The sequence below is a fragment of the Rhineura floridana genome, chromosome 3 (assembly GCF_030035675.1).
Source record: "Rhineura floridana isolate rRhiFlo1 chromosome 3, rRhiFlo1.hap2, whole genome shotgun sequence".
Classification (NCBI taxonomy): Eukaryota; Metazoa; Chordata; class Lepidosauria; order Squamata; family Rhineuridae; genus Rhineura; species Rhineura floridana.
Genome location: NC_084482.1, coordinates 32,287,918 through 32,432,096, shown reverse-complemented (window position 1 = coordinate 32,432,096; position 144,179 = coordinate 32,287,918). Strand labels below are relative to the sequence as shown.

The following is a 144,179-nucleotide window of genomic DNA, read 5'->3' as shown; positions in this document are numbered from 1 at the left end:
ATCCAGCAGCATTGACCAAAAGGGAGAACTTTTGGATTTACTCTCTGGACACATTGGCACCACATGGCCTGAACCTGGAGGACAGTACCAGCATCACTGAGTATCAGTATCAGCCTCTCTGAGCATTCCATCCTCACAGCTCTATAACTGCCACCTTGGTAACAGCATTTGTATGTTGGCAGCTGATGAAGGCGGAAGCTGAAACGTTTTGTTAATACAATAAAAACTTCTGTTTGGTTAATCACAATTACGTTCATATATATATATTGTATTTTATGTATTTTAATTGTATTTTAATGTTTTTGTGATTTTACTGCTTACAATTTTATTATGTACATGTTTGATTTTATTTTTGTAAGCCGCCCTGAGTGCCCTATTATAGGGTAGAAGGGCGGGATAGAAATATTTTAAATAAACAAACAAACAAACTAGAACAGCTCTCTCTCACACATACAAGGCTCCAGCCTAACAGGGGTAGGACAAGCTTGTCTCCATGTACAGAGATAAGAATGATAATATATACAAAAATACTCTGAAATATTTATAGAATGGGTTTCAGTTATAGTTCCTGTTTTTGTGACTATCTATATGTGTTTCTTAGTATTTCCCATTTAGAAAAAGATCTCTGTTCGCTCAAGCACTCTTCAGTTATGGTTATTGTTATGATTAAGCACAGAATTTTATCCAAATTCCTTATGCCTTTGATATTGTTGAGGGCTTTCTCTCATATCTTATTAATATTTTGACTTGTTCCTTTGAGACCTGATCTGAGTATTTTACTCTAGTTGCATTAGTTTTTTTAAAAGTAATTATGTTTTAAAGGTTTTTATCCACACTAGTTTTTAAGAAGTGGCAAACAGTTGACACTGATCTAAGATGACACATATTTTGTTCACATTACTTATCATTTGTTCAAATTGCTTATCATTTTTCATTCCTGCAGGTTTCTAAAAAATAGATGTTATCATTTATAGGATGTTGATCAGTATATACTGTGAGCTGTTTATACGTTTAGGGGTAGCCCACCCAGTGCCCTCCTCACATTTTTGCATTGCAACTCCCATCCGCCCTGGCCAGCATGGTAAATGGTCAAGAATGACGGCAGTTGTAGTCCAAAACATCTGGAGGGCTTCTAGAATCATATCATTTATACTTTCTATTTGCAGGTCAGATATCCAGGATTTGTTTTAAAACCGTGTGTTCATTTCAGTATTAATTTTTAAATAGGTGAAATTTGTTTTAGTGTCTCCAAATAAGACTGGGGTGAAATGTGTTGGCTATTCTTCACTAAATAAATTACTCACAACTACTTTCAAATGCCAGCTGGGGGTCTGCCTCTTCCTTTGCCCTTCCAGTATGGAGGCAGTTTTGATGCTGTCCACATTCTCTCCGGCAGCGATTCATTTCTGCCCAAAGTTTCCACCTTCCAAAACTTTCCCTGATGCAAAAGCCGAAAACACCCCAGAATTATACTAAATTATGTATTAATTCCTCGGGTCAGGAGGAGGAGAAAATGCCAAATACTTGCCATGTATTCTGAACGATTTAAACATTTGAGGGCAAAAGGTTAGCATCTCTGATTTTCCAGGGCAAATAAGATAACAGAGAGCATGTGAATATTCTGGCTAAGCCACAGAGGTGTATAAACACTTTACTACTTGGCTAGCATGCTCTTGCGATCTCATGCTGTAGATAGGGAAGCTAGATGCTGACTGCAGTCCATACCACATTGAAATTAACAAGCAAATCTCCCAGTGATATCAATGGTTCTTACTTGTGCCCTTGCTCCACAAGAGAGAAAAACAGCAACCTGTTCTAACCTGCCTTGAAATGAACACCACAATCACAAAGCACGCCTTAAAAAAATCCTCAAAGCTACTATGCAGGGCACACAATACTAAGTTTTCAGTTATGTTTACATCAGCAACTACCACTTGAGGAATTTCATTGCTAAGGAAACCATACTGGCACATTACCAACATGACTGATATGCCAAAGCCATTATTCTGTCAACTAAAATGCTCAATACAGAAAAGATCATGGCAGGAAGGGCTTTCCTTCCCCCCCCTCTTTTTAAAACCAGCTTCTCAAAGTTTCAGAAGCATTCTGTTTAAATGATACATGTCAGGATGTGGCAGGTGTTGTGTTTCTTAAAAGACTTTTAAAACAGTAGGTAAGATCGACATAAGTGAAAGGTATTATACCAGTACATGGACTCCAGGGGGGAAAAAAATGGCCAAACTTGATCATATCCATGTGTGCTCTATATGAAATGTGATACACAATGGAAACCAAATCTTGTGAACTCTATCATCAATCAGGCGAAATGATAGGAAAACTGCTTTAATAAAGTCTATGAACACTTCACTAAGCCACTTGTTCTCTACCACACTGCGTGACAGCCAAAGCTAAACGTAAAGGGATGTAGTTTACTCCAATGGGGGCAGATTTCAGGCTTATAGAATCTTTTTATTTTATTTTACTAAAATCCCAATATCTCACTGACCAGAGTGTAGTGCAAAAGGAATACACTTAGAATTAAAGAGGTCCCTTTTAACCAGGTAAGGGCATAGCTGGCTTACTAGCCAGAGCTTGAAAAAAGCACTCCTTGCTCCCACCACCTTCCACACATCCAACAGAAGTGACAACAGGTCAAGAAGCACCCAATAAACTACAAATCTGACCTTCTATGGGCAGTGAAGCCACATCCAAGACAGGCTGCGCCTCTAAACCCAAATCAGAAGGTCCACCCACAACCAGTCTTGTTTGAATCCAGTTTCAGCTTATCATTCACAGAAAGTAAAACAAGGATCCAGGATTTCCACTGCCCCCTAGGACCAGGGATATGAAGGAGATAGAGCTGGATATCATCAGCATATTGATAGTCAGATTTCCAGATCACTGCTCCTAGCAGTTTCAAATAAATAATGAACAACATAGTGGACAAGATAGAAACTTGTGGAACCTCATAGGTCACTGGTCACAGGAAGAGCACTACATCCTCCTAGGTCATATGCTGTAAAAATGAGCAGAGCTAGCTCAATATCACACCACTAATGACTATCCCCACAGCAGCCCAGCAGCCCAAAAGGATACCATACTCAATGGTATTAAATGCTGCCAAGCAGACCAGGGACCCTATCCATCTTCTGCAGCAAGTTATCCACTAGGGCAACCTTTCCCGACTAGTGGTCCACCAGATGTTGTTGGACCACAATTCCCATCTTTCCTGACCATTGGCAATGCTGGCTGAGGTTGATGGGAGTTGTGGCCCAACAACATCTGGTGGCCCACTAGTTGGGAAAGGCTGCACTAGGGTGACCAGGGCAGTTTCAGTCTTGAAACTAAGCTGAAAGCCAGACTAAAAAAAGATCTAGAATAATCAATTTCATCCAAGAATCCCTGGAGTTGTGCCACCACCACCACACCTTCACAGACCTTGCCCAAAAAATGAAAGTTTGATACTGGATAATACTTATTCTGTATGTGCCAGCTCCTTAAAACAATATGTAAAATCATGCCACTCAGAAGCACTAAAATCAAGGCAGCTCTAGCTATCCAATTTGCAATCTATTTCTGATGTGGCCGTTGGCAGAGAAGATATAATCCACCGCTGCTATAGAGCAAGATATTAGCAGTCATATATAAAGGCAATCCTCTATCTGCTGCGGAGGCAAGTTTTAACTGTGGCTTGAGTCTTTAATAGAATACTCTAAATAAATTGTTGCTTCAAAAAAAATCAACATGCCCTTTTAATATGCCAAATAGAGACCATCTGGTTTTACTGCAAGCTGTACGCTGAAAATGGCAGTATTTTTCATCACAACAGCTGTCCCCTGCCCCGCTGCATTTGAGGATTTATTTTTGTTCTCTCTCATTAACACATCCACATTGTCAAAAAGCTGTGAAGAGCAACAGAAGACATTTTTTCTGCACAACCACACCACCAAGCCCTAAACTGTTCTATACAGCCACACCCCTATGTTGTGGAAAGATTATTCCTTGAGGTAACCTGCTTTTACCTCAGTATTCTCATCTTTCTGAAGCAAGTTTACTACCACCAGGAGAGAATCCATGGTCAAACAACTGGGGATCTATCCAAGCATAGTTGTTCACCAGTTCCTTCAATGTAGGGAGGAAATATGAAAACTGGTATGAGTTCAAGATCTATTTTCATAAACCCCAGGAAGAGTATAATATATGAAAGACCCCAAAATGGATATACAGTAAGGCAACTGAAAAAATGTGCCAAAGCAAAAACAGGCACAACCTCCTCCCCCCAGGAAATACTGTGGGTCCTGGTAAAGACAAATGTTTAGGAGTTCTTCTTTTTCCAACCCCATGACTTTATCAGCAAACCTGATAGTGTTACTGAACTGTTAAAATAATTGTTAAATACAAATGAGCATTACTATCCAATATAAATTACTGCACTCCTTTGTTTCCACATTGAATTGTGGCAAGCAAATACCATCCCACCCAGAATTACAAAGCACACAATGATGCAAGTATCACAGCAAACTAGGCAAACAGAACTGAACACAATGAGAGGTTTAAACATTCCCTGCAAAAATCAAAGGACCAGATCTAGAATTGCAATCTGCAACACTTATTGTTGCATACTGCTTTATTGCAACTGCACAGATGAATCTCTTATCACTGGATTTTAAGTGATATGTTAATCTCGCTTCCTCTTAACCCATTTTCTAAACTAACAGAAGTGAATCTGGGCTGGCCCTAGCAATTCCAGTAAATGTAATTTTCAAGTCAATTACATATTACTCTGGCAAAGTACTGAAATGTGCAGTACCAAAGACAAGTAGGCACATTTTAGTCTCAAACTAAAGTCCTATAGAAATCCACATCTCTATTTATTTATTTATTTCTATACTGCCCCATAGCCGAAGCTCTCTGGGCAGTTATGGAACCACAGTTTTCCTACATCATTACACAGAGTCTCCCTTTAAGAGTCAGAAGGGACACAACTTATATAGTTCCATCTTCCCCATTGTACTACACTTATTTCTTAGAAATATGCAAAGTTAATTTCTTAGGGCAGAATCCAATGTTGCACAACCAAAAGTCCACTTGAGCAACCAAACTTTACCTTCCTCACTTCTCCCTAGCAGCCACCTATGTGCCTCAGAGGGTCCCTCAACCCTCTGGAACAGATTTTGAAGGTGCAGGGAAGGGGCTAGAGAGAGAAGAGTTGGTGGAAGGCCAACTCCAATTGTGTAAGTATAAATTTGTTTCTGCTCATTCACCGACTGTGTTGGATGCAAGCCTTAAATCAACAAGATATGCAAATAACATTTTCACAAGCTCTGTGCTATGCAGCTCACTTATACCCTCTAGCTCAGAATCTGCTCTTCATACTTCTGGGTACCAGATTGACTCCTGTGCTCTCGTCTGAGACACAGTGTGGTAAATATTGTGATGGTTTAAATGTGAGAAGCAAGTGATAGGTGTGGATATTCTGGCCTTTTGGCAGGAGCTCCGGCTTTTTGGCTTCTTGATCAAATCTTTCCCCTCAAGACTAAAGTAAGATCATTCACTTATTTCCAACAGATCTGCATGGAAACTAGACTATCAGCTGAACTAAAGTAGGCTGGCAGAGGAGAATCCAGAGCTTAATCTGATGCAGCCCTGAAAGACGCTTGGTTTCAAATCTGCGTGAGGGCTCAGGAAGGAGAGAAAAAAACCCTATCTGATGGAACCCATTTTCAGAGACAAGGCTACAACATATGGCAGAGGAACATGTGAGGCAGGAAACACATGAATGACTCCAAGTTATGTGCAAAGTAACTTACTCTTATGAACATGGGAGCACAAGAATAAGAGCAGCTACCTGGATTTTCAACAATAGCAACAGAAGAAGGTTCATGAGATTTAGAGCACTTTCTTCTATGACAAACAAGTTCTGTAACAAGTCTTGATGGGTCAAGCTCTTGCACAAATAATACAGGTATGCCTAACCATTTATTTTTCCTAAAAACACACCCTGAACTGTTTTCTAATATATGCCACTGTATTTGAAACCAGTATGTTCTTTGGAAACACTATGTACACAGCAGAAACATATTATATGTGGTACTATCAGAACCACACTATTATGGTCCACTGACTAAAAGTTTGGATATGAAAAAGTGAGATTTAAACCCATGCTCAGTTATGAATCTCCCTGGATAACCTTCAACAACTTCATCAAGCATACCTAATTTACATCAGAGTTGTTGGGAGGTTAAAATGAGAGAATCTCACATCCGTTGCCAGAGCTCCTAAAAGAAAGTTTGTAACTTACAGATAACCAAGACTTTGTCATGTATCTTATAAGAAAAACAGACTGTGAATTCTGGAATCTGGATATACACCACATCTCTGGAAGCACAGAAAGCTGATGAAGAAATTTCCAAAGACACAAGATGTAGTCTCAGAAACTCAAAAGCTAAGGACAACCTACTCTAACAAAGAAAGGAGGAACGATTGTGTAAACACAAAGTGTCTTAGTTTAGATGACAGAATACCTTTAAGGATAATTATTTATTTCAGCAAGAATCCAAACCACCTAAGGTGCTCTAAATGCTTTTCAATCTCTCTTTCAGCAACAGCCCATTAACCCCACTCAGGATCCTATACAGCAGGGATGGGAAACCTGTGGCTCTCCAGATATTGCAAGACTACAACTCCCATCAGCCTCAGCAAGCATGGTCAATGGTCAGGGATTACGGGAGTCATAGTCCAGCAATATTTGGGGGGGCAAAGATTCCCCACCCCTGCTATGGAGCCCACTCTGTATGAGGCCCACAGTTTGTATTCTAGTTTTCCTTGAAAATAATTCAAGGCAGCATACACAGGAATGATCCAGTTTTCTTTTCACAACCATGTTGTGACACAGCAACTTGCCCAGGGCTACTCAGTGAGTGAGCAAAATGGTTAACCTGGGATTCAAATGCTACATTACTCTATTATGTCTTGCTGGTTCTAAATAAACCATGGAAACTTATTTTAAGCTGAACTATACAAACTGAGAGAGCCAGTGTGGTGTAGTGGTTAAGGTGTTGGACTACGACCTGGGAGACCAGGGTTTGAATCCCCACATAGCCATGAAGCTCACTGGGTGACTTTGGGCAAGTCACTGCCTCTCAGCCTCATGAAAACCCTATTCACAGGGTCACCATAAGTCGGAATCAACTTGAAGGCAGTACATTTACATTTTTATACAAACTGAACAGAACCAAGAGGCACATGTATGTTTCATTAGTATGCTGTCAATGTGTCTTTCTGCTCTGACTCTAGTAGTGAGAACCACAGCAGGACTTGGGAAATTCAGATTCAGATCCCCACTCAGCCATGAGACTCACTTGTAGACTTTGAGCAAGTCACTACACTTCTTAGCCAAATCCACCTTAAGGGTTAATTGTGATGACAAAAAGGGCAGGATAAAAATGCAATATATTTAAAAAACAAGACAATTTGTCCTACTATTCCTGATGTATTTAGCTCCCTATCGACTTCAACCACACCTCTCACTTCCTGGAGGAAAAACATTCATATAACTTACAGATGAGAAAATGAGATACCAAAAAAACCTTAATGTAAAAATCACATAAATACTGAGATCCCACGCATACATCCATAGTATGAAATTTAAAGCTTAAGGGTAACATTGGTCAACTCTGCAGTTATTGTTATGGTTACAGTTCCAGCTGAGGTGTCTGGTGATATACCTGCAACTTTGTGGAATCATTTTCAATTGATGAAACCTGATTATATGGACAGGGTGCTTGCAGGGATGTGTTCAACTACATGCCCTCTTGATTCCTGTCTATCATGGCTGGTGAAATTGAGCCAAGGAGGGTTGATTGGGCAGGTTCTGGGAATGGTGAATGCTTCCTTGCATGAGGGGATGGTGTCTGCCGCCTGAAAGGAGGGGGTGGTGCAACGACTACTGAAAAAGCCAGTCCTGGACCCAATGGATTATAATAACTATCACCCAGTTGCAAACACTTTCTGGGGAAGGTGATTCAGTGGGTCATGTCGGAACAATTGTAAACACTCCTGTGATCAGGATCCATGCCAGTCTGGGTTCAGGCCTTGGTTCGGGACCAATTCAGCCTTAGTCACCCTGATGGAGAATTACAGAGGTAGTTCAACCCTGCTCCTTCTGCTCGATCTCTGAGTTGCTTTTGATACCACTGACCATGGTATCCTTCTAGACCAACTCCGTGCGGTGGGTACTGATGGCACTGTGTTGCAGTGGCTCTGTTCCTACCTGCAGGGTTACATCCAGAGAGTAGCATAAGGAGAGTGTTCTTTGGCCCCATGATGTTTATGTTATGGGGTGCCTCCAGGGACTATACTGTCCCCAATGCTATTCAATATCTATATGAAGCCATTGGGAACAGTCATTATGAGTTCTGGAGCAAGGTGTTATCAGTAACCTGATGGTACCCAGCTCTGTTTCTCCACTACAGATATTGCTAGACTACAACTCCCATCAGCCTCAGCTCTGCACTGGTGCCTAGATGCAGTGATGGACTGGATGAGGGTCAATAAACTGAACTTGAATCCTGGAAAGAGAGAGGCTTTATGGCTGGGTGATTCCCTTGTCTGGGAGAAAGGTCAGTTGCCTATTCTGGGCAGAGCTGCACTCCCTCTGAAGGAGTAGGTATCCAGTTTGGGGTTACTCCCTGATTCATCTCTGTCACTGGAAACCCAAGTGATGTCTGTGGCCAGGAGTGCCTTTTACCAGCTCTGGCTGGCACACCAACTACAACTGTTCCTGGACTGCAATGGCCTGACCACAGTGGTTTATGCATTGATATCTTCAAGACTTGATTACTATAATGCACTTTATGTAGTGCTGCCCTTGTATGTAGGCTGGAAGCTTCAGCTAGCACAGAATACAGCAGCCAAACTGCCCACAGGAGCAGATTACTGGTAACTCATCACTCTGCTGTTGATAGAGCTGCACTGGTTGCCATTTGCTACTGAGCCAGGTTCAAGATACTTGTGGTAATTCACAACTTGGGCAGAAAGTATCTTAAGGACCGTCTCATTCTTTATGCTCCACCTCAGTCACTGAGATCTTCTGATCGGGCACTTTTGATGGTTCCCTATCCCCCTGAGGTTCAGTTTCCCTTCACCAGGGACTGAGCCTTTAGTGTGGCAGGCCCTGCCCTGTGGAACTCTCTGCCAATAGAGGTTCCGCATGAACCATTTTTCTCTTCTTTCAGATATCTATAGAATATTGTATTATTTAGACAGGCCTTTGCCATTTGAATTTTATCTTTTAAACCAATCTCTATTTATTTATGTTTGATTGATGTTCACATAGAATCATAGAATAGTGGAGTTGGAAGGGGCCTAAAAGCCATCAAGTCCAGCCCCCTGCTCAATGCAGGAATCCAAGTTAAAGCTTACCCATTTGATGGCTGTCCAGCTGCCTCTTGAATGCCTCCAGTGTTGGAGAGCCCACCACATCCCTAGGTCATTGGCTCCATTGTCATACTGCTCTAACAGTTAGGAAGTTTTTCCTGATATTCAGTTGAAATCTGGCTTCCTGTAACTTGAGCCCATTGTTCTGTGTCTTGCAATCTAGGATGATCGAGAAGAGATCCTGGCCCTTCTCTGTGTGACAACCATTCAAGTACTTGAACAGTGCTATCATATCTCCCCTTAATCTTCTCTTCTCAAGGCTAAACATGCCCAGTTCTTTCAGTCTCTCCTCGTAAGGCTTTGTTTCCAGTCCCCCGATCATCCTTGTTGCCCTTTTCTGAACCTATTCAAGTTTGTCTGCATCCTTCTTAAAGTGCTGTGTCCAGAACTGATGTTATATGTTTTTTTAACTTGTTTTATTTTTATATGTTGTAAACTGCCTTGATATGTTCTTATGAAAGTGTGGATTATAAATACATAAAATAAACAAAATAATAAATCTCACTTGTTTGAGCTGAAGCTATGAGCTTTCCAGAAACCTTTGGAGGGTTACCTGCTCTCTGAATGTGACACATTGTGGTATGGTCAATAAAGCTGTTCAGCATAGCAGGAGGGGGGGGCAGCACTGGTAAACAGATATTTTTTCTTAGCAACAAAGAACTGGGCCTGAAGACTTCCTGATTCTTTACAACTCAGTTATTAGCCAAGTGAAGCCTTTGATTTAACCCAACTGTTTGGCATTTCTGAACACTGAAGACTAAGACATCAGCATGAAATCTGATATGTACATTCAAGACACGATTCTACATTTCAAGGTCAAATACCAGCTCAACTGCCATATCTGTTTTTAGGGCAAAAAATACATTGTAACACTAAATCTCCTCTGAAGATTGAAATACCAGAATGCAGTTGGGTGTGCATATTCAGGACACAATTCTCCATTTCAAGTTTGAACCCCAGTTCAACTCCCTCACCCATTTTCAATGAATTTATTATGAATCAAGGTCTTAAACATTGTGATCTAATCATTGCATGAAAAACTACTGCATGTAAACTTTATGTAAGTGTTTTCTGTAGAAAGAAAGTTCAGTTTGGTTAGGGAAACCTAGCTGGGGACTTAATAGAAGCAAATTCCCACATCTAAAAACTTTCTGTGTCATTTTGAATAAACCATTCAAATAGTTCGATAAGTTTCTACCACAAGCCCATGTCAGAACAGAACTGTACTGAGCTCTGACTGATACAGATTAGGATCAACCATTCATTAAACTCATTTTATTAACATATTCAGAAGGCTATGGATGATCAGCTTTGCATTGACTTAATCACCAAACACAGCATGCTATCTATTTTTTTGCCAGGATCTGTTGCAGCCCAAGTGAAAAAGCTGGGTAGGAAGCCCGTAGATGAAATTCACAAGACCCACTCTGATTCGCCCTAATTTTAGCTAAGTCATGGCTCCCCTGTAGGATTTCAAACATACTAAGGGGGCCACAACAAAAAGGTACCCTCTGGCATGCCTGTAATTTGAACACTGGCTGGGTTCTCATGGACCCCAATTTGGATTAGTGTTGAGGAAACAGGTCACAGTAGCATTAGCAGTGGATTAAAATTGCTATCTGAAAAGGCTCATTAATTTAAAGGTGGTAGAAAAGTTAATAAATGACATTTTCTAAGTGGCAGGGGATATTGAATGTACTGAAAATCAGTGCCAACATGTGCAATAATGAATCAGTGATATGGGTTTTGTGGAAAATGGAATCTGAACAGTTCCTGATGCCCTGAATTGTTTAGATTATTATTTAACATGTTTATCTTGTATTTAGTAAATGAGGCTAAAAAGGTTCATCACTTTTATGTGCTCTGGAAATATCTCCAAACTCTTTCCAGTAGCCCAAAGTAGTGAACTGAAACACTTGCTTACATGGGAAAAAACTCACTGTAAAAAAAAAGAGAGAGCCAGTGTGGTATAGTGGTTTGAGTGTTAGACTACGACCTGGGAGACCAGTGTTCAAATCCCCACACAGCCATGAAGCTCGCTGGGTGACCTTGGGCCAGTCACTGCCTCTCAGCCTCAGAGGAAGGCAATGGTAAACCCCCTCTGAATACCGCTTACAATGAAAACCCTATTCATAGGGTTGCCATAAGTCGGAATCGACTTGAAGGCAGTCCATACTACTACAAAAAAAAAAAAATCCAAAGCTTTTCTTGGAGACTATGTTTACTAGATAACCTGTGATATCTTAAGTATGCATGGCAGTAGCATGTCACTTCCCTTACATTTATATTTAAAGAAAAGCACTGAAAACTGTTCATATACTAATCTTACCAAAGAGCTGTGCATGATATGCCAGTGTTCAATAATCCATTCCAGAGTTTGACTTTCACCAAGGTCTGGGAATGGAAAATTTTCAGTGGGAGAAAAAAAACAGCAGAAGAAAATTTTCCATTACTGAAAATTTTCCGCTCCACATCACTGTTAAACAAACAGAGCAGTGCCTCATTTCTTGTGAGGAGCTAGAGAGAGACTGGGAGCCTTTTGTCTTAAAATCAGTTCAGTTTTTGAGCATACTCTGTCCATCTGGTTTATTTTGAAGCAATCAGCATGCCTAACCAGAAAAAAACTGGTGTGTGGCACCACTATATCGAAACCACTGAAGGAAGAAAAAGAGTTGGCCGATGTAAATACTGTGGCCAAACATACGCAAATAATGCAACAAGGATGAAGAGACATTTGACAATATGCAAGAACTGTCCAGAAAGAATACAATCCTCATACAAGAAGCTGCTGCAATTAAGTGCTGGAACAACATCTGGGAAAAGTCTCCTTCAGGAATTAATTGTAAGTAAACCAGCTAATATGCTTAACAGCAACACAGATTTTATTTTAAAACCATAAAGTGCTTATAGTTAAGTTAATGGTAGAACTCTAGATTTAGAGTTGGCTAAAATCCTCTCTGTCTCTCTCTCTCCCTCCCCCCCCCCCCCCGCTCTTTGTTCCAGGAACTGGGTAACTCAAGTGAAACAGCAAATTTGCCAAACATGAAAACTGAAAGTGTTGAGCTGCCAACTCTGGGGAAAGGAGAAGCAGGACCTTCTTTTTCAAGGCCAATGCCACAAGATATGCAATCTGTGAGTAGCTGCTCAAGACAGTCAGATTTTTTAGCAAACTTTGTGGACAAAATGTCAAAAGAAGATCAAGAAAGAGCAGATGAGACATTAGCTCGAGCTATATTTGCAAGCAACACACCTCTTTCCATAACTGAAAATCAATACTGGAAGGAGCATTACAAACTAATTCGCCCATCATATAAGTTACCATCACATTATCACTTATCACATTCTCTTTTAGATAGAGAGTATGACAGAGTCCAAACAATGGTTGTTCAAAGGATCAGTCAAGCAGAATCACTGACATTGATATCAAATAGATGGACTGATACACAAGGAAATTCTCTTCTGAGCATTATGTTTGCAAAGCCAGAACCAATATTTTTCAAAGCAATCGCTACCAAATCATCTCTTCATACTGGTGAATATATAGCAAACTTACTGAGTGAAGAGATTGAAAGTGCAGGTCCACCCAGGGTACAAGCCCTTGTAACTGACAACGTAAGTAACATGAGAGTTGCAGGGGAAATATTAAAGGCAAAGTATCCACATTTAATAGTATTTGTCTGTATTGCTCATGGACTGAAGTGTCTGGCAAAAGATATAGTAAGTCTGAGTACAATGAAAACAATATTGGCAAACTGCAAAGCAATTGTGGAAGTATTCAACAATCATCAAATTGCTAATCAGACACTGAAAAGATTACAGAAAGAGAAGCAGGGGGAGGAAACGGCACTTTTATTGCCTTCCGAAACTAGATGGAGCTCAGCTACCAAGTGTTTAGAGAGACTGCTGCGTACAGCGAATTGCTTGCAATATGCAGCAACAGAAGACACAGTATCTCAAATTATTACTCCGAACATTCGTAAGCAGATTCTTGATGACATGTATTGGGTTCAAGTTCAAGATGCATACAATTTGCTACTACCAATTTCAGAGGCTATTGAGAAACTTGAAGACACATCAACCCTTTCACATATTCCGGAGATGTTCATAAAACTGAATGAAAATCTAATTCAACTTTTGCCTTCTTCCCCTCTATCTAAAGAAGAGGCAGTAGTAGTTAAACAAGTATTTACTACAGTATCTCAAATTTGCTCTCATCCAGTTCATCTGGCAGCAAATCTACTGGATCCTAAACACTGTGGGCAACATTTATCAGAATACGAATTAGTCACTGCTCTCGATATAATTATGGAACTAGCTAAGAGCATCCCTAACATTGATGAAAGAGCTGTGATGGCAGACATTGCCGAGTATCGCGCAAAAGAGAAACTGTGGAGCCAAGACATTATTTGGCGGGCATCTGAGACTGTTTCTTCCCTCATGTGGTGGAAGGGATATTGTAACACCCGGCAATTGTCCAGGATTGCTGTACGGATCCTCAGCATTCCACCAACAGCCACTTCCTGCGAACGGAAATGGAAAGCTTTTGACGTAATCAATACAAAGAAAAGGAACAGGCTTACAAATGAACACGCTGCTAAGCTTGTTTCTGTTTCTCTCCTGTTGCTGCAGGAGAACCAGTTACAAGCACAACTTGTGAACAGCATGAAGTGTGATAAATTGCCCATAGACTCGTTGCAGGTGAAATCACTGTTCAGTGAAAGACAATGTGGCTCAACAAGTTCTGAGTCAGATTCACTTCCATTTGGACTGGGACTCACAAGAAGTGTGAGTGCTTCTACAGACAGTGAAACTGAAGGAGCCCCTCAGTAGATTAGAGCACAACAGTGCTATATTAGCATTTTAACAGTTTTCCATACTTTCATTCAGGGCTGTGGAGTCAGTATGTCAAACCTTCGACTCTGACTCCGACTCCTCTATTTTTCTACTGTCCAACTCTGACTCCTTCATAAATGGCAAATGTATATTAATGTATTAATATTAATAAATTAATATTAATATTAAAATATTGATTTTATTTTGAAGTCGGAGTCCGTACATTTCTACCCACTCCGACTCCACCCAAAATTGCTTCCGATTCCGACTCCACAACTCTGAGTCCACAGCCCTGCTTTCATTATTTTCTCCTTAAACTTAAAATAATGTAAGCGAAGTGAATGCTACTTAGCTCTTTATGTCTTAGAATTAATCAACAGAGTTTCCAAGTAAAGCTTTGGATTTTTTTACATACTCTATTGAATGTTTCTTCCTAATTAAATACTGGAAAAATATTTGAGAGGTTCATAAAGCATGTAATTCTGAAAAGACAGAGGTGACGTGCATTCTGAGTTGTCAAGTTCATGAGAAGACAGCCTGTTCTGGATGGGGCTGCACTCTGCTGGAAGGGGCAGATCTGTAGCTTTGGGGTACTCCTAGATCTAACAGGTAGCTTCAGTGGCTTGGGGGTCCTATTTCCAGCTACAGCTAGTTTGCCAGCTATGGCCCCTTTGGGCAGATATGACTTGGCCACTGTGCTCCATTCTCTGGTAACTTTCAGACTGGATTATTGTAACCTGCTTTTTGAGGGGCTGCCCATGAAGATGACTCAGAAATGTCAATTGGTCCATAATGCTGCAGGCAGATTACTGGCTGGGGTTTCATTGTAACTCATATAATCTCTGTTTTAAAAGAGCTGCACTGGTTGCCAGTTTGTTTCCAGAACCCAATTCTGGGTCCTCATAGTCGTGTTTAAAGCACCAAATGACTTAGACCCCTAATATCTGAAAGACCATCTTCATCCCACCCCTTTTCTATTAAATTGAGAAGAAGAGGCGGTCTTGGTAGTTCAGCCACCTCACAAGTGAGGGGAATGGTGGCCTGGGAGAGGGGTCTCTCTGTAGCAGTCTCTAAATTGTGGAACTCCCTCCATACCGAGGTGCACCTAGCATTTTCATTGTATAGCTTGCACCATATGCTGAAAACACACCTCTTTACCCTGGCCTTGAGAGCCAGTGTAGCGTAGTGGTTAGTGTGTTGGACTGTGACCTGGGAGAACTGGGTTCGAATCCCCACACAGCCATGAAGCTCACTGGGTGACCTTGGGCCAGTCACTGCCTCTCAGCCTCAGAGGAAGGCAATGGTAAACCACCTCTGAATAGCACTTACCATAAAAACCCTATTCATAGGGTCTCCCTAAGTCGGAATTGACTTGAAGGCAATCCATTTTACCCTGGCCTTGGACAGATAAGGTATGTTATTTTCTTTTGCTCAATTTAAATTGATCTGCTCTGGCTGGAATATTGTGAATTTTAACTGTTTGACCTCTTTGCATTATTGTATATTATACTGTTGTAATGCACCCTACAACCTTATGATAAATCAGATTCCAAACTATTAAGGGCATTGAGGAAAATTCTGATTCAAAATTTTGTAGAAACTCACATCACTGAATTAATGCAGATATGCATCTTGAATTTTGCTTATCATTTCTTCAGTTCTTACCTATCATCCACATCAAGAAATAAATGCAAACTAGCAGCCTGATAATGGTACTAGACATTATCACCATTAAAGTTGGAGGTCATTAATCACCTTGTTCTTTTTTAATGCGTTGGATCAGTACAAGGGATCTTATTACAAAGACACAGTGTATTGGAACAAACAATAGGATCTGAAATACTTGAAAACCTTTGAGGTTTTTATTTTTTTTAATCAAGTTTTAAAAATTACTGAAAAGGGACATCAGTAGGAGTAACTGAAAGCAAAATGTGAGAAGTAACTGAGCCCAAGATACTACTGAGTGTGCCATAATCCAAACAGAACAGTAAAATCAGCCTTAACATAAAAGCTGATCTTGAGGGTTTTATACAAGAGAGATTCCCAGTCTATATGCTGGTAAGCTCAAATACTTATGCTAGCTGTACCTAGTGCATTCTTATGCATGTCTACTCAGAAGTAAAACCCCATGGAGTTCAATGGGACTTACCCAGCTAATGTACACAGGACAAAGTCTTAGTTAAAGATATTTTGCCAGAATTCCAACTGGTCGTTCCCTCCGCCCCCACATTAACTATATCTCATCCTTAAAACATGAATAGTTTAAAACAGCCAATAATAAAAGAATGCATGTTGAAGGTAGATGGAACAAAAGGCTCCGTGGCAGAGCATCACATTCCTAATCAGAATGGATAAGAGGAAAGAAAAACAAGCTGCTATATATATGGAAATGGATTTTCAAATGTTTAAGGTTATCCACACTGTAGATAAATCCAATTTAACATAAACCTACACAATGAGTCATGCTAAGTCACTCAGCTCTAAACATACACGGTCTTCACTCTTCCATGAAAGTGAAATATCTCTTTTCTTCACTGGTGTAGTATAAAATACATGTCAAGGTAAGCAAGTAAGAATAAAGTCCAAGAGATTAAAAGTGAGGTACAGAGAAATAAGATGCCTGCACAGAGAACAGTGCCTGGCTGTCTAAAGGTATTACTGCCTCAATTTATCTCCTTGCTACCTGTTTTTTGTTTAGCATCATCATTCCCTTTATTTCCAATCTTCAGGAGACAGTACCATTGCTTTTGCAGCCAAAACAGAACTACCCATTCACAAGAAGGTATCAGCAAACTCAGGGGGACCCCCAAGTATGCACAAGAGAAAGGAAAACTGTACATGTGTGCTACTTATGCAAGGGAGAGAGGAGGAGTAACAAGAAGCAAATTCAAAGGTTGGTCTAAATTAAACATTGCCTGTTTGCAGCACAAAAAGCATTTTGGCTTTTAAGACGAAACAACATGGCTGCTTCTTGGCAACATGTGGGGGGGGGACACAGGAGGAGGAAGCAAAGGAGGGCAGGCTGAAGCAGAAAGGGCGGGAGGGGAGGGGAGGGCAGGCAAGGAAAAGGTGTGCACGACAGAGAAAAAAGAGGAAAGAAATGTGAGGCAAAGCAAGTGACTGGTGGGAGAAGGGAGGTTATAGACAGAGAACGGAACAGCTGCTTGTGCAGACTGGGGACACAGGGTCTTTAGTACCCCCTTGCTTTTCTTTGCTTGCATAGCCTAAGCAGACAGGCATAAGTCCCCAGTCTTTCTTGCGATGCTTACTGCACTTCATGCCTTTCTGAGGATCCCTCTAGGCTGCCTTCTCACCTCCTTGGCAAACTTCTAGGACTGAGAAACTGGTTCCTTCCGATCCACAATAATAATGTCCTCTTTCTCCCAAAGCACACCCCAGCCATTTAGAATGTTCTTTTCCTCATCGTCCACAACCCATTTTGCAAAGGCCTGCTTGCCCCCTCCCCAATTCTCCCTATACCAGTTTCTGACCTACCACCATAGCCCATCACCTTCCTATACTGGAGCTTCACCTTGCACACTGGCGCCAGTTACTAGCCCAGGGAAATGCTCTTGCCTACCTGCCCCTGCTCCCCACAGTTCATGGCAAAATAAGAGCCTGCTGAATAAGGCCAGTGGCCCAATTAATCCAGCATCCCATTCATACAGTGGCTGACCAGATGCCTATAGGAAGCCTATAAGCAGGATCTAAGTTCAACAGCACTCTCCCCTCCTGCGGTTTCCAGCAACTATCACAGGTCTCACTTATTCCCTCTATTTCTGGTGGTCAGGCTATGAGTGTTGTTGCGTATGTGGCCACAACAGCACCACTCACACAACCAAGAAAAACATATGAAAGTTTTCTATTTTCCAGAGAAAGAACATTACATCAACATTTAAAGATCTCCAAAACAGGGATGTACAGTATTCTCTGTTTCTTCCAGATGAGTAATTCAATATCACATCAACCCTGTTTCCTTTCCTTATAGGAAGCTGTCTTATGCTGAGTCAGCCTATTAGTCCATCTAGCTCAGTATTGTCTACACTGACTGGCAGAGGGGGTGGTGGAACAGGAATGGAAAACTAGGTGGGAGGAGGAATGGAATGAAACAGCTGGAACCCTGAACATCAGCACTGTACACTGCAACATTTCTTGCAGACCCTACTGGTTCTTCTCAATCCTCATCTTCAATGGGATAGATTAACACCTCTTCCCACCCCCACAATGTGACTCCTTTTCCCCACCCCACCACAATCAATGTGTGATCGGGAACCACTTAGAAATGAATCACAGAAGTGATCCTATTCACAATGTGTTCAAAGGCAAATGCTAGGGGGAAGGGGGGAATATAAAATTTAAAAATAAATAGCAAATCTCCAAAGTACAAGTCTGCCAAAAATGAATTGGACTGAAAAGCTAACACCTACAGAACCCTTTCCATGACCAATTCCACATTGCCCTCTCCCATTAATTGCAAAAAAAAAAGCCACATTATAACTGGAGCCAGTTGCCCATTCCTCCCCTGCCAAGACTATGGTCCTGTGTTCCACGTACACATGTTGTTTCCTCTGGTGGCTACAGACGATATAACCCCATTTCTCCCTACCAAAGCCTGGCCAACAACTGGACATCCACCACTTCCATGTACAGTTATATATTACTGAAAGAGATCAGCATCCCAAGAACAGTACTTTTTCAGTCAGGATTCTACTGCAAGGACAGAACTGTTTCACTGTTCCCCTTAGGAAGTGCCTGCCTTGTGCACATTATCTTATATTTTAGGTTAAAAGAAGCCCCTGCAGTGATGAATGATTGGAGCTCCTAAGCATTTGTTCACTAGATCCACTAATTCAAAGGACTTGCCATTTTCCTCTGTGTGTTTTGTTTCATCTTGGCATATTTAGCACACACAGACAATCTAGCCTACAAGAATATGAGATACTACATGCAATAAAAATTGCATTGAATAATCCATATCTAGCTTTTTCCCCAATGAGCCATGTGTTTTGACAACCATTCACTTCCAAAACCATGTTCATAGCACCAGCATTCAATATCAATAAGGTTCTATACAGATGCTTTGCCTACAGATGCTACCAGCTTTCCTTTCTTCTACACACTTCTTTCTAATGGTTCTTTTTCATAGCAGTTCGAAATATTTAAGGGGGTCTTAAAAGCAGAGTGCTGACAGAAGTAATTTCAAATGAAAAAGTCTTGCCAATGAAGAAATTAGACCTGGAAAGCCTACAATTTAAATGAAATCCCAGAAAAAGTCCTAGTGCTAGGGTTGAGATTGGCACATTGCCATAATTCAATGACTTGCTGGCATGTCACATATGTTAAATCTAGGTCATAGGTAAATCCTGCAGAAATCTCAGTGTTGGGAGAAATAATGGAATACTAACTACACAACACAACACATAAAAAAAACTGCATCCGACTTTAATGGACAAGAATTATGGTCAACTATACCATAGCCTTACATGCTGAGTAAAAGGGTTTGGGAGACAGAAGTTCAGGTGGGAGGAGGGAAAGAAAATTAGGAAAAGGCCAGGGAGATGTTCAAAGAAAACTAGAGAGATAAAAGGCTATTATTTATGAATAATTAATAATAAATAACATGGGAACAGAAAGGAAGGAGATCAGTGATGAAAACTGTTATAGGAGGAAGAAATGACTATAAAAGAACCAGGAAGGAAGGATGAAAAAAATCCTGGCAGTTGGGGGGGTGGGGAGACGGAGTAAGTACAAACTGAGTGTGAAAGGAGAATAGGAGATGGAAATTACAAGAGATGGGTAAAAATATTTTGAGAGGCATGTGAGAGCAGGGAAAGGAAAAATATACAACAACAGGCCTTCTCCACTTACAACCTCTGAATCAGTAAATTCTGCTTAAAATTGAGAGGTTGAGTTAAAATACCTCCAGAGTAAACGTCTGTACTTAATTTGAGGAAAGGTGAACAATGAAACTCCTTGCCACAAGGAAAATGCTATGGCAAAGAGTTTATCAATTTCAAAAGTTGGATTAGATATCAATAGAAAATTATGTTGATAATTATTATGCCATGCTCTGTGTCCATTGGCCACCATTTTGTCACTGGCTCTGCCCTTGCACCACCATTTTGTGACTTGTGGGCCTCAGTAATTTTCATTCATTTCATGTGGGGCCTAAGCAGCTTTCCTCCACCTCCACCTACCTGCTTGCTTACTCAGACTGACTGACTGAAAAGGAAAGATAGACAGCCAGTCGTGACAGAGTCAGGCGGGGAAATACACAGAGAAGGAGAGTCAAAACCTAATCCAGTTCTTCCTATAACAAGGCTGTCTATGCACTAAGGTCAGCCATATGCACTATTGTTGAAGTAGTACGTGTGAATGTGCTGGTCGCACTTTTTAAAAAAACTAGGGAGATGATGACACCAATGCTCTCATAGCCCACCTTAGGTGAGATGACAAGCCAGTTAGTGTTCTCCTTCTTATTCAAAACATCATACTTATCCAGACTATACCTTCTACAGTATTCATCCTGCAATGTGAGCACAATTTTCAATGCAATCTGAAGCCACACTTTAATCCTATTAATAGTGGTCCTACTTTGATGGTACTCAAGCTGTCCTGTGTACAATTTCAATTACTCCTTCATTTCTACCTTCAACGTTGTCTTGCTCTTGAAGCACAATTTGTTATCCGCCTCTCCAAAAACCACCACACAAGGTACACCCTGATGCAACATGTGTTGTAAACTCAAAAGTAAGAGCAATCCCACTGACGCTCTCAATCTTGTCCCCCACACTCCCTTTTGAAGTTCAAACTGCCAACTGACTCTCTGTACAGCTTGACAGCCCACACTAGCAAACGCAAGCACAAACATGTAATTTCTAGTAAGAAATACCATTCGACACTTCATCAACTCTTATCAAGGCCTGAGCAAAGGACAGGTTCAAAAGAAGCCAGAAGGCATCCTAAACAGAATACTTTCCCTCTAGATCAGGGATGGGGAACTTGTGGCTCTTCAAATCTGCTACACTACAAGTTCCATCATTCCTGGTCATTGGACATGCTGGCTGGGATTGATAGGCGCTAGAGCCCAACATTTGGAGATGTCCCCCCCCTAGACACAGAAAGAATAGCGTATAGCAGGGGACCCCAACCTTTTTTGGATCAGAGGGCACATTTCAAATTTTGAGCGAGTGCTAGGGGTGCAGGTGCCAGTCACAAAATGGTTACCATGAGGAGTGGCACAACACAAAATTAGAGATTAGTCATGGTGAAGCTTTTCCCATAATTGTATTTCCATACTAGAAAGGCTTGACCTGCTGAATTTCTGCCTGCCATACCAACCCTAAGCCAGCACCTAGGTGATCATCCTGTACCCATTTACCTGGAAGTAAACCCCATTAAACTCAAAGAGACTTACTTTTGAGTAGACATGTATGCCATTGTATTGTAAATTAACTATACAGTGAATTCTTCATGAGTCCCTGGTTTTTAGTTCCCGCAAAGCAGGAGACATGCCTAAGCCTCTGTCCTGTCTCAAGTTGAGGAAACCAGGCTCAGGCTTGGCTGTGGCTTTTTCTTTTTATTAAAGTAATAGACACATCCAAAGCAGTTCGCCTCATTAACCTAACTACTCTTTCTAGGAACTTTGCACAGCTCTAACTCTCCGCATGACCTCACGACTCTAACACGTTGACTCAGCAACTGGGTTCCCCCTCCCCGAGTCCCCTTAAGTAGGCTTGGATCTCACGCACAAACAAAGGCTCCTCCTCAGCTCAGTCTGTTGAAATTCTGAGTGCCGGGCGAAGGCGGTTTGGTCTCAGCTTCCCCCTCCAACAAAGGTGGACTGCTAGATGTCAGTTTGGGCGGGGGAAGCCGGGCAGTGCTCAGCTGGAAAACGTCTGTAATGCAAGGCTGAATCTCTGGCGGCAGCAGCATGTCCAGTTGGAGAGTGTCAGACACACCAGGTGGCATTTCCACAGGTGGGTCAGGAGCTGAGGGGGCTGAGCTGTTGAAGACAGGGGCTGGGGCACCCTGAGAGTCCATCCCGCTGTCTGCCCCCTCCCCAGGATCCCAGTCCAAGGCCTCATCCTCTATTTCGCCCTCGTCTATCCGCCCCCTCCCTGCTTAGCTGATGACAGCCTCTTTGCAAAGTTGCCACATTTGCCTTTTAGGAGGAGGGGGATTCTTTAGCATACACCCTATTGTGTAGCAGTATTTGCAGAATATAGTTTCTAGGCATTACCTGATCTCAGGAGAACCCAGCATAGTAAAGATGTATCCTGGTTGCTAGGGAAAAAGGAAGGGCAAACTATAGATATTCCATGAATTATAAAAAAGACAGAAGGAGGAAAAGTGCACCAAAAGAGAGGGCAAAACACCCGCTCTTTAGGATCCCAGGAATTCCTATTGCCTGTGTCCAAACAACTCACTTATCAATCACAGCTCTGATTTCACTAATTGGCTAATAACACTGACAGACAGGAGCAGACAGGTTTGCTATTTCACATACATCACTTAGAAGGACACCTGTACATTTTCTTTCTAGGAGGACTAGAAACTTACTAAAAAAAAAAAAGCTCAGATTCTGGGCTACCTGCTCGGGATGCCACTGAAGGCCTTTGGGGGCAACATGGTGCCCATAGGTGACAATTTGGCAACCTCCAGCATATAGAATCAATTGCAAATATAAGGCTTCCCTTCATGTCCTTATTTAACAAGTGGTAATAGCTTATTCTCCTCCTGTAGACTTTTTTTAAACTAACTTTGAAAATTTAACCTGAGCTCTCAAGAGTCAGTTATTATTCCTCGTTTGCAAAGGATCTTTATATCTAGAAGAAAAATATTTCGTTTAGAATGGTAGCTGGATTGCAAGTACCTTCTGGTTTGCTTTTTAAAAACTTTCTTTTGCTCAGGCTTCAATATGGTAACATGCAAGCCTTAACATGTCCCAAGCAAGGATCACTGGCACATCCGGTACTTGTCTGTCTGCTTTTTGACTACTCATGACAAAGCAGCTTGTTTGCCTTAACTGAAACTTTATTTTGTTAAAATTTTGGTTAGCAAAATTATGCAAGAGTCCCAAGGCATTCAGCTGCAATACACATCAGTTTGTATTTAAACACAACTGTGCACTGAATGAATGAGATTTTATTCTGACTGGCTCGCACCCCCCAACTCTTCCAAATGAACATTATCAGGGACCAGTGATGCCATTCAGCAGTGATAGCAAGCCCTTTTCATTTTCTTATTTGGCAAGAACAAACATTTAAACAGAGGTGAAGGCTTTCAAAGCACAGTTCAAATGCCCACTGTTTATTAGTAAGTCAGGAAGAAAGAGGTGTTCTTTCAGTGGAAGGAGGCCAAATCAAGAGGCCTTTGAAAACCGTCAGGCTATAACCACGAACAAAGTCCAAAATCTCTATTGGGTATTAGATTAGATGGGCCTCTGCCCCAAAATAAGAGTTTATGAACACTAGGCACATTTACCTACATTATGACATCACCATTTGCCACAACACTTCCCTGCCTCTGCTTCACATCAGTGGCTCCTGCTTTGAGGTAATGTGACACAAGGCTGCTATTTTCAGCTGCACCCCCAGGCCGAGTGTACATGAAGTCCCACTCTGATGAACAGCAACAAAGCACAGTGAATAAAATTATTTTTTAAAATCCTTTAAAAATACTTTAATGTCCTTCAAAGTTAAGCTTGTTTAAAATATCATCTGAATGTAATATATTAATCCCCTCCTCTGTCCATACCACACCACATGCTACTCAAGAGGGTGCCCTAACCCTTAGCAGCAGCTTGGGGGGGAGGAGAAAGGCTGTATAAGCAGAACTCTACATGTAGTTTTTGAATCCCAGCCTTAATCTCTTACAACTGAATATATGATGCTCTGCCAAACAGTGAGGTAAAGTCTGCTTTTTAATGCAAAAAGTTAAAGAAGTGGAATCCTGAGGTGACGCTTTATAAATATGAACAGAACATACTGTATTTATTATTGTGCAAAATATTTACGACTACCAAACAAACAGGATGGAGATACACTGTTCTACCATGAACAACATCCCTTGCTCTGGAAAGTTCCTTTAAGTCTTCAAGTGAGTGATCTTGCTCAGTATCCTCATATTAGCATAGTGCACACCAACACAAAAATTCTTAATTTCACAACTGCATTCCTAAGCAGATATAAATTCAGTTCATCAAAAGGCATGTACGCTGCAGGACCACAGAGGCTTTACATTATGCTCCTGGGTAGTACAAAGGCTCTATTTAGTTGCAAATAAATTTGTTTTGTTATAGAAACAAAACTGTATGCAAGTTTGCTTGTGAAATACATCAACTAGAAAGTTGGAAGCTTGATTTACATCAATCCATCCTGCAATAGCATAAAAGTAATTATCTAGTTTACAGAATTTAATCAAACTCAAGTGTGCATAACTGTAAAGAACTGAGCCTCCAAGTCTACATTACATTAATATGTAAAGTAAATTCACTAGGCCTAAAGAAAACAAAAAATTCACAAGCCCATTAAATGTGTTTGCAGTCCACTCACCTACATTTCTCTGAATTTCATTGAAGCTTGAGCATTGGTACCTCAAAACTACTTGCTTGGAAGCAGTTGATATTTGTCCTAGCAAACTGATACCCTGGAAGGACTGCTCACAGTAACGTCAGGAATTTCCTGGAGCTTAGAGAAAAAGTCTGGAAAAAATGTAAATCCTCTGACGTCTTAAGAGAGGACACCCAAACTTCCTTTACCACTACCTTCTCCCACCTTTTGATCCCTCACCCACATTGCCTCCATATTAACCTCTCTCCCTTTATGTTTATAAAAAACAAAACTCATATGCCTAAGGTATATGAGTAGCTAATTTCTGGAACTGAGACCCAAAAAACAATGTTTCATGAACCAGCCTTTGCTACCTCTGAACACATCCTCTCATACACAGAAATTAGGGCAATTAAAGAGTGGCAAAAGGATGCATTCTTCTCCATTTGTTAAATGTACACTAAAAGTTCCAAAGGGCCATTCTAAAGCCTTTGTTCTTAATATAGAACCAGAGAATGATAGATAGTTCAAGACTGATTTTGTCTCAAGTATGATGTCTTGCTCTATATTGATTCTTATTGGAGAATAAACCTCTGCACTCAGTGCTATAGCATGCCCTATTTTTTGGAAAATTCTGTTCCATTTGTGACCACCATTAAGGAACATCTCGAATGGAGAAAACTACATAAATGTGTGTAATGAAGCCCAGATGTTTTCTTTTTGGTTTTTAATGAACAGCAGCCTCAGAAGGCTGTAATTATGAGCAGAGGACAGAGGACACTTTCCCCACCAAACGTTTTTGTTTTTTAAAATGTCTCCGAAACTGCTTTCCCACTCCCAGGGTTGCAGGGGTGCATTTGTCTTTGTGAACACACATATAAAACCCTAAAGAGAGGAGCAGCTGGAGGAATTTCGACAGGGAAGGGAATGACCTGCAGGAAAATTATACATCCCTCTTCTGCTCAAGGGCAGCTTCCGCAAACTATTTTTCATTTTAAATACCATCAGCGTCATTACAAACATTTGTATATAACGTGTTGCTTGACCCTAAGAATGCAAGGTCAGAAACACCTGACCAAATCATGTATTTGTTCTAGCCAGTGCTGCTGCTTGAAGTGCTAATGTCTTCTGTGCCACACACTCCACGCTGGGATCAAAATGTAAGAAGCAAACCTATTATTCTCCAGGCTGCTTTAAAATAGATCCATCTCTAAGGTAACACTGAAAAGAGTTGCCTCTGCTGCCAGCTGAATACAGACCCAAAGGAGGTTGCAGAAAGAAGCTTCCCAGTACAGTAACTGCTACTAAATATATATAAATTGGCTGCACTGCCTAGAATTTAAGCAAAGGACTTCAGGCTGCAGCACAGCTGTCAGCATAGCAAAGTATCAGCTGACTGAGGGGGACTACACTGCAAAGGGACAGTTGCACATGCAGCTTAAATCTCTGCAGCTACTTTCATGCCAGCGGACTGCACCATTGCAAGTCATCCACAAAGTCCAGCATAATACTGCCAGAGGGAAAAAGTAAACTGCACACCAGAGGGAATACCTGTGTTTTTACCCTGCAACTCACAAGTAGAAAAAAAATTAAACAGTGCCAAGTTTAAACAAACAGACAGGGCATAACCAAAATTTCCCTTTTACATGATTATTTCTCTATCAGTATACATTGAATTTCTTACTGTGTATGAAGGCAATTGAGTGTAGAAAACAGACACATAAGACTTCAAGAAAAATGGAGACCAGATAGAAAAATGAGTGGAAATCAAACTTGGAAGAAAGAGCAAGAGACAAGATTCAGTATCTAAGATTGTTACCAATGCAGAAGTGCTCCAAATAACCTGTTCTGACAGTGTTTTGTTCTGGCTGGGTTCAAGTTTATCAGGTAGAATAATGCTACAGTTTTGAGTCAATTAAACAATTTGGTATCTTGCTCCTAAATATATAAATTCACTTCAGCCCCATCCCATTTTTCTTCCACTGTATTTTCAACCTTTTCTCCCATTGTACCGTGGGAAATTAAGAACCCACATAGAGATTAATCGGTGTGACAATGCCACTAATGCATCAATAGAAAGCCAGGTTCCCAGTATGCAACACTTCCTAAACCTTCTACTGAGTGACCAGAAGGGTACTAAATGATCAAAGCGACACAATGTTAGATCATTTCTGTTAACATCTATTTAAAATATTCATAACCAGCATTGCCCAGAGCTTATTTACATACATTTATCAGGGTTTAGCAATGTAATATAAGGCCCGCAAGTTTCCAAAATCACAGCAGCATAGCCCTACCCCACTTAAAAACAAACCCTCCCTCCAAAATTTACATTTCCCAAAACATTTGCAATATCTGTAGTTAGGCCATGTAAGCGTCAAGCCCTGGTTCTTGAGGAATGAACACTGGTGGTGCAGAGTGTATAAAAACCAAATGCGTGAAAGAACTTCGCCTCAGCAAGACACTCGTTCTTGAAAATGGAAAAATAGATCTGCTGGGTCAGGTGACCCATAGGCTCCAATACACTATCCCCATTTTATAACTCCCAGGATCTCCTCAGCTATCCAGCTACCACACAGAAGCCACTGGAACACTCCTACAGAGTAACAAGGACATGAGGGACCATGACATGTAGAAGTGGCTCACCTTGTAGATGACTCCCAACTTGTTGTCATCTCTATGCCAGTCTCAGCCATATAAAAAATGTACACTGATGGTGTGGAAACTTTCCATATATCCAGGGCAGGTTTATCTAATACACAGGGATTGACCCCTCCACTTCTGCAGGATATGGAAACATCACCAAGTTCACTCTCTTCACCCAGATAGGATTAGATCTCTCACTGCCTGTTCTATCAATAAGCTTTCAGTCATACTTGAGTAAGCAAGGCAGCAGCATTCTCTCTTCCTCACACAACCACTGACTTTCCTTAGTCCTGTCTATAACCAATCAGGAGCAGGGTTGTGGAGTCGGCACGCCAAACCTTCGACTCCGACTCCTCTATTTTTCTACTCTCCGACTCCGACTCCACCCAAAATTGCTTCCAACTCCACAGCCCCGGAAAGGGCTGTAAATGTCTTTTTAAATTGGAAGCTCTCATAGGAGCATTTTTATCACTGCCTGAATATGCGCTGATCTTGGCATCACAGCATTTGTCTTCATCTGGGTCCTGTGTCATACACTGACACACAAAATGTTTTCCATCTTGAGTTATGGTGAAATGCTCAACTACAGCTGACTTCATGGGAAGCTTCTTTGACATTTTGAATTTATATTTTAAAAAATTTGTCAATCAAAATTTATTTTGAAGCCGGAGTCAGAGTCGGTACATTTCTACCGACTCCGACTCCACCCAAAATTGCTTCTGACTCTGACTCCGACTCCACGACTCCGACTCCACAGCCCTGATCAGGAGTCAAGTGGTACATTTGAATTCTCAACCAAAAATAAAAAAAACAAAAGTTTTAATAACTGAAAAGCTTTTCCAATACCAAAGCAGAGCCTGATAAAATAGGCCATATTTGATCAGCTACTCCCTTCTCCAGAAGGCCACGCAACAAAAAAGCTTCAGCCAGGACTATTTTGTCACTTTTTATTTTGCTATGAACATGAAAAAGGAATAAAAAGTTAACTTGTTCTATGACTGAGTTCTCTCACACCCCCCACAGTAAATGTTGCTAGAAATCATATCTCTAACATAGAGCCACTTGGCTGCACTACAGAAACTCTTACACCAGGTAATTGGTTGGCAATATTCTACATTGCAAGCCAGACACCATCAGTGATGTATTGTGAATTTAAAAACCAAGATTTAACAAACAAATCAGAAGCCTATCAAAATTTTCTCCACTGTTGTAATCCAAGGTTTCTAGGTGTGTAGCCAAGATACAAAATGGAATTATTTGCATCTGACTCATTCATCCACAGTTTTCCAAATACTGTTCCCATTTTCCATTGCATTAGTTTCAAGAACATTTGTGATTTTAAAACAGCCGCCTTCTCTCCTACCTCACCAATATGTTATTTATATCAGCCACACCTGCATAGTTTCCATTGTGCAACATATTTCTAACTTAATCATACTCAGTCTATTTCCTACTTGGTGGGCTGCCTTCAAGAACACCACAGTTTATAATACAATACAGAGAACTTATGCCACTAGACAGATAATGACAAGCTGTATGCAGCAATCATACTGCTGCATCAAATAAGAGATTATATAAATTTCTATTCTGAGACTTTACTAAATGTGTTTTTCTGCAGGATATATCATCATACTCCTTGACCTAGGTACCTTTCTTCCTTACAACACAGTGGGACTATTCCCCAATAATGTCTTCTGTGGCCTCAAAGTGACCCCACAAAGCTTCCACAATAAAAGAGATCAATCCCCAGACCCTACTAGCTTATCAGTGGTCAAACTGCTAATTCCCTACGAACTACACATAATATAATAATGTGTAATGACATAAAAATGACACAGAAAACATGCTGTGCCAGCACTACGAGAGTATCAACGGTGAATGTATAGGAGCAAAGTACAAGACAGTCAGAATACTTAGGTTGCACATTCTGAGCTCAGTCACTGAGATCACATGTGAAAAATAAAATTCTTAAATAAACCTATGCCCTTGTATTCTACCTTCTGTGGAAGTTAGCTAATAATATTCTGTTTCCTGAGTTGTTTGAAACATAATGCTGATGAATGTTAGACAGGAGACTGACTCTGCAATGACAACTTATTGTTTCGATCAATGGGGCATCGGCCTGAAAATGTGTCATCAAGAACCAGCTTTGGGGTAACAGAGGACAGAATTGCACATATGTTTTAAAGTAAACCACTGTGGGAAAGCCTGTCAAAACCTGCTTTAATTTGTATTAAGTAATAGTCACTGTTTTATCACACGTGCCTAGCCCTAGAGCAAATGCTTAGATGCAGTCTGAAAAGCTAAATTAACTGAAGAGTGCTCCCTATATTGAGTAATCCCACCATTACTGTTCATGGACAGAGTGCACATCCAAAAAGCAGTAATTATTACAAGCTACATTTTGAACTTTGTAAATCAGTTTTTAGAACAGCTTTGGAAAAGAATATCAATTTTAATCACAAAAAGCCTCACCAAACACTACATTCAAATTGTAATCAACCAACCATTCCCTTTTAAAGAGTCACAGCCAGTTTTCATCAAGCTTCCATTGCTTGGAGCGAAATGGATACTTGGGGCAAAAAAAGCATCACTCACAACACAAAGTTTAACTAGAATTGATGCAATAAAACTCTGAACAGATTTACATTGGTAAGAAGTAATAACCAGAATGAAAATTTTCATCTAACTTTTCTCATGCTTCCCAGTCAACTACGATTACTTCAAAACAGAGTTTTTATACTACGTGTTTCAAGTTTTCAGAGAGGGGACCAGTATCTTAAACATGCAAGAACCTATTCCATCCTTTGCTACTTTAGGATTAATCTGAACCTCTAGCATACTTAAAAGCTTGCAAGCCACAAGCCATTAGTCCAATAAATAGTCTAGTCGCACTTTGCCAGTTACATAGGGGTAATTCTGTGGGGTCCATATCTTTTTGTAACTAATTTGTCAACTTCTCTATATGGAAGATCTAGGCAACAATAAACCAATTTCTTTTTGTGATGCATTTGTTTCCATAACAATTTAATCCATATATAGTATGTAACAAATAGGTCCAATTATAATTCCACATTGCTCACCCTCTCAGGTACTTGAAACCAACTGTGGAGAAATGATTTTTCTTTACTTTTTTTTTTAAATGGGTTAAAGGTAGAGTTAACTGTGTATACTATCTTGACTTGCACTAGGAGCTGTAAGAGATTCAATGAATCCACAATAGGACTGCAAGTGGCTGAACCATCAGTTTAACTGCCAGTTACATTCTGTCAGAGTAAAGATAGCGTTGAAAGGAAGATCCTGTATATTTATGTGGGCACAGTGGATTGAAATTTGGTTAATTCCCATTGGGCATTCTGCCTCACCCCATTGGGCCACAGTTGTGGTCTGATAAAGGGGAGAATTCCATCCAAATCTAAAATGACTAGCTGGAGAGATACCTTGCTCAACATAAAAGACCACAGTCAGGGTCAGTCTTGAGCAAGTCAGGCTGGTGAAGGAATTAGCCTTCGTGGTCAAATTACCATGTGAAGACGCAGCAGCAGCAGCAGCTCAAGTAAGGAGCAGGGCAAAGGATATCATGGCTTGAGGAGGCTTGGGAAGCCTGAAAGGAGCCAAGATCTAAAATCGCTGGCTGGAGGGGAAGGTGGTCTGTGAAGAAGTGTGAGCGTCCCAAGAGGCAGTCTTTGAAGATGCTTAGAAGTCAAAGGACTGCAGGGTGCCTGAGGTATCAGATGCTGAAGTTAGGTGAAGCCTTCAACAGGAGGTCTGGGCTGAAGCCTGAGAGTGTCCAGAGCCCGAGGACCAAACTGAAGACTCTGCAAGTAAAGTCCTCAGTGCCAAGCAGTTAAGAGTTAACTAGGTTGGTGGACAGGGTAATTGGCTATTGGTTTAAACAGGGTGAAGACAGGAATCTCCCAGAACTTTCTTTTTAAAATGGCAACAACATAGTAACCTGATAGAGTGAACCGTCTAATTGAAAGTAATAGTAGCCAAGTTAAGTTTCTTATAGAAACCTTTCATGCTAAACATAAGCATCATTTCTGCTGTTGTCATTAATCAAAAATAAAACACATCTTACATTATTGTTTTACTTTAAAGCAGTGTTTGTACTGTTTTGAACCATGCTTTACCATAGCTACTAGTAGGTGAATGGACATTTATTATTAACTGGTAATTTAAATATATGGTGACAGCAGGGAAATGAGGTTGAATGTATATGTAACCAGGTGTAAAAGTTGGAGCAAGCTAATAGCAGTTAATCCTTGACAGTTTGATGGCAGCAAAGCGGGATTATAGTAGTAGTAGTAGTAGTAGTAGTAGTAGTAGTAGTAGTAGTAGTAGTAGTACCTATAATAATCTTTATCAACTGGTGGCAGCAGTGTGAGATCACAATCCTTTGCACCAAAACTCAAGAGACTGTTCCACTCATGCAACAACAGTGTTGGATACAACCCAATGTTTTTCCTGATGAACACAAACTAAATTTGTTCCCACCTATGTTAAATCACATTATCTAAACCAAACTCTTTTTCTGTGAGCCACATCAGTTAATGATGTCACGTTATAGTTATTTTACAAGATCCTGAACAAAATCTTCCAGCTGATGGTACACAGATTGCAAAAATGTTCATAGGGGCCTAAATATGTACAATCCAACTATGTGATCCGTGCCCTCCAATTTCATAGCACGTGGATTGCATGGTTGGGTTTAGGGATACTCAAGGATTCTGTTCAGTCCATATTTTTATTTGAAACAACCTGGTTTGCTCTTCCCAGACAAATGCGTGAATGAGAACTCAGTTATCCTTCAGTTTTCGCACATCTCCAAATAAAAGAAAAATCCCAAACTGATGCAGAAATGGGTTGGGACAGACTTATGAATGAGCACACGCAAAACTGACTTGGACTGGAAACACACTGACCCATCCATTCCCACAAACTATAAAACCTCACCAATGCACATGTATGGAGATGAGATCTAAATTGTCCAACTCCCCAAGAAATATCCCAATAGGAAAACAAATTAAATAGCAGAAAAATTACTTTAACTGTCCATTTGGTTCAGCCTTCCCCTGCCTGGTTCTCTCCGTGTGTTTTGGACTGCACCTTCCACCAGCCTTAGTCAGGATAGCCATGCTGATTGCACATGATGGGAGTTGTAGTCCAAAACATCTGGAGGGCACCAGGTCAGGGAAGGGTGGTTTAGGGTGCTATGGCAGCAAAAAGGATAGGTCAGTTTTAGGAATAAAGATGACAAAATAAAACACCAGAGCCATTGTATAAACCAGTGATTTTTTAAACAAGGCATACCATCAAGTAATCTCAAGACAACAAGCAAAACAATAATAAGGGGAAACACTAAAATGCCTTTTCCAAAGAAAACAGCACAAAACTAAAACTTAACTGCTTCTCACAAGTCAATATAGTTTTCATTAACAGGTATTTGAGATAAACTATAGGGGTGGCTAGTTCTACCACATAGGTCCCAATTGTGAACTTTCCTGGGACTTCTGGCTATCACTATCGTAAACAGAATAGCAGAAGAGACAGACCTTTGGTCTGATCTATCAAAACAATTTTGTGTGTTTTTAGGTTAGCCTATTTGTTTTTAGCTGAAGCTTAAGATTATCGGCACCTTTCACCATGATACCATCAAGGTGTGGTATTTTCATAGTTATCTGGCAGAGTCAGCAATTCTACGTTCTGCTCCATGAATACAACCCTATTATTTTGTTCAAACAGATATTGGACATAAGCAAAAACCGCTATATCCAACTACTGTGCTGATCCCTACCTTCTTCTATATATTATTGGAGGTGGGGGGAGTCCTTTCCATTCTACCCACCTCTGCCACTTGATATAGACAATCCACAACAAGGCACCAAAAGATTTCCCAACCCTGTCTACATGATCAATTCACAGCTGTGACAAAGTATACTGTAAACAGGAATTTCAAGCACAAACTCATGATGACAGGAACTTTCACTTTTCTAGAAGAGGATGTGTAACGATGGCTGCTGCAATGGTTCACAGAGGTGGGAAGCAGATGCAACTAGAGCATGAACTTTTCATTCTGTACAACTGTTTGGTCGTTTTTACCTGCCTAACGTCAACTAAAAGTAATTTTTATCAACATGTTCACTGTACCCAAGGAAAGTAGGACAGAAACATAAAGCGTCTAGAAGGAAAATGGCAGGAAGAGTGCATTAAGTAGCAATTACTAGGCAACAGAAAATGGCCACTGCGTTTGGCCTAAATGAAGAAGACTATTTCATTATGACTCTTTGGAAACGGGGAAAAAGGAAGGGCTGTTTTGAAAATAAAATCCACACATTTTTTCATATCTTTAGACATGTTCTCTTTCATTTTGAGGTTTTATTTGGAAGCAGAGTCAGTAAAAAGTGTACTCTGTATCCAAAGAGCTGTTGGTGAGGAAATAATTTTGTCCTGTAACTTTTTTTTGTCTTCGTTAGAACATGATCAGACACATGATGACAAAGATGAGGTGATATACAGAGTGCAAAAGTATTTATGAAATCCTTAACTGGGAACTTTCCACCATTCCAATAGGGAGCAGACACTGCCAATCATCCTTTATCATACAGTGTAATCCTATATATGACTATTCAGAAGTAAAGCTGCCAGGTTTAATAGTATTTAATTCCAGGTGAGTTAAAGAACAAGCAATGGTTTCAGACAACTTCAGTTTCCTTTTCAGGGCATTTTGTGTCAGACAACTGAGGTCCTTGGAGGAAAAGGTAGGGTACATATGTAACAAACAAACAGACAATGAACAGCCCCCACATAGAGAACAACTGCCTAGCCCACAGAGGCCCAATTTTGACCAAGGTGTAGTAATTCTTGTGGTTACTTGGTTTCACCTTTAACAAAGATAGCATTATTACCTGCCTCAGGGGCAGGGAAACCACTTTCAGCCTCAGGATCAGAGTCAAACCTGGTTAAGCTTCTGGGGCAGTGCATTCTGATGGTGGGCAGCAGCAGAGACAAAGAGAGCAGGTCAAAACTGGATGGGGCCAAATTGTTTAATGTGCATTTTATTTATTTATTTATTTAAACTGTTTTTATCCCACCCTTCTACCCTACAATAGGGCACTCAGGGCGGCTACAATAAAATCGCACACATATACACAATAAAAACACAAAACATTACAGTAAATTAAAATGCATAAAATACTATTAAAATACATAAAATGCATTATGCATACACATGCAAACATACATATATGTATATATGAGCATACACATATAAGAAAGTGAGAATAAAAGAACTTAAAAGATAAAAATAAAATATAAAAAACTTAAAACAGTGTCACGCTGTTACATTCAGTTCCCTTTTACTCTTAGTAAATTGTCCAGTCTAACGCTAGGAAAGCTAAGGAAAGTGGTGGGGCAGATCAAAATGATTGACAGGTGAAATCAAATGATGCCATATGATTGGCAGGTGGATGGGATTTGTTAAATGGCTTTATATCTATTAACTGCTTTAAGAAGAGTGTTTTTAGGAAAGATGCAAAGAGTGTTGCTGACTTGAGGACTCAGAGTTATATGTGCCTGGAACTTGCCTGGCAATTAAATTCACCAAGGCTAAGTGCACATGAAATGCCAAATCAGATGTGAAGTCCATTCTCTGCACAAATTCCCTCTACACTCCTCAGCCAAGGTTTGGCATTACACATAACTAGGTTGAATCCTAACATATCCTTCAGCAAATGGAATGGTTCCTTCTGTCCAAAGAAAGCTTTTGATCCAGTAGAGGAACCCAGTGAAGGTAGAGGAAGGAAACAATTTTCACTGATCACCCCTCATAGCCCGCCCACCCCATTCCAGAAGGTTCTCCAACCTTCCAGTTTTTTGGAGGGCATTAGAAACTGCATATCAGGGATCAGCAAAATTTGCCTTTCCCCTCCCACTGGTGGGAGCACTGCCTGAGCAGAACTCTACTCAGAGAACAACTGCTGTTGATAGGAACAAACTCTGTTTCCAAGCACAAAACGTGAAGGTCCCGGGGGGGGGGAGGGGAAAATTGGGGGAGGGGGGAGAACAGCCCTGGTATTAATAGTGCCCTGAACTCCAATTTGGAATATCTCTCATAGAAACAGCATTAAAAAAAATGACAACATTTTATTTTCAGCCTAAGGATATTGCTGTTGTCATGAAGTCTAAAAATATCACTAATTGCCAAGGAAATTATAGATTTCTTGCACGTTTCCTATTGTTTAAATCTAATAAATAACTCCTATTGAAAAATATTGCTCTACAAGCAGAACCCACTTTTGTCATATAGAAGGTTGGGTGGCTGATTCCCCCAGTCTCTACAGCCCCTGCAGTCTCCCAAGAGCCACTTTAGAAGATTCCCCAACATTCCAAGACACCTTTTGAAAGGCCACTGGAGGGTTAAAATTGGTGAGCCACTCATGTATCTTTGAACCCAAGATAATGCAGTTATAAGGGTTGCAACTTGCCACTCTTAACGCTTACCAGGGAAGGAGGCACAACTTGAATTTTCCTCCTGAGATGCTCGACTATCTTGGGCCAGCCCCAAAGAAAACTGGATTTAAAATGACAGCTCAAGAAACCAGCTGAGTTGAAGTAGTGACAACACAAAAAGGTACACATCTGCTCATGTTGAAAATGTCAGCAGCTCCAGTAGAAGGACGTGTGTCTATGGGAGAGAAGATGTTTGTATTTGCCTGAATTGTTAGCACTGCAGTACAATCTATACAGACCAATGAATTTTCAACTGCTTAAATATAAAACTACAAGATATAGCAAGGAGGGGTGGCTGGGATAAAAAAGTGTCATCCATCCACTTTAAAACATTCAGTAGTAGTGAGATTGGATGCTGTTATTAAAAAGGGCCCATTTTCATGGCTTCCTTGACATATCCAGTGGTAGTGCAGCCTTGTACATATAATCCAACAAGTTTCTAGCCTGCAGAAATACTGACCAGTTTGAGGGTTGACAGAGGGGGGACTGAGAACTATGTTCCTCCCTCTAGCAGCCTGCTGCATTTATGTGCTGTGAGCAGAGAAGGCATCTTCTCTGGCACCCTGCATTATTTTTATGCTGAGTGCAGAGGAACAACAGAACACTCCTCTCTTCTGCTGGCTTGCTCACGTGCCTGCACAGAATTATTGTCACCTCTGGATGCTATGCTATTGCTTAAATACAAAGTTGCCAGTAGATCACGTGCTGGGCATGCACAAAGTCCCAGGTTCATTCCCTGGCATCTCTGGCAAAAAAAATATAAGGTAGCAAATCAGAAGTGGGGACCCTCAGGCCCAGAGGCCAAATGCAGTCCTCCAGGACTGGCTAGCTGGTGCTTGTGACTCTCACTTGGCCACTCTCTTAAGTGTCTCTGCTCCGCAATCCAAGCATTTTTGCTTGGCTTGAATGTGTCCTTAAAACTGTGATAATGGCTCTTGTTAGCCTGAGTGGGGGATGGAGGATGTGTGTGTACAACCTCTCAGTTTTGGATAGCTGGAATGTAGCCTAATATACAAAGGTAGGAGTCGCATCTATAGCCCCACCCACTTTTTTATTTCTGGCCCCATCCATTACTGGCCTGCAGTCCATAGAAGACTAAAAAAGGTTCCCCATTCCTGTAGTAGTGATGGCACTGCAATCAGAGTAATCCAGCATTCCCAAAAGTTGGGTCCCCAAGAAAGACAGCTTCAGTCATCCCTTACTATTGGCCATGTCATGCTATCTGAGGATGATGGGAGTTGTAGTTCACCTGGGAGCCCAAGGTAAGAAAATGCTGGAGTAAACAATACTGGGTTAGACTAATAGTAATATGACCAGGCATGAGGCAGTTTCCTATGTTCCTAACCTTAAACCTTTTGCATTTATGGGTTAAACCAAGTTCTACTCCTCCTATCCAATGATAGGTAGGCTAGCACATGCTTATAACATGCAGATTGCCTTAGCTTACCAACCCAGTAAACCCTGGACCTATTAATTCAGTAAACCTCTGACTCTTACTATATCCACACAATTGCCCCGCCCCAAGTTCTCTTTTGACCAGAGTCTCCGATTCCATGCCTCTTCTGATACTATACTGAACAGATGTTGTATTACAGTCTTCAGCCTTTTCAGACTCAAACCCACTTTTAACACCAACATTAATTTGGGGACCTGTTTCTTAATTTGTTTGTTTGTTTGTGTGTGTTGTATATATCCCGTCCTTCCTCCCAGTAGGAGCCCTGGGCAGCAACCAAAAGCACTAACAACACTTTAAAACATCATAAAAACAGACTTTAAAATATATTAAACCAAAAGTTTTTAAAAACATTTTTTTAAAAAAAGCTTTAAAAACATATTAAAAAGCGGATGTTACTGAGAAATAGTGCTGGGTATTGTCAGCATACTGCTGACACCTCGCCCCAAAGCTCCTGATGACCACTCCCAAGGGCTTCATATAGATGTTAAACAGCATTGGGGACAAGATGGTACCCTGCAGCATCCCACAGCACAACTGCCAGGAGGCCAAAAGAAAATCACCCAATGCTATTCTCTAAAAATGACCCTGCAGATAGGATCGGAATCATTGTAAAACAGTGCCTCCAATACCCATCTCACCAACTCTGCCCAGAAGAATACTGTGGTCAATGGTATCAAAAGCCACTGAAAGATCAAGTAAGAATAACAGGGTCACACTTTATGTGTTGAGTCACAGCCTATTTGCTCCAGTTGTATTGACTATTGAATGACTTCATAGATTCCACATTTGCCCCTGACGAAGGCTGAGATTTGTCTAGCCGAAATGCGTTGGGCACGTTTCTTTTAAAAAATGTTTATTAAATCCATTTGGAATTTCATCATCTACGTTTTTTCCTTTTTTCTTTTTGACATCCTGGGGTTCCCCCCTCCTTTCCTCACCTCCGATTCAGTCCCATAACCAGATTTGAACCCAGATTGGAATGAGTCAAGATAATCTGTTTCATCCAAGAGTACTTGCAATTGCTGCACCACAACCCTCTCAATAACCTTCCCAAAGAAGTGGGTATTTGCAACTGGGCGGTAGTTGTCGTAAACCAATGGGTCCAGGGTGGGCTTTTTTGGATCACCGCCTCTTTCAGGGCAGCTGGAACCACTCCCTCCCGCAACGATGCATTGACCACACCCTGGATTCCACTCGGTCAAACCTCCTCGGCAAGCTTTAATAAGCCAAGAAGGGCAAGGATCAAGAGGACACGTTGCTGGCCGCATCATCACAAGCACCTTGTCCATGTCATCAGGCACCATCAACTGAAACCATTCCCAGGAAGTTGCAGCAGACATTGCACTGATAATGGTGTGCATTTATATGGTGGGTAGCACTACTGTTGCAACCCATCTTAGATATGGCCATGATCCAGGAGTGGATCATAACTCACCAGTTGAAGACCAATGTTACACCATAATAATATGATGTAGGAGCCCTGAGCTCCTTTGGGAAGAAGGGAAGGATACAAATCAAAATAATAATAATAATAATGGAAACCAAGTGCAGGTAAGAATGGGGTTCTCCCTACCATCAACAGCAGCGAATGTGCAGGACCAAGTGATGGCTCCATGGTAGCAGTTCAGAGGGCTGAGATGTAAGAATGAATAGGAAATGCATTTAAGAAAAATTTGTGGCAAGAAGGTGTATATGGACCAAGCTAGTGCTCACATTCTAATTCTGTGCAACCCTGCTAAACAGAGTTTTCAGCAAGATCTACAGCAAACTATTTTACCTTGGGCAAAGCAAGTGCATCAAGTCACACAGAGATACGAACTAACATACAAAAATGCTTCTTGTCCCTCTGTATCCAACCTAGCACTTAGTATCAGCACCCCTCTCCCTGACAGACACTACAGAAGTGTTTTTATTCACAAAGTCACCCAATTCCAAAAGCTATAGATGCCCAAAGCATAAAGCATTATTCCTGCATTGAAACATATGTTTTTCAAGGCAGCTAGCCATCCAACTGTTTCGACAGCAAGATTACAGACAGCTGACTTATGTCAAAATGCAATACAATTCCTTGCATTGTTTTTATACCCCTGGGGACATAGACTAGGGCCACATTCACACCATACATTTATTCCACTATTATTCAACTTTAAACAGTCATGGCTTCCTCCAAAGAATCCTGGGAAGTGTAGTTTGTGAAGGATGCTGAGAGTTGTTAGGAGGCCTCTATTCCCCTCAGATAGTTAAATTCCTTGAGTGGTTTAATCCCTCTTTCCAGGGAACTCTGGGAACTGCAGGTCTGTGAGGGGAATTGGGGTCTCTTAACAACTCTCAGCACCCTTCACAAACTACACTTCCCAGGATTCTTTGGGGAAAGCCATGACTGTTTAAAGTGGAGTAATAGTGGAATAAATGTACTGTGTGAATGCAGCCCAAGATACGCAGGTTGCTTGATTGCTGTGGAAGTCTACAGAAAGAGCCTCATGCTGGTCACTGAGGCAGGAAATTCCCTTCTATTCCCATAATGCCAGACTGCTTTATGGTACCCTTGTAAAAGTTCATAATCTAGACACTGTATCAGGTACTATGGTTCCAGAAGTTAGAAGAACTGGGGGTAAAAATTGAAAATTTCCCACAACCCCCCTCCTTAAAATGTTTTATGCTTCACTACAATCATAACTTTTGATGTAAACAGAATCTTTTACAATGCCAGTATAGGGGGCAGATAAGTCAAGCAGGATCCCACAAAACATGTGAAGATCTGAACCCCTAATAACTCATTCTTCATCATTCTTCACAAGGTAGTGCAACAGACCCAAAACAGAACTCAGTAACTTAAATTTGGAAACACCAAGATTCTCCGACATTGCCATCTTCAAAGCAACACAATTGCCTACAATATACAGTTCCATCCCTGAACCCTGACTGGATTGTGAAAAGGGGAAGCCTGGACTCAAGGAAGAAACATTAACTGGACTGTTGCAACAGATAATTGACTAAGGGAGCAATCCAACTGCCGGGCAGCCAGCAGAGGGGGAGCCGGCAGAGGAGTCGGCAGAAAGCTCTGCAGGCTCTGCTGGGAGCCGCATGCACAAGCCAGCCAGAAAGCTCCAGCAAACAGGCCTCCCAGGGAGTAGGCCCTGTAGCCTGAAATAAATTTCACTGTTTTACTCTGCTGGCCTTTTGACCAGCAGTTTGAAGGGAGTACAGGACCCAGGGGAGGGATCTGAACACGAGAAGGATCTCACGTAATCCTCCCATGGCTCCTCCCCCACCATGCCCCTGGAACACCCCATTTTTGGGCCTTCCACTGGCTTCCACCAGGCCGCTGGCCATCCTCGGTGGACCCCCAGCGGAGCCACATCTCTAGTTTTTTCCCCCAAACCTTCACATCTCTAGGTAGAACTGAAGAGGAGCTCCAGTTTTAATCCAGAAGAAAAACTACTCTGGGTATCAAATGTTTGCAAAACAATGTGGTAGCCTTTATATTTACAGCTATATAAAGCAACTCTATCCAATTGCTACCTCCAATGCTTCTGGCATTCAGTGCTATAGCTGAGATGTAAAGGCACTGGAATGGTTGATGGGCACTTTTTCATTATTTTGTCAACATTACTTACTTTCAGTATATGAATTGTACATGAGTTTTTCTCTTTTGCACTGTCTTACGATATCCTTCCTTCTCCAGAAGTATACAAAAACCACCACCCCCATCCCAGCAAAAAAAGTCTTGCCTATGGGCCTGCAACCTACTAAAATCGCAGTGCAAGTACAAAGCCTAGCCAAATTTTGAAACTGAATATGCCAGCCCATGCAGTCATCTGGGTAACAAGATGGCCAGTACACCTGGTAGCTCTATAAAAAGGCAGTCACAATAAAAATAATAATAAAAACATATGATTCACAAGAGAAGCACAGACAGGACCATAAAACACAACCAGCCCTCAGGACAATGTTGCACTGCCCACATACAGACAGTAAAGAAACTTAGAGTTGAACATTCATAAAACAATGCTCAGCCTGGCCAGACACTCCTCAATGATAGATAAGGAAGCCATCAAGTTTGAACTTATCTGGTCTGAGCAGGCTGAGCTGAGGACCAGCAAGGTTCTCTTCTACACCAACAATGTCGGTGTTCTTTTTTAAAAGCCCTGGACTTCTCACACTCCCTGAATGTTATATATAAACTGCCCTATTGCTCTAGTAAATGAAGAACTATATTATTTCAACTTCTCAATTAAAATATAACAGCAGCAAAATTGGTTCAACCTTATAAACAAAGAGATGCATTTCTTCTCAAGCAGAAAACAAAACTAGTATATTTAAATATTCCTTATAAAACCTTTTAATTTATTAATAATAATAAAAATATTTATTTGTTGCTTTCCTTGCAAATGCAACCCACTAAAACACTAACACCAATTGTAACAGATCAATCAATCAATCAATCCACACATCAATACAGATAAAAGACAGGTCTTACAAAACACTAAAAGAGGCCACCAGTACCACAAGCCCTTCAAATTAAGGGCCAAAAACCTGAGTAAAAAGGAAGGTTTTCACCTGGTGCCTAAAAAATAGATAATAATGGAAACCAAGTGTGCCTCTCTGAGGGGAGCATTCCACAAGTGGTGAGCCACCACTGAGGTGGTCTATTCTCATGTTGCTATCCTCTACACCTCCCTTGGAGGGGACACACAGAGAAGGCCCAGAGATGAAGAATGTGGGATTCGGGTCTGTTCCAGTTGACCCAAAATAACAATATACTTGGCATTACTCTCTGAATGGAACCAACTGGGGCAAATTTCTAAAATCAGCTGATGGGATTTAGGTCATACATTCTGTAGCCACCCTCCTACCATTTAGTATTGGGTGTGTGCTTGTAGACCAGTTGCATTTAAGCCCACTTTTAGGCATTCCGCACATGCTCAAGGGCAGCCTCTTCATAATCATCAGTTCAAAGGAGGGCTGAGCCCTGCCATGGAGAACAGATACTGGGGCTAAATCTAAGCTTAGATTGCTCCGTCCTCATCCCCTCAACCCTTCCATGAGGAACAAAAGGCACTGTGCACATGCTATGGAGCCTTGTCTTTATGATGAATAGTTCACAGGTAGGTAGAGCTCTGGCATGAAAAATAAAACTCAGCGCTAAATTCAAACTCTGGTATAACCCCCAATTGTTCTGCTTTTACCCTATCCACTTGATCCAGTTGGGGGAAATGAAGCACCCAAACTTCCCTTTTCTGCAAGACAACCAAGCAGCCAGAGGCAAGCCTGATCTAGGAACTTCCCAAACGCAATTCACCACCTATCCTGGGATTCCAACCCCTGTCTCAAGAATTTAAGTCATCATTGCAATCAGTGCATGCCACTGCACCCTGATAAGCTTGGATTTGGGGCAGGGCAGGGGGAGGCTATACAGAAAGCGGGCCTGTAGTTATAAAATTAGGAGGTGGAAGAACTTGGGAATTTTTGAACAAGTAGTCAAGAATTCACAGATCAGATTTTTTTTAAAATCAGGTAATTCTACTGAATATGAATTTGTCAACAGCTGGTATAGCACAGTGGGGAGGAGAGCCTGGCTGGGAGTCCGGAGTCTGTGAGTTCAAATCCCCGCTCGTGTCTCCTGGGTGCCAAGGGCCAGCTAAAGATCACCCCCACAGGGAGTGACTCAGGGGTTACGTGCCCTGCCACCTGTGCAGCCGTGGGCAAGCTGCATAGTCCCAAGGAGCCCAGTTGCCCCCCAGCTGGCCGTTGCAGACCAGGAAAGGGCCGGCTTGTGCGGCTGTGGCAAGCTGAGCAGGCCCTAGCCAGCTGGGGAGGACTAGCCTCAGAGGGAGGCAATGGTAAACCCCCTCTGAATACCCTTTACCATGAACACCCTATTCACAGGGTCGCCATAAGTCGGAATCGACTTGAAGGCAGACCATTTCCATTTTCATGAATTTGCCAACACTTGCAAAATTCTACTGACAATTTCATAAAGTTTAGTGTCTACAGAACTTAAATATTCATTATCTTACCTTCTTATCTCACATCTTTGTAAACCTAGTAGTTAACCATAAAACCAACTCTGATCCCTCAAGACTTAAATCTTTACTTCTGCAGTAACACAGATGTCCAAAATGATCTAGTACACGCTCTATAGTTATAGGCTACTTGCCAAATGTAAGGGTCCTTGGAGAATTCTGTCAATACTTGTACAGGTTAGCATGTAAATCCAGCCAAACACAATACAAAGGGGACAGGGCATTCTTTCCTGTCAGACTATCCCAGCTATTAGAGCAAATAGCTGGAAAGCTGGAAAACCTAAATGATTTGTCATTTCTACCACAGGCTTCCTACGAAGACTAAACCAAAAAAGTCGCTCATTCTCTCTTGGCAAACTTTTCATAAAGGCTTTATTTTTGAGTTTACCTTCTAGATGTCAGATGGCCCAGCTTTAAAAACAGGATAATAATGGGATACTAATGCCTACAGCAGAAATGTAAGAATATGCATAGGAGGCAGGGAGCCTGTTGCGGGAAGAGGCAATACTACAAGGCCTATAATAAAGGTAAATAACAAATTAGAAGACATTATGAGTCACATTAGCATCACATTGGAATTCCCAAGTTTCAGTAAGCCAGAATTTACCACCACAAATTTTTGAAGTCCTCGGGCTCCTGTTTTGTAAGGTCAGCACAACAGATCAAGCCTTGCAATATACCTCAGTTGCAGAGGTGAATCAAAGGTTAGTCAACCTTTTGATCTACCTATATTCAAGGCCCAATGATTTGAGACTTCAAGTACAATCTACAAGCACTAAAGCAAGAAGCATATAAAATCAGTAATGGTCAGTGGTAGCAGATCTCTCATATTCCCCTTTTGCAAAGAGAAACAGGCTCCAACAAGCAGCCACAGACAATTAAAATAGCAGTATTTCCAAATTTAACGTAGCATTTAATTCTAAATAGCATCTTCCAAAGAATAAATAGAAAATAAAAAGGGTGAGATAGAAATTTGTTGGGGAAATTACAGTATTAATCTCACCTCCTTTCCCACTGACTATGTCCTATGGCATACAGTGTTCATGAAACAAAGCAGTATTTTACAGAAATCTGGATTACTAAAATTTAGGGTTGCTTGCAAGTATGTATCTCCTCCTGGCAAAGGGGAGCAGCAAGGATAAGTTAGAAAAGGGACTTAAGTATTCACTGAACAAAGGAAGGGGTGGATCAATAGAATCCATGGCATGGTGGGGAAATACAAAAAGTTATAGTAAGTGACAAAAGTCTCCTTCCACTGTAACCATGAGGGCAAGTAAATCTTACTGTTCTTAGGGAAGTACTCCTTATAGGAGATATAGTCCCAAACAGAGTTGTTACTGGCTTGTCTGGTATTAAATTTAGCTGGTTGCCACTGTAATTTCAGGTGATCAGACGAAAAAGGACAGACCTACTGCACCTTTAATAGTTGCCATGCAAGCCAAACCTGCTGAAATTCCTCATTCTACATAACTATTAAAGGTTCATCTGGCCATTTTACTACAATTGCCAATGCTAGACATATACAACTTCCTCCATAGAGATGCAGAGATAGAGCATTGCTCCTGTCTACATCCAAAGAAAGAGAGCCATGGGCCAATGACAGCTTTAAATTTAATTCCAGAAGTTCAGGTTACACACAACTCTACACTTATTTCATCTCTATGACACACACTGATCTCGGGACACAATTACTCCTTTTCATTGGGATAGTAAATAGTAAACTAACTAGGCAGACTTGAAAGCAGGAAAGTGCTGGCTTGGACATTTAGGCTGACAGCAGTGAAGTCTCCTCCTATCAGATCTCATACTGATCAGGTAATATCAGGCCTTGGGGTTGTCCTGTTAGTATTTGTCATTAGCACAAGATTTGTATATAGTTTGAGCTGATATTTGCTACGGGGGGGGAACAGAACAAAAGAAGCACATATGACTCTGCATGAGTCAGTGATATTAGTGCTATTCATCAATGATTCAGAAACAGAATCATGAGAAGTTAAGACTTGCAGCTTCTGTTCCTGACTCTGCCACTGACTCACAGGGCGACCTTTGGAAAGTCACAATTTCTGACACAGACTCCCTCCTTTGCAAAGAGATCAGATCATTTCAATAGTCCCCCAAAACTATGTTGCAAGAATAAATGAATATTATGTAAAGAGGTTGTGGGTGCCTGTTCACTATGGAAACTTAAGTTTGCCATCAGATGTTAAAAGCCCTTAGGTAACAACCTCATCCTCATCCTCCACAACACCTACGGTTAAAAATGGTGGGCTAAGAGCATAAGAATTAGTCTGTCAGTTGAAAGCTCCAGAGTCTTGCACCAGTCAGCATAGCGGGCCTGTTGGAACACATTTTCACCCCATCCTAGGATTGTTCCCAGGTAGGTCAGGTGAGGGCCTTGGGTATCCTTGGGCTAAAACATTCTCTTACTCCTTCCCCTCTGCAGCAGGAGAGAAAACAACTGAACAGGAGATCCCACTGTTATTTGAATAAGAGATGTCCTCTGACATGAGAGATTAAATTAGCTTTAGAGGGAGCACCTTAAGAAGCATGCAAGAGGCAGAAAGTCGGCTCCTGAGCTCTTCCCTTTGCCTTGCTCCTTGATGCAAAATGTCACTCAGATATAGTATAATACTTAATACATATTAGATTAAAATTAAAATATAGTATTACACTTGATCCTGTCCATCATAAATAACCTAATGGTGGTTTGCACACATAAAAAACACAACATAACAAATCAAGACCAATACTGTGAAATCTATACGAAGCCAACAGCAGAAAAACAATCCCCCACTACAAATGGGCAACACTGATCAACTGCCCCCAAATGCCTTGGTAAAGAGGTATATCTTCAGCTGGCATTAAACCCATTTAATCCAGGTGCTAGTACATTTCTGATGGGAGAGAGTTCCATTGCTAGGGTGCCACCACAGAAAAGTGCCCAATGTACCACAGTTCCAGGTGGGATCTCCAAAAGGGTCTCTCAGGCAGATTTCAGGGCCCAGGCTGGTTGATATATGGAAAGGTGCTCCTTCAGGAGTATCAGAAGTAATCAAAGAGCAGCCCACCCACAAAGTTTTGCGTTGTGCTGGTCCATGAGACGAGTGGCCCTTCCATTTAAGGTTTCCAATATGCAAGTAGTTACGCACATGCCAGCCCCACAGCAATCTGTTATACAAAGTCTTCAGCCTTTCTAGACTTTGGACCCAAATGCAACCTAAGCATTCATTTAGGAACACATTTCTTAATTTTTTACAATATATTTATATGGTGGTGGAGGTGCTGTTGTACCTTAGGTAAAACTACAGCCTAGTAGTGGGTCCAACCACACAAGTTGAAGACCATCTTTTACAGGGATGAAGAATGGCAGCTTCAGCCTCCTTATAATTTGTAGGTATCAGCTACAAGGTAGAAGTTGTGAGCCAGTAAAAAATCCTAGCTTTCACATGCCCTCTTCCCATACCCCACCTGTACTGAATTTTTATTTTTTGAGAGATCATGTCCCTGAATCTCGAATCTCTCCACCTTTCTGTAACAGAATGAAGCGTTTCCATTACAGTTTTAGAAAGGTATCTTATCTTACAAGGCTGCTGTACATACGTAATACACATAAAGTGCTCTGACTATTCTGCTATATAAATGCCAAGTATTATTCTACCACAAATCAAAATAAAACAGCAGTGTGGCTTGTAGAAGGATGTTTGATCACAATTTCAAAAGTGTCCAAAACAGTTCACATACATTCTCACAGAATCCCTGCCAAGATCCTCTATGGTAGGCTAGCATTATCACCTACATATTAGAAGTGACAGGTGGCAACTGGTTGAGGCTAAGAGAACAGTAGCTTGCCCAAAATCATGAATTGTTGTGGAAATGAGCTTTCGGGGGGGGGGTGCTTGCTAGCTCACAGCTCAAACTCCTATCCACAACAAATACACACTATCTATGACATTTCCAGAAAAAGCTTAGGCAAAACTACAAGGGCATTTCATTATTGTAATGTTTCCCATTAAAGATAGAGTTTATTTATTTATTTAATTTATATCCTACCCTTCCTCCCAGCAGGAGCCCAGGGCACTCTTTTGTCATACAGGCATAAAATACCCAGATTATTGCAACAAGCTTCATATCTAGCAGAAGTGAGCATTTGCTTCCATTAGATACAGCTTGCACACAACTGTGCCAGCACAGAGCCATTCAGTGCTGCAGGTTCAACAGTTTGGGAGGGGAAAGAGCTGTTCCAGCACTCCTTATCTTTGTTCACTGAATAAACAACTCTTCCTGCATCAGGCTCCCCACATAAGCACACCAACTTCTGCACCTTTAATTCTGCCATCCCTGCTTACTTCTTTGAAGACTTCCAACACAAGAAATTGCTTTTGGTAGACAAGCAATCCAGAATCTTTAGTGAGACACATGGATACAAGAAGAGGAATGAAGTCATTTACTGAAACACATTCAACCCCTGCCACCTAGACAGGCAAGCTCATATTTAGTCTGAAGAGTAAACAGGAACCTTAACTCCTACAATAAGCAGGATGAACCAAGCACAAAGAAACAATTACCTGGAGTGCTAAGCTTGGAGGAAGTCTGTCAGCAGTGAGAGTGTGAACCAGGGTAGTGCACTGGACACAGCTATGAAGCCTCACATGGTGATCTTGGGCAAATCAATGCCTTAGTCTAATGTGCCTCAGATCATTGTCTTTAGAAAAAGTTGCTCAGAGCTCCTTTGGAAAAGGTAGTAATACCAACACGAAAATACTCTCAGATTACAATGAATAACTCCGAACAAAGGAATTTCTACATACTGCTAGGCAAAGGAAGGTCCACATGGCTACATCTTTCCTCCCAGCATATTATTCCCGAAAAAAATGGCTATGGATTTACAATTTTATCATAACGAAAGATTTCCCCACACTTTCAATATACTTTCATTTTTATAGATAAGCTATTCATCATATGGCTGTGGAATCAAGCTTGATATAGACAAGTGACACTCCAAAAGAATCAGAAACCAGAAGTAGGGAAGGGGAGCAGCTTACCTTGAAGCATTTGGGATTCCCAACACTGCGTGAGCAGAACTCCACAGCAGAGCTTTAGAAAGGGAGAACACAATTCATGGACTGCTGATCAGTGTGGCAATCAGAGAATAAATGAGAACTACTCACAAACTAGTTGCTTCTCTAAGAAAGCCACTCCCCATGTCAATAGGAGCTGTACTACAGATTGCATAATTCACACTGTAGGGCGGAGTGTGAAGGAACTTTATGACCCAGTCTAGAAACACTGACTCATCCCTCTGCCCCAAGCTGGGTTATCATTCTGTCTTTTTCTGTCATTACTGACATGAGGCAACACCATTAACAACTCTCTGTCCAACTCTTGAGCAGCATCGCAAAATTGAACTTATGCTACCAAGTCTGCTCCATAATAGCAGGTGTGGGAGGGGAAAATCTGCACTGGAATTGCAAGGAGAATTCAACCCTTTCTTCTCCTGCCATGGTCCAAACTAAAAGCTGGGACCAGCAGTAGGTTCTAGGCCGGAGTGGTAGTGGTAATGCAGAAGGCTGGGAAATTTTTAGAAATCTGCCCTGCAGTCCTGACCAAATTTGGAACAGCATACCCATCATTAACTTTTTTTAAAAAATGCAACTGTGAGCATCACATTTAGCATCGAGTCTGGCCCTCAGAGGAGTGGCTAACTCTTTGACTAGATGCATTTATCATCTACTTTAACCTTCTACGACAGGGGTGGCTAACCTTAGGTCCTCCCGATGTTGCTGAAGTACAACTCCTATCAGCCCCAGGCAGCATGGCCACTGATCAGGGATGATGGAAGCTGTAGCTCAACAACATCTGGAAGGCCACAGCTTTCCTATCCCTGCTCTAAAATCAACACACTTCATGTTTTGTATGTTTACTACCATCACCATTCAATGGGCTTCCCCTATTTCACACTGCAGGATGTTACCCCTGCTTCAAGGCTGGGTTTAGGCTGTCAAAGACACAAGGGGGCTTGTTTCTTTTCCCTATCTTCCTCCATGGGCCTGTGATCATTTGTTTTAAAAAGTAACAGTGAGAGGGTGGGATATCCTATGTACTCCCTTGTCTTCTTAAACTGAAGTTCTCTGGTTTCTCCCCTGCAACTGCCATCCCTATTAATTTATAAATTCATCCCAGAGAGATGGAATACTGAAAAGGACTAGGGGTGGTGGTGTCTTGACCAGACAACATATAATCAGTCCAGACCATAGTTGTGTGTATTTGGGGGAAGGTTATGACAGCAAGTCAGTCTTCTTGATGGACTTTCTAAAAACGTATGTCAGCATAGAAAGCTTCACATCCTGTTATCTTTCGAAGAATGAGCAGAAAAGTCTTTTTATTAAAAAGAAAAAAGGCTATGCTACAAATGCCACCACTACTACTACTAAAAGAAAGCAAAAACAGAACCAGACATTTATTTTATATTATAGTACTGGAGAATAATCAGCAATTAAAAGAACACCTGAATAGCAGTGGGGAAGCTAGACACCTTTAGGGGTGGACACCAAGCAGGAATGGGTTGACTGGGTTGCATATGGGAGTTTATTTGGGTTAGCAGCAAAATTCTTTAGTACTTAGCAGTAGTATGACACTTTTTAGAGCATCCAAAAAACTTCACATGCAATTACTTCAGTAATCTTTACAATCTTGTAAAGTAAGCTATTATTTTCTACATATTGAAGATAGGGAGCTGAGAGATTAGCAGGTTGCTGAAGATGTTATATTAATTGCATCTTTGAATCCTGTGCTCAGGACCCTCCTCTCTCTCTCAACACTGACAGTCACAGGGCCCTTAGTCCAGACTGGAGCTACAGCACAGAGCAATGGAATGACTTTTTAAAAAAAGCTCTTACAAATAGTTGCAGAGGTGATATTTGTTAGGAAAATATCATGAAGTAAAGAATCAAACATACCAGGGATCCAATCCATATAAGAAGATCCCACAGTTGATTGTTTAAGAAAGGATAACCCCAAGGACAGAATTCAAAGATATGGTTACTGCCATGTCTAGTTTAACCCTAAGGTCACCTAGCAAATTTATGTGAAAGGTGAGATTTCAAGCAGAACTTTTCTGGATCACAACACAGTATCTAAGCCATTAGGCTGTACAAGCTCTTGCTGTATTGTCAGCTGCAACATCCACCATTAGGTCCATAACAAGCCAGAGCTATCTGTCCTACACTGCAGACAAAATTATGGCTACAACGCCAGCAGCCTGTACAGTAGGGCCCCGCTTTCCGGCGTTCCGCTTTAAGGCGTTCCACTGATGCGGCACCTTTCATTTTCAATTTTAAAGGGTTTTTTCCCCCTTTTGCGACGTTTTGTGCTATTTTCGTGTCATTTTCGCGCGATGCAGCCCATTAAAGTCAATGCGGTTCCGCTTTACGGCGTTTTCCGCTTTACGGCAGGGGTCCAGAACGGAACCCGCCGTACAAGCGGGGCCCTATTGTACACACTTATTCTTGCCACTGTTCTGAGGACATACTTAGGAGAGCACTGACAGCTTGGGCTAGCTTGGCTCTGCCTACACTTGTCATACAAGCCCTGTTAACAACAGCAGAATCTCACAACTGTTGCAAGTATGGTTAGGACTCCAATGCAAAACAGCTTCCAAGTATAAAAGCAGAGCTCATGTCAGACAATATACTTAGAAGCAAGAATTCAGTTTAACCTACTGCTGAGGTTGAACATCTAGTACAAACATTAATAGCTCCAGATAGTAGGCTCAGAATCTGGCACCCTGCAAATCTCAGCTTTGATTTTTAAAGGAAACGCAGGTTTCTGTGCCTGTTTCACAAAATGAATTTGAGGGATGTTGGCCTGCAATACTCCCAACTTGATTCACAACTTTTGGCTAGTATTTGTGGTCATCACTGGCTCAAATAAAGAAATCCACTTTTTTCCCACCTACCCCCAGCTCCCTGTGTATGCCTAAATCTTTCTGGCCTGTCTCAGTCTGTGTTGGGATTTTACAGAAACAGCACAAAAGATTCACAGTCTTTCTGCAAAACAAGCACAAAGATAGAAAATGACTCATCCCCTTCCCAAATTATTTAAATTCAGAGAACCTTGAGAAGAGGTGACTGCAAGAGGGAGAGAGTTGTTCCCACTGAAAATCTGGAAAGTGGATTTGTGGAGCCCAACCCATAACCAAAAGTTGTTTCAGACAAAGTTTCCAGTTGTCAGGAAATTCTACAGTACTTATACAACTATTTTCTCCTTCCTGGGGGTATTATTATTATTATTATTACCATTATCATTACCAGCAGCAGCAGCACAAAAAATTGGAAAAAAATCCTCACCAAAAAAACCTGAAAACTGGGAGACAAAAGAGATTATGCCAACTGTCCATATACTTTATTCTGGGCTCAAACATTCAGACTGCAGAGTAGGCACTTCAGTCTTCCTTTCATCATTATACAGCCAAGTAGGTCTCTGCATATGCACCCCAAATTAAACAAACAAACAAAGATTTCCTGTATTAGGTGGCCATTTCAAAATCAGCATGTCCAACAGATGTACCTCATTTCAACACAGCAGCAATTGAGCATTCCTGGTCTACATGAGTAAAATGAAATATCTGGAAAAGGAACATGCTGGATCATGTCACAGGACTGTGTCTATCACAATCTGGTCTCACTTATGATGGAGGAAATCCTTATAGGCAACCTTATTGCCACACTGGGCTCCTTCTGGGAGGAAGGGCAGGATATAAATTTAATAATAAATAAATAGTCTGTACTATACGCAAGGGCATTACAATTGCAGAGACAGTATCACTGAGGTGTCCTTCCTGGCCCTGCAGAGTTTGCCCATGGAGATTTGCACAAAGGATCCCTCACTTAATGCACCTTTATTTATCAGGGTTTGGAGCTGGTGTTTTTTTAACCTGAGGGAATTGTCCCATTTGGGGACAGTAGGGTTGTTAATTCCTTTCTTAAGCATTAACCTTACAAAACATCCTCACTCTTTATGGGGTGATCCACAGCTGTTATAAAAAGGCATGGACTTTGAAATTATTTACAATCCAGACAAATCGCAAGGGGCATTTCTTTACTGACATCAGTTTGCCTCAAGTAAGGCTGAAATGAGATATCATGGTGATTAAGGGATTTCTGCTGAAAACAGGACCTTCGTGTCAGTTCCCCCACATCTTTCTACAAAGCGTAGCTAAGGAAAATCATGAAGCAGCAGCACTGCATTCTTCGTTTCCCCATCTGAACCCCGGTGGCAGCCAATAAAGTGAAGTGGAAGCAATGAAATTTATGACATGATGTTCTGTCACATGCTTCCTTAACGAAACACCTTAGAGGGAGGACTGGGGAGACAGCATGGAGATGTCATTTTCAGCAGCAATGCTTTGATCACCATAACGACTAATTCCAGCCCAAGATCTCAGCAGACACTGGGTCACACATTTAAAATGCCTTATTCCCCCTCATGTACATGCCCTTGGTTATGGATCAGTTTCCCATTATGTTCAAGTCACCATAATGTCCCTGCAAGCAGTTCCCATTCTGAAAAATGTTAACGTTTCACATCTGAGAAGCATTCACAGCACCAAAAAATTCAGGATAATTTTCATAAGTGAATATGTATATACACTCTTCCTATGATGTTCTCCAGTATCAGACTGACACAGAGGAACACTCCCTAAGACTTCAAGACAAAGTGGGAAGCAGTTTTAAGATGTGATGCGATAACAACCTCCCTTGGTATGGAGCTCACTATGCAACAATTCCACCTGGATGCCAATTACATGGATGCACAACTGTACCTGAAGACAGCTTCCTATTGAATCCCAGCAAGCAATTACATCTTCCAAGTCTACCAGACTCCTCTCCTAACACCATGCATAAAGTCAACAAGCACCCCAAAGCTAGTAGTCAATCCACCTTTCAAAAAAGAAATACACTACACAATGAGGGGAAACTATTTGCTCTTGGCCTCAAAACTGTAAGAATATATTACTGATTCTTCTTGTCATTGCTACAGAAAAAGCAGGGGTGTGGCCTGGGAGAAGCTTGATTTCTGCTTGGACCTGCACCAAATACTTTCATACTGTTTGCCAAAGAAGGAAACAGTTTTCTGACTTCATAGGGAGGCAGAACAGGTTAAGGACATTGCATTTTAAAAAATCACCCTTTAGATTAGCTACTACACCAAAGTGACAGGTATTACAGAGAAATTTAAACTAGGCATCTTCTAATCCAGTTGATGACAGTTCTGTGTATAGGCTAGCATTTTGCAAGAGAGCATAAAACCCAATGAATGTGGGACTGGATGCAGAATTCAGCTAGCTGAGAAAATCAGCTCACATTTATTTATTTTTTAAAGTTTCCAGCCTTACAACTGTGTAGACATGCTTGAAAAAATGTATGGGCAATGCCAACCAAAATCTCAGAAGCCAGAGTGCCAAACTGAGACTGCATTCCTAGTCACACTTACATGGGTGTAAATCCATTGAACACAGTGGTACTTACTTCCAAGTAAATATGAACAGGATTGCACCAGGGGCTGAAGGCAATATTGTGTTACCCTGAATAGTGCCTTGTCCCTCACAAAGATTTGAAAACGAGAATTATGCAAAATAAAAGAAATTATGCACATTTACATAATTTATAAGATCCTCCGTGGCGCAGAGAGGTAAGCGGCGGTAACGCAGCCGAAGCTCTGCTCACGGACGGAGTTTGATTCCAATGGAAGGGGGAAGTCGAATCTCCGGTAAAAGGGGTCAAGGTCCACTCAGCCTTCCATCCATCCGTTGTCAGTAAAATGAGTACCTGGCATACGCTGGGGGGTAAAGAAAGGCCGGGGAAGGAACTGGCAATCCCACCCCATATAAATGGCCTGCCTAGTAAATGTCGCAAGACATCACCCTAAGAGTCAGAAACGACTCGCACTATAAGTGCGGGGACACCTTTACCTTTACATAATTTATACAGGTTGCACAATTCATTTTTTCCCCAAGCGCAGTATTAGTCCTGAAGGCAGATGGTTAATTTGTGTGGCACAGAGTACACACAGCACATTCTACCACTAATAATGTTTTGCAGGTGATTTTGACTGGACCTGAGGAGCATAACCCAAGGAGGCACATACTGATTTTATTTTTATTCTTCCATTTCAGCTGAGGCAGTGGTCACCAACATTTCAGGTGCTGGCTAAAAGGAAAGCAAGGAAAGTAGAAATATGAAACTTGTCTTGTTCTTAACTGAACTGGAAAGGAAACAAAGGAAGAAAAATCAATACTGTGAACACAGGTTAAAGACATTAGCTTGTTAAAAACAGCACCAGAAAATCCAAAGCATTCACATTGTTAGCATTATAGAGTGCTAAAGTTACAGGCAGGAAAAAAGTAGCCACAAAAATGAAACATAGAAGGAAAACAACCACTAATTTATCACTAAATTAGTACAACCAGTTTAGCATTAAAAATGTTTATGGTCATGTTCTTGCAAACTAAAGTAACTGATTATTGCTTCCTCTGTGGTCAGTGGGGCTCATGACGCATTGAGTTTCCCTCAGAGTCATCTGGGCCCATTTTCCAAGACGTTGTTTGATACATCATTCTTATTTGATTTACTTGTCCATTATCAATACAATAATATTCTGTCTCTTTAAACTACATACGATTTAACAGCAGCTGACCTTGATTTCTCTATATACACAATGAAGGTGGGTGTTTTTTCATGAGCAGCCTCTGGTTATCTTCCCTTGGAATTTCAGTGCCCTTTCTTAGAAGTGTTTGGCATACTGGTGGTAAGATATCTCTTATAGGGGATCTCTATAGCAGTTTTTTTTTTATTCACCATAATAATTCTGGCTTCTTATTTTATAATTTCAGTGATAATTATTCCCTTGAATTTTCTTCTTTGGATTTTTTTGAAGGCTACAGGTACAGTTAATGAAATTGGCTACTTATGGACCATAGCTTTTGGTTCTTCTGTTAATTATTGCTTTTTGTATTGCTGTCAACCAAGTAATATCTTGGGAGAGATAAGCTTGGCTGCTGTCCTTGCTTCTGAAGAAGTATTGAAATGAAATCACACTCAGATGTTTTCGTCAACTGAAATACAAAATTTAGATTGTTTATTATTCCTGTTCATAAACTCATATACAGAATGTGGACTAATATTTCCATTTATATTGGTTGTTCTACTCTTTTGAGACACAGTTTTGTATTGTTTTGTATTCATTTATGCCGACTGATACGCAGGTTTCTTGTTTACTGTTTGCTACATGTATTTGTATTACATTATATTAAGGATGTGGTTTAAGGGTTTGTTTGTTCTTTACCTGTATATGCACTTCATTATTAACTCATCATTCTAGTCATTTATTGGTCCTTGACTTGGCTATTCTGCACCTAACACAAACGTTAACAGTACAGAAGCACAGCATTTCATACTAAATAAGACCTACATAAGTACATAACACTGTTGAGCTGTTGTTCATGTGAATGCTGCCTATTAAACAGGTTTGCCATAGAGTGTATAAATCTTCCTTTTTTATTACCATGTCACTTAAGACATTGAGGGGTTTTTGCTTAACACATGCCACAATATCTATTTCAGTCAGTTCTTTGCAACCAAACTCCCAAGAAGATCAGGGTACAACTCAAGTTGTGCCAATTCCCAATGAAGCAGACAGGTATGAGGGGAAGCTCTTAATTATTATTGTTATTATTTATTACATTTGTATACTGCCCCATAGCTGAAGCTCTCTGGGCAGTTTACAACAATTAAAAACATTAAAAACAAATATACAAATTTAAAAACACATTTTTAAAAAACAATTTTATTAGCCCTCATCCAGTCCATTGTCGCAGCCAGACACTGGTTCAGCACATTGACAGCCTCACCTGAAGAGGATGAAAAGGAGAAATAGAGCTGCGCGTCATCAGCATACTGATGGCAATGCACTCCAAAGCTCCAGATGACCACACCCAACGGTTTCATGTAGATGTTGAACAGCATGGGGGACAGAACTGACCCCTGCGGAACCCCATACTGGAGAGTCCAGGGTGTCGAGAAGTGCTCCCCAAGCACCACCTTCTGGAGCCAACCCGCCAAGTAGGAGCGGAACCACTGCCATGCAGTACCTCCCACTCCCAACTCAGCCAGTTGTCCCAGAAGGATACCATGGTTGATAGTATCGAAAGCCACTGAGAGATCAAGGAGAATCAACAGAGTCACACTCCCCCTGTCTCTCTCCTGACAGAGGTCATCACACAGGGCGACCAAGGCTGTTTCTGTGCCAAAACCAGGCCTGAAACCTGACTGAAATGGATCCAGATAATCGGTCTCATCCAAGAGTGTCTGGACACCCAGCACTGAGGGTGGGGGGTGAGCTTAGCCTTTCTCTTGCTAATGCTTTTCTCCCCAAACTGTTTCTCCCCCTCCATTTTTATCCCAGCAAGTTACTTCAAGTGACAGAGCCACTTCAGGACAAATACAGCTAGGGAAAATTGGGGATAAGCAAATACTGGAACAGGGTTCAGCTCCTCCACCAGCTTTATACAGAATCTATGCCAACCCAGTACTGAAACACTGGTCTGCTGCCATCATGTCTAGCTAGGCTCACAGGCTTCAGATTTTGTGGTCATGGGACCCAGTGTTTGTGTCCTAGACGGGTCACCAGTTATAGCTGCCATAGCCTGCGTAAACAGAAATCCTGAACATAAGCCTATTAACAGAACGTATAGATTGCCTGAGAAAGTTTAAACAATATACTATGTTATCAGCAATTCTTCCATAGACCAGTGGGTGGGGAGAGTCAAATGGGGTGTCAATCATGTTGCTTTTGGGTCAATACTTCCAGTAGAGTTGAAAGCAGAAGCCCATCAAACCCCTATAAGATCAAATAAGTCACTTGCTTTATGATAAAAAGGAAGCCAACGTGATGGAAAGGGGCTAAAGATCAAGAACTTCCTCACAAGTAACCACCTTGTTGGGTCCTGGATTAGTAAACACAATGGCCAAGAGTTTCTGGATGAGTTGGCTTAGAAGCAGTTCCTCTCTCTCCACTCCCAACTGGCCTAGACATGGGACAGACCTTGTGAGACAATGGGATGATTTCTCTCCAAAGGCATCTTCCATCCTATCCAAAGACACACAGTAACTGGCAAGCTTGTTAAGAGATGCCATCACTCTTTCCATCTGGCACCTTCGTTCTTTTAGGGCTTCCTCCCATCCTTCACTGTTGGGCTGACTCCTGCTTATTTCTGGAAGCAGCACATAGGTCTGTTGATGTTGGCCTACAATGCCATTCCCTGCCAGCTGGATGTGCATGGCTACTTCCTGTAGTAGATTTATTTATTTATTTATTTATTGCACTTCTATACCGCCCCATAGCCGAAGCTCTCTGGGCAGTTTACAGCAACCAAAAACATTAAAACAAATATACAATGTAAAACACATATTTTAAAAACAATTTAAAACACAATTTAAAAATTTAAAACAATTTAAAACGCATGCTAAAATGCCTGGGAGAAGAGGAAAGTCTTGACCTGGCGCCAAAAAGATAACAGTGTTGGCGCCAGGCGCACCTCGTCACAAAGATCATTCCATAATTTTGGATGTGAAACGGTATACTGGGAAAAGAAGAACCCTTGTAAGGGAGCTACTGGGACATCTGGGACTCCATTTTGCAGCAGCCCACCTGCTGACGCAGCACCTCTCTGGCATGGAGCGTGCCCTACAGATGTTTTACACAGCAATTTCCTTGGCTGAGTTATGAGTGGTCAAAAACACATACACCCCAGGAAGTAGCAGTGACCTACAGCTAGGTAACTCCAGTAATTTGTCCAAAAGCAGTACTATTCACAAGGAAAGAGCAAGGCAAATGTTTAAAGAGGACTGCAGCAACCCTGGATGCCTTGCTGCCTAACAAACATAAGCCACTTGGTGCCTGAAACCCCCATAGAGTCAACAGATTTAATAAACTGCATCAAAATGTGAAAAACCTCAACATACACAATTTAATAGCAGATTACATCGACTGTACAATAAAAAGGACCCTACAATTATTCAAATGCCTACAGATGACAAATGCCTACTCACTGTAAACATGGCCCTGTAGCCAGATGTCCTAAATTCTACACAATAAGTACAGCTCCACCAAATTCTGTAAACCCAAATTATGTAATGAATAATATATGTACATTTTGGGTAGCACAATCCCATAACTTGAACATGTTGTGGGAAATTGAAATATTCTGACAATGCTGGAAGGAAAACAAGCATGGAATAAATGAGCTTCTGAAGAAAAAAAGTGGGATGAAGTGTTCAAACCAGTATGCTTCACACTTTGACATACAAGACATTTTTGTTCTTTTCTTAAAAAACAATGGCTGCACAAGGCCAAAAGTACAGCTCAACTTTGCAAGATGGAAAGCAGGATTATCAAAATCCTGACAAACCACTGTATTGCAACATGCTGCAATCCTAAGAATCCTCTGAAATGTTTTGCTCACACACTAATGTCACTAGATCCATTGTCAGTCAAATGGTCTCTATACAGTACCCCACTGCAGGCCAGAAACATTTCCCACCCATGCCAGTCCACCTCTTCCCCTTTCAGAAATGAAATGCAGACACATGCTGCTATCATAGCCTATTCAAACCTCTTGCTGGAAACACCCACAAAGTAAGCAATAACTTCACTGTGAAAAAAAAGCAAGATAAGAGTTAATGAAACAAGATGAAAAGATTACTTTTACTCTGCACAGAGGAAAATGTGAATGTAATCCACATTTCTCCTGTAATGTATATTATGCAGTTGTAATCCTCTCCATTCCAGTGCCAAACTCTTAGGCATCTCTGAAAGACAAGAGATTACTGTTATGAACTATCACTACTAGCACTTCCCCATTTCTGTCTGAGGGGACCTTTTAAATCTGCTCCTTTTATTGTTTTTTATTTAGGCAATTTGTATCCCACTCTACATCCTAGTAAGTAGACTGGATCACAATAAAATCAATGATACAACCAATTCTCAATTATAATTACGTAATTATAAGTTATAGCTGGGAGAAGCAGAGGTGTGCCATGTAACCTCAGAATCCCAAGTGCTAAATGTGACATTCATTTTCTTGAAAAAATGATTGTGTGAGTGCACAACAGCAGAGTACAGCAAGATGCAACACTATGTTAAAGCAAAATAACAGCGGCACAGTAAAAACAGCTTAGTTTAGAAAAAAAATCAAGTAAGAAGTGGACATGAAAGAGATGCTTAAAACTAGGCATGGTATGGAGAAAATGGACAAGGAGTTTTTCTCCCTCTCACATAACACTAGAAACAATGAAGCTGAAGGATGGGAGATTCACGACAGACAAAGGAAATACTTCTTCACACAGTGCATGGTTAAACAATGGAATTCAGTTTAAGATGTAGCGATAGCTCCCAACTTGGACAACTTTAAAAGGAGATTAGAGAAATTCAAGGAGAATAAGGCTTTCACTGGCTACTAGACATAATAGCCACACATTGCCTCCAGCTGGGTTCCCAACATGGTGTCCACTTGGTATGTGCCAAGGCTCTCTGCCCTCCCAATTTTTAATTTTTTTAAATTGGGGGGGTGACTTTTGGGGGAGGTTGACTGATTGGCACAGGGTTGCTTGTTTTGGGGGGAATCCTGCTTTTTTGTCTGTTTAGGGGGGTGTTTTATCTTTTGAAGGAGAGTTCTGAGCATTCCCATTTTTTTTTATGAAATGAGTATTTTTTTATGTCAGCAGTTCCAAATGTACCCCCAGGTCCAAAAAGACTGGGGACCCCTGACCTACAGTATGCTTCTGAATACCAGTTGCTAAAGAACACAAGTTGTAATGTCCTGCTTGTGGGCTTCCCAGAGATACTGTGGGAACTAAATCCTGAACTACATTAAGCTCTGATCCAGCAGGACTCTATGTTCTTAAATAGCTGACTGCCACTGGACAAAAATCTATGCCTCTGTCAGGTATTTTCACCTGCACCCATTTTTGTAGCATGACAAACTGAAGCAAGTCAATTTATTCCTCTTTACATCTGTACTGGGCTGGCACCAGGACTGACTGGGCCTTTGGGTACCAGCCTGCCCCAGACCCATGGCGCCCGCCTGCGCATCTCACCTACCTCTCGAGTCACCTTGTCTTACGTGAAAGACATCCGCATGTAGCACACATGCCTGCCATCAACCAAGATGGAGGTAGGGGTGTCAGCCCCTTAGGGAAGCCCCTGAGCCATCTTGGTTGATGGCAGGCATGCACACACAGTGCACACAGCATTCACAGCGACAGGAAAGGCAGGTGGAGAATGCGTGCAGGCTTATTGAAGCCCACACGCTGTCTGTTTTTGGGGGGTGCCTGGAAGCTTCCTTTCCACAATCTGTGGCAGATCAGGAGCCAATGCTGCTGCGGAATGAATGGGAGTGCTACCCTCCCACCCTAAGGAAAGGCTCTTCAGGGCTCCCTCTGGGCCACAGGAGCCCTTGGCCAGGGCCTGACGTGGCCTCCCTCTGGCGCCAGCCCTGCATCTGTACAATTTTAAAAACGTTATTCCTACACTGATTTCTCGTGGTGTTTAGTTCACATAGCACAGTCAGATACATATTAAAGAAGCTTCAAATACGCATCAGTGGCTGATAAACAACTGAACAGCACAGACAAAGCCCATTCTTGATGAGCATATTGATTTAACACCTGATGAGCAAAATCCAACATCATATGAGCATCCGCTTACACATCAGGACTCCTCCTTCTTCTCCCCCACCCAATCTGCTCCAGGTGATGGACCAATCCTCCAGAACAGATTTTATAGAGGGGGTTGGATTTCACCCAAAGTGGTTCTGCAAAATTTTAACAGTCATGCATTCCTCAAAGAAGTGTAGTTAATTAATGATGCTGAAATTCCCTAGTAGAAATCTCCAGCTCTCCTTAAATTGTCAGAGTTCCCTGGAAAATGTGAAGTGACCGCACTGTTAAATTAATTTAGATACCCCGCAATGTGAGTTAAGGAAAGAACCAAGCATGCACTCAAACAGGGAAGATAGATTTTGGACCTGTCTTAAGTTCAACAGCGTATGACTGACAGTGCCACAATCAGAGAAGTACCAATATGCAAGGCGTGCAGGCTGCCATACTTGCACATGCACACACATCACTAGGCAAACACACTTTCATAATAAATTAGTATTCTTGGTGGGCAATGCTGAAAAAGCACTGCAGTGATGTGAGCTGCAGTTTAAAGAGTATCAAATTCAGATGCTGCACAAGCAGGGCAGGATTTCCTAAGAACATGAACAATATGCAGTGTGCAGAAAGTTATTTGTTTTGGCTTTTTAAGGGCTAGATAAAATGCCCATGCTGCAAAAAATATTTTAAAAGTCTTCCCAGGCGTTAAATGTGCCAATAAATTCAGCAAATAACAGTCCTTTCAAAAGGGCATTAGATAACTTTTTTTTTCATTACTTCATATCATCAACATTCACCAAAACTTAACACTAGACAGAATAACCCTATCTAAGCTAAATCCTTAGATTTTTAGATAAAGTATCTATGGAACTAAAAGAAATCAAAGGCACACATATAACTGTGTGCACTACAAAGAGACTATTCAATGTAGCTAGGGATGATCTTTAAAGGCCTGAAACCTCCAAGAGGATGATTATCAATAAAAAAGCCATGTGTGATAGGTAACTTGACAAACAGGGTCTGACACTAAGACTTTAGCACACACAAATTTTCTATTAATTTCTTACTGAGAAATGATCAACAAAAAGAACCCCAACGTCTCTGTTAAAATATCCATACACCACTTCTCTTGAATTGTCTGTTCATATAACTGCTGCCAGAGTAACTTCTTTCTAGGGTGTGCCTACATATTGGAAAGGGCCCTAATGTTATACCACAAACAGAGAACTTAGAGCGAGTAAAAGTGGCATCTCTTGCTTCTCCCCTGATATAGGGTTGTTCCTTTTCTCTCTACTTCAACACAGTGTCTTCTGTTCTACAAAAACCATCTATGGGTGTCATTTACAAGAAAACGGAGGACAATAGCTTTACAGCCAGAGTGCAGAAAACTCAACATGGAGACTTTAAAAAAAAAAAAACAGCCACAGAAAAGAGAAGAGGAAATGTGCCATTTATGGCTCAAACACAACTTAAGGTTTTTGTTTTTAACATAAACAGGAACTTTCTGCTAACTGATTACAGCTGCATGAAACAGCTTGCACAGGTCACATGGAAAATACATTATGCTCCCCCCACCCCTCATTGTTATCCAAGACTCCTTACCCATATGTACACCCCATAAAAAGCAACTGATTTCTTTCCTTGAAGAAACTATTAAAACCCATAAGATGACAGGAAATAAAACAGAAGAGGAAATCATATGCAGGAACATATTAGAATTGGTATATTTATATGATACAAAGGGTGGAGGGAAGACAGAGAGCATCACATCACTCTCTTCTCTCCAATTATGCATGAAAGGCTTACAACTTGCACTCTCACACACACACAGGCATGCAGCAAACTACCCAAGAGCATTTACACAAGACAAGATTTACTAGAATCTTGGAGATACCTCATGTAGCACCTTTTCCAAGGACACAGCCATGAAAATATTTTAATATTTTAAACAAACTAGCTATAATGCACAAATTCTCTCTTATTTACCAAACTGCCAAGCTTGGTAGAAAGTAGCAAGTCATCCCAGATGAGTGCCGGAAAACAGATAAGGGTGTAACAGAGTGAAGGAATTTTATCAAATATTTAAAAGAATCCAAAGAAAACTCATCAAACAGTGACCCACCCAAATACAGGGAACCATCCAGCTCCCATAAACTCAATCACACACCTACACCCCATGATACGCACTGACAGGCACACTGCCGAAGAGACTGAGGGGATGCCCATCCCACCCCCAATGTGGGTTGGGATAACAAGTCTAGTAAAATTTGTACAATACATGTAGCACTTTATAGAGTAAACACAGAAGTACAACTATGGGCCTGAGTATTGGGTTACAATGAACCCCATAGCTCAATATTGGCAGAACTCACTCAAATAAAAATGTAAATGTACTGCCTTCAAGTCGATTCCGACTTATGGCGACCCTATGAATAGGGTTTTCATGAGGCTGAGAGGCAGTGACTGGCCCAAGGTCACCCAGTGAGGTTCATGGCTATGTGGGGATTCGAACCCTGGTCTCCCGGGTCGCAGTCCAACACCTTAACCACTACACCTCACTCACAAACCCAAAAAGATTCACAGAGGCGCTCCCCCAAGGCACCCAAACCCACTGCGGTAAAAACAAAGTGGCAATAAGGTAGTGGCCTACCTATTTCCGTAGACTATTGTACTTAACGTGACAGGAAAGGGATTGCAAAGAAAGGAACTTACAATGTAGTGTTACAGTGCAGGCTTGAACTCACAGTGAAGTCACACAGGCGTGGGGGGCGGGGAATGTAGAAGAAACCTCTTGGATGCAGCCACAAAAATAACAGAGAATAAGGAAATTAAGGCTCCAAAGGGGAGGCGAAGGAACAGAAATAGAAAAGTAACTGAAAAACTGGAAGAACACGCGAACACTTAGCGACCCTGGAAGAAAAATTGTAAAAACCCAGCGAATCAGATCCCTAAATCCAAACGCTAATTTGTACACTCACACATCCTTGCTAGTCCTAAAGGAAGAAGTAAACGCCATATCTAGAGAGTAGGAAAACTGAAGGTAACACGGCACATGATGAGGAAAAAGAGGAAAGGGCCTCTTCACCCACCAACCAACCAACCCCCGTTCAACAGCAAAACCCAAAGGGAAAAAACACCCTCTGCCTTGCAAAGTGGGAAAGATGCCAAGAGTCCGGTTTCCACTCTATAGGGAAGAGGGAAAAGGCTCAGAACCCCTTTTCCTTGTTCTCTGGTCCCACCCTGCTTAAGGGGCTCACCTTCCGAGAGCTCCAGCTCCAGCTCCGCAAGCTGCTCGCGGACCTCTCGGGGCAAGCTAGCCGGAGGAGAGACAGCGCCGTTACCGCCCGGCGGCTCAGCCATGATGAGGAAAGAAAGTGCACGACTCCAGCAGCGGCTCCTCCTCCTCCTCAGTGTAGCGAACTCCGAATCCTGCCGCGCAAAGGAGCAGAGGCGGCAGCAGCGGCGGCCACCTTAGCCATAATCCTTCCCTCCTTTGGTTTCGTCGTCGTCTTCGCCGCCCTCCTCCTCTCCTCGCCGCCGCGTTGAGGGAGTCTCGAATAGGTCACATGAGAAAGGCAAGAGGCGGGTAGGCCCAACCTGGGCTCCAGCAGCTCTGCCACCATGCGAATCAAACGAGCGCCGTCTCGGGCAGGGCTGGGCCTAACCCTGGAAGGCGGCAGGCCTGGGCAGTGGGTGCCCTCCACTGGCTGCCTCACAGAAGCACATTACGCCCATAACGCTCACCGTTGGGCAAGTCTAGGCAGCAGCAAAGAAAAACCAGTTGTCCCGTCAGCACTGCCCAGCCCTGAACAAAACACATGACATTTGTACTGTATAAGGCTTTCAAGTATTGAAAGCGCTTCAGATGCGCTGAACCGGATTCGTAGCTCCGTTTGTTTTAGCCTGGGGATTGAGAATCCGGTGTCCTCCTTATGTCCTTGTCATCCAACTCCCTCAGCCGCAGCCAGCATGGCCAATGGTTGGCGACAAGGGCGGAATGAGGTAGTTGAATACCCTTGTGCAATTCCCAAAATAAAGGCCTCTTCCCCAAAAAAATAATACGTGACAAAAGATACCAGAAAATAGGCTTGAGGTATCTTAAAGACTAACAAATTTATGATTACATAACTTCCATAGACTACAAAAAGGCTCTGAGCATGTGCAGTTGTTTTTTACTTTCTCACTTGGGGCAGCCATCAGCTCTCATTGGCTGCTGCGAAAATATAGAAGACGGCATAATACGGCTGCAAAAGGGGACTTCATGCTTCTACCATAGGCATAAAATTTAATGCTAAATGTCCATATTTTTCTAGGACCCCACCCATGCAGGTCCAAGGCTTTAACTAATCATAATTTAGCAGCTGGGGGGCAACCGGGCTCCTTGGGACTATGCAGCTTGCCCACGGCTGCACAGGTGGCAGGGCACGTAACCCGAGGCACTCACTGTGGGGGTGATCTTTAACTGGCCCTTGACACCCAGGAGACATGAGCGGGGATTTGAACTCACAGATTCTGGACTCCCAGCCAGGCTCTCCTCCCCACTGTGCTATACCAGCTGTTACAGCAATGCATAAATCCTACTTGCGTTCAATTCTGCAGGGAATTGATTTCTAAAAGGAGTTATCATAGGAAGCCTGTAGGCACTTGAGGTAGGGAGACTGTGGAAAGCAGTGTCATCCTTTAATTTTATTTTCACTTTTTACTATTTTGTAGGTAAAATAGTAAGGTCAGTATTTTCCTGATTGCCCAATATAAAAGTACAGCATGCTCCCACTTTCCAAAGTTCTAAACCAAAACCACTGAGATAAGATTTTTGAAAATGCTATAGAATAATCTATGTTGTATTAATAGTTTTAACTGTGTTACAATTGTCAATTTCAGACTCTTTTATAAAATAGTGTTAAATATAGGAAGCAACCTATATTTAAGAACTGTTTGTTTTGCATTGATGCTACTGCCCTCACCATGATCCTTCTGCTCCTTCCTCACAAGAAAGCCAAAACTGAAATCATGTACCCTTTGCCTGGGAGTAAACTCCAATAAACACAAAGAGACTTTCTAAGTAGATGTGTAGACAATTGTATTATAAAGTAATACAGTGAATTCTTAACTGCTCCCTTGACTTAAGCTTATTGTAGAGTAGCATTTACAGGGGAAAAAACTTCTAGGGAGTACCTGGGGTTGCTAGGTCTCCGGTTTTCACCCGGAGATTACATTTTTTTGGGGTACTCTCCGGGTGAGTCACCCCAATCTCTAGAGTCTCTAGACTCTTAGCTTTCATTTTTTAAAAATTAAGTTCCTAGGTGGTCTGGTTCAAGAGATCAAAATGTAAGGCCCCCCCTGCTGTTAAATAAGCTAATAGCCGTTGCTCAAATCCTCACACTTTCAGGTTTTTAGCCAATAAACGGAGTAAGGGTTGTGATTGATAAGGTATTTGTTGATCTCCAGACAATAGCTAGTACCTATTGCAAGTCCTGAAAATTGCTTCCTTTTCTTACTTTGCACATCACGAGTTGAATTACAGTGCCATCCAAGTCCTAATTGCACTGGGCTTGGTGGATGTGGCAGACCCCCGGCTGAGTTGGCAGACTCCTGGCACCACCAGGCTCCACCAACAGAGCCCTCCCCCCATCCCAGCTGAACCATGGTGCCACCAGGACCATGTCGGCACCACTGGGAGTCTGCCAGGATGACCGGTCTGACAGATGGAGAGCCGGCAGTAGCCCTGAAAATGGGGTGTTCCAAAGGCGCAGTGGGGGAGGAATTGCAGGGGGGAGTTCAGGGAGTTCAGGGAGTCCCCCTCAGAGAGCTCCCGTGGGTCCCAATCTTCAAGAGAATTCTGCCAGCTAGTAGGCTGGCACAGTCAAAATATTCCCTTGGCAGCCTATGGGGACCACTTACTCCCCAGTAGGCCTGTTAGTGGGAGCTACCTCTTCCCTGCCACCTCCCATGCACAGCTCCCTACAGAACTGACACTCAGCTGGGCCAACAACTCCCAAATGGGCAGTAGATGCTGCAGAGCTTTCCTCCAATTCTTCCACACACACACCCGTCATTTGGATTGCAATCCTGTTTTATAGCTTGCAGCAGCAGCAAGAGTGCCTTTTTCTCTGTGTGCATATACTCCACACTAATTGAGCAGGAGATCTAGAAGTGAAGTTCACAGCAGGATCGTGGTAGGCATCCACAGTAAACAATTTCAATTATGATTATAAAAGTATACATGCAGGGTTTTTAATTACTTGCAAAAATAGCATATTATACATCAAATAATTTTTAACAGAAATTTTAAAAATGTACATGCATCTTATGATGCCATTACAATGTGTTATACTTTTGTAATTTCAAAAAAGTTAAAATTTTCCTGGGCTGTTGAAGAGGGCAGTTTGTCTGATTCATAGCCTGTTTTGAAAACCTTCCCACTATGAAGCTTTAATCCTATACTCACTTTTCTGGGAGTAAAGCTGCAATGTTAATCCCATATACCTGATGCAGTACTGGGGGACTGGAGAAGACCTGCCTTGGGAGTGAGTACCTGAACATTTGGGCGTTTGCTTGCTCACTCCTCTGGGTTGCTGTCTCTTGAGACAGCTGAGGTCCCAAGTAAGTGCTGCAAGGACTGGGACGCCCTGCCTGAGTCTGACTCCAGAGAGAGGCTGCAGTCAATCTTACAGTCTTTTGCATCAGCTCCTGGCTGGGTCAGGGGGCATAAAAGCCCAGCTGTCCGTGGGGGGGCAGGTCTGCCGCCAGCAGTGTCGCCACCAAAGGGCAACATCAAAACAGTCACCCCTTGAGGAGTCCCGAGGGTGAGGGCTCTACCCCTGCTATTTTTAAAAGACCAATCCAGAGGAGATTGGTAGTGGGGAGGTCATATGGCACATGTGTAGTTCCTGCCCAGGTTGAGAGCCTGTGCAATGAATTCAGCAATAGGAGAAAGTCGCCAGATGCCTTCAGAGTGAGAGTCTGCAACTGGCAGAAGGCTGGCCCTCCCTGGGTGTGAGACAAGAGGGGAATAGATGTATCCTGTGTGATTAAGTGGGTCTAACTGTTCCCAATTCTCTCAGAGGCCTATTGGGATAACTAGTTCAAGTAGGTTGTGTTGGTGGGCTCTTCTTGGGTCCATATCAGGTGTTTAAGAGGAGTCTTAGTACGGAAGAACATCCGTGATGCCACTCCAATTTCAGTGATCATGGGTAGAGAGAGGTATGACCACAGGGAGGTGATGAACTACCATAAAAGACGAGGGCAGGGCTATCTACATCTTGTTCCTCTCTCCCACTTCTCTCATGGACAGGTTCCTAGTTGCTCGTCCGCTGTGCCCACTGGCCTGTGTGTGCTGTTGTTTAATGCCAGATTGGTAGACAATAAGGCCACACTCATCCATGATCTGATCATGGATGAAGGTGCCAGTTTGGTATACATTACAGAGACATGGGTGGGTGAGCAGGGAGGAGTTGATCTGACCCAACTTTGCCCACCTGGATACTCGGTACAACACCAGCACAGGCTGCAGGGAGGGGGGCGGAGGAGTTCCTGTGGTGTACAGAACTTCCATCTCTGTCACCAGGAAACCACTCTGTCTTGGAGCTGTCTGTGAGGGCCTGCACCTGGTGTTGGGCCAAGCAGACAGGAAACTAGAGTTGCTGCTGGTGTACCGTCCATCCTGCTGCCCGGCAGCTTCTCTGACCAAGCTGGTGGAGGTTAACTTGGCTGTGGTATTAGAGGAGCCCAGAATGATAGTCCAGCTGGAGGAAGGGGTGGTCTAGAGATGGGGGGGTGGATGTCACCCATTGTCATGGTCAGACCACTTCCTGGTGAAGTTTGGCTTAGGGCTCCAATCCTCCCCTGCAGGGGTGGTGAACAGATTAACATGGTTCGCCCCAGAGATTAATGGAATCCACTGGATACCTGAATGCCCTGGGGTAGTTCCCAGTAGATAGAGCAGGTGACCCTGTTGAAGCCTTTGTCACGCCTTCGAACAGCAAGGCACGTCGGGCTCTTGACACAGTTGCCCCTGAGCGTTGTGGAGCCTGGTTTGCATCTTGGTACACTAGTGAGCTAAGGGCAATGAAACAAGCTGGAAGACAGTTAGAACGCCAGTGGCGAAAGACGTGCTGTGAGGCTGATCAGGCAGGAGTAAAACATCATAACTATCTATGGTGTGGTGGTGAGGCCGGTGAAGAAGACCCATGTCTCTGCCACCACTGCATCCTCAAATAGCCATCCAGTGGAGCTTTTCTGTATTGTCAGGGGTCTGTTGACAGAAATTCCGGGAAATGGAGTTTAAGACCCTTTGGAGGCCCATTGTGAATTGTTTGCAAGGCACTTTGAGGGTAAAGTTGCTCACCTCTAGCAATCTTGATGCCCCATCCACATCTACTGTAGTTTCCAGTGAGGTGTCCAGTGCAACATCTATTGCAACTTACTGGGATTGGTTTCAGTTGATGCAGCCTGATGATGCAGACAAGGTGCTTGCAACGATGAGGCCAGCAATGTGTCCTCTCAACCCTTGCCCTTCTTAGCTTATTAAAGCTTGCTGAGGTTTGACTGAGAGGATCCAGGATATGGTTAACATGTCATTGCAGGAGGGAGTAGTTCCAGCCGCCCTGAAAGAGGCGGTGATCTGACTGCTCCTGAAAAAGCCCACCCTGGTCCCATTGGTTTGCGACAACTACTGCCCAGTTGCAAATACCCCCTTTTTAGGGAAGCTGATTGAGAGGGTTGTGGTGCAGGAATTGCAAGTACTCTTGAATGAAATAGATTATCTTGACCCATTCCAATCTAGATTCAGGGCTAGTTATGGGACTGAATGAGCCTTGGTCACCCTGATGGATGACCGTTATAAGGAGAAGGACGGGGAGGGGGAGTGTGACCCTGTTATTCTTACTTGATCTCTCGGCGGCTTTTGATACCATTGACCACAGTATCCTCCTGGGCTGACTTGGTGAGATGGATATTGGAGGCACTGTTTTACAGTGGTTCTGTTCCTATCTCCACTGTTGTTTACAGATAATAACATTAGGTGACTGTATTTCGGCCTTCTGCTAGTTGTGCTGTGGGGTGCCACAGGATACCATCTTGTCCCCAATGCTGTTTAACATCTATATGAAGCCCTTGGGAGTGTCATCAGGAGATCTGGGGCAAGGTGGCAGCAGTAGGCTGATACTCAGACTCTATTTCTCTGTAATATCTGAATTGGAAGAAGCTGTGCAAGCCCTGGACCAGTGCATGGACTTGGTGGTGGGTTGGACGAGGGACAATAAACTGAGTCTGAATCTTTGCAAGACGGAGGTGCTGTGGGTTGGTGAATCCTGAGTTTGGACAATTGGTTGGTTGCTTGCTTGTTTTGAATGGGGTTGTGCTCCCTCTGAAAGAGCAGGTTTGTAAGCTGAGGGTGCTCCTGGATCCATCTTTGTTGCTAAAGTCCCAAATGACCTCAGTGGCTAGGAGTGCCTTTCCAAAGTGAGTTCCAAAGTGTAGGTGCTGCCACACTAAAGGATTGATTTCTTACAAGAGCAGAACAAGTGCCATGCGGCATCTGTAACACAAAAAGCACACCTTGAACTTGGCCTGGTAGCAAATCAGCAACCAGTGCAGAGGTATTATGTGCTAACAGAATCTCTCATGTCAGCAATCGTGCCGCAGCATTCTGCACTAATTGCAGCCCCCAAGTCAGGTTGTACAGCATGGGAAGTTTTGTGACCTTGGCTGCCTGGCTGCCAAGATTCTTTTAATTTTTGATTAGGAACCCTGACTGAGTAGGATACTGAGTTTCTGCCTTACTCATCGGAATCTTGTTGTGGTTGATATGGTATTGGATTTAGGAAAGTGTTTTTAGAAAAGTGTTTTTAGAATTGCAGCCTTCAGGAGCATCCATCATTACTCCTGAGTGCTTCCATGTAACATCTCCACCACACTAGGCTCCTTTCTTCCTACAATGGCCTTCTGTTGACTGGCCTGGCCTGCGGGTACTTAAACCCTTCTTGCCAGAAGCAAATAAACTAGATTAAATGTTCCTTATCCAGGCTCCCTAAGCAGGTGAGAAGGAATGTTCCCATCACTTCAGCTGAATCTGGGAAACCCTCATTTAGCTAAGATTTCTGTCTTAATTTCCTATCAAAGATTTTTTGTTTGTTTGAATGGTATGTTCTAAGCAACTGTCGTTGATGCTTAATGTATCATGCTTAATGACATAACGAGGGCCTGCCCTGTGACATTACTAGGGCCTGCGCCCCTGAAATCTCAGAGTTTGGGATGCTTCTGACCTGGCAACCTTATCACAGACAAAATCACAAGAGGAAAGATGCATCTTAGTTGTTCAGAAAAAAGGAAAGGCAAAGGGGAATCAAGTAGATCTTTAGAACTATGGGGATTCCAAGGACTAGAAAATTAAACAGAAGCATTAATGAAAAGGGGAGGGGGAAATAGCAGCTCTTTAGGATGCCAGGGATTCCTAAAGCCTGGTGTCCAAATAACTCACTAATCACAGTTCTGACTTCATCCATTGGCAAGAAACACTGAAAGACAGGAGCACCCAGGCTGGCTTATCTCAGAAATCACTTAGAAGAGGGCCTGTACATTTGGCTAGACTAGAGGGTTATATAAAAAAAAAAGGTCAGAATCTGGCTTCCATCTAGGCATAGGCTCTGGTGCAGTTACACCATTTGCACCATTATAAACCTGTCCATGGCCAGGGATTATGGGAAATGTCCAATATCTGGAGGAACATATGTTCCCCCTCCCTGTTTTAGTCACTTTTCCACACCAGCTTTCCTTCCTTCAGAGACATCAGACAAACCCTTATTCTGGCTTTGTTCTCTCAGCTAAGACCATCTGAGGAAGGTTAGGCTGAGAAACAGTGATTAAAGCAAGGGCTTTATTCTGCCCTATCTTTTCATTCTGCCCCTAACCACTACAGAACAGTGCGAGGGCCTTTTGAGATACAGGTACATTCTCAATTAAATGTGGAGACGTGATGCTGTTCTTATTATAGTGTATGCAGCAAAATAGACATGGCCCTTCACAACAACAAAAATTAAGAACAAGGGCTAGGAGAAGACTTTTACAATCTAAACAGAAATCTAAAGAGAAAACGCATCAACAGTGGGGAGAAAGAAATGTTGACTCATGGAAGCAAATAGTTATAGATTTGGTATTAGAACCAATACAAAGTAAAGCAGCTGGCATATATGCACAGCATCAGAACATCTTCTCGTTTGGCGCTACACTTTCAAGTGTTCTGTTAGAACATGCAAGTGGCATTGCCTTGCTACCCCTGCATACATCAAGAAGGCAAGTTTCTTGAGCAGTGTAAGTGCCACACAGATATGTTGATGTAACCCTGGCATCCTGTTTAATTTTTCAAGCTGAGAATATTACAAAGGCAACGTTTACAGTTAAAAGACAAGCTGGAAGGATACACTCACACACAAATACCTCTTGCCTGCCACAAAAGAACTGCATCAGGGAACAGGCTGTGACCATACAAAGCGCATGCACATCCCAACTCATTTTGGAGCAAGTCCCATTAAATGGTGTATACAAGCTCTAGCTATAAACAAATACATTTTCTAGCTTTACATCCAACCACTACATTTGATGAGTCCTTAATCCTAGCCATGCAGCAGTGATGCTGTAGAGCCAAGAGTACAAATGTTTTGCCTGCCTCAGAAATGTAGTTTCCAAGAATTGGAATGGCTGGATTTTGTATATATACACACAATGTAGTCTCATGTAGTTGAGTACCAAGGGTTCTCAACCTTTTGGGTCCCAGGACCACATCTGGAAATTTAAGAATGTGTCATGGACACCAAAAAGTACTCATTTTACATAAGAAACTGGCAATACTCAGAACCTCTCCTCTCCAAACAGCAAAATACCTATACCCCCTAACAACTGAAACAAAAAAGCAGACCCCTCTCCTGTCCAAAAATAAAAATAAAAATTGGAAGGGCAGGGGCCCTTGGCAGGCAACTGGGGTGTTGGCCCATGGACATCACACTGAGGACCCTAGGATTAGTGTATAGAAAACTCAGCAGAACTTTAATGTCACTGATAGGGTTAAAACTTGTGACATCTTTGCATACCAATATACTGACAAAATCAGTCACAAACTGCAGTTACTCCAACTGCTCATTCCAAATATACCTTATTTATTCAGGGACAAGCAATCTTCAGCCTTCCAGATATTGTTGACTCCAATTCCCATTAGCCTCAGTCAGCATGGCCAATGATCTGAGGCAATGTGTAGTCCATTTATATCTAGAGGGCACAGGTTCCCCATGGCTGGTTTACATAATAAGGCTGAAATCAATGCTCTTTGTTAATAAATCCTCATCTATAAAATCTCTTGTAAGATCAGCCTCCTCTCTTCCTGTTTTTAGATAGCTGCTGAAGATTTTTTTATGCAAGCATTTGGGTAAATTTATCACTTACTACATTTACATCACTCCTTTCCTCCAAGGAGCTCAAGGTAGCGTACGTGATTCTCCCCCCTCTCCATTTAATCCTCACAACAACCCTGTTAGGTTAGGCTAAGAGACTGTGACTGGCCCAAGGTCAGCCAGCAAGCTTCATGGCTGAATTGGGATTTGAAGCCTGGTCTCCCAGGTCTTAGTCTGACTCTAACCACCACACCATGCTGACTTTCTACCTTTTTTTGCCATAAATGTCTACCCTTTTATGTCATTACACTGGTGTTTTTAAGGATTGTATGGATTTGTTTTTTTTGTATGTTTCTGTATTTTTAAATTTCTACATAGTTTTATGTATGCCGTGTATTTTTAAATCTATGTAATCTGCCTCAGGACCTGCATGCTGGGTGAGAGGCGAGTAACAAAAATAAATTATTAAAATATATTGTCAGACATTAAGGAGGGATTTCTCCCAAACCTTTGTCATAAGGTCGATGGTGGAAGCCTCCAAAGAAATAATTGTGTTAAGCTGTTTCAAGTAGAAAAGTCTCACAACTTTTAAAAAAACTCGTAATTTATATGCTGTGCTATTATGCATGAAGTATAGTAAGGCTAGTTGGTTACATTCATTGTATAATTTCTGTTCATTAACCATTCCAATTTGTTCAGGTATGCCTATTTCTTACAGCAATAACCTAAGAAAGCTGGCAAACTGGTGTCAATCTCCATGCTGAAAGTAGAAAAGAAATATGTATCCAGCAAACAATATATAAGAAATATATATCCAACAAAACTGATTTAGCAGGGGTTTATCATTGCTCTCCTTACATTATTTAGCAGTACTTTCACAAACCTTTCAGTGGCAGCTCCACAAAAAAATGTCAAATAATGGGAGTTTGCTCTTCCACAAACCAACAGGTAACTATTTGCAAAAGTGTACCTCTGACAAGCACCTCATGTATTTCTGGGAATATTCATAGCATCTGTGACTCCCCCCCCCCGATTTTATAGGCACACGTGGACTGCAATTAAAAGCTGGGATAAGGCTTTTTTTCTTGCCATTTTTGTACTGAAAGCCATGCCCACACTAACCTGTTTTTGCCCCTACTAGGGAAGAGGTAATTTTCAGCAGAAAAATGACCCTATGGCAAAGCATAGCAACTGATGGGGTAGCACCCAACCAGGCTTTACTCAGAGTAGTCCCATTAAATTAATGGACCTAAGTTTGTTGTGTCCATTCATTTCAATGGGTCTATTCAAAGGAAGCCTAATATTATATACAATCCAGGCTTTGGTCCATATATGCATGCATCAGTTGAAATGTACCCCCCCCCAAAAAAAGTCAGTGATCCTGCAACTAGTATTCTAGGCTCTATAAACACTTGGAACTCTTCAGCCGTAACCTATTTATTTCCTCAAAGCGTTGAGAAATTTAAACAGCAGTCAGTGTGGAAAAAAGAGGAGCAAAGATCTTTTCATTTCTAATAAGCTGTTCTAGGAGACACCCAACAGTAAGCTGTTAAAACCAGATATGCCAGAATAAACGTCTTTACCATCTTCTGCTCTTACAACAAAATATGTAGGATAGAAGGGATTTCAGTCTGTAGTGTCTTTGAGGTCCTACTTTGTCACTTTATGTTCTAATTGTCAATACCAATTTTGAGTTTTGCAGATCTCATTTAGTTTATGCAGCATCACCTGTTTTTGAGACTTCAGATGGAGGCCTTGTCCCTCCATATATTGCTCCCAGTAATCATCAGGCAGCTACTCTGCTTTGCTTACAAACTTGTACCATCCCCCAGACAGGATGAAGGAGCCCATCTTCCAAACTAGACAAACTGTGGGCACACTTCGGTTGTTTGTAACCACCCTTTCCTGCTGCCTAGTCTAGCCATCCCTTACTTGTATTTTTTCCTTTAGCCATGATCTCAGTAGTAAAACTATTATGTAAAAAAGATACACCCACACCCTGTGCATGCTAAACTCTAGGAAGCTGTCCTAGATTGATTGTCTCATCTGGTTGGCCAGGACCCACTACTAGGCCATGACATCGTCTAAAGTGGGTCACAACAGAAGCACGACTATACAAAAGCACAGTAAAAAATTAAGAAATAGGTTCCCAAATGTGTGTTTGGGCCCAGGACTGAAAAGGCTGAAGACTAACCTAGATGACAACACACATAATAGCTTGGTAGCAAGACCAGCTCCATTGTAAAAAAAACAGAATAGAAACAAAAGGAAATACCATCAGTGAATATGCACGTCAGTCTCCATATTATTGGGTCAGGCTGTCCACATTAACTAACAGATACTTGGTTTTACATTTACAGGTTAAAAATTAGAACAAACATAAGATAGGACATTAAACACAGTTGTTTTATTCTTCATCTATAGTAGGGGTGGCTAACCTACGAGATGTTTTTGAACTACAGTCCCATCATCTCTAACCACTGGCCATATTATGCTGGCTGGGGCTGATGTGAGTTATAGTCCAACATCTGGAGAACCACAGGCAGACTCCCAATGTGGCTAATTAGCCATATGGATGAAAACTAACATCCAAAGGACCTTGCCTGCCTCAACTGCAGTTAGAATCAGCACATTTAGGACTGTTTCAACAATATGTTTCAGGCACATCGTTCCTGCCCATCTCCCCCACCCCCACTTTTGATCGATTCGTGGTTTTAAACAGATCTTCCTCTTCCATATATTTGGTACAGCAAGTCATTTAATATCTGGACAAAGGTTGTGTGTCTTTTTAAGGTGGCTTTTATTATTTCCTTCTAATGGTTATTTCAGTTTCCCATAGCACCTTGGCAATGTCAAAAACAAATACAAATACATGTATAATTTTAACAATTAAGCATGAACCTACTTTACACAATTTGTTTTAGACAGCTTTGATAACAGGAATAAACCAACTGACAAAACAGAGAAGCCAGATAGTTACTATGTATATGTGTTTTTTAAACTGAAGCCCTATCACTTTGATAAGTGAGACTATAAATATCAAACTTTTCTGGGATGTAGCTAAGTAGTTTGACTTAAGAACCGAAACCATTTGTCCACTAACCACTTACATCTGACATATGTTTGAGGGGGAATTTTAATCATGACCATCTTAAAAAACCCTCCAACTATCAAATATAAAATTGTTTAAGCTGTTACGGGTTAGTCTGAAGTCTGATTCACTTCCATTTCAAATCCTCCTAAGACTACATTAATACACTCATATGATGTCTTCCAGAGTACAGGGTTGAAGACCCAACTAACTTTCATCCAAAGAACAATATTTCTTTAAAATGAAATGTACCATCCTAGAGGAAGCCCACACTAAGAATATCTATTCGCTCTCACACACACACACAATATCACACACACAAACAAGAGCATGATAGACCATTAAAGATTAATGATAACAATCTTATGTTTCAGAAGGAAATATCAAAAGTTAAAGAAAAAACCTATTGCATATTTGTTGTAATCAACAAGTTACAAAAAAGTCTAAGCTCCCCCCACCCCGAAGTGCATTTCTGTTGCATTTTGTCTGTATACAATGATGCATTTTACAAATTTAAAATATGTACACGTGTAGCGATTTCTCATGTGAATATTCACTTGGGCAACAGTAAAAAGAGTGAACATATTCAGACATTAGCTGATACTGATGAAATAGTAAGGCCATAGCTATTTAAACTACAATAAATCATTGCTTAAGTCACTTGCTACTGATCTGCCCCAGTTTCATCTCAGTTTTCTTTTTGTCAATATGGTGGTTTTGTTTAACCTACAGCTAAAAGTGCATCACTCTCTGCCAAGCTAACTCTAAAAAAGCAAGCAAGCAAGCAGCAATATTAGGTTCCATGCCAACAAAGTATCTTCCCCTTTTTCCCTTCCAGAACATAAGTAAAATGTGACCCAGAGTTATTCATCAATACAAAGAACATAAAAGGAGAGGAAACTCAGATTTCCTGCTAATAAACACTCATAAAGTCACCAACAAATGAGGGTTGAGGAAACTGAAAGCTACTTGCCATCATCTTGGATTTTTTTTAAACTAAAGCTTTCAAGGATAGGACTCAAGAGGCATGTGAGTCCATTGCTGACCTGTTAAGGAGGAAGGTAATGTTGTGTAGAGTGACAGTTTTGACACTGTTTTATGGATGAAATGCAAACATCAGCTTCATCTCCACTGATCCAGTATTTGCAATGAAAATGCTCGTTTTGGTTAATTTTATCAATTCAGGCTATGCTGGCATAATTACATTCATCCAGTGCTGTTTCTAGTAGACAAAGGACAATGATTCACATGTTATTCAATACTTTAACTTTCCATCAGCCCTAAGAATATTATGCCCATTAACACTTTAATGCAAAACTATGCAGAAAACAAGCACTACCACATTGCTCATTCTTACTATAAAAAAGCAAAATTGCCCTGACAGTTAATCTAGTTCCAAAGAGGATATTATTTCTTGTTTCCAGAGTAAAATGGGAAGACTGATTAATGGAAACCCAAGAATGAGAACGAACAAGAGCAATATTGAGCCCAGATATGTTTCTAATCATGCAATAACTGCAGGAAAAGTTAACAGTGCACGTTGTTCTCTCTCTTTTTAACCATTGTATTTACTTCATTATTCCCTCTAAACCAAGTTTATAGCAGACAGGGTGGGTGGGTGGGATGCCATGTTAATTGAGCTGATAGCTACCATACTTCAGTTATGTTAAGCCCTCAAGGCTAGTAATTTTACATTGGAAAAAGCTGTTTTTACACACTGACACGTACATTGCACAAGAGCCGTAACCCACATGGGGGGGCAGGGGAGACCATACACGCACACACATTCAGGATGTGTACCACATCCCTTCTGAAAGTCGTTTTTTGCCTCACAAGAAAAATATTGTGAGCTATACTTGTTTTAACATCCAATAAAGCAAAGAGTTACATTTTAAGTTGAACTGCCTTCGAACAAGGATTCCATCCAAATGTAGACGCATACACAGGGTTAGATTTCACATACATTGCCAATTAACTTTTTTTCTCTAGCCTCTTTCCTAAGAACTACATTCTTTCTGAACAGCAACCACATGTCATGTTTTCAGAACTACTGTCAGCTCTTATAAATTCACATACATCTTGTGTACAGCTACCCTAAGTATAACTGTAGCAGTTCAACATTTTTTCTATTCCAAGTGCAGTAATTAGATTTATGACATTTTAAAAAAAGATGTTAAGTAGTCTTTCATACATTTTGCAGAGTTCTTAACACTTTAAATATTTTCACCTTTCGTGGGTTATATCCATAGAAAAATAGCATTATGAGTAAACCAAAGTAGGTTTTCTGTGTGTTTACAGACGTGATCAATGATTTGTGTAATTTATGCCAAACCCAGCACAGGTAGTTTAAAATGAGTAATCATTAATAACATGCGTAGAAAAAGAATATCAACTGCGTAAGTACATATACACTTCTCAATCAAATCAAAAAAGTGATTGCCAAGCTGAATAATAAGTTAGAGAAATGACAAATCTAACTTTATATATATATATATATATATACTTATAAAAATAGATATGAGTGTTCTCGAAGTCATTGATAGAGAATGCCTACTGAGTCAAAATTGCCAAGGGTTATCTGGCTAAGAAAATCAGAAGACGAACATTTTCACAGTTAATTATCTGCCACTGACATTTTAAAGTCATCACTAGCATACATGAATTAAGATGTGGTGGTATCTCGCAACTGAGTTTTCCAGTGTTCACAACTAACAACTTTAGATTTGTTATACTTGCTATTAACTAAAGAAAGAGGTACAGTTTGTTGCTGCAAGGTACATTTCCCTAACACTTGAATACAGAACCTTGAACCCTAGCATGTAAATTTTGGCAGATTAACATGTTGTAGTTTTCTTACTCCTTTTCTTACTACAGTTACCGGTTTATACACCAATCTGCTTATTACACAATGTTGTTAATCTAATTAACATAAAGCTATGTAAAAGTCCTCTCCAAGTTTTCCCAACCTAACTTAAAAGTTTCCATGGCTATCAGCTCTAATAACCGAGGAAACCTAGTTACTAAACTTGCTGTTCAAGAGTCTTCTCTCTAAGCAAAACCTGATCTCCAATACAGTATAAAGTGCCTTTTGAGTAGAAAGAGCTTTTTCAGTGCATCAATGTAAGCCACTCTATAGAGGCCTGTCAACGTATTACATCAAAGCCAAACCTCAAACTTACTTGCCTCATTTCTACACAATTCAGCATACTGAAGAGCTGAAAGTCCAGCTTCATTAAATGTGATATCAACAGAATGTTTACTGTGCACTTTTCCTGTATTAGTCCTGCATCAGTACTGGAACAACCACTCCAGATAGATGGGCATAATTCTGTAATAAAGATTTAGAGAAAATACTAAAGCAATAGGGAAGACTAACACAATCCCTAATTAGAGGGAAAGCAAGTACAAATTAAAACTTTGCTCACTATTCTTGTTTACTAATCTTGCTGTTTGTATAATCCAAACTAAAATCATATCTTTTTAAAAGCTGACCAAAATTAGTAAGGTCAAAGACTATATTTCCAAAACACAAAATACTACAGTAGTACATTCAGTTATCATCAGTGACTAAATCATGACATAACAAGTATGTGGCTACGCTCATTCATACTGACCAAGCACGTCAGTTTTGGGGCTGATTTGTAATGCAAGGCCATTAATGGCATACACATCATCCTACAAGCCATACATTAAATAGATTTTAAAAAGTAATTTGTAAGTTTTACAGAAATGCTTTTTTCAAAAAAAATATTATTTTGCCCCCTCTTTCTCCATGTGAGGAATATGCTAAAGTGTGTATTTGTTCCTCATATTCAACAAACTAATTCATAACCCAAGACTCTAGTTCGGGCAGGAAATCTGCTGCAAATTAAAAACAAAAAAGTTACAAAAATTATAATCTTTATCATATTTATATTGATTCAATTCCTCCAGCATTTTATATATCACTTTGAGATGAATATTGGGACCCCTTCAAGCACTCACACACCACAAACTCTGTGCTCTTGAATTCAGTGTCCACTTTTCCCATATTTAAATTTCTCACAGCTGGCCAGTTTCTCCTCTACTGCTCTTTAGTCCATGGTTATGATTAAATAAAGTTTCATCAATTTTCCTTTGGTGATCGCGGTGGCACATACTGTTCCTTGCCAACACGCCGAGGCGCTCCCTGAGGAGAAGACCTGCGCCCACATTGGCGCCTCTGTTCCCTGATTTTTCCGGCAGCTCCTTTAGGAGGCCCATTGCCCCTGAAGACAACAAAGTCCTTCACCCGCCCTTCAGGTTTTTCATGTGCCTTCTCGCCAGATCTTTCAAGGGTGCCATTTTCTTCTGTTTTGGCAGGAGAAGTTACATTGGTACGCAGCTCCCTAAGTGGCTGAGCAGGAACTGGAGCTATCTCCTTTGGGGGTTTCTGGCAGACTTCAGCATAACTGAGCTTCCGGGGTTCCTTTGGGTGCCAAAGACAAAGATTTTAGTTTATCAGAATAGAAGATAAAAGGACAGTATGCAGGTGAGCTTTCAAAGTAAAAAGCAAGTAGTTTCTTTTTAGTCAGTGCACAAGTTTGCTCTTTTCACTCTGCCCCCACCATCCAAGCACACAATTTTTTATTGCAAATATATGGGTGAAACTCCCACATTCCCCAAGGTCTGTTACTATATAGTCTCAAAGATCATTTATTAAAATCATCCAAAACCCACTGAAAGTTCATACCCTTACCTGAACTGTCACAGTAGGCATTGTATTTGTATTGGTTGTAGATGAAGTGGTGTTTGTCCTAGGTGATTTTACAGTACTAAGGGGACACACGGATGAAGGTGGTGAAGTCTGGCTTGCAACCTCTTTCTGTATATGGACCTCTTCCAACTTCTTATCTGGCTCAGTGGCACTAGTAAATATAACAAGAGTTTTATATTACATCTTACAAAGGAACTAGCTGAAGTTCTTAAAAATGACTTCTTGCACCCAAGCAATAATTTTCCAAGTATGAGAACATATTTAAGGGAGCCACAGATTTATGTTGAATGCATCACACACACAGTTCCAGCTCACTCTCACATAATTAATCATAATCTCATCAGCGTTGCACCTTTTGTGTTGTTAAGTGCTATTTAAATAAGCAGCACATTTTTGCATTCATATGCATAAAAAATACATAATGGCCCAGTTTGTATGTAGCACTAAACCAAACAACAGCTGAACGTGAATGAGAAAACAAAGCAAAGACTGTGGCTGCAGTGCCCCTTTCCGGTCCTGCTTTGTTACCCAGGACTAAGCCATGGTTTGGCTTAGTATTACATCATACGTGGGCTTGTGGTTTGTCTCGCTCCAGACCATGAGCTGTAACTAAAGTTTGTTTTTGGCTTATCACTTGTTTGTCTTAGGGAGAAACGTCTGAACTTGGGCTCATGGTATAATGCTAAGCCAAACCATGGCTCTTGCTATTAAGATGGTTCCCTAAGCGGATTATCTGGATCCATTTCAATCGGGCTTCAGGCCTGGACATGGGACTGAAACAGCCCTGGTCGCCTTGGTAGATGATATGAGGAGGGCATGGGATAGGGGCGAATGCACCTTCCTTGTCCTCCTGGATCTCTCAGCGGCTTTCGATACCATTGACCACGTTATCCTCTTGGACCGCCTGGAGAGGTTAGGTATGGGGGGCACTGTATTGCAGTGGTTCCATTCCTTCCTCTCTGGTAGGTTCCAAAGAGTGGCATTGGAGGATGAGGTTTCGGATCCTTGGCCTCTCACTTGTGGGGTGCGACAGGGTTCCATCCTCTCCCCGATGCTGTTTAACATCTATATAAAGCCGCTGGGGGCAATCATCAGGAGATTTGGGCTGCAATGTCATCAGTATGCGGATGACACGCAGCTCTATCTCTCATTTAAATCTTCACCGAGGTTGGCTGTAGAAACCCTATCCAAGTGCCTGGAGTCGGTGAGTGGCTGGATGGGAAGGAATAAACTGAAGCTGAACCCTGACAAAACCGAGGTACTGTTTGTGGGAGACAAGGGAAGGCTGGGGGATGTGGACCTGGTGCTCAACGGGGTACGACTGCCCCTGAAAGACCAGGTCCGCAGCCTGGGGGTCATTCTTGACTCCCAGCTGACCATGGAAGCTCAAGTCTCGGCTGTGAGCCGGGCGGCGCTGTATCAACTCCATCTGATACGGAGGCTGCGCCCCTACCTTCCCAACCATCTGCTCCCATCGGTAGTACATGCGCTGGTCACCTCTCGCCTAGATTACTGTAATGCGCTCTACGTGCGGTTACCCTTGAAAACGGTCCGGAAGCTGCAACTGGTACAGAATGCGGCGGCTCGTCTGATTAAAGGCAGCCGCCGGCAAGATCACATCACTCCAGTGCTGAAGGAGTTGCACTGGCTACCGGTTGCTTACTGGGCCCAATTCAAGGTGTTGGTTTTGACCTTTAAAACCCTATACGGTTTTAGCCCAGTCTATCTGAAGGAGCACCTCCAGCATCGTCAGGGATGCCACTCAACAAGATCAGCCTCAGAAGACCTTCTCTCGATTCCACTGGTTAAAACAGCTAGACTGGTGAGGACTAGAGAGAGGGCTTTTTCAATAGTGGCCCCCACCATGTGGAACTCTCTCCCAAATGATCTCCGCCATGCCCCTTCTATGATGAGCTTCCACCGGGCCTTAAAGACCTGGCTCTTCAGGCAGGCTTTTGGGGTGGGTTAGGTTTTTATTGTTATGGTTTTAAATGTTAACGTTTTAATGTATTGTTTTTATCTTGTACGTCGCCCAGAGTGGCTGGACATCCAGCCAGATGGGCGACTAATAAATTTATTATTATTATTATTATTATTATTATTATTATTATTATTATTATTATTATTATTAAGCATCAGCAACCTTGTGTGTTCCTAGGTCCATCTCATCATAAGCCTTCACTATGCTCTTATTTAGGGGCATGGTTTGTGATTAATATTGAAAAGTATTTTAGACTTTGTGCCCTTCTACTCTCCTCAGTAGGCCGAGCAAAGGGGGGAAGGTGTCACAGCCTCGCAAGGCCTCACCAGAAACTCTGGCTGCTTCAACAGAGGCCTCAAACACAGTGTTAATTTGCTCCATCCCATTTCTACTGATACTGCTGTAAGCCAAACTATGGCTTAGCCCTGGGTGCTACAGTAGGACTGGGGGAGAACTGCTACAGCCACAGTCTTTGCTGCAGGGACCCGCATGCTTGCTCAGTCATGCAAAGGTACTGTTGGGCTTAGTGTTATGTGTGAACTGAGTCCATGTGCAACCCTGTTAATCTGCTTGTTCTTAATGCTCTTGAGAACTGTTGCCTTTTTAAAAGGATGTTCTGGGGACCCAGATTATTGCACCACAGTAGCTTTTACCCAAAACAAGAGTACCAGTCTGTTACCAGAAATCCGAGCACACAGACAGCACCACGGAACTACTTCGTACGAAGTGCAGAAACCAATTATCAATTAAGAGACACAACGCAGAGCATTTTTAGTAGCTGCACTCACTGCAACTTTCTGCCCAAGCTATTATTGATAGTAGATGACCCTCCAGAGCATATCTGGGGAAGGTGCAGGGGGAGGAACTCTGTTGCATTAGTGGAAATCTTTGCACTGGTTTCCACTATCGCAACATGTTAGTTGACTATCGCTTATTGTAATTTGTTTTTTTCTTGGTTTTCCTTTTTATTGACTGCATGTCACTTGGAGTGGGCCACTAGCAGAAAAGACCACTAACACTTTAACAAAAAGAAATATATTTCCCCTTCCCTTGCAATGCAGCTAGATAATTCCAGGCTTCTCTTCATACCTTAATCCAGGAACATCAATCCCACAGGGAGAACTGGCACTCATGACAGGCTGAACAGTATTTTGGCCCCGTTCTTCCTGAGTAGATGCTAGACAACTGACTGGCAACTCTTTGTTTTCCTAGAGGGAGCAAACAAAGGGAGTGAAGTTTGCAACAATTCTAACAACAGCTCATATAAGTCACTACTATAGACAAAAGGGGTAACCAGACATTTTAAAGCAGGAATGTCATTCAATTGAACCTGTATTGTATCCATTAAAAGGATTGATTACAAGGCAGAGCACACGAGAAGTGTCTAAAAACAGGTGCACCTTTATACCGAACACTGTACAGGGTAAATACACACACCAACAACCAAAGCAGAGGTGAAACCAGCCTTGTATTTAAAGCACTAGTCTAATAGCCGTAGTTATCAGAAATTGCATGCAGGTGAGTGAGTGAATTCCCCCTTTAGGATGCACACCTTAACATGGTGAGGGGGGTTGAGAGTGTTGAAGAAGCTGAGAGTAATGCCGTCAGGAGTCTACACCAAGAGGCTAGACTCCTAGCAGGGTCACCCAAGGCAGAATGGTCAAACCTGAGACACCAGACTAAGATGCATCCAAACTCAGAGGAAGGCAATGGTAAACCACCTCTGAATACCTCTTACCATGAAAACCCTATGAACAGAGTATCCAAAATGCAACACGAGATAGTGCTGGAAGATGAGACCCCTAGGTCAGAAGGCACTCACCAAGCTACTGGGGAAGAACAAAGGACAAGTACGAGTAGCGCTGTGACTAATGATGCAGCTGAATCAAAGCTGAAAGGAAGCCCAGAGGCTGATGCGCACAGATGTGAAAGGAGAGTCCGGAGTTGTACGATGCACACAATAGGAAAATGGAATGTGAGAAGCATGAACCAGGGAAAGTCAGAAATTGTCAAGCAAGAAATGGAACACATCAACATTACAATATTTATTTATTTATTAAATTTATTAGTCGCCCATCTGGCTGGCTGTCCAGCCACTTTGGGCGACGTACAAAATAAAAACATACAATACTTGGCGTGAGTGAATTAAAATGGACAGGAATGGGACATTTTCAATTAGGCAACTACAAAATATTTTATGCAGGATGTGAGAAATCAAGAAGAAACGGGGTTGCTTTAATAGTGAGAAGTGATGTAGCAAAAGCAATTAGGAGCTACAACACAAGGTCTGAGCGAGTGATATCAATGAGATTAAATGGGAAACCTATTAACATAACCATCATCCAAGTTTATGCTCCAACGGCAAACGCAGAAGAAGAAGAATTGGAGAGATTTTACGCAGAAGTACAGGAAGAAATTGATCACACACCAAAACAAGATGTGCTGATAATCATGGGGGATTGGAATGCAAAAGTAGGGAACAGAGAAGAACTAGGAATTGTGGGGAAATTGGGCTTAGGAGACAGAAATGAAGTAGGAGAAAGACTTATTGAATTCTGTGAAGCGAATAATTTGTTTCTTGCAAACACATTTTTCGAGCAACCGAAAAGAAAACTGTACACGTGGACATCACCAGATGGTCAATATAGGAATCAAATTGATTATATAGGTAGCAGAAGATGGAGAAGTTCCATACTTTCTGCAAAAACAAGACCAGGAGCAGACTGCGGTACAGATCATGAACTGGTCGTATTGAAAATCAGAATAAAGCTAAAGACTAACAAAGCAACAAAGCAATCATAATGGCAAAATACAATTTAAATAACATCCCAGAAGAATATAAAGATCAAATAAGGAACAGATTTGAGGCTTTTAACTTAGTTGACAGAGAGCCAGAAGAACTATGGAGTGAAGTCAGAGACATTATCAGGGAAGAATGCAAAAAGACAATACCTCTAGTTAAAAAGAGAGAAAGACCTCAATGGATGAATGAAAAACTCTTAAAATGGTTAAAGAGAGAATGAAAGCAAAAGCAAGAGGCGATAGAAACACGGTCAGAACCCTAAATGCAACAATACAGCGACTAGTACGTAAGGACAAAGAGAACTATTACAATAGGGTTTTTTAGTTCCATTTTTATTGTATTTATTGTATTTTATTGTAAAGCCATCACAAACCAAAAAGGTGTATATATACAATAACAAAGTGCAGACACGTGGTGGCAGTAGCGGTGGGATACGAACAACAGAGAATCCAGATCCAAACAAAGGAGACTACGTCACAGGTGTTGGCTGTAGCAGTGAGATACGAATACTAGACAATCCCTAATAGTTGTGTGGCAAACAGAAATAACAAAACAAGATTACTTGTGAGAGTGACTGGCAAAGAGTGTGTGGCAAAGAGTGAGTGAACTCAAACACCATGGCTGAATACATAAAAATGAAAAGAGAGGAGCTGGTGGAGAAGTGCATAACATTCAATTTACCTCATGAGGGTAAAGGGGTAGATGAATTGAGGGTAGCACTTATAGGATTTGCAACTGCCCAGCAAAAACAACCTGTCAGGGAAGAGACCCCAGAAGGATATTTAAGCAATCCCGCTTATATAGAGTACTTGAGAGAGAAGTTAAGATGGGAGGCTGAGGAAAAAGACAAGCAGAGGGAGTTGGAAGCTGAGAGATTGAGGGTGGAAACTGAGAGAATGAGGATGGAGGCTGAGGAAAAAGACAAACAGCGGGTCTTTGAGGCTGAGGAAAAAGACAAACAGAGGGAGTTGGAAACTGAGAAGTTGAGAATGGGGTTTGAGGAGAGGGAGAAGCAACGAGCAGTGGATGCCGAATTACAAGTAGAAAAGTTAAAATTTGAAAGAGAGAAGTTTCATTCTGATGAAACAAGAAAGGACAGAGATGGAGCAAAAATAAAAATTACTCCAAAGGACTTTGCTGTCTATGAGCCTGGTCAAGATCCTCAAATTTACCTCAGCACCTTTGAAAAAGCAGCTCAGTTGTGGGGGCTACCTGAAGATAAATACATGCAGTATTTATCAAACCTGATTAAAGGGGGATTGGCTGAGGTATACCAATATTTCCCCTCAGATAGGCCCGTCACCTATGCTGAATTCAAAGAAGCAGTGTTTAAAAGATTCAGACTGGGGCCTGATTATTTTAGAAAGCTTTTCAGAAACTGCCAGATACAGACAGGGAGGTCTTTCGTGGAGCTGGGGGCAAAACTGATGGACATATTTGGGAAATGGCTGACAAGTGCAAAAGCTCAGTCTGTGGAGGAGGTGAAAAACCTCATGATATTGGATCAATTATACCATCAGTTACCACCAGAAATAAGGCTCCTGGTCAAAGACCGTTCCCCTACATCGGTGCAGGAGGCCGCAGAGATGGCGGATCACTTCGCCTCCAACAGAACTGGCTGGGTGGGGAAAACATCAAGAGATTTTAAACCCAGACCATATAACGCTGGCAGAAGGGATGTGGTACCACAGAGAGTGAGTCCTCCAGTAAAATCTGAAGGGCACAGGACACCCCGGAGTGGATCTGTGTACCCTAAAAGTGAGGAGAAATTATGCTACAAATGTGGTAGACCGGGGCACCTACGTTTTCAATGTGAGGTTGCCAACCCCATTAGTAATCCTGCTCAGACAAGGGCAGTGAAAACAGAGCCCAAGGCTTTAGAAACAGCGAAAAAGGTTCAGTTCTGCCAGATAAACTGGACAGAAGTAACAGACTTTGATTCAAGTCTGAGAGAGGAAGTGAGTGTACAAGGGGCAAATTATTGATACTGATGCCGCTCAGACATTACTGAGGCCAGATTTAATAAAATCTGAGGTAATATTACCTCAGGAAACTGTGACTATCCAAGGAGTGAGGGGTCAACCAGAAAGTTTGCCTGTGGCCCTGGTGGAAATGACTTGGAGAGGCCGAGAGGGCCGATATAAAGTAGGCATTAATGCCCAGCAACAAGAACCAGTAATACTGGGAAGAGATGTAATGGGCGCCCAAGGAAAGATCTATGTAGTGACCAGACACCAAATTGGCAGAGAAAAAGAAGCCATATTAAGGGGGGCTGAAACAAACAGGGTGGAATCTGTTAACCAGCCTCAGGTCACCATAGCAACCACTAGCAGGCCTGCTGAAGGAGACAAACTGTATCAAGTGGTCTCTGATAATGATGAGGCAGATCAATTCAGGGAAGAGCTGCAAAAAGATATAAGTTTGAAGCAGATAAAGGAACAAGCTCTGACCCAACAGATTCCTTTCACTGACAAACTGAGGAATCAAGTTGTGTGTGAGAATGGGATTTTATATCGACTGTGGATGCCTGCTGAGAGAAAGGATGAATGTGAACCAGTGAAGCAATTGATAGTACCTAGCAAATACAGAACCAGATTGCTAGAGGTAGCCCACGATGTCCCATGTGCAGGACATCTGGGAATAAAAAAGACCAAGAGGAGATTGGCTGCACACTATTATTGGCCAAACATCTCCAAAGATGTAAAACAACATTGTCTATCTTGTGGAATATGCCAAAAGGTGGGAAAAAGTGGAGTAAAGACCAAGGCACCCTTAAAGCCCCTTCCTATAATTGGACAACCCTTTTATAGAGTGGGGATAGATTTGGTGGGCCCTTTTTCCAAACCCACAAGGCATGGCAAGAAATATCTATTGGTGGTGGTGGATTTTGCCACCAGGTACCCAGACGCAGAAGCACTAAGATCCGTGGAAGCCCCTGTAGTGGCAGAGGCTTTATTAAAAATCTTTATGAGGCTGGGTTTCCCTCATGAAGTGCTGACGGATCAAGGCAGTGTATTCATGGGAGAAGTGATACAATGTATGTGGAAATGTTGTGGTCTAAAACATCTAAAGACCACTACTTACCATCCCGCCACTAATGGGTTAACAGAGAGATTCAATGGCGTTTTGAAGGGCATGATCAGAAGCTATGTTCAAGATCACCCACAAGACTGGGATGAACGGTTGGGATGCTTCTTGTTTGCATACAGAGAAGTCTCTCAGGAGTCAACAGGCTTCTCACCCTTTGAACTCATGTTCACTAGAAAAGTGAGGGGAGCTTTGGAACTATTAAAAAATTCATGGGAAGGAACCCTGGGAGAGTACAAAACATCTGTAGTAGATTTTGTATTGGAATTCCGCAATAAATTAACATCAATGATGGCGATGGTGTAAAAGAATTTGAGTCAAGCACAGGAGAAGCAACGTTACTGGTATGACAGAACAGCCAGGGAACGTGTGTATGATGTGGGAGATATGGTTATGGCGTTCATACCCAGGACAAATTACAGGCTAACTGGGAAGGACCATATACCATCAGAGAAAGGCTTGACACAGTGACGTATGTAATTACCACAGACCAATTAAACAAAAACAAAGTGGTTCATGTAAATATGTTGAAGCCTTACCATACCAGGGATGCACAGGTGTTGCAAGTTACCTTATTCCCTGAGGGAAGTGGGCCTGAACTTCCAGATTTGGTACAGGAAAGCAAAGACAAAGGAGGGGTAGATCAAGTGGAATGGTCAGAGGAGGTGAAGGAGGAAGTAAAAGAAGAGATTCTGAGAGTTTTGAAAACCTATAGGAATCTCTTTAGCAACAAACCTGGCCAAACCAGTATAGTTATACATTCCATTGATACTGGAGATCATGCCCCAATCAGATCTGTTCCGTACCGTGTGAATGGGAAAGTTTTGAATGAGATCAAAAAGGAGGTGGAAGATATGCTGGAATTAGGAGTGATCAGGGAATCCATCAGTCCCTGGGCCTCAAGTATTGTCCTGGTTCCGAAAAAAGATGGAACGACAAGATTTTGCATTGATTATCGGCTAATCAATAAAATTACTGTCCCAGATGCGTATCCTATGCCTAGGGTAGACGCAATGTTAGAGTTATTGGGGGCAGCAACCATTATCTCTACACTAGATCTCTGTAAAGGATTTTGGCAAATGGAACTAGACGAACAATCCAGAGCCAAAACTGCCTTCAGTACACCAGATGGGTTATATGAGTTTGTGACCTTACCCATGGGACTAAGGAACTCACCAAGTTCATTTCAGAGGCTAATCAATACTGTGTTGCGAGGCATGTCAGATTTTGCAGTGGCCTATATTGATGACGTGGCCATTTTTAGCAAGTCGGTGCCTGAGCATGTCCAACACCTGACAACAGTATTGGAGGCCTTAAGAAAAGCAGGCCTCACAATAAAAGCTAAGAAATGCCAGTTTGGACTAAAAGAAGTAATTTATTTAAGACATAAGGTGGGGAGTGGGAAAATCACCCCCTTATGGAGCAAGGTGGAGGCAATACAAGCGTGGCCGATCCCCTTAACCAAAAAACAAGTAAGGGCATTTCTGGGTGTGGCTGGGTTTTATAGGAAGTTTGTGAGAAATTTTGGGGAAATAGCAACCCCCTTGCATGAATTAACAAAGAAGAAGTGTTCTGAGCGTGTGGTATGGACGGATGAATGTCAGAAGGCTTTTGATCTACTGAAGCAAGCCTTGTGCCAAGGACCCATATTAATAGCACCAGACTATGAGAAACCATTCATCGTGGCTACAGATGCATCAGACCTGGCACTGGGAGTCGTCTTGCTGGAGGAGAGAGAAGGCACCAGACATCCTGTGGCGTACCTGAGTCGCAAGCTGACGCCAAGGGAGAAAAACTATTCGTCGGTCCAGAAGGAGTGCCTAGCGGTCGTGTGGGGACTGAACAAGTTGCGCCCATACGTGTGGGGATGAAGATTCACAGTGACTACGGATCATCGGACCTTGTTATGGTTGCAGACTATGAAAAACCATAACACTATGCTGCAGAGGTGGTCCTGGGCCCTACAGGACTATCAAGTGGACTTCCAGTTCATAAAAGGCAAGGACAATGTACTGGCCGATGGACTTTCCAGGCAAGTGGCTGGGACTGCAGTGACGTGACCAGAGGGAGGAACAAAGAAAGACATTTTCCCCATAGAGACTTTTATTTGTTAACGTGACGTATAAATCCTGGAACAGGAATAATACTCTGCCGTTGTTTTAAGGGGGGGGAAATGTGATGTTCCTATATTAATGTATATATGGTAAGTGTTGGTTGTTTAGAAGATACATGGTAAGTGGAGTGAAAGAGGGGGAGTGAATGGGCAGTAGAATGCGAGATGATTGGCTGAGTGTTTAAAATGGCTGAATGTATAAAGGGAAGAGTGAGAGTGGAATCTGGGGGGGAGAAGAGAAAGAGTGGATTGCTTGGTGGGGTTTGAGAGAGTTGTTTGCCAGGAGAGAGTGGAGAAGGAGGGAGGTGGAGTTCGGATTAGTATTGAGTAAAACCATATGCTTATGTGCCTTAAGAAGAAATCTTGTTAGCTTTGTTATCTTTAATAAATACTTAATTTGGTTTACCAAAGGCCTGATCCTTGGCTGGGGTTTCACAGACCAGAAGGGAGGGTAAGGTAATGACCAAGGCTGAAGGGGAACTGTAACAAATGGTGGCAGCGGTGAAGAGAATAACAATACCAGTATTCAGAGTCTCTGGGAATACTAGTATTGGGACGTTACTGGTGGTTGCCTAGCAGGGGGATCTGTTGAGATCTGTGCTAGAGCGGGGAGAGAAACCATAAGGGAGAGCGGTCCGGACTGGTGGAGTCCCTGGTGGTGCCTAATGACAGGCGGTAGCCACGCGCAGGTAGGAACCTGACAGGGAGAGCCAGGGAAGGGCGTCACACGTCTGATATAAGTGGCAATATAATAAGTAGTGAGAAATATCCTCTACCTCTCCCCCACCACAGATGCAGAACCATAGATTTCTTGGGACACGCCTATATCTTCCATCCAAAATGGCTGAGGGCATAGTTTGGAAATGTAGTTCTGTAAATGCAATTCTCAGGGAGGTGAAAGTGAGTATTTGTAAATATTGGGCTCTTTCATAGTTTGATTTCAACAAGTAGTACCAGTGGGAAAAAATTGATGATTTGATTAGGCCTAAATCCTGATTGTTATCCATCCTATATATCCAATCTCTCAGTTTATTTTTGAGTCCAGGGATGATAAAAAAAAGTCCAGAGGGAGATTTTTAGATCTCAGCAACTCTTGGCATGACTTGGCCCATCCACCCTTCCTCCATTGCTCTCTCGGGCATAGCTTTGGAAGACGGTCTTCCGTCATGTCCAGGACCCTCTTATAATACAGAAGGGCTGCCTTCTGCGCCCTAGCTTTAACCAATACCATGCCTGTCTCTATCCTAAGAAACGGGGCTGAGGTCCCTGGGGGTACAGCCAGTAAGTGTCTCAGCAATTTATTTTGGCAGACTTCCAGCTCCTTCAAGTTGTTCTACCTTATCCCCCAAATCTCAATACCATATTGGATTTGGGGAGCCACTTTCCCAAGGAACACTTTCAGTGCAGGATTTACCAACCTGCCTCCCCTAGAGTAAAAAAATTTGAGAATAGCTCAAATTGTTCTCTGTGCTGTTATTTTAGCATTCTGTAAATGAATATTCCAAGAGTTTTTCTCATCAAAATATATTCCAAGATACTTAAAGGAGGAAACCTGTTCTATCTTGTTACCACCTAAAACCCAGTTATTCTTGGGGCGACATCTGCCAAAAACCATAACTTTAGATTTCACATAATTAATTACAAGCTGTTCTATTTCACAGTAATAATAAAGTTTTCCCAGACTTCTCTTCAGCCCAATTTTATTCATAGATAACAGTACCAAGTCATCTGCATATACTAGTATAGCAATTCTACGGTTACCTGTTGATGGAGGGAAATGCTCTGGGCAGTTTAACTCAGTTACCATGTCATTAATATAAATATTAAACAAAAGAGGTGCTAACAGACAGCCTTGTTTAACTCCTCTGATGGTACTGACTTCCTCTGTCAGTCTTCCATCTGTACTATATCCTCGTACATGTGTTTGTGTAAAATTCCCAGATCAGAAACAACAATATCTTATCAATGTTGGTCCCTGCGAGCTTATCCCACAATCAGTTCTTGTTGATTGAGTCAAAGGCTATTGTATAGAAATAGGACAACAAAAAGGGAAGAACAAGAGCCTTATTCCAAAAGATTAGAGAAATGAAAAGGAAATTTAAACCATGAGTAGAGATGCTGAATAATCAACAGGGGAACACAGACTGACCGAGATGAAATAAAAGGAAGATGGAAGCAATACACTGAAGAACTCTATAAAAGAGATGCAAGGATGACAGATTCATTCACGGAGGAACCATATGATGAAGAACCAGAAATTTTAGAATGTGAGGTAAAAGCTGCTCTTAAAATACTTGGACGAAACAAATCACCAGGAACAGATGGCATACCAAGAGAGTTGCTACAAGCTACTGACACTTAATCTGTCTAAATTTTGACAAAAATTTGTCAAGAAATATGGAAAACTATTAAACGGCCCACAGACTGGAAGCATTCGATTTATATCCCAATTCCAAAGAAAGGGGATCCCAGGGAATGCAGTAATTATCGAACTATTGCTTTAATATCCCATGCAAGTAAAGTAATGCTCAAGATTCTACAACAAAGGCTGTTACCATATATGGAGCGAGAAATGCCAGACGTCCAAGCTGGATTTAGACAGGGAAGAGGCGCCAGAAATCATATAACAAACATATGTTGGATAATGGAACGGACCAAGGAATTTCAGAAGAAAATCACCCTGTGCTTTATAGATTACAGCAAAGCCTTTGATTGTGTAGATCATGGAAAACAATGGAATGCTTTAAAAGAAATGGGGGTGCCACAGCATCTGACTGTCCTGATGCGCAACCTGCACTCTGGACAAGAGGCTATTATAAGGACAGAATATGGAGAAACCAATCGGTTCTGCATCGGAAAGGGTGTGAGACAAGGGTGTATTTTATCACCCTATTTGTTTAATCTATATGCAGAACATATCATACGGAAAGCAGGATTGGACCGAGAGGAAGGTGTGAAAATTGGAGGAAGAAATATCAATAATTTAAGATATGCAGACGATACCATACTACCAGCAGAAACCAGTAATGATTTGAAACGGATGCTGATGAAAGTTAAAGAGAAAAACACAAAAGCAGGAGGACTACAGCTGAACGTCAAAAAGACTAAAGTAATGACAACAGAAGATTTATGTAACTTTAAAGTTGACAATGAGGACATTGAACTTGTCAAGGATTATCAATACTTTGGGCACAGTCATTAACCAAATGGAGACAATAGTCAAGAAATCAGAAGAAGGCTAGGACTGGGGAGGGCAGCTATGAGAGAAATAGGATTCAGTTTAAAGCCCTGTTAATGAATTTCTCCATGCTGTGGCCAAACACATTCTTCTCAGTCCTTGTGAGATGCAACCCATCACTTGCCAGCAGTCCATCTTCTAGGAAGCATAGCCCGTGGTCCCAGAATCCAAATCTCTCACATCTGCACCACCTTCGTAGCCATTCATTCACACAGAGTATTTTTCTTTCCCTTTCTACTCCTCTTCTAAACACTAGAAGAATGGATGAAAAAACTATCTGGGCCCCAAAGTCCTTGAGTTTGCTTCCCAGAGCTTTAAAGTCTGATGTGATTTCTTCACAGCTCCATTTGGCTGTATCATTTGTTCCCACATGGATGAGGAGAAAGGGATACCTGTCGGTGGGCTTGATGAGTGATGGCAACCTTTCCGTCACATCTCTAATCTGTCCTCCTGGTAGACAGCATACCTGGCGAGTCCATGGATCTTCTCTACATACTTGGGTTTTGATCCCATGCAGTAGGGAGTCTCCCACTACTAGTACTCTTCTCATCTTGTTGTGGGGCGTGGTTTCATTGGCCCTGCTCGACTGAGCTTCAGCCCCTTGCTCCTTGTCGCACGGGGTCTCCTGTAATTCTTCCACCACAGGCTGTCCTCCAGTCTCCTCCTCGAGTGGTTGAAAGCGGTTCCATAGTTCCACTGGTGAAGGGTGTCTTCTAGCTCTTCTGCTCCTAACTGTTACCCTTTCCCACAGAGTTTCCTCCATTTCATTGTTCCTTTCCAAAGCAGTCTCCTCTTCTGCTACCACATGCCCTTGCTCTTCCACCTCCACGTCTCTTTGCTGTTGTTCCAGCATTCTGTCTAAGAACTCTTCGTCTTCTCTTATAGTTCTCAGTGTGGCCACCCGCCATTCCAGGCCTCTCACCTTTTCTTCCAACAGTGCCACAAGCTTGCACTTGTTGCACGTGTACGACATGTTGTTCTCAGGCAAGAAAACAAACATAGCATACACCTTGCAGGTCACAACCACTGGAGAATCCTTCCCGTTCACACTCTCTTCTACCTTTTGTTTCTTTCTAACTGCTTGTTTTGGAGTGACCTGTGCTTTGTCCTGTCCTACTTCAGGGTAAACTTGAGAGTCCCACTTGAAGACACATAGCAACAAACAACAAGTGAGTGAATTGGCAGAGCAGCAACAGAGCACTCAGTGCCTTCTGTGCTTCCACCATAGAAAACTAAACATGTTTGTTTATTTATTGCATTTATAAACCGCCTCATAGCTGAAGCTCTCTGGGCAGTTTACAACAATTAAAAACATTAAAAACAAGTAGACAAATTTAAACCATACCAAATTAAAACCCATAAAAACCAATAGGCAAGTTAAAACACATACTATTCAAATGCTGTTAAAAATGCCTGGGAGAAAAGGAAAGTCTTGACCTGGCACCGAAAAGTTAACAGTGTTGGCGCCAGGCACACCTCGTCAAAAACATCATTCCATAATTTGGGGGCCACCACTGAGAAGGCCCTCTCCCTTGTTGCCAGACTCCCAGCTTCCCTCCGAGTAGGCACCCGGAAGAGGGCCTTTGATGTGGAGCATAGCGTACAGGTGGGTCCGTGTCGGGAGAGGCATTCCATCAGGTATTGTGGTCCCAAGCCGTGTAAGGCTTTATAGGTTAAAACCAGCACCTTGAATCGAGCTCGGAAACATACAGGCAGGCAATGCAAGCAGGCCAGAATCGGTTTTATATGTTCAAACCGTCTGGTCCCTGTTACCAATCTGGCCGCTGCATTTTGCACAAGCTGCAGTTTCCGAACCGTCTTCAAAGGCAGACCCATGTAGAGTGCATTGCAGTAATCTAACTTGGAGGTTACCAGAGCATGGACAACTGAAGCCAGGTTATCCCTGTCCAGATAGGGGCATAGCTGGGCCACCAACTGAAGATGGTAGAAGGCACTCCATGCCACCTAGGCTACCTGAGCCTCAAGTGACAGAGATGGTTCTAGGAGAACCCCCAAGCTACGAACCTGCTCTTTCAGGGGGAGTGCGACCCCATCCAGGACAGGTTGGACATCCACCATCCAGTCAGAAGAACCACCCATTAACAACATCTCAGTCTTGTCTGGATTGAGCGTCAGTTTATTTGCCCTCATCCAGTCCACTGTTTCAGCCAGGCACCGGTTCAGCACATTGACAGCCTCACCTGAAGATGAGGAGGAGAAATAGACCTGCGTATCACCGGCGTACTGATGGCAATGCACTCCAAAACTCAGGATGACCACACCCAACGATTTCATGTAGGTGTTGAACAGCATGGGGGACAGAACTGACCCCTGTGGAACTCCATATTGGAGAATATGTTCCCCAAGCACCACCTTCTGGAGCCAACCCGCCAAGTAGGGGTGGAACCACTGCCATGCAGTCCCTCCCACTCCCAACTCAGCCAGTTGTCCCAGAAGGATACCATGGTCGATGGTATCGAAAGCTGCTGAGAGATCAAGGAGAATCAACAGAGTCACACCCTCCCTGTCTCTCTCCCAACAGAGGTCATCATACAGGGCAACCAAGGCTGCTTTCGTGCCAAAACCAGGCCTGAAACCCGACTGAATTGGTTCCAGATAATCAGTCTCATCCAAGAGTGCCTGGAGCTAGCCTGCCACCACTCATTCAAGGACCTTGCCTAGGAATGGAACATTTGCCACCGGCCTATAATTATTAAGATTTTCTGGGTCCAGGGAGGGCCTCTTCAGGAGTGGTCTCACTACTGCCTCTTTCAGGCAGCCAGGGACCACCCCCTCTCACAGAGGGGAATTAATCACTTCCCTGGTCCAGCCGGCTGTTCCATCCCTGCTAGCTTTTATTAGCCAAGAAGAGTAAGGATCCAGCACAGAAGTGGTTGCACAAACCTGTCCAAGCACCATGTCAACATCCTCAAGCTGTACCAACTGAAACTCATCCAAGAAACCGGGACAGGGCTGTGCTCTGGATACCTCACTTGATTCATCTGCTGTAACACTGGAGTCTAAGTCCTGGCAGATGCTAGATTTTATCCTGGAAGTGCCTAGCAAATTCATTAGAGCGGGCCTCAGATGGTTCTACCGTGTCCTTGGGGCCAGCCATGTTCCCAAAGCAGGAAAGCCATTTATTCCACACCCAGCATAGAAATGCAGCAAGTTGCTGCAGGAGGGACAGGCCTCTTTGCAGGGCTAGTTCCAGGTTTGAGAGAGGCTTGGGCAAAGTGATCTCTAATGGGTCTCCTCTACCAGTGGGCCTGGTAGGCAATGGCAGGCTCCAAAGTGATACTACACAGGGGCATGGTAAGATACTGAAGTGGTGGCTATAATCAGGCACTTAGCACTGCTTTGGGTTCCAACCCAGAAAAATAAAAGCCCCCCCCCAGGTATGCATCAGTGGTAACACCTACCAGGATGCTGGGATCCTGATCTTTACTCTCCATCCTTCTTCTGCTAGCTCCAAGAAGGAAAGTAACCATTTTGCAGGATATTAACTTCAATGGGCTTATTTACAAAACTGACTAAAATAATCCTGGCCCAGATTCCTCACCCAGACATTGAGCAGTCCTATTCCCTCCACACATAGTGCTCACTTTAAGCAAGAGAAAGCTATGGACTGGGTGACAAGCATCCTAAGGCAGGGATGTGTTTGTTTTATTATTGGTCACTGGATTCAGAGTGGCCAGTTACTTCATGCTCTTTTCCAAGCCTTGCAGAAATTGGAAAATCTGTGTCCCTGGTTAGGGCAAGACAAATGACAGCTCTCTGCCCAAGAATGTGCCTTCATCAATGCAAGATGCAGGGGCCCAAGTCCATCTGGGCTTCCTGGCATACACACACTAGGGTTTCTCTGTGCCTATTTTTATGGCACTTACTAGTATATGAAGTACAGGAAAACTTGCTTTAATTTTCTCAAAAAGCATCTCATTAACCTCTCCTTCTTGGTCTGTACAGCATACAAATGTTGAAATTAGGTACCTTTTCTTTACTTATTCCTTTAACAATGTCCGACATCCTACTCTCCAAGACAGGATCTCCTTGCGTTTTTATCATGCTACCAGGCAATGGAGGGAAATTCGAGGCTAGCAAGTCAAATTTTGGTGTCAAAGTCTTAGTTTCAACTGAAGGCTGAGGCCGCTAGAAGACAAACAACTTGTTAATATACTATAAAGGAGTAACATAATTATGTTCCTACTAATTCTCACTCTAGAGAAGAACCAAATCACAGACTTCTCCTCTCCATCCAGCTACCCTTGCAAGCCACATTTATGCAATACAACAAGCTAATTTACATGCAACGCTAAGCCAGACCATGGTTTAGCAAGAAAACAAGTGGAGAGATTTCAGTCCTCCTCCTGCTGCACTACTGTGAGCTAAGCCATAATTTGGCTTAGCATGTCATTCAAACCCGGGTTCATGGTATGCCTCCTCTAGGAAACCCAAGAACAAACCTTGTTTGTAGCTCATGATTTGTCTGGAGTGAGAAGACTGCAAGCCCAGGTCCAGATGATATATTAAGCCAAGGCATGACGTCACCCACAGCAGCAGGACCAAAGGAGGAGCAAAAGCAGTCACAATCTCCTCTTTAGGAATCCAGATGTTTGTGCTAAGCCACAGTTTGCATACAGTGCCTTGCAAAAGCAATCAGACTCCTGACCAACGATCTCATATTACTGAATTACAAATGGTACATTGCAATTTCATTCTGTGTGATATTTTATTTTGAAACACTGGAACTCAATATCAGTTGTTGTAAGGTAAAAAACTGAAACAAGTTGCTTGCATAAGCATTCAACCCCTGTGCTTTGGAAGCTACCAGATTACAGAGATGAAAGAAATTGTCCTATTGAGGACACAATCACCTTACTATTGGCCTCCACCTGTGAACCATTAAAGTTGCTGTCACACTGTCAGGATAAAAACCCCACTGTTGAAGAATCATTGGTCAGGCTGTGGATCTGAAGGAAAATGAAGACCAAAGAGCATTCTGCAGAAGTGAGAGATAATGTAATACAAATGCATAGATTAGGAAAAAGGTACAAAATAATATCCAAGTGTTTGGATATTCCAGTGAGCACAGTTGGATCAATAATCAAGAAGTGGAAGCTGCATCTCACCACCCAGACACTGCCAAGAAAAGACTGTCCCTCAAAACTCAGCGCTCAAATAAGGAGACTTGTGAGAGAAGCCACAGAGAGGCCAACAATCACTTTGAAGGAGCTACAGAGTTCAGTGGTTGTGAGTGGAATAATGGTGCACCAGAACCATATCAAGAGCTCTGCGTAACACTGGCCTGTATGGGAGGATGGCAAGAAGAAACCGTTACTCAAAAAGTACCATCTGAAAGCACATCTGGAGTTTGCCAGAAAGCATAAGAGTGCCCCAGCTGCAATGTGGGAAAAGGTTGTGTGATCCGATGAAAAGAAGTTAGAGCTTTTCCGCCACAAAGTGATGTGTGGCGCAAGCCTAACATTGCCCATGCCTCAAGACACATCATCCCTACAGTGAAGTAAGGTGGTGATGCTTCTCATCTGCAGGGACTGGGCATCTTGTTAAAACTGAAGGAAGAATGGATGGAGCAAAATACAGGGAAATACTGCAAGAGAACCTGCTTCAGTCCACTAAAGAACTGAAGCTTGGGAGGAAATTCACTTTTCAGCAGGACCATGATCCCAAGCACGAGGCCAAATCAACATTGGAGTGGCTCAAAAACAAAAAGGTGAATGTCCTACAGCGGCCCAGACAAAGTCCTGATCTCAATCCCATTGAGTATGTGTGGTGCTCTTTGAAAATTGCGGTCCACAAGCGACGTCCAACCAACCAGAACAACCTGGAGCAAATCTGCCAAGAAGAATGGACCAAAATCCCTCCAACATCATGTGCAAAGCTGGTACACACCTACCCCAAAAGCTGTTATTGCAGCAAAAGGTGGCTCTCCCAAATAATGTGTGGAGCTTGAATACTTATGGAAGCAACATGTTTCAGTTTTTTATATTTCTCACAAACATTTCCCAAAACCAATGTCACCTTACAATAACTGTATACACACACACACACACACACACACACACACACACACACACACACACACACACACACATATATATATATGCAAACCAACTCAGTAAGAAAATATCTAAATTCCATTGAAATTCACACAAAACAAGATTCCAGGACAATAAACATTTTCATCGAAAACTGAGAGCAATGTATCTTGGGAATTTAATTCTGTTACATGCAATGCAGATGAAGAAAAACATCAGTGCTCAGGCATAAGGAGGGCATGGTCCAAGTAACCATCTGGGAAAATAACAGAAATCTTTTTGGGCACATTTAGTGCTGTGACAGAGGCTGTTTTACAGTCCAAATATTCCCTGAACTAAACTCAAGAAATTACTCACTGGAAGTCTGTCATCTTCCCGTCTTCTCCGACCTCTGAAAATGTTCCTCCTGTAAGCCAGCAAAGAGAAGCTTCCATGAACATTTTTGAACTGTATTCTAAAAGCTGCCAAGAGTTTATTGATGTGATGAAATGTCCACTCATTTTTTCTTCCATGTGTTTTAATGGAGCTTGCCCAGGTTTGTGGAGGGCTATCCCTCAAAGCATTCTCTGCCTCAGTGAAGCACAGAGTGGCAATATTTCTTTGGCACCCATGTTAATATTGTGGTGGTTCACTGGGCTATTTTATTTATTTATTTACTTATTAAATGTATACCCCCACCTTCCTCCCAGAAGGAGCCCAGGACAACAAACAAAAACACTAAACGCACTTTAAATCATCTTACAAACAAAAGACGCTGAAATATAATAAACCAAAACATCTTTAAAAAACAATTTTAAAAACATTTTAAAAAGTAATCCCAGCACAGACGCAGACTGGGCTAAGGTCCACTTAAAAGGCTTGTTGAAAAAAGTACGTCTTCAGTAGGTGCCGAAAAGATAACATAAATGGTGCCTGTCTAATATTTAAGGGGAGGAAAGTGTTGGTGTCACAACACTAAAGGTCCACTTCCTATGTTGTGCAGAGAAGACTGCCTGATAAGATGATATCTGCAGAAGTCCCTCACCTGCAGAGCACAGTGATCGACTAGGTATATAAGGGGTATGAAGATTTTTCAGGCATCCTGGTCCCAAGTTGCATAGGGCTTTGTACCCCAAAACCAGTGGTCAGGCTATCCCAGTCCAGAAATGGCCACAGCTGTCTTACCAGCCACAACTGGTAAAAGGCACTCCTAGCCACTCAGCTCATCTGGGCATCTAGCAACAACATGGATCCAGGAGCATCCCCAGACTACGAGCCTGCTCTTTCAGAGGGAACACAACCCCCTTCCAAAGCAGGCCACTGACCAATTATTCAAACTTGGGAACCACCAACCCACAGCACCTCCATCTTGCTAGGATTCAGACTCAGTTTACTGGCCCTCATCCAGCCCACTACTGAGTCCAGGCACTGGTCCAGAGCTGCGTGTCATCAGCGTACTGCTTGACACCTAGTCCCAAAATCTCCTGATGAAGTTAAACAGCTTAAGGGACAAGATGGCACCCTGTGGAACCCCCCTCAGCACAACTGTCAGGGGGCAGCAAGACAATCACCCAATGCTATTCTCTGAAAATGGCCCTGGAGATAGGATCAGAACCACTGTAAAACAGTGCCGCCAATACCCATCCAGCGCCAATACCAAGCCAGCTCAGAAGAATACCATGGTCAATGGTATCAAAAGCCACTGAGAGACCAAGTGAGAAGAACAGGGTCACATTCCCCTTGCCCTTCTACCTATAAAAGCAATCGACCAAGGCCGATTCAATCCCATAACCAGGCCTGAACCCAGATTGAAAGGGTCAAGATAATCTGTTTCATCCAAGACAACTTGCAACTGCTGCGCCACAACCTCTCAATCACCTTCCCTAAAAAAGGAGTATTTGAGACCAGGCGGGTAGTTGTCACAAACCAATAGGTCCAGAGTGGACTTTTGGATCACCACATCTTTCAGGGTGGCTAGCACCACTCCCTTTCACAAAGATGTGTTAACCACACCCTGGATCCACTCAGCCATACCCCCTCATCAAGCTTTAATAAGCCAAGAAGGGCAAGGGTTGAGAGAACATGTTGCTGGCGGCATTGTTGCAATTTAGCTCAAATGTTTGATGATCATTTCTATTGTGTGGGGGAGAGTGTATTTTTCTTTTTTAAATTTTTAGTGGATGATCACTTTCAGTCTGTTACTGATTCTAAATGTTGCAATTATGAACTGTATTTTTATCAATTTTGCTGTAAAATCGTTTTGTTGTTTAGTCACTTTAAGATTTTTCTGTAGAAAATGACAAATAAGTTATAGTGGTGTTTTGCATGCAAAGTGTCCCAGGTTTAAATCCAGATAAACAGAACACAACTAGAGTGGTTCAGAAAAACCTCTGCCCAACAAGAGCCACCGCTAGTTAGCACAGATGACCCTGGCTAGATGGACCAATGATCCAGATCAATATAAGACAGTTTCATATGACTGGTAAAAATGTATTCCTTACCTGCCCCTAGTCATGCCATAATCACCGTTTTGCTCTATCTGAGTGATAGAAGAATCCTTTGATGAATAGCTTTGCTCTTGGTGTCCTGAGAAGGTATTTGCTTGCCGTTCAGTTTGAAAGTTCCTTGAGCTGGCTCTGTGCAGTTGTCCATCTCCTACTGACACGGCACTGACTGCTGATGTTACGTCTGCAGAATGTTCAGAACTACTCGACAACCGGAAATGAGGCTTCACGCTGGATATATAAAAATGAGTGGCTGTATAAATTTCCCCAACTGTATGATACATGTTCCTATCAGCAAATTAAGCTAGCCCTACCTCTGAAGCCATCAATACATTAAGAACCAAGGAAATATATCAGAATTGCCCCCCAGCTACTTTGGTCACCAAAATCCCAACTGTGAATCGACAGAATGTAATTTTCCAAATCATGTGGTACAAAAACAAGGCTATTTTTCAATGAACTTAGTTTTGGGTGTATGTCAGGTTGCATATTTTTCTAGTTGCACACAACTCTTGGACAAAAGTAGAACCGGGTGGTGTTCGGATAAGGATATTCACATGGAGCAGATAGCCTCCCTGTATAATCACTCCAATCTGTTCTTTCAGCTTCAGCTCAAAACCCAACAACTCCTTTCCTACCTTCAAAGAAGCATGTCCCCATCCATTCCCTGCCTACTCTCAATAAGGTACACCTTCATTTCCTTTCCCCTCTCCTATTCTGAGATTAAAAGATAGGGCACAATAAAGGTCTCCATAATTACTTTTTGGAGTGCAATTGAAGATGTTAAACAGTTATTTGCCCACAAAAAATGTCACCCCCACTTAGTTTCAATATGCAGCCTCCTTGTAAAAGTTCCTGTGGATATGGTACCAAGTCAACACCAAGCATACAGCTTGCATAAGTTCCCAGAACACCACCAACGTTCTAAGTGTTTTATATTACAACAGCTAATTTTCTTTTCATTATCATGTCCCATTGAAGAATATCCTCCATTCTTCTTGTAGGACCGTAGGAAGTTATGAAAAAAGCCTAAGAGACAAATATTGTTAAGAAATTCATTGCCACTAAGGAATCATGAAATAAGTGGTTCATTTGAAAACACAAAAATTATAGAATCATATAATAGAGTTGGAAGGGGCCTATGGGGCCATCAAGTCCAACACCCTGCTGAATGCAGGAATCCAAATCAAAGCATTCCCAACAGATGGCTGTCCAGCTGCCTCTTGAATGTCGTCTCCAGTGTCAGAGAGCCCACTACCACTCTAAGTAATTGGTTCCATTGTCGTATGGCTCTAACAGTTAGGAAGTTTTTCCTGATGCCCAGTCGAAATCTGGCTTCCTGCACCTTGAGCCCAGTATTCTGTGTCCTGCACTCTGGGACGATAAAGAAGAGATCCTGGCCCTCCTCTGTGTGGCAACCTTTCACGTACTTGAAGTGCTATCATATCTCCCCTCAGTCTTCTCTTCTCCAGCATAAACATGCCCAGTTCTTTCAGTCTCTCCTCATAGGGCTTGGTTTCCAGTCCCCTGATCATCCTTGTTGCCCTCCTCTGAACCTGTTCCAGTTTGTCTGCATCCTTCTTAAAGTGCGGAGACCAGAACTGGACGCAGTACTCAAGATGAGGCCTAACCAGTGCTGAATAGAGGGGAACTAATACTTCACGCGATTTGGAAACTATACCGCTTATAGCATTTGCCTTTTGTGCAGCCACATCACACTGCTGGCTCATATTTGTCATGGCCCCGTCAGAGGACTCCTCAGATGAGGATGACTCGGGAGTAACAGCAGCAGACCCAGGAGCAGCAGGAGACACGGAGGAGCCTCCTGAGAATCCAGCTCCTTCTGCCCCTCAGCTGCAGAGCACCCCAGGGACAGCAGAGGCCCTGCAGCCAGACACAGACAGTGAACAGGATACTCCCCCCTCACCTGCAGAACGTAGACAGCAGAAGGTCAGGCAGAAGAGAGGCAGGCCTGTCTCCTTAAGGCCCAAACGCTGAGGGCTCACACCCGCTGTCCATCCTGCTCTTTATAAGGCACACCTTGGCTGCAGCTTGTTGCTGACTGCAACGTCAGGCATGGCTTTGTGTAGACCTAGTTTCCCTGCAGCATCTCTTTGACTGACCTCCTTGGCAATTGATCCCGGACCTCCACTGACCTCGCTTCTGGACTTCTGACTCGGCAAGTACGCTTTGGATAGGCCTGACAGATTTACAACCCGACTGCTGGCTAAGGACTTTCCTTCCCTGCCAAAGACCCAGGAATTTCCAGCCCCCCCGACACTGCTGATGCAGTGTAGAGCTGACAATATTCAGCTTGTGATCAACGACAATTCCAAGATCCTTCTCACATGTTGTATTGCTGAGCCAAGTATCCCCCATCTTATAACTGTGCATTTGGTTTCTTTTTCTTAAGTGTAGAACTCAGCATTTCTCCCTCTTAAATTTCATTCTGTTGTTTTCAGCCCAATGCTCCAGCCTATCAAGATCCCTTTGACTTTTGTTTCTGTCTTCCACAGTATTAGCTATATCCCCCAATTTTGTATCATCTGCAAATTTGATAAGCATGCTCTGTACCTCCTCATCCAAGTCATTAATAAAATTGTTGAGGAGCACTGGGCCCAGGACCAAGCCCTGTGGTACCCCATTCATTACTTCCGCCCAGTTTGAGAAAGAACCATTGATAAACACTCTTTGGGTACTATTCTGGAGCCAACTGTGGATCCACCTGATAGTTGTTCCATCCAGCACACATTTAGCTAGCTTGCTAATCAGAATATCATGGGGCACTTTGTCAAAAGCTTTGCTGAAGTCGAGGTATATTATGTCCACAGCATTCCCACAGTCTACAAGGGAGGCTGAAAAATGAAATAGACTGCCTTCAAGTTGATCCCGACTTCTGGGCGACCCTATGAATAGGGTTTTCATGGTAAGCGGTATTCAGAGGGGGTGGGTTAACCATTGCCTTCCTCTGAGGCTGAGAGGCAGTGACTAGCCCAAGGTCACCCAGTGAACTTCATGGCTTTGTGGGGATTCGAACCCTGGTCTCCCAGGTCATAGTCCAACACCTTAACCACTACACCACACTGGCTCTCACAAGGGAGGTTACCCGATAAAAAAATGAGATAACATTAGTTTGGCAGGATTTTTTCTTCATAAATCCATGTTGGCTCCTAGTAATCACTGCATTGTTTTCAAGATCTGCACTGGTTACCAGTTGTTTACCGGGCCCAATTCAAGGTGTTGGTGTTAACCTTTAAAGCCCTACACGGTTTTGGTCCAGTTTATCTAAAGGAACGCCTCCAGCATCATCAAATATGCCACCTGACGAGATCAGCCTCACAAGACCTTCTCTCGGTCCCGCCAGTTAAAACAGCTAGGCTGGTGCGGACCAGAGAGAGGGCATTTTTGATTGTGGCCCCCACCCTCTGGAATTCTCTGCCATGTGACCTTCGTCATGCCCCCTCCCTGGTAGGTTTCCGCCGAGAATTGAAAACCTGGCTGTTTAGGCGGGACTACGGGACTTTTGGGTAATATGGTTTTATTCTGTAAAGATGTGGGTGGGTTTAGATTAAGTAGAGTTTGATGTTGTATTTGTATTTATATGTTATATTTTAATTTTCTGTACGTCGCCTAGAGTGGCCATTAATTCGGCCAGATAGGCGACTTAGAAATAAATTTTATTATTATTATTATTATTATTATAAGGTGCTTACAGATTGACTGCTTTATAATCTGCTCCAGAGTTTTTCCAGGGATTAATGTTAGGCTGACTGGTCTGTAGTTCCCCGGTTCCTCCTTTTTGCCCTTTTTGAAGATAGGGACAACATTAGCTCTCCTCCAGTCATCCGGCACTTCACCAGTCCTCTATGATTTCTCAAAGATAATAGACAGCGGTTCTGAGAGTTCTTCAGCCAGTTCCTTCAATACTCTAGGATGCAGTTTATCAGGCCCTGCCAATTTGAACTCGTTCGAATTGATTAGGTATTCCTTGACCGTTTGTCAAGCTCAAGCTCCAATCCTGCCCCTTCTACTTCATGTTTCCTGGGAGGGTCATAGACCCTTTTTTGGGAGAAGACTGAGCCAAAGTAGGAATTGAGCACTTATGCCTTTTCTTTGTCATCTGTTATCATTTTGCCATCCTCATTGAGTAGCTGTGCCACCATTTCTTTGCTGTCTTTTACTATGGACGTACCTGAAGAAAGCTTTTTTGTTGCTTTTAGCATCTCTCGCTAACCTCAGCTCATTCTCAGCTTTAGCCTTCCTGACACCATCCCAGCAATTCCGTGATACCTGCCTGTACTGTTCCTTTGTGGCCCGGCCTTCTTTCCACTTCCTGTATGACTCCAAGCACCACATTCCTTTTATTACTTGCCCGATTAATTTTAATATTCTCGGTGGAGCTACCAAGCTCATCTACCTGAATTTCTGTGCAGGAATATTTATTTTTAACATATCAGCACTGTTAAAAGGCCGTTTTAATAAGATTCCAGTCAGTGAATGGACGTGTCTTTGCGGAGCTGGCGTAACGGAATCTGTAGAACATGTTCTTCTATCTTGCAAGTTGTATAACAAATTTAGAAGGAAGTTAATTTTCCCTTTGCTAACTGCTCTGCCCAGGAGCAATCCTGCCAATTTGGTGTCGATCTGTTTAAGCGATGTGTCATCTCATGTCACTAATGTTGCAAAGTTTCTCCTCACTACAATGCAAATTAGGAAAAAATGTGGTCAGTCCGCTCTTTAAAGAATTATTTATGGATTTCAGGAATCTTGGTAGTTTTGTCTTTTAAGTATTTTAATCCTTACTTCTTCTTTTTTTCCTTTTTTAATATGTGGTCTGTGACCGTAATAAAATGATTCATTCATTCATCTTTTTAACATATAACGCGACTCCACCTCCCTTTTTATTCCTTCTGTTCTTTTTGAACAAGTTATATCCTTCAATTCCTGTATTCCAGTCATGGGAGTTATACCTATTAAGTCATAATTGCCCTCCTGTATTAAGTGTTGAAGTTCGTCCTGCTTGTTTCCCATGCTCTGCACATTAGTATACAGACATCGAAGACCATGTCATTTATGGCTTGGCTTCCTTACTACTTTTTTCTGAGGACTGTTACTCGGCCCTATTAGAGCCAATCTCTCTGTCCCCATTACTGTGCACAAGCCTTCATCAGTCATTACCCACCAAGTTTACATCTCCCTCCCCCTTAGGATTCAGTTTAAAGCCCTCCTGATGAACTTCTCCATGCTGTGGCCAAACACATTCCTCCCAGTCCTTGTGAGATGAAACCCATCACTTGCCAGCAATCCATTTTCCAGGAAACATAGCCTGTGGTCCCAGAATCCAAATCTCTCATGTTGGCACGATGTGGATGAGACCTGTTGAGATTTGACCTACAGTTTTTCCCCTTGCCCCATGTTAACCTGCTTGGCATAGGTTAAATATGCTTTTCACAGCTGGTGTAATAAATTTCTGGAGGAGTTATAGGAAGCAGTGATTCACCCACTTCTGAAGAAGTCTTTCCTTGGCCTGATAGATTTGAATAATAGTGAGTTGGTCTAAGCTTCACCTTTCTGGGGGCAAACTGACTGAGTTGGAAGAGGTAGGCAGGCTAAAGGAGCTTCTGGATGAGACAGATTTTCTAGATTCATGCCTGCAGCACTCCTTTTAAATGATTAAATGTATAATTTGGATATTCTCCTAAACCTTGATGTACCACCGGATTTTACAAGTGGGGGAAGTGACATGGGGTGCCTTTCACCATCTTTGAATGGTGAGCCATCTGTGTTCATCTCTCTTTGACAACAACCTATCCTCACTTGTCCTATGTTTGAATAACCTTGTGTATTGATGCCTGCAAATTCTCACTCTATGGGATGGCCTTTGAGGCCTGTTCAAAAGCTGTAGTTAGTACAGTTTGCTGTGGCTTGCATCATGATAGTGACAGGCCACAGGGAACATACCTATCTTCCTCTAGTCCAATTGCACCGACTGCTTCTGGAACCAGTTCAAAGTGCTGATGATTAATTTTAAAGCCCTTAATGGCCTTGAGCCTATGAGCCTGTGGGAACTCCTCTTTTATGTAAGTTTTTTACATTTAGCTTCTTTTAATTTGATAATTCAGTGATATTTAATTTAATTCACCTACTGAGATTTAATTTGTTCTCCTAATGACAAAATGAATAAAATTCCTTGTAAGGAGGAGCCAGACTCATGCAGCATTTCACTTGATCCAGGTTTGCAGACAATTGTAGTTAGATGTTTGAATTTTTTTACCTTGTAAAGTGTGATTCAGATGTCATAGTTTGTTTTAGCATTGTGCAAAGAACCAGGAAGATTTTAAAACTTGTCTTTTAATACTGTCAGAAAATACAGCTTTGAGATTAATAATCTATCTCCACCCTAGTTAGTTTTGTCCACTCTAGAAGCACCTTTCACAGAAAATTGGCTTTAGAAACTATGCTCATAGCTCTTAATCACCTATGATGGTATGTTTCTGAAATATATGTTGAGTTTTGGAAAGAACTGCATCTTAAGGAAATAACAGAAGATTCCCAGTCCTTTTTCCCAGTCCTTGTGAGATGAAACCCATCACTTTTCAGCAATCCATCTTCCAGGAAGCATAGCCTATGGTCCCAGAATCCAGATCTCTCACATCGGCACCACCTTCGTAGCCATTCATTCACACGGAGTATTTTTCTTTCCCTTTCTACTCCTCTTCTAAGTACTAGAAGGATGGATGAAAAAACTATCTGGGCCCCAAAGTCCTTGAATTTCCTTCCCAGAGCTTCAAAGTCTGATGTGATTTCTTCATAGCTCCGTTTGGCAGTATCATTTGTTCCTACATGGATGAGGAGAAAGGGATACCTGTCACAAGGCTTGATGAGTGATGGCTCCCGTTCAGTCACATTTCTAATCCGTCCTCCTGGTAGACAGCATACCTGGCGAGTCCATGGACCTTCTCGGCATACTTGGGTTTCAATCCCTCGCAGTAGGGAGTCTCCCACTACTAGTACTCTTCTCTTCTTGTTGTGGGGCTATTGGTTAATGCCACTAGAAATCTTCTAGAAAAACTTTTAATCAGTTTTTGAAAGATTTTGTCTCCAGGCCCATCTGGGTTTTCTGTATTAACAAATAGTGTACCCTGAGTGAAGCATATATATAATGCTGAAGAAACTGGAGGAAAGCCGTGCCTCCCAATGAAATACATAGAGGAAAATGCAAAAAAAAAAAAAAATTTAAATAGGTTTACTCAGTATTAGCTGGCAACATTATAAGGTGGGTTTGAGTAGAGTAGAACACATAACACCAATTCTGGCATGACTGCACTGGCTACCAATTGGTTCCTGGGCCCAATTCACAATGCTGGTTTTGACCTATAAAGTTCAGAACCCCAATACCTCAAGGACCGCCTATTTCCACATGAACTAACCCAGACCCTGCCTTCTTCATTTGAGGCCTGTCATGAAATTGTAGAATGGTTCAGAATGGTTTAATGTAACATGGCTCTGATGCAGAGAATTGTGGGGATTTCATGTTGTGTAAAGATGGTCCTCTGAGGGAGTGGAAAACTCCAAGTTTTGTTTCTCAGCTGCAGCTAATTAGGAGGCCTAAGAAGAGACACCTGTTTATCTGCTATCTGATGAGAGCCTGGTACCAAGGTCAAGCTGGCCTGAGAACAGTTGAGATCAGGAGGATGGGGCCTGTTAGGCGTGAAGACTGAAGAAGCTTCAGGAAGCATTACCTCATTTGAAAGCCCCCTGATTAGCTAAAATAGTATGGACTGTTGCTGGGGACTTTTTGTGAAGTACAGTAGGGCCCCGCTTCTCGGCACCCCGCTTTTCAGCGTTCCGTTAATACTGCATCAGTGCGGCAATCAGCTGGAGGGGGGCTGCAGCTCCGCGCACTCCAGCTGATTGCGCTGGAGGAGGGAAACATCGCCTGTAGTGTGCTACAGCTGATCTTCTCCTCTTCTGGCGCAATCAGACTCCCTCGCTTGAGCTGATCGCACCAGAGGGGAAGATCAGCTGTAGCGTGCTACAGCTGATCTTCTCCTCCTTGGGGGCGGTCAGACTTGTGCACTCCAGCTGATCGCGCCAGAGGAGGGGAAGATCAGCTGTAGCTCGCTACAGCCGATCTTCTCCTCTTCTGATGCGATCAGACTCCCGCTCAAGCTGATCGTGCCTGAGGAGGGGAAGATCTGATCTTCTCCTCCTCTGGTGTGATCAGCGGGTTAGGTTCCAGACCCCCGCGCTACAGCTGATCCGCTTTCTGGCGGTTCTCGCTTTCCGGCGGGTGTATGGAACCTAACCTGCCATATGAGTGGGCCCCTACTGTATAGGGGGTGAAACCTATAGCCTTCGTTCCCCAGGGTTCCATCTAGAGGGGTGGTTACCTGAGCGGGGTTCCACTGCCTTCACTACCCAACTTATGCCTCTCTAGGGAGAGGTGAGACTTTCAACAAATGCCTCTTCAAAGTAAGTAGAATAGGCTAGTTAGTTTTGTTATTTTGGTTTGTGTCTGAACTCACTTGTATGTTCTACCTAAACCCCTGTTTGGGTATGGTTTAAAGAATTGTTCTGCTGCTATTAATTGTGCACTTATATTTTATTCAATAAAGCTACTTCTTTGGAGGAGGGGAAATGTGGCTCTGAACCTGGTACCTTGGCCACTGATCACCTTGTTTGGGGGTTGCTTGGGGCTTCACGACGAGAAGTGCCTGTTTGGCTCTTGTCCTTGGAAATCTCTGGCAGAACTATTTCTGAGCTCTGGGTTTCCCCTTACTCAGAGTGGTTATTCAGATTAAGGGGTGGTGGCAGCCTACGTTCTACCTTGCAAGGTTGTGGTTGGGTTGCACAACTTAGGCAAGGGGGATTAATTGGTCAGGATCAATTGCCGTGTTGAGAATTGGGTCCTGGAAATGCAGCTGGTGCCTGCGTGTTGGTGCTAGCGCATGACAACCCTTCTCTGTGTGCCCCCTCCAAGGGACACGTAGAGGACAGCAACACAAGAACTGGCCTTTTCAGTGGTGGCTCCCCATTTATTGAATGCTTTCCCCAGGGAGGTGTGCCCGGTACTATCAATATCTGTTTTGTGCCCTTGGCAAAAACACTTGTTTTCCTACACATTTGTTTTTGTAAGTCGCTTTCAGTTTCACTTTTCTGAAAGTAATAATAATAATAGGCTAAACTGTTCTGTCTGGGAAGGGGTACAACCTTCATTGTAGTCTCCCACTATGCTAGATTTCACAATACTCTTTAAGTACTACTAAAATAAATCTAACCCTTAATGGAAAACTCTTAGCGGCCGAAGCCACAAGCTATTCAATTTCAAATGGCAAAATGAGTTTGCTACAATATTTTAATACAACTCCTTCAATTCTAATATAAATTTAGAAAACAGTTACCAATTTTAATTTTTTTACACAGGAAAAATCTTAGTCTATTCCCATTTCAAGTAAGTTATCAACTCTCTCATATAGCTGCAAGACAAACTGCCAAAACGGTACGTACAGAGACTTTTGTACCTTATCTTTTGAAAACGAGTCCTTATGGGAAAGTGAATTACACTGGCTATTTACCAATTGAAGAAAAATGTGAAGATAAAGATATGGTACAATTCAACTGAAGTTTGAAGTTTTGTGAGTGATCCAGCCCTCAGATCTCATAATCTTAGCTGTCATTGAGAAGGGCACACATTCTTAGCCTAAGCAGTAAGATCAAGAAAAAGAGAGGCCTCAGAAAGAAATCAGCTGGAAAGAAATGTGTGAGAATACAAAGAGATGCTCAGACTTCATGTTGATGTCTGGCTCATTTTCTCTTGTGCGCAATGTTTATCATCACAGGGCTGATACTCAGAATTTACACCGCATTTTCTATGATACCAAAAAATAACCTAGACGCACCCATTTGATCTGTCACGAAGTATTACTCAAAGGCACATGTCCAAAAGTTCTCAAAGTTTAGAAATATTTTGTTCTACAAAAAAAAGTTAAAGCAGGCCAAGATCTTTGGTTTTCCTAAAATGTTTTGCCTTTGAAATCTGACAGTGTACAACCAATCAAATTTTGTGCATAATTATCTGAAACAGTTTATGGGACATTCTTAAGTTATGTGTACCCAAGAAAATTGTAAAAAAAGGAAGTCTCAGCATTTTCTACATATACGATAGCTTTTTAAAGTTAGTACAAGCAATTCCATAAGTTTTCCGCATGCCACTAGCATTTAAAACTATACCAACAGGTCTCAGCCAGCCCTTATTAGAGGCTTTGGTAGACCAAGTGCCTACACCACAAGTTAAGTCAGTTAAAATTTAAAAAGTCTCACAGGTCCCTCTGTTGCTAAAACTAGTGTTTCATAGTCCAACTTCTGTCAGTGTCACTATCTGGTGGCCATGAACTTTGGCCTCACCAAATGTGTACAGAGGCAGTTGCCCAATGAAATCTAATGAAAAGCAATGATTGGGCTAACCTAGCACCCTATAGTTTTTAGCAATTAAGACTTACTCCCATTTACTAGATATTTTCTTCTCTTATATGAATGAGCATATCTACACTTAAATCTTTACAGCTGTATCAGGACAGTCTAAGTTGGTAAATGAATTACAGAGATGGAGGCAATACGTCTGCTAACAGAAGTAGCTTGAAATGCACTAGTCATTTCATTCTATTGCTGTACTATACCATCACATTACTTTATCTCCATTACATAACCAACTTCAGGGAGTACTGCTTTAAGTGTGGCATTTATAAACATGAAACATTTCAAGTGGTCATCTGAGCTAATCCAGCTGAAACATTTCAACGAAGTGAGCGTAGTGGGGGAATGGAGAACCTTAAGCCCAGGGGCCAAATACAGGCTTTCAAGGCCTCTGTATCTGGTCCTTGGAACTCTCCCCAAGCCACACCCTATCACTGGGCCTCCGTCACCCACCCACAAGTATTGGTCCTGGCCGCCACTGGCATGTGGCCCTCGAGAGGCTGCTCAGAAGGGAATGTGGTGGCTATTGGGCTGAAAAAAGTTCCCCATCCCCTGCTCCAACACTTTATTTGGAGCATCTCATTAAATTACTCTGGAATTTCCAAATGCCAGCAATTCCATTTACTACTGAAACTATATAACATTATATCAGAGGGGGGAGAACTGGCAGCCCATCTAATCTATATCGTCCCTTTCTTGGAAAGGAACAAAGAGGCACTCTAATGTTCCCTGAGCACTCAGTCATCACTAGCACTCAGGGATCATCACAGCAAACCAAAGCACTTCTTTCCATTTCTGGAGTGCTCTGATCGGCTCTTAATATAGTGTAATCAAAAAGTATAACATAAAATACAAACATATATAATGATTAATTGTGTAATGGGGTTGAATATTCTGTAAACTGCTTAGAAACCTATTTTGGCATTAAGTGGTATATAAATTCATTAATTCAAATAGTAATGTTAACAACGGCAGTAGGTTGTTCAGCACTGCTGCCAATCAGCTCTCAAAGCTGGATTTGGGTTCCTTGTACATCCAAACAAGGAAAGGAGGGCAGTTAGACCCCTTCTCCCACTGCCCAGTCCCCACAGTCTGTTGCCCAACATGTGTTCTCCAAGCCAAATCACAGTACATTGATACAGGGCATGATTTGCCTACGGGTACTCTCTTCTTCCAGCAAACTCAATAGCGGGTTGCACCTTAAGCATGCCACATAAAATCCAAATGACCCCCTCCATGAAAGAGGGGACTCATCTCAACTGCCCCCCGTGCTGCCCTCTTTTGTGGGTCTCTTGAGCCTTAGTTGGTAGGAAGGGGGTACCTGTGTTTGTGGTACAAGGTATGTGTGTATGTTGTGGCCCACATGGTGTGTGAGTAGCACATGGATGCCTTGTAATAGAGCAATGCAGCCGACAGGCCAAAACAACAGGTCACCCTGACCTAGGCGCTTTTATCCAACACTGACACAACAGTGGTATATAGTGATCACAGATGCCTCCAGGGCTGGGGTGAAGACTTGCTTGTAGTTGAAGAGCACTGATAATGTCCCATGGCCATGATGCCACAAGAGTAACATCAAACCTTATTGCTGCTGCCCTCACATAGAAAATCTAAGATCATGAACTGAGAATTCAGAGAATTAACTGCACCCAAGACATCAAGTGGTCAACTATAGCAAATAGAACTTTATGAAGCTGTTTCCTGAGACCCTAGGAATTGTGGAACGAAATTCTTGCTAGGAATTCAGAATTCCCCAATCTTGAATCTATGTCTGAATAGTTAAACTGACAGAACAGAAAAGGCTGCTTTGATCAAACAAGTAACTAACAAGATAGACGCAGTCACAGGTTTCTAACTACAGTCCCAAAAATGTGTTGTTAGTTTTCTTACCGGTTTCTATGGAATGGGCGAGCTATACTTAATGCAGCAGCATTTGTCTTGTACGATCCTGGCGAACTGAAGCCATTCACAAATCCACCATTGGGAAATGGAGCCTGCAGCAGACACAAAGTGTATCAGGAGGTAGTATAGAGGACCCATCTCACTGAAAACAAATGTTCTTTAACTTGAATACCGAGGACTGTAACAGCAACACATCTGTACACTGAAAACCAAGGAAGTATGCTTCCCTACCTCTATTTCCACCAATTGCATAGATTTTTCCTCTTATCTGAATACTCAGCTGTGGCAAGGAAACTCTATACTGCTTAGGGCAGCCTTTCCCAACCAGTGTGCCTCCAGATGTTGTTGGACCACAATTCCCATCTTTCCTGACCATTGGCAATGCTGGCTGAGGCTGATGGGAGTTGTGGTCCAGCAGCATCTGGAGGCACACTGGTTGGGAAAGGCTGGCTTGGGGTTGTTCTCCTCACAGTATTTAACGGCTAGAAAGTCAGGGCGCAGGGAGAACACAAGGCAGGACAATAGAGACAAGACTGATTAGCTCAAGTGAAAGAAAGGTAGAACAGAATCAGTGTGGGGTTTCTCTACTGACAGCAAGAATTCCCATAGAGTTTCAAAGACAGCACTGACAGAGTACTTCTGTCTAGCAGGGCTCCTTCAAACATTTCTCCAAACCCCTATATCCCAGCTGCTGTAGGTGTGAACCTCTGTGGTGATAATGTATATCTCATTGGTATAGAATTAAAAGGACTGTGCATAAATGCCTAGAACTATGTATCCTACTTCTACAGCCAAGGTAGAATATTCATCGTTATTATATCCATTAAATGTAGTTCACTGCTGGAAGAGGCTCAAATTTAATATCATTATTCCACTGCATACTCTCAAGATTTTTCAAGCAGCCCTTTAAAACCACATAGTAATATTTTATGACATATACATTTCTTCAGCCTTCGAACCAAAATAAACCCAAGTAATACACATTTGAGAAACAAGTTCAAACTCACCAGTGGTGTTTCAAAATAAGGTGCAGGGTTTGGAGACCATGTCTGAGGCACAATACTGTAGATGGAGTACTGCTGAGGACTATATACAGGCTGCATAAACAGTGGTGAGGCAAACTGTGCTTGGGTCTGAACAGGCTGAACATATACACTGGAATCCACAACCCGGTAACCATTCTTGGCAAAAAATGTATTGATGGCTTTTATCCTGGCCTGTAAAAGAAAGATGAAATCATTCTACATTTACCTTATATGGTGACCTGACCATAAAAAGTCTGTATTAGGATAAAAGAAAAGGAGAAGTGACAATTATTTGTACAGTAGGGCCCCGCTTATACAGTAGGTTAGGGACCAGACCCCCGCCGTAAAGCAAAAATCGCCGTAAAGTGGAACATGGATAAGCTGTAGTGCGGGGAGCTCCCCCCACAACAGCTGATCGATGTTCCGCTTTTCTCCGCCGCCTCCCTCGCTTGCCTGTTTGCCGCCTGATTGATGAAGCGCTCGCTAGCCCTCTGCTGCCTCCCTCGCTTGTCCCCCCCACCAATCACCCTCCCTCTTGCCCGTTCATTCGCTCGCTTTTCTCCACCGCCTCCCTCGCTTGTCCCCCCCACCCCCACCCCACTTGCACCCCACTGTAATCTTAACCTTTGAACATTTGGAAAATTGCCAGAACAGAGACGCTGAATGCACAAACGCTGAATCAGACTGCACCGACAATACTGTATGCAAAATGGTACCCGACGCTCAGAGCTTGGAAACGTTCCTTGCTTCAACTACAACTCCCATCAGCCCAACTGTGGGAAGAATGTTTTCAAGCTCTGATGACGCGCTCAGAGCATCAGGCGGCATCAATTGCGTCTTTGCAGTATGATGGAAAATTACCGCAAAAACGAAACAAGCGCCGCAAATACGAGACAGGGTCACAATTCAAAACCGCCGCATAAACGAATCGCCGTAAAGCAAATCACCGTAAAGCAAGGCTCTACTGTATTACATCCTTTGTCTACCTGGTTAGCCTATGGTACTAGTTTTGCCTTTGTACAAACTGCTAAGATTTATAGCGAATGAAGAATGCAATTTAAACAGTACCCACAATCAAAAGCTTACAATTTGGTTTACTTCTGGAATGAAGTCCTATACTCATGAACTACATCTATAAAGTCATTCTTAGAGACTGATAGATACAAGGACACTGAAATATCATTTTTGTGTTACAGGCAAAACAAATGCCCAGTCCAGGCCTATTCTCCAAGGTGTGTTACAATAGTGTCTCAAACACTGTCCTTCCATATAATTGTAACCAACACTAGGTACTTCACTAACCAATTTAATAGAACTATTTTAATTAGTAACCTGAGGGGAAGTATTAAATTCCTGTGTTATTCAGAGCAAATGTGGTCCAAGACAGATGATTCCCTTTCATTTATGAATCTTTCATCTATGAAGCACCTTGAAGCAATCGAATGAACATGTCAACAACGAAAACAATTTCAAATATAAAAACAATTTCAAACCAAATACAGATTTAGACATTTGGTTGAACATAACGTCATTTGGACATCTGAAACATGCTACAGGCTCCCCCTTGCTCTTCCCTATTCTTATGCAAGCTCCTCCCACCTCCTCAGTTTGCTTTGACCATTGTTTAATGCTGCTTGGCCTGGCACTATGACTCAGCTGCCTCAAAGCCATATCTGCAATGCAATCATCATTAGTCTTACCTACAGTAAGCTCCAAAGCTGTTAACCATGCTTTAAACCAGGGGTGAGGAACCTCCGGTCAAGTCATGCTCATCTGCCCTACACCTGACATCGTATGAGGCAGGTAAATTCATAGCTGGGCCAAAAAGGGGCTTGCAGGCATGGCCAATCAGCATCACCTAAAAAGCCATTGGGTGCTCTGAAGCCCCAACTAGCAGCTGATAGGACTTCAAAGGGCAGCACAAGGCTGTCTGTAAGCACCAATCATCAGCTGATTGACAGTGCTTAAGAGGCCTACAAGCGAAAAATTAGCTGCACTAGGAAGTTCCCCATCAAGTTCTACCCACCTGCTGAAAGTTGGCCCATGGGGGAATAAGGGAGGAAGGGAAAAGAGAGATAAGAATCTGGCTGGTTCCTCACCCCTGCTTTAAAACATGGTTAAAATAAACCAGTTAGGAGATAAACATTACTACATGTACACCAAACTGGTATTAAAATCACAGCATTGAGCCCATCATTTAATACTAACATAAATGATGTTATAACAAGATCTGAAAATATTTGATATGACTTACCATTATTGGCTTGCCCTGAAAGGTTTTAACTTCTTCCCGTAAGTATTTGAATGCCTGTGCAGATATAAAAACATTTGCTGAGGGATTCATTTTGACAAAACGGCACTTCAAAGACATTGGAAGGATTACATAACTATTTACCTAAATTCAAAAGCCACACTTAAAGAACAATCTGAACCCTTTTATCAATGTTACTTGCCACATAAAGTGTTAAATTAAAGCAGGGGTGGGGAACCTCAGGCCCGGGGGCCAAATGCAGCCCTCCAGGCCTCTGTATCTAGCCCTCAGAACTCTTCCCACACCTCATCCTTCTCTGGCTGAGTGTTTTGCCTGACTAGAATACATTCTTGATCTCTGATAATGCCTCTTGCTTGTCCAGATTGAAGAGAGAAGGATGTGCGAGTGTGTCTAGAAACTAGCCCACTGTAGAAAAGTTGCTCTGCTGACTTTTGCCTCTGGTCTCACCACCGCTGGCATGTGCCCCCCAACTGTTGCCAAGAAGGGAATGTGTCTCTCAGGCTGAAAAGGGTTCCCCACCCAAATCAAAGCATGCCTAAGTACCCACTGCTTTCTAATAGTTTCTCAAAGTCCATCACAGTAGCTATTTGTGGGTTTTTTAATGCTGCAGATGAGCCTTAGATGTGCAGCTCTTATTCTTGACCACTCTAGAGCGGAATACAGAGAAATAACAGGACCAACATTACCAAGCAGACATATATTTTAACATCACCATACAGCAACAGAGTTTAGCTTATGCAGACTACTTTTAGTTTGAACCAGGAGTTCATCAAATGAGTCTTAGCTTGCTCAACTCTTAAAATTCAAATTTTAGACATCTTTCATTTTTAAAGTTGCACACGTTACCAGCATGAATCCACACACACCTCTAACAACAGAAGTATGCAGAATGCTGGCTTTATCCTAAGCCTTTGTAGAATCATGTTCTTGTATGTTAGAGAACATTTAAATTTAGCTGTGTACCTTTTACGGAAGAACTAGAATCTTACCCAAGAGGAGCATATTAAACAGATACAATATTTAAATATCAGCTATTAGATCTGCCTTTGCCAATTATAGTTTTTACTATGAAGGGATTAGCTGTCACATTAAAAAAAACCCAAGAGCAAAAACTCCATCTCTTCACCTCCTCTAAGATAAACTGATCTCCCCCCCCCAAATACCACAGTGACCATGTATCATCAACAGCCCTGAGAGAGAAGGTCTGCTGAAGAGTAAGCCAGCAAAGGCACGGTCTACACACCCACACCTGGATCAGCTGGAATAAGCCCATCCTGCTATGCCATCCCAACCCCCATGTTCCAAGGAAGTAATGTTCACCAAATATGTGGGGTTTTCTTTTCCTGAGTTCAGTCTTTCAGAGTTGTGTCTCCATTTCTCAACGTCTGGCTCTATTTACACAATTGCTTTAAGAGGCATATTCAAAACTGCTGCTGGCTGCCCTGAGCCCTTGGGAGAGGACATATTAGCAATGTAAAATGCTGACCATATGATACTCTTACCTGCTGTGCATCAGTGTCTGACTGGAATGTAACGTACCAGTTGTTATTGTGAGCAAATTCACAACTTATCACTTTGGGGCAGCTTTCATTTTTAAACAGTGCCTGTACCTCCTGGAGCAAAGAATATTAAGACTATTTCAGTAAATCACAATTGTTATTTTTTTAAAAAAGGAATTCCATCCACACTAAAGGAATTTCCAGACTTCTGTGACATATTACCTATCAACAAAAGCAGTTTGCTACCTATGACATAAACTAAAGAGTGGATTAATATACTCAGTACTATATACTATATGCAAGTCTTTTAAACTCCAAATGAGGTAGACAACGCTTAAGCGGAATGTTAACAATGACCCCCTACTCTGCTTACATGAATATGGTATATATGGAACCACATTAAGAAACATTACTTCAGCTTCCAAACAAGATAACTAACAAACAGTAAAGCCACCATATGATGTCCTAGGTCACTCAGTCTCCCTGTAAAACAAAGTGTGTTCCAAGAACATATCCACAGCTCTAGAGAACAACTGATTTTTACAACTAAGAAACTTAACCTAACAAACAATTCTTTTTAAAATGCCATTGTTTAGGTGCATTTTGCATAGGTATGTGGCAACTGCTACTCATCTATGCTTAAAAAAAAAGCCACAATGATCACTATCAGATATTCCAAATCTCTGCAATGTTACATGATTATTTCCTTACTACCATGCAGATCACTGTAATTTTTCAATAGCAAAATGAAAGCTTTCCAAAAGCCTAGATTTATGTTACCTATCAATTCAAAAACTGCTGCATAGGAATGATATTTTGAAATAGCTTTAATCTTGAGAAGCAATTGTCTATTTTTTATCTTGGTGAGTTTCCCTGCAGAGTAAGATATTTTTTCAACTTGTTACATTAATGAAAAACTTTATTATGCTTCTTACCTCTACAGGTGTTGTTTCGGGAATCTCACGGAGAATAATAATGCATCGTTTGTGGTTTGGTCTAACTTTTTCTCCTCGCTCATCCACTTGGACTATAGGAGAAGCTAAATTTTAAAAGGTAAATGTATAAATCGTTTTTAAACTGCCAGAAACAGATACAACGCACAACACATATGTATTATTCATTTTTCTATTTAATTTCTGAAATGGTTAGGCCACTTGATTCTGATCAGCCCTCAATGCCCACAATTCTGTTCATTCTTCTGTTAAACTTTCCCCTTCTGATACAGCAGTTTCAATCGGTGGCAAGTGAAACCAAAGTTAGCATTACTCTAGACACAGCCACTGAAACAAATCTATGGGCAACATCCAAGGTTGCCCACCCACTTTTGCAATGCACTTGTGCAACAAGACTTCTGATTTCTCTTCTCCTCCCTCCACCCCCCACATGCCCCAAAAATCTGCTCAAGGTTCCCCCAGCCCTCCAGAGCAGATTTCTGGAGGTGTACAGGGGATAACAAAAAGGTTAGAGAAGCCCCATTGCACAATTGTACACCCACCCAAGGTATGCTGAATCTCAACCTATGGCACGGCTGGGATGAATAAACATTTCCCTTCAATATGACGCACCTTAAAATAAACAAGTTTTTGCACAGGAAGGCACTAAAACAGTCCCAAATCAGACAAGGAGACCAGTTTCAGTTTAGGAGAGAGAGAGGCCACTTTTTAAAAAAATTCTAGGCTGTCTTAGATACAGACATCAATCTAATTATTCAAAATAAATATTCTTCAGATATAGACATGCATCTATTTTCCACTAGTAAACAGGGCTGTGGAGTCGGAGTCGTGGAGTCGGAATTTTGGGTGGAGTCGGAGTTGGTAGAAATGTACCGACTCCGACTTCAAAATAAAAACTTTCATAGGAATTTAGGGACGTTTTCTTGTTCAGAAATTGTAATCAAATAAATATATTTTATGTTCTATCAATCTAGCCTGATGATTCATGCAGAGCTTGGAAAAGTTACTTTTTTGAACTACAACTCCCATGAGCCCAATCCAGTGGCCATGCTGGCTGGGGCTGATGGGAGTTGTAGTTTAAAAAAAGTAATTTTTCCAAGCTCTGGATTCACATGGTGGTGATGAAATGCCTTGTGCTACCATTTTACTACAGTAATTTTGTTATTACTAGTTAATATACATTTGCCATTTATGAAGGAGTCGGAGTTGGACAGTAGAAAAATAGAGGAGTCAGAGTCGAAGGTTTGGCGTACCGACTCCACAGCCCTGCTGGTAAATGCAACTAACAATAGAGCTATGAAAAGAATTTGACGTACATCTCAGTACTTCTACAATTAGATCCATATTAGTTGTCAGTTTCTTAATTCCTTCCATGTTGGCGATTGTCCATATTGGAATGAATTGATCACTGTCCATTTGTGACATCAAGTAAAGATCCTTGGACAGATTCTCACTAAAAGTAAATAAATAAGCATCTTAGGCATCTTTTTAAATTATATAATGCTCTGTTCTCAAAATGAATCACAGAAATAGTTAGCTGAGATACATCAAAACAGGAAGAAAAATTAACTGCTCTTGTAGAGATGCATGCATATGGTCCTACACAAGAACACTCTTAACAGTGATATACCAAAAACAGTGGGCTGTATTCAACTAAATCCTACTCAGAATAGACCAACTAAAAGTAATGAATCTAAATTAGCCATGTCCATTAACTTCAATGGTTCTACTCTGTGCATGACCAGAATTGAATACCACTCTCTAGGTGAAATTATGCGCATCACAAAAGCAGCAATACAACAAACTTTTACCAATATGCCCTACATATTAATACAAAGAACCACCTGCCTTGCTGTTCTATTATTATTAATTACATTTGTATCCCGCCCTTCCTCCCAGAAGGAGCCCAGAGCGGCAAACAAAACACTAAAAACACTCTAAAGCATCTTAAAAACAGACTTTATATTAAAACAAAATATTTTTAAAAACATATTTTTTTATAAAACAGCTTTAAAAACATCTTAAAAAGCAATTCCAACACAGACGCAGACTGGAATAAGGTCTTTACTTGAAAGGCTTGTCAAAGGAGGAAAGTCTTCAGTAGGCACCTAAAAGATAACAGATGGTGCCTATCTAATATTTAAGGGAAAGGAATTTCAAAGGGTAGGTGCCACTACACTGAAGGTCCGTTTGCTATGTTGTGTGTAATGGACCTCCTGATAAGATGGTATCTGCAGGAGGCCCCTCACCTGCAGACTGCAGTGATCGACTATATAAGGGGTAAGACGATCTTTCAGGTATCCTGGTTCCAAGCTGTCTAGGGCTTTGTACACCAAAACTAGAACCTTGAACTTGGCCTTGTAGCTAATGGGCAGCCAGTGCAATTCTTTCAGCAGTGGGGTGACATGTTAGCAATACCCTGCCCCAGTGAAGAGTCATGCTGCCGCATTTTGCACTAGCTGCAGCTTTCAGATCAACCTCAAGGGCAGCCTCACATACAGCGCATTACTGGAGGTTACCACTGCATGGACAACAGTGGTCAGATTATCCCAGTTCAGAAATGGCCGCAGTTGTCTTACCAGCCACAGCTGGTAAAAGGCACTCCTAGCCAGAGTTCATCTGGGCCTCTAGCAATAAAGATGGATCCAGGAGCACCCCCAGACTACGAATCTGGTCTTTCAGAGGAAGTATGATCCCATCCAAAGCAGGCCACTGACCAATTATCCGAACTCGGGAACCACCAACCTACAGTGCCTCCGTCTTGCTAGGGTTCAGACTGTTTACTGTCCCTCATCCAACCCACCACCAAGTCTAGGCACTGGTACACGGCTTGCACGGCCTCTCCTGATTCATACGTTACAGAGGAATAGAGCTGGATATCATCAGCATACTGCTGACACCTCACCCGAAATCTCTTGATGACCGCTCCCAAGGGCTTCATATAGATGTTAAACAGCACTGGGGACAAGGTGGTACCCTGCAGCATCCCACAGCACAACTGCCAGGGGGCCGAAAGATAATCACCCAATGCTGTTCTCTGAAAATGACCCTAGAGGTAAGATCAGAACCACTGTAAAACAGTGCCTCCAATACCCATCTCACTAAGTCAGCTCAGAAGGACACCATGGTCGATCATATCAAAACCCGTTATTCTATCCCACGTACTTAACCAAGTCCTTTGGGCAGTTCAAAATATCAATGAAAGATAGAAAGTTATCCCATTAGCACAAGGAGTTCTGCCTGCTCAATTAGACTTCCTGTCCCCCTCCCTCCAATTACCCCCTCAATCTGTTCTATGGTTTCCCCCCCAACCCTCTAGAACAGATCCAGGGGGCAGGAGAAGGAGAACAGTGGAAGAGAGGAAGTCCTGTTGCCCAGGTAAAAGTTATTGTGCTAACAGGACGACTTCGCTGAGTACAACGCTAAATCAACAAAGCTAGACCAGCACAAAAACCATTAGCAACATAAAATCACTATAAAACTAAAACCCAAAGAAGAGAGTGAAATAGTAAAAAAAAAACCTGTAATACACTCAAACATTAAAAAGTCTTGCATATTTTGCAATTGTTTTTAGGGAAACACTTTAAGAATATTGAATGAGCCAGGAGGCGCAGTGACAATCTATTTCTGTCACAATCATTGTGCTGACTATTAACAAGAAGAATTAGTGGGAAACACTTGCAGTTAATTTTTTTCAATTGACCCATCCCCAAGAACCCTTAAAGCAATGGTAACCTTGAGGTATTGTTGGACTTCATAATCCCTGACCAATGGCATTGCTGGCTGGGGTCAGTGGGAGCTGTACACTAACAAACACCGGAAGTGCACCACCACAATGGCTACCCCTGCATTAAACCACACCAAGAGCTTATATCTAATGCAAGCTATGGTTATTAATAGTGTAAGAATAAAGAGTAATACCGTGAGAAACAAAACTCTAGTTGTTTCTTCAAACATTCTTTCAGGTCTTCCGTAGAAATGACAGGGCTGCCTTCACCTGAAAAAGGTATTCAAGAGTATATTACCACAATTTCTTCTCTGAAAACCAAATGTATGGAGGAGGGAGGCAGAAGTGCAGATTTAAGGACCATCATCCTTCACGAGTGATATAATATACAAGTTTTGTTGTAAGGCATTGGCTATATATTTTGTTCCCCATTTCAGAAGCTGATGCTTGTATTTACTTTTTACTATTTTGTATGTTATCTTCCCCACCTCCAGTGGGGCCAGCCACACATTAATCACCTGATATCACGATGAGGACAAGTGACTTGTCTTTGCCCACGGTTTGAAAACAAGCCCACAAACCACTGATCAGCTGATTGTTGGGTCTTGCAGAATTAAGCAGAGTGGGGGCTGCGCCAAATATGGATTCCTAGATTGTTTTGTAAATGGCACAATCAGCTTAAAACGCCTCCTACTTACACATGATTTAGAATCTAGCATCAAATTAAACAGGTTCTTTTCATTTCAAGTTAACATAGACATTTGCGGAGCACTTCCAGGATAAGATTGCTTGCATCCGTCGGGGCTTAAGACTCTGATGTTATGACAGATGACTCCATTGAAGTGTCCAGAGCGCGGTCTTGTCCTTCATTGTTGGATGAGTTTCAGTTGGTGCAGCTCGAGGAAGTGGACAAGGTGCTTGGAATGGTGCGGGCGACCACGTCTGCCCTTGATCCTTGCCCATCTTGGCTGGTGAAGGCCAGCAGGGCTGTAACCACCGGCTGGGCCAAAGAGGTGATAAACGCCTCCTTGAGAGAGGGAGTGGTCCCTGGTAGTCTCAAGGAGGCAGTAGTGAGACCTCTTCTAAAGAAACCTTCTTTGGACCCAGATATTTTGAACAACTATAGACCGGTGGCGAATGTCCCTTTTTTGGGCAAGGTCCTGGAGCGGGTGGTCGCCGGCCAGCTCCAGGTGCTCTTGGATGAAACCGATTATCTGGATCCGTTTCAATCCGGTTTTAGGCCTGGTTTTGGCACTGAAACAGCCTTGGTCGCCCTGTATGATGACCTTTGTCGGGAGAGGGACAGGGGGAGTTGTGACCCTGTTGATTCTCCTTGATCTCTCAGCGGCGTTTGATACCATCGACCATGGTATCCTTCTGGGGAGGCTCGCGGAGTTGGGAGTTGGGGGCACTGCTTGGCAGTGGCTCTGCTCCTACTTAGCGGATCGTCGCCAGAAGGTAGTGCTTGGGGAACATTGCTCGACACCCTGGACTCTCCATTGTGGAGTCCCTCAGGGGTCGGTCTTGTCCCCCATGCTCTTTAACATCTACATGCAGCCTCTGGGTGCGGTCATCAGGAGTTTTGGAGTGCGTTGCCATCAGTACGCTGATGACACGCAACTCTACTTCTCCTTTTCACCTTCTTCAGGTGAGGCTGTTGATGTGCTGAACCGTTGCCTAACCGCGATAATGGACTGGATGAGAGCTAATAAACTGAAACTTAATCCAGACAAGACTGAGACACTGTTGGTGAGCTCTTTACCTGCCCAGATGGTGGATGTTCATCCTGTTCTAGATGGGGTTACACTCCCCTTGAAGGAACAGGTTCGTAGCTTGGGGGTCCTTTTTGACCCTTCCTTGTCGCTTGAGGCTCAAGTGGCCTCGGTGGCACGGAATGCGTTTTACCATCTTCGCTTAGTAGCCCAACTACGCCCCTATCTGGACAGTGACGATCTCGCCTCAGTTGTTCACGCTCTGGTAACCACTAGACTGGACTACTGTAATGCGCTCTACGTAGGGCTGCCCTTGAAGACCGTTCGGAAACTTCAGCTAGTGCAAAATGCGGCAGCCAGGTTGTTAACCAGGACCCGCTGGTCTGTGCATATAACACCTGTCCTGGCCCGCCTGCACTGGCTGCCTATTTGTTTCCGAGCCAGATTCAAGGTGCTGGTTTTGACCTATAAAGCCTTACACGGTGTGGGACCACAATACCTTGTGGAACGCCTCTCCCGGTATGAACCTACCCGTTCACTTCGTTCAATATCCAAGGCCCTCCTCCGGGTACCAACTCATCAGGATGCCCGGAGGATTGTTATTAGATCTAGGGCCTTTTCTGTAGTGGCCCCCCAACTGTGGAACAGCCTACCTGTGGAGATACGCCTGGCGCCTTCGGTACTTTCTTTTCGGCGCCAGGTTAAGACCTGGCTATACTTCCAGGCATTTTAATGTTCAATGTGTTTCATTTAATTTTTTTTTTCGTTTAACTTGTTGCTGATTTTATTGTAATTTTATTGTAATATTGTATTTTAATCTTGTTTTGTTCACCGCCCAGAGAGCTATTCGCTATGGGCGGTTTAAAAATGAAATAAATAAATAAATAAATAATTATAACTGAAGGAACATAGCTATTCTTATCCTTACATTAGAGATATGTTAGAGGACTATGAATGATAGAATATGGTTAATCTATGCATAAAATCTGATTCTGGGACACCCAGTTCACAACATTTAAAATAATGGAAAAGAGATAGAAAAGGTGGCACAATGAAAAGTGCATTACTGGCACATCTTTACCCAATATCTGGCACATCTTTACCCAAAAGAAAACTGCAAACAATTCATTACAAGGGTGAAAACTGCCATCTCAGGATCTGACAAGTTATTTCTCTCTTTTGGGTAGTTTCAAATATGAAACACTCTCCTCCTCCTCCTCCCATCCCAGTCTCTAAAAAGAAATAGTGCTCTGAATATTTGCATGATGCATGCTCTTCACACTAAAAATTACAAATAGCACACACATCTCATGAAGAGGATGAGCACATATGCAGTATCAGTCCCTTCCCAGTCAGAGTTTGATATCCTGAGACTTAATACCCACCACTGTTCATTTTAAATACTGAAACAGTGCCAGGTACACAAAGGAAAGTTCACGATTACATCTGAATGCAGTAACTGGTTTATATGTTCTTCATTCAAAATGTGCTGTCATCTATGGTAGCAAATTTCACTGCACACAGAAATATCTATTTTGCTTGCCTAAAGACTGAAAGCAACAGAAAAGAAAACCTTCTTCTGAAGGGGTTAATATGACAAAAGTATTAATGTCCGCTGTATATGCCTATGAGCATATCCCAATCCAAAGTTGAGTCAGTACTTTCTGAAGGGACCGAAAAATTCAGCAAGGTCACAGGCAAGGACATACAATACTGCATGACCCTCTTAGAAATATTGTTTGATGTCCATTTGGATATTCTTCCCTGAAATGCAGATTACCTGTTGCTTTCCTTCCAGGCTCCCTGAAGCTTCTTCCTAAGTCCCACTGTCAATAGTCCTTTGATCTAGCTCTCAAAATATACCCCACTGTACTACCTCCACATGTTGTCCTCCAAGCTGTTCTTTTACAATTCTACTGCAAGCTACTTTTAAAAGTCACTCAAAACCTGACAGCTGCAGACTCAAGAGATTGTCATAATATCCTGCATTTTAAAAGATAAGCATATGTATGCAATATGTGGAAGAAAACAAAGAACCAATGCCACTATTCTAAATCTGAGTGGTTCTAGTAATAATCCCGAAGTGGTAGACGTGAATGGAATATTAGAGGGGGACACACATATGCAACATGTAAAATGTAGGACTTATGTTATGGGTATCACTGATCTAAAGGACAAGACACACAATCTGAATATCCAGCACAAACATGAGAGATACCTACATTGAGAAAATCTCAGAATGTAGACAGGATGCTTACCAGAAACATCATAGAGTTGGTATCCAAGTTCCTCATGTGCCAAGACCATTCCATTAGCCACTGATTCCTCAACACCTGAACTGTCTGACGGTTCACAAGATGAATACATTGTTTCATATTGCTTTGCAACATCATCTGCAACCTCAGCATTACCTGCCACAAGAACAAGAGCAATGAATTCAGGCTGCAAGCAATGAAAACACATTTCCTTCCATTCTTATTTATTCATTCAAAAGTTTATACCCTACTTTTTGAGGAACTTCCTCCATAAAGCAGCTTACAAACTTTAACAGAAACCAGCTCCACCTGATAATAAAATAACATGTCATTGCAAACAATATAGTTTTAGAAACACTCACACAGTATGACAGGACCCTTTGTTATTTGCTCCCTCCATCCCCATTCAGTCAACAATTTGGGTTAATAGTAAAGGCAGAATTCACATTTTTTTTCCATACACAAACTATGAATTAAAGTATGTTATGCAGTAAGTATTACATGATTCTTTTATATAGCGACAGCTTTTAACTGCAGTTGAGGTTACAAAACATACTGTATTTAAGTAACTGGTAGATTCCTCATCTTAAGAACCCTGATCTCTATGAATTGATCATCACTGCCAATTGCCAACATTAAAATAAATCCAGTTTTAATACTCAATGTGTTTTTGAGAAAGCAGAAAATTGTGTATGAAGCTTACTCATCTATGTTTCAGTGAGGGGGGAAATTTTCTGTGGAAATTTTTTCAGTCCTTTATTTTCCATGGAAAATTTTTGATTTTGTAAGTTTATAAGTAATAATGAATGGATGCCAATTGCAAGTATTAATCAAGCATGGCAATTTCAAATTTGTTAGCTTTGTTTTTTAAATACAAGTGAAATAAAAATGTCAAATTACATCACGCTTTGGGCATCAAAAAAATTTCCTGACACAAACTGAAAATATTGCGCGTCATACGCATTTTGACTAATTTAAAAAGAAAAGTCTTATGCAAATTAGTAATTTGCATCAGGAAAATATTAGTTTGCATCAAAAAGTTCTGATGCCCCAAAGTAATCTAATTTAACATACTTATTTTACTTGTATTTACTAAACAAAGCTGAAATCATTTCGTTGCATCCAACTAAATCATTGTGTGCTCAGAAAGATTACTGCAAGGGCAACAGAACTTCTCCCTCTACTCTCCCCAGCACTCCCCAAATCTGCTCTTAGGGTTACCCTAACCCTCTGGTGATCAGCTTAATTTCAACTTGGTAAGTTTAACTCTATGTACATCTAAAGCAGTAATTCTCAAACGGTGCGCCCAGGCACACTGGTGCGCCCTAAGAGGTGGCTAGGTGTGCCTCAAATATTATGAAAGTATATTTTAAAAATGAGAAGAAACCCATTTGTATAGGGTAAGTAATAGTTTTCTATAGTTTAAGTTATTTTTATTCATAGTTTAAAATATATTAATATATTTTTAATTTTAAGTGCACCAGAAACTTTTTTTTATGTTTTACAGTGCGCCATGAACCAAAAAAGCTTGAGAACCACTGATCTAAAGCAAGGTTGGAAACCTTAGGCCTGTGAGCCAAATGTAGCCTTTCAGGCATCTTTATCTCACCCTCAGAACTCTTCCTAAGCCATGCCCCTCACTTGCCCTGTTTTATACCCCACTTGGGCTGGAATATGCCCTTGAACACTCTCTCTCTCTCTCTACACACACACACACACACACACACAAGTACATATACACATACACACACACACAAGTACATACACACACACACACACACACACACACATATATATATATATATATATATATACACACACACACACATGCGGGTGGGTAGATGCGTAGAAAGTAAACCCAACAGCAGAAGGTGGCACGCATCCAAAAGCAAAAGAAAAAAAGGGGGAGCCAAAATGCTTGAAATAATGTTTATTTTAACAAAAGCCCAACGCGTTTTGGCCACTCAGTAGTATGGCCCTCGTCAGCCGATGTCCTAGTCTAAAATATTATTTTCTAGCAAATCTGCTCAAAATAATTTTTTTTATGGGACCGTGTTCCACAAAAAGATCTCTTAGTTATTCTGACAAGCAAGAACCATTTAGTGCCCTACAAACCCATATTCAAAAAGGACTGCTGCAAAATAAAAAAACTATCTCCCCTCAGCGAATGAAGTAAGGAAAAAGAGACACCCGAATGTTCCATACTGTATGAAACACTAAGACCTCAATCCAGAACGGTGCACATGGAACAAGCCACACATGTATATATTGCATTCCTGAAAAAGAAAGATTCCCCTATTAGCAGCTGCACCAACTTGCAGTAAAAAGCTGCTGAGCTTTTACCATGGGAGTTCTTTATAAGGGCAATCTAGGGGAAAATATCACACAAAATACCAACAGTAGTTTCCTTTAAAATGGCTTTCATACTAAATTCTCCAGCTCTTGACAAGGTTAAGCAGCATGTGGGAATTCAGAAAAGGGAGGGGGAAGAATAAAAAATATGGTGTGAGGAAATCTCAGGGAGAATACTGGTTGTGTGTTTATGCTGCTTGTGCCCTTTCATGCAGCACATGAAAAAAGCAAAAATTTGGAAGAGAATGTTAAGCAAATATGGGATCTGAAGGTACTAAAGCAATTAGCCGCCAATTACAGTGCAAAAAACTCCTTTAAGACACCAAATTTCCCTCCCCCTCTTCTCTGGGCTATTTGAACTGTTACACCTAATGAAATGAATTCCTTAACACACCTTGGCTGCTCATGAACCTGCTACATAAACAGGAACCTAAAACAATTATTCATTAAGGTATGGGTTTCATGGGCAACAAAAGAATCAACTAAACTGAAGTAACAGAGACCTTCTCTCTTGAAAGCAGAGTAACTACTTGTAGCAGAGAACCTTTCCATAGGTAGCATTTATTCCAGTAATTGTACATTCCCCTAAACTTCAAATACGCAAAGGGTAACCAACTATAATTCACACTCCCCCCCTCCCATGGATTGGAGGCCAGACAGATGCACACCTGTAGACTGCACATTCTTAAAGACCTTGGAATCTCTACATACGTTTCTAAAAAGCTACTCCCACCACAAATTTGTGGGAAAGCACTAACAGCAGCTGCTGTCTTAGAAATTCAGAACCAAGTAAGTCCACTCTACTTTTTAAAGGAAATCATTTTCAAGCCCTGCATAATTCTGAATATCACAATTCTGCCAGAGTTTTCACTAGTCTTAAACTCTGTCAGCATTGTTCAGCCAATATGTAATTTACCAAGCTTATCATGATCCCGGGAACAACTCAATAATCTACTCGGGTTGTATTTGGCCCTCAGCTTTCAGTCTTTTTGTTCACAGGGTCACGCGTTCACTAAAGTGCAGAAATGGTGAAAAGAGCTAGAGAAAAGGGTGAGAAAAGAAAACAAAGAGAACAGGAAAAAATAAGTGAAAAACATTCATTTCTGTACATTTAGCAACTTGCTTCCCTCGCAGCGCGATACTTGGTCATCATTGGGCCTTTGTAACTTTTGAGAACCATTCACATTCAGGGGCATTAATAGCCTGTACATCTTCAATACACCTCCTTACAAATCCACAAATATTTCTAAGCCATGGCTGCGGAACCCCTGGCCCTTCAGATGCTACTCATCTTCACTGACCATTAGTCATGCTGGCTGGGGCTCATGAGAGTTACAGTCCAACATCTGGAGGGCCACAGGTTCCCCACTCCTGATCCAAGCAAACCAACTGCCTCTTCTGAAGCTATATTAATGCCTTCCGTTACATACAACCAACATACAGAAGCCGCAACTGTACCTTCAGGAACAAAAGGACTGGTTGCTTCTTTCTGCTGGATTTATAACCTCAGTCCTAGGTAAGCAAGGGATTAAGCCACTCTTCATATTTAGAAGTATAGTCTTGACATCTTACCCTCTGTACAATTTCCCAACACAGCTACTGTCTCTTGCCATGACTGCTCAGCGCCATTAGTTGCTGGTGCAGCTTCCGAGTTTCCCTGCATGCTTTCCTGCCATACTTTTGCATTAGGATTTAAGCTGGCACCTTTCGATGTTACCTGCTGAGAAAACAGAAGATATGTATTAGCAAATAACTAAGACTTTACAAATTTGGGAGATTTCTTCTGTTGAGGTTTGAAGACCCATCTCCCATTTAAAAAGAACTTGGATGCATGCATTCCAATGACCTTATTACAAACTGCAGTGAAAACCAGAGTAGAGACTCAGTAGAGTAGACAGGAACAAAAATTTGCCACCATTTCTAAGGAGTTCTGTTTGGTGAGGGATGGGGGTGGAAGATTATGGCTCTTTTAAGTTTTTGCAAACCTCCATGAAAATATGTGCACCCATCTTCCCCCCCCCCAATACAGCCTGCCCAATCCCTTGGTAATAGTGGCAGAGAAATTTCCTTTACCTCCCTCAATAACTGCATCAAGTCCCCCCAGTGGTCTTTATTAGAGTTTACAGTAAATACAATTGTAACTATCTGAGGTAGAGATGTGAAGGCCTGGGGGGGGGGGGCAGATAAAATCAGGAAAATCTGGTTTTTCCATTAGTTTGTTTCAATTTTTCTGGGCCTTCACAAGATGTTCTGTTAGAACAGGGCATTCCTGGAATTCTGACATTCTTATCTTTTTGAGACCCATTCAGATTCAAGACCCCTCCCTATGACCTGGGCCACTGCTATGCCTTTAAAGGGGTGGGGGATCTCTGGCCAAATTTATTCCAGTGTGGGTCCCAAGAGGCCACTTTCCCTAAGCCAGATCCACGTGCCCCACATATGTCAGCTGTGGGGAAGACACAGATGCTGCTGGGCTGGCTGCATGACTGAGTTCCCTGTGTGGAATTTGATTGCTCAGCCAATCCCTGCAGACAGCACAGCAGAAGTCATCACCTATCAGCTGACGTACAGTTGAGTTCACCCCTACTGGATTGTCCAACCAAGTTCCTTATGGGGAACTTGATCACACAATCAATCTCCACAGAAAGGAGCTTTACCATCCCTATGCTCAGCGCGTTGCCAAACATAGTGTAAAGTCTCTTGCACTGCAGTTACCAGGTGCCTGACAACCAGCTTGCTGTCAAGCGCTTAGGAAGCACTGTGCAAGGGACTATGACAGGTGGATGGGATGATCCACATGTCAAAGTTGGACTGCAGGCATGGGGACAGCTAGCAATCTGGCCTGCCAGGCCAAAAAGACATTTGTAGCAAGCTAACATTTATGCAAAGATGCCTTTTGAAAACTTCCCCTAACAACATTTCAAACAATCTAATCAGTATGAGTTAGTTTAAATAATGGGCTCTTTTGCTCATTAGCCAAGTGAAATGTTTGGGGGCATCTGGATATTTGTTTTGCACAGCTGTCACCCTGCAAGGAGCATAAAGTGTCAACTTTGGTAAGAACTCCTCAAGAAGTCATTCATGCTGTGAATAAGTATGTTTCCTTGCTATGATAGCATCTCATTGTATGCACTAGTGACCAAAAACATTAAAGAAATTAACACAATTCAGCATGCTGTATACCAACATCATACTTAATTATTAGTGCGTCCCATAGACAACTTGAAGGTTATATGGAAATCCAGAAATTTCCTCTGTAGTTTTCCAATAAGGCATCTCCTCTGTCAGTGGGTTTAAGCACTAACGTATCACAAGGCAAGGAGACACTAATTAGGAGCCAAAAACATTATGAGGAGTTCCCAGACACTCAGTTGCCTGCATGTTTCAGGGTATGCTGCTGGCACATAACCACACCCTGGCTCATAGGCAATTTAACTTTTCCTCCAGCTTTTTTGCTACCGTGGGGGGGAGGGGGAAGAGATCCAAGAACCTGCTCTCTGAAAAAAGAGGTTTCCCAAACAACAGAAATATACCCAGCAGCAACACACATGAAGATACGGCTCTTTATTAAGACAGTATAATGATACTGAACAAGCACTGACCATCTTGCCACAGAGAAGCACAGGCCAGAGAATAAGGAAGTTGAATTTCCAGAGTCTAGCCTTCTGGAGTCTCTCTAGCATCAAGGAGTGGCTTTAGTAACATACCCTGTCCACAGAACAGAAAAAATAGGACATAAGGAAGCAATCTGGATGGCCACATATACACTTTTGCCCCCATCAAAATCACAATACTTCTAAACATCAGTACAGTTTTGTACTCTAAACAACTACTGCACAATTTCTCCCAAAATTCTTGTAAACCCCTTAGAGGTTTTCCTACAATCAAGTGGTATATAAATTTTGTCGAATAAATAAATAAATACATAAAATGGCTTCACAGCCAGTCGTGTCCAAAATACTTGGAACAAAGATCTTAGGAAAAATAAGGACAGCAATTAGAGATTATTCTAGAAGAACAAGGCACACTCCAACATAGCAATTTAAAACCAGAGACATAAAATTCAGTTTGAATTCAGTCTCATTCCCCTAAAGATGTATGAAGCATCATACACCTGTACTCTACCATCAGAGTCAAAGCAAAATTGTGCTTCCACAAGAACTAGTAGCAGCAAAGACTTCCAATAGTAAGGAAATACAATAAAGCACAAGCACCATTCAGAAGGTGGTACCCCATTCCCTGGTTTCATAGCATATTATTGTTCTTCAGAAGTCACTATATATTTGTGGTCAAATATGTGATTCTACACACTGAGTAACTATTGTTACAAATCATTTAATCAATCTATGTACGAGGTAGGCATGCCAAAGGCACAAATCCTTACACTTTTATTTAAATTAAAGTGACCAACATTGATAATGATGCTATCATGATCAGGCTTGCCCAACCTGCTGTCCTCCAGATGTAAATGGACTTCAACTCCCACCAGTCTCAACCAGGATGGTCAATGTTCAGGGATAATGGTAGTCTAAGAAGATCTGGAAAGCAGCAGGTTAGGGACAGCTGCTGTAGTCATTCTGGTATCAGGAAGGAACCACATCAATGCTCAAGCTTTTAACACTTTTACAAAATACATCTACAAGCAGGTCTGAAAACTTCCTCACTCCAAAATCTGTCTCCCTGGGGAAAGCTGACACAGTGTGTTCTGATTACCATTATAGTTATACAAGAGAGAACATCTCAGCCAGAGTTGAGCCCATTCCTGTCCCTGTAACAGCCAATGATATGCAGAAGTGCAGGGATATGAACAACGTAATTATCACAGAACATGCATCCCTTAATAACCTTTATGGATAAAGAGGAATAGGACTGGGGTGGCTTTTGGGCAGAATTCATTCAATTCCACCTTGAGAAATGTGTAGAGGTAGGAGTCACTAACGCTGCTTTCACACTCCACTTTATTCCATTATTCTGACAATTTCTTACCTGGTAATTTGTGCATTATATTTTATCTTTCACACGACGTACAAGCTAGCCTCAGAATTCTAGTGGAATGTAGTGCAAGTTTAGTGCAAATTTCTGTGATAAATGATACCAGAAATAATCCGTTAGCAAGGCTGGGAAACCTGAAAATCATGGAAGTTTTTTGCTAGATGCAGCCACTCATGTGACAGGCATCCCAGCATGCAGTGCATTCCCACCCTTTAGTCGCACAGGGTTTTCTTGCCTGAAGAAAATTGTACAGTAGGGCCCCGCTTCCCGGCGCTCCGCTTCCTGGCGTTCCACTAATGTGGCAGCTTTCCTCCCCTCTTTTAAAGCCGCTTTTGCGGCATTCTGCGGCATTTTCACGCGACGTGCCCCATTAAAGTCAGTGGGGTTCCGCTTTACGGCGGGGGTCCGGAACGGAACCCGCCGTATAAGCAGGGCCCTACTGTACCTATATTCCAGCATCAGCACAAATAGCAGCAGCATTTCCCACACACATCCCTATGTGGATACAACTAAAACAATTTTAAAAGTCAGACGGTAAAGGGAGAGGGCTTGCATGGCGACAGGACAAGATCTTAGACCTCCTATACAGTGGGGAAGAGTGTGCATGTGTATAATGGGTGAGGGACGGAAACAAGCCGTGTGAAAGACAGTTGCACGAAATACCTGTATATTGGCTGAAAAAGCTGCTGTTCCTTAATGCAACAGGTACTGCAGTGTGACAGATTTTAGAAATTGGGACAAAAGCGCTACCTTTTTAATCTGTTAAACTAACACAATTAACCCCATGTGTGAAAGCAGCCTAAGACAAATTTTGAGAGAATAGTGGACCCCAAAAAACTGCTCTTTAGTCCCAGAATTGCAACTGGATTGCCTTGCTCATGCAGGTGAAAGGTTAAAACAAACTTTATAGCCTCCAGAGTAGCCATGCAGGTGGATTATGTTTATTCCCCTAACTTATCAGAGATGACTAATCTTAAAATCTCCCCCATTATCCCTTTTAAGGTTTCTACCTCCCGCAATGCACTGCTCAAGCATTACCAGTTTACTTTCACAAAAGTGTTAAAAAAAAATCCACACAGACACTCTTCAGTTTATGATGGAATGTACAAAGGGTATCTTAAAACATGCCTTCCTGCAGCCAACAGGTTTTTGCTTTTTGCTTTTCTTATTACATTTTTTCCATCTGTCCTGAGCTCTCCAGGGCTGTATAATCTTTTTTAGCTCTTTTCCTCTTGTGCTTAGCTCCAACATTACATTTCACCCAAGAACAAAGTTTGCTCAGCAAAAGGAAAAAGCAACAAGGATGAGAATAGGATGAAGATATAAAGAGGTTTTAGTTCTGAATGTTTTACACATTATTGTAGCAGCTTCTACAGCTATACTGTGCAAGGTGTTCTCTATCAATAGCAGAGGAATCAAACATGCAAAGGCACCAGAAGTGGAAAGCTTTAACTCCTGTAGTGATTGTGGTTGGTTATTACACATATACTTATTCTTATTCTTTCCCTCTCTTGCATTTTTAAGGATAAAAATCATGAAATTTAAATTCCTATGACTAGCAATGCAATCTACCTTTTTAAATTTGACAATGCACAAACTTCCCAGTGAAACAAACAAGCATAGACAGCAAGTATTTTTTATCGCTAGTAATCGTTACACACAACTGCAACGTTATTCTACAGATTCTTCCAAAGTTCTTATAGCTGGCAAGACTTATAATTGTGCCTTTTGAGGGCCTGCATCAAAGCAATTTGCAAGCCAATTAAAGTTGTTTCTAAGCACCAATAATCCTCAGAGAGCAAATTTAAACTACAATTTAAAGGAACAAAGTATATCTGCACCAACTTCCTGCTTCTGCTAGCATGCCTAAATTTCATATTTGAACTGAATTCTCAAGTTTGAAAACCAGTATATTACTGCTTATTTTTACTGTATCTTGCCCAAGCATGATTGAGCACCAAGCAGTAAATGCAAGCAGCAGAATCCTACATGTGGCAGGCAGTGTGCAACCTGTTGTACAAGGATGGCACTCAATAAAAACATTTTTTAAAATACGGTTTTGCAGCAATGCTTCTCAGTTAACAGAGTTTAACTAGCAAATTTCAATGATTTCCTCCTCCTTAGCATCATTACAAAAGGACCGCCTTATTGAATACAAATGCAAACTTTTCCAGCCCCTTTAGGCATATTCATATTTGTACTTTCAACAGTGGGAGATGAAATATTCCTGTTATGTGAAATGACCAGATGTGGCTTTGAGACAGAATTTACCAAAAAGAAAGCCAAACCCAGAGGATTCACAGAAGGCACACAAAGGAGAATAGCCTGAATGAGTACAGGATATCATCCGTCTCTCAGACACATCTGATGCCACAATGTACTGAAGTTATGCTTCTATCAGGATCACCTAAACTCCACCCAATTTGGGGGGATCCGTCAGCACCCCACACACACACCATAGCACATCTTACTCAGCAGGACAGCCTACACATCAGGAGGAGCTTTACAGAGGACTGTTGGGGGAGGAGATGGTCACAGGTCAGCTTCTGTCATCCCCCTTCTGTATGCTTTTCTCTGGATCCAACTTAGAGACTTTAGTAACAGATATACTGAATCAGTTTGTCCAACACCTGCAGTCCACAAAGGGTCCATTCCTGATCTGATCACCACTAGGCCAGACCAGCAAGACCAAGATGGGTAGCACTAAAACAACACTGGCAAAATAAAGTTTCTGCACTAGTTTATACCTACCATTCCTTAACCACACACCCCACATACCCTTTTTGCTCATTGCTAGTATTGGTGGGGAAAGTAACTATCAAGAATAGCTTAATAACTCCCAACTTTTAAACACAGAACACACATTCTTGCCAGATCTGTAGATATCACATATTCTGAAGTAGCATCTTGGATAAACACACCATGTAAAAGGAAATGCTTTTTAAAAAAAACTGAAATATCAGGATTGAGTGAGGAAGACTTCAAATCCGCTCTCAGACTGACTGGCCAATAGGTAACTCAACCTAACCTTCCTTCTCAGGTCTGTTGTGGGGAGGATAACACCTAAAAGTTGATGTGAAGCAGCTGATAGGTACCTTCATAAAGTTACTCTGTTAAATAAAATGTTTGCAGCTCAGCGTTGACTTTTAACTTTGCAATGCAGTTAATATTTAATAAGGCACCATATAAAATCAATACCCAGACGGCACACTGTGCACTTCTTCCATTGTAGCTACTAGGTCTAATGTGCCATGCCTCACTTACAATAACCTGATCTTAATAAATATGTATGTATATTTTGCCCAGTTTCCACTAAGAGGAACTCAAGCCAACACACGTTTATATGTTGGTTCCAGTCACTCAGCAGTGTCTAATGTTTTGGCTTTATAACTACGATAACAAGAACAAAGTAAAGTCCTTGTTTGTTCTTTACCTTTGTTCAGCACAGGTCTATTGTTTCTCTAGCAAATAAGCTTGATAGCAATTTTACTGTACTTCAAGGTGAGCTAATGCACTCCAAGCTATCCAGGCCATGTTACCACTTTGTGGTTCAGGAAGGCAATGGTAAACCACCTCTGAATATCGCTTACCATGAAAACCCTATTCACCGGGTTGTTATAAGTCAGGATCGACTTGAAGGCAGTCCATTTACATTTTTCCATATAGTTTACTAAGTTCATTCAGGATAAACGTTAAGCTTCACTGCATCACTATTTATGTAGGAGATGCATCACTATGCCTATACTGAAAACTCGTTATTCAACACTCCTAGTTTATTATGAATGGGATTAGTAGCTACAACATACAAAACGCAGACAGCAACAAACATGGAAGTATATTAAAGTATATATTTCATGTATTACAATATATATGAAGTCAAGAACTGGTAACTGACAGCCAATGGGCCAAATCCAATTTACCATTAGCCCAGTGGCAGTCTTTACAGGGATTCTGCTTTTCCAGCATTTGCTATCACTTTAAATAAAGGAATGGTGGCAAAAACTGCAAATATTTTCAGTGACATTCATGCCAACTTGGCTAGTGTGCATTATACAGACAAGACAGCACAAGGGGAAACACACATACTGTTGCTAGGCAGCCATGGAAGCATCCTCCATTACTTCCAGGTTAAGAGGAAACATTGAGAAATGCATGTTTGGTTGCCAACCAACCACACACAATTCCCTCTGGGCCTCCCTCTCCCCCATGAAGCTCATCCATCTTAAAAGTTGCACAGCAGCCAAGGACAGAAAAGAAAAAGAGATGGGGGCCTGTCAATGCAAGGGTCAGCACTAGGTTTACTTCCCAGTCCAATCTCTATGTTACAACAAGATGCCAAAACTTAACTATAACTCAAGAGACTCGCAACCAACTTAAAACCATCATGGAAAAATACATTCAATTTGAGTTGTCATTACAGAGGCTATGACATTGATAAAGTAAAAAAATTAAGATTAGCAGACCAAGAACAATAATGGCTTAAGACAGATTCTAAGCTTGCATTCTTAAATGGTCCACTGGAAATAGGTTTTACATGCACGCAAACAAATTTAGAATTGCTTGTCCTAAAACTCCCTTTCTTACTAAGGGAAAGACCGTAGCTCAGTAGTAGAGCATCTGCTTTGCATGCAGAAGGTCCTGGTTCAACCTCCAACATTTCTAGGTAGAGCTAGGAAAGATTCCCTCTCTGAAACCCTTGAGAGCCACTGCCAGTCTGTGCAGACAATATGGACCAATAGGCTGATTCAGTGTAAGGCAGCTTCCTCCCTTTCCATGTGATCCACAAGGGATATAAGGTGAGCAGCTGTCGCAAACATAGTATACTGAAACTGAACTCGTCTGCACAACTCTGCTCCAAACTGTAAATCAGAAATGGTTCTCATTGTAAGAAAAAGGCTTCATTAGGCTATAGGGAACCATCCAACTAAACTGCAGATTCATCTACTAATCATTCCATAATTATGGAACAAAATAAACAACAATAAGAATGTACCACAAACTTTTTTTTGAGAGTGAGGGGTATTTCTATTTCATGATTATAAATGAAATCTTTTTAAAAAAAACAAATGGCTCTGACTATAGGCATATGTTTAAACTTTGTGTTTTACAGCACTTTCCTAAGAATGTTTATTCAAAAGTAAGTCTTATTAAGTTCAATGGGACTTGCTCTCAGGTAAGTGTGTGTAGGATCACAGCCTTAAAAGCATTTGTTTTCAGTTATTTTATACATTGCTGATCCTGCACACTTGGAAAATCATATTAGTACTAATAAATGATGAGTCATGACCAACACGCATACAATTTTTCCAATAGGAGAAGTTAAAACAGGAACAAATTATTTCTCCTAATCATCTCATTTCCATTCCTGTTTAACACTAAATACTCTTAACTATCTTACAAAGACTGCAATCCAATACACACTTACCTGGGAGTAAGTCCCATTGAATCCAATGGAGGTTACTTCTGAATAGACATTACTGGATTGCAGTCCAAGTATAGTAAAATTATTTCAGCCAGTGGCTACCACTCAAAGCTGCTGATTCACTTCTGATCATAAGCTTCCTAAATCAGATCCTAGCCTTCATATCATTTTTATATCTACATAGACTGAATAACTAGAATGTTCACAAAGTTGTTGCAATTCCGTGTTTACTTACTGGTGAGTAACACATTGGGTTTTGAGTGTACAAATATAGGAATGTGTTGTGAACTCACAAGCATTCTGATTTTTTGTTTACCTTGGTACAGTATGACCAGCAAAGTCTTTTCACCTAAAGGTGAATCTACGTTCAATGGACTATATACTATTGAACAGCCAAATTAGTCTATCTGTTAAATATCCATAAAAAGGCCTAATGGTGCAAGAAAAAAAGATAACATATGACATATAAATCAATTCTAATTACACACCTTTTCAGAAATCAACAGTTTTGCTCAATAAGCATTTCAGGAAGCATTCACCATTTCATTGTCCCCTATTTTAGTGGATGCCTTAGGCTGTCTTCTTATACACATTTACTTTTGTGCAAGTCACACCAAAATAAGTCCCTTTGTGAACATGTATAAAATTGATCTACAAATAAAAGACTCCAAAGAAACGATTTCAACACAAAAATACAATCATTTTTTCTTAATCTAAGTGACTGCTTATTTTATCACCAGAAAAATTAAAATTACAATTAAAAACTGCATTCTCCATTTTGACTTTGCACTGTATGAAAACTTTGCCATATGTTACTTTACAACTTCACATTCACAAACTTTTCTTTCAAAAATGTTTACCAAATACTAAAAGATACAAAATTATGTTGTTTATTGCAATAATCTCTCTGACAAGTTCCAAATAAGAAATGAAAACTAAGTCACCTAATACAAATCACCTTCAGATCCACTGAAAGTGTGCTCTGTTTATCGGCACAGTTAAGCCAGCACCAAATTGTTAAGTTGCAACATTTCTACAATAATAACAATACAATCTGGAATCTACTAAAAGCATTAGCCAGGCAAGGGAAAAAGCCACGCAGTCAGCTGATTTATTTTGCACTCATGCCATATGCCTGCTGTTTGGAAAAATATATCAAGGAGGGAAGAGTGGAAGAGAAAACTTTCAGGTTTTATTTTTAAAAGGGGGAACAGAAGCATAGGCTGGTGGGAAAATGGTTCCAGTAGTTTCCTTCCTCCCCAGCGAGGGCCTCAGTGTGTAACCTTCACACGTGCCCGGCCATGTTCCACGCAGCAATCACCAGAGCAACTTTTGCAAAAGGTCATTGCAGTGTCTTTCACGGCTTCTCTTCGTCCAGACTCTTTTCCCTCTCCCGGCAAAGCAACTGGCCCAGCATAAGCACTTAGATTAACACACACAACCCCCGTCTCAAAACAGGCCCCCTCAATCACGTCCCCCAGGCCTACTTCGCCTTTACGATCCAAGCCACGCTCCATTTCTTGAAGTCTCATTCCCCACACACGCGCAAGACCCGGCCGCCTCGCAGGCCGTCTTCTGCCACTTGCGGCACTTGCCCTTGGAGGCACACTCACGGCTCTCCCTCGGTTTCTCATAGAGAGAACTCACCCACGTATCCAGTCGTATTCACCTTTCAAACCACCAACGGGACCCCCGCCACACTACCCGCCCGGCGACAGCGTGATCTGCCTCAACCGCATGGGTGAATATAAGAGCGCGCGCGCACACTGGGCGCCTCCCCTCCCCCGTTGAATGATTACCCATTGGAAGGTCGCGGAGGGGAGATGGAGAGATCTGCTGTGTCAGTCCCAACCCCCAACTTGGCGGGCGGCGAGAGGGCGCGCGCCGCCTCAGCAAAGTCACGTGGCTCAACCCCCACTCACCTCCACGAACAGCAGCATCTTCTTTTTCTAACCTCCCACCCCGCCAGTCTTTGACATACACACACACCACCCCTAACCCAGCCCGGCGGGCCCCCGGGATCTTCTTCCTCTGCCCCCCACCGCCGGCAACGAAAGCCACACTTCGCTGTAGCCGCGCGAAAGGACACAGGCTCCGCCTCCCGTCGTCGCCGTCGCTACCGCCTCTTTCTCCGGCCTCGCTCTCTCTCCAGCCACCGCTATTGCTTCACTCTCGGCCAGGGCTGAGCCCTTCCCCCCTCCCCTTCCGGGGCACCACCAGAAGTGCTTCCGGACCACAAGCAGGACAGTGACGAACCTCATAGCCGTGACCCGGTCGGAAGTAATGGCTGCTACTGCCGCTGTGTTAGAAGTTGCGCACGCGGCAGCCGCGGCTGGAGCATGCCATTCCTTGAAGGGTGGCTGGTGGCTTTCTGCTGCTCTTCGCAGTGACCATTCCCTGTGCCGGGGGTAGTAGTGCCATTTGCTGCTATAGTAGACTATTCGC

The 144,179-nt window shown here is 42.1% G+C and overlaps 2 protein-coding genes across 6 annotated transcripts in view; both read right to left on the bottom strand.

Moving 5' to 3' along the window:
* The window catches only part of DIP2B (disco interacting protein 2 homolog B), a 217,435-nt gene extending 152,199 nt beyond the window's left edge, over positions 1-65,236 (bottom strand). For 2 of the 5 annotated variants that reach the window (XM_061615250.1, XM_061615253.1), the window contains exon 1: positions 64,435-65,236. In XM_061615250.1, coding sequence (XP_061471234.1) covers positions 64,435-64,537 — 103 coding nt within the window. In that variant the 5' untranslated portion in view covers positions 64,538-65,236. Of the gene's footprint in view, positions 1-48,505; positions 48,524-64,155; positions 64,175-64,434 lie in introns of those variants that run through there. The other 3 variants (XM_061615249.1, XM_061615252.1, XM_061615251.1) reach the window with 3 other exon arrangements.
* Positions 65,237-79,103: 13,867 nt separating this feature from the next.
* On the bottom strand, positions 79,104-143,940 carry LARP4 (La ribonucleoprotein 4). The gene is given in 18 exon segments (XM_061615248.1): positions 79,104-80,751; positions 80,754-80,867; positions 80,870-81,098; positions 81,369-81,537; positions 84,457-84,575; positions 98,599-98,757; positions 101,022-101,070; positions 103,145-103,378; positions 115,514-115,617; positions 116,533-116,742; positions 118,805-118,858; positions 120,325-120,435; positions 121,257-121,360; positions 122,591-122,727; positions 125,196-125,271; positions 128,972-129,124; positions 132,893-133,037; positions 143,657-143,940. Coding segments are annotated over 18 exon segments (2,244 nt in total). The 5' UTR covers positions 143,675-143,940; the 3' UTR covers positions 79,104-80,692.
* Between the last annotated feature and the right edge of the window lie 239 nt (positions 143,941-144,179).